The sequence below is a fragment of the Fulvia fulva genome, chromosome 1 (assembly GCF_020509005.1).
Source record: "Fulvia fulva chromosome 1, complete sequence".
In the NCBI taxonomy this organism is placed as follows: Eukaryota; Fungi; Ascomycota; class Dothideomycetes; order Mycosphaerellales; family Mycosphaerellaceae; genus Fulvia; species Fulvia fulva.
Window position 1 is genome coordinate 2297157 of NC_063012.1, and position 139389 is coordinate 2436545.

The 139389-nt window shown below is 50.1% G+C and overlaps 31 protein-coding genes across 31 annotated transcripts; 16 read left to right on the forward strand and 15 right to left on the reverse strand.

The window, feature by feature from the left end:
- Positions 1-16283: 16283 nt before the first annotated feature.
- On the reverse strand, positions 16284-19079 carry CLAFUR5_00498 (uncharacterized protein; the record flags this gene model as incomplete). The annotated part of the gene is made up of 1 exon (XM_047899646.1): positions 16284-19079. The coding sequence occupies one exon, from the start codon at positions 19077-19079 to the stop codon at positions 16284-16286; it is 2796 nt and encodes a 931-aa protein (XP_047755317.1).
- A 2086-nt stretch (positions 19080-21165) lies between these two features.
- Positions 21166-21555, forward strand: CLAFUR5_00499 (uncharacterized protein; the record flags this gene model as incomplete). The annotated part of the gene is made up of 1 exon (XM_047899647.1): positions 21166-21555. One exon carries the CDS (start codon positions 21166-21168, stop codon positions 21553-21555), a length of 390 nt encoding a protein of 129 aa, XP_047755316.1.
- An 850-nt stretch (positions 21556-22405) lies between these two features.
- CLAFUR5_00500 (uncharacterized protein) lies at positions 22406-23546 on the reverse strand (the record flags this gene model as incomplete). The annotated part of the gene is made up of 2 exons (XM_047899648.1): positions 22406-22927; positions 22983-23546. 2 exons carry the CDS (start codon positions 23544-23546, stop codon positions 22406-22408), a joined length of 1086 nt encoding a protein of 361 aa, XP_047757005.1.
- Positions 23547-25012: 1466 nt separating this feature from the next.
- CLAFUR5_00501 (uncharacterized protein) lies at positions 25013-25441 on the forward strand (the record flags this gene model as incomplete). The annotated part of the gene is made up of 1 exon (XM_047899649.1): positions 25013-25441. One exon carries the CDS (start codon positions 25013-25015, stop codon positions 25439-25441), a length of 429 nt encoding a protein of 142 aa, XP_047755779.1.
- A 184-nt stretch (positions 25442-25625) lies between these two features.
- On the reverse strand, positions 25626-27764 carry CLAFUR5_00502 (uncharacterized protein; the record flags this gene model as incomplete). The annotated part of the gene is made up of 3 exons (XM_047899650.1): positions 25626-25703; positions 25750-26925; positions 26988-27764. 3 exons carry the CDS (start codon positions 27762-27764, stop codon positions 25626-25628), a joined length of 2031 nt encoding a protein of 676 aa, XP_047756995.1.
- Positions 27765-28365: 601 nt separating this feature from the next.
- CLAFUR5_00503 (Rhomboid-like protein 19) lies at positions 28366-29559 on the forward strand (the record flags this gene model as incomplete). The annotated part of the gene is made up of 2 exons (XM_047899651.1): positions 28366-28790; positions 28839-29559. 2 exons carry the CDS (start codon positions 28366-28368, stop codon positions 29557-29559), a joined length of 1146 nt encoding a protein of 381 aa, XP_047756993.1.
- A 329-nt stretch (positions 29560-29888) lies between these two features.
- Positions 29889-32645, forward strand: CLAFUR5_00504 (uncharacterized protein; the record flags this gene model as incomplete). Its single annotated transcript, XM_047899652.1, has 1 exon — positions 29889-32645. One exon carries the CDS (start codon positions 29889-29891, stop codon positions 32643-32645), a length of 2757 nt encoding a protein of 918 aa, XP_047756991.1.
- A 217-nt stretch (positions 32646-32862) lies between these two features.
- On the reverse strand, positions 32863-34727 carry CLAFUR5_00505 (MFS-type transporter oryC; the record flags this gene model as incomplete). Its single annotated transcript, XM_047899653.1, has 4 exons — positions 32863-33332; positions 33394-33739; positions 33853-34598; positions 34643-34727. The coding sequence occupies 4 exons, from the start codon at positions 34725-34727 to the stop codon at positions 32863-32865; spliced, it is 1647 nt and encodes a 548-aa protein (XP_047757289.1).
- A 1098-nt stretch (positions 34728-35825) lies between these two features.
- On the reverse strand, positions 35826-37103 carry CLAFUR5_00506 (Metaxin-like protein; the record flags this gene model as incomplete). Its single annotated transcript, XM_047899654.1, has 1 exon — positions 35826-37103. One exon carries the CDS (start codon positions 37101-37103, stop codon positions 35826-35828), a length of 1278 nt encoding a protein of 425 aa, XP_047756989.1.
- Positions 37104-39666: 2563 nt separating this feature from the next.
- On the reverse strand, positions 39667-41970 carry CLAFUR5_00507 (Pre-mRNA-processing protein prp40; the record flags this gene model as incomplete). The annotated part of the gene is made up of 2 exons (XM_047899655.1): positions 39667-39759; positions 39811-41970. 2 exons carry the CDS (start codon positions 41968-41970, stop codon positions 39667-39669), a joined length of 2253 nt encoding a protein of 750 aa, XP_047756987.1.
- Positions 41971-43852: 1882 nt separating this feature from the next.
- Positions 43853-44815, reverse strand: CLAFUR5_00508 (Pirin-like protein; the record flags this gene model as incomplete). The annotated part of the gene is made up of 1 exon (XM_047899656.1): positions 43853-44815. One exon carries the CDS (start codon positions 44813-44815, stop codon positions 43853-43855), a length of 963 nt encoding a protein of 320 aa, XP_047757009.1.
- A 673-nt stretch (positions 44816-45488) lies between these two features.
- On the forward strand, positions 45489-46061 carry CLAFUR5_00509 (uncharacterized protein; the record flags this gene model as incomplete). The annotated part of the gene is made up of 2 exons (XM_047899657.1): positions 45489-45756; positions 45829-46061. The coding sequence occupies 2 exons, from the start codon at positions 45489-45491 to the stop codon at positions 46059-46061; spliced, it is 501 nt and encodes a 166-aa protein (XP_047757008.1).
- A 103-nt stretch (positions 46062-46164) lies between these two features.
- Positions 46165-47910, reverse strand: CLAFUR5_00510 (uncharacterized protein; the record flags this gene model as incomplete). The annotated part of the gene is made up of 3 exons (XM_047899658.1): positions 46165-47660; positions 47716-47746; positions 47860-47910. The coding sequence occupies 3 exons, from the start codon at positions 47908-47910 to the stop codon at positions 46165-46167; spliced, it is 1578 nt and encodes a 525-aa protein (XP_047757219.1).
- A 304-nt stretch (positions 47911-48214) lies between these two features.
- On the forward strand, positions 48215-49378 carry CLAFUR5_00511 (uncharacterized protein; the record flags this gene model as incomplete). Its single annotated transcript, XM_047899659.1, has 1 exon — positions 48215-49378. One exon carries the CDS (start codon positions 48215-48217, stop codon positions 49376-49378), a length of 1164 nt encoding a protein of 387 aa, XP_047757220.1.
- Positions 49379-50280: 902 nt separating this feature from the next.
- CLAFUR5_00512 (putative feruloyl esterase B-1) lies at positions 50281-52075 on the forward strand (the record flags this gene model as incomplete). Its single annotated transcript, XM_047899660.1, has 3 exons — positions 50281-51237; positions 51290-51534; positions 51598-52075. 3 exons carry the CDS (start codon positions 50281-50283, stop codon positions 52073-52075), a joined length of 1680 nt encoding a protein of 559 aa, XP_047757221.1.
- An 873-nt stretch (positions 52076-52948) lies between these two features.
- Positions 52949-54205, reverse strand: CLAFUR5_00513 (uncharacterized protein; the record flags this gene model as incomplete). Its single annotated transcript, XM_047899661.1, has 1 exon — positions 52949-54205. One exon carries the CDS (start codon positions 54203-54205, stop codon positions 52949-52951), a length of 1257 nt encoding a protein of 418 aa, XP_047756044.1.
- Positions 54206-54532: 327 nt separating this feature from the next.
- Positions 54533-56228, forward strand: CLAFUR5_00514 (uncharacterized protein; the record flags this gene model as incomplete). The annotated part of the gene is made up of 3 exons (XM_047899662.1): positions 54533-54587; positions 54641-54717; positions 54807-56228. 3 exons carry the CDS (start codon positions 54533-54535, stop codon positions 56226-56228), a joined length of 1554 nt encoding a protein of 517 aa, XP_047757230.1.
- Positions 56229-56635: 407 nt separating this feature from the next.
- On the forward strand, positions 56636-58366 carry CLAFUR5_00515 (uncharacterized protein; the record flags this gene model as incomplete). The annotated part of the gene is made up of 1 exon (XM_047899663.1): positions 56636-58366. The coding sequence occupies one exon, from the start codon at positions 56636-56638 to the stop codon at positions 58364-58366; it is 1731 nt and encodes a 576-aa protein (XP_047756055.1).
- Positions 58367-59505: 1139 nt separating this feature from the next.
- Positions 59506-60422, forward strand: CLAFUR5_00516 (Oxidoreductase BOA17; the record flags this gene model as incomplete). Its single annotated transcript, XM_047899664.1, has 2 exons — positions 59506-59789; positions 59858-60422. The coding sequence occupies 2 exons, from the start codon at positions 59506-59508 to the stop codon at positions 60420-60422; spliced, it is 849 nt and encodes a 282-aa protein (XP_047757233.1).
- Positions 60423-60928: 506 nt separating this feature from the next.
- Positions 60929-61711, reverse strand: CLAFUR5_00517 (uncharacterized protein; the record flags this gene model as incomplete). The annotated part of the gene is made up of 1 exon (XM_047899665.1): positions 60929-61711. The coding sequence occupies one exon, from the start codon at positions 61709-61711 to the stop codon at positions 60929-60931; it is 783 nt and encodes a 260-aa protein (XP_047757234.1).
- A 1126-nt stretch (positions 61712-62837) lies between these two features.
- Positions 62838-68718, forward strand: CLAFUR5_00518 (Pyrrolocin cluster transcription factor fsdR; the record flags this gene model as incomplete). The annotated part of the gene is made up of 5 exons (XM_047899666.1): positions 62838-65345; positions 65765-65893; positions 66461-67228; positions 67281-67544; positions 67594-68718. 5 exons carry the CDS (start codon positions 62838-62840, stop codon positions 68716-68718), a joined length of 4794 nt encoding a protein of 1597 aa, XP_047755868.1.
- Positions 68719-68812: 94 nt separating this feature from the next.
- Positions 68813-73672, reverse strand: CLAFUR5_00519 (Kinesin-like protein; the record flags this gene model as incomplete). The annotated part of the gene is made up of 1 exon (XM_047899667.1): positions 68813-73672. One exon carries the CDS (start codon positions 73670-73672, stop codon positions 68813-68815), a length of 4860 nt encoding a protein of 1619 aa, XP_047755869.1.
- Positions 73673-73978: 306 nt separating this feature from the next.
- On the forward strand, positions 73979-75397 carry CLAFUR5_00520 (tRNA (guanine(37)-N1)-methyltransferase; the record flags this gene model as incomplete). The annotated part of the gene is made up of 1 exon (XM_047899668.1): positions 73979-75397. The coding sequence occupies one exon, from the start codon at positions 73979-73981 to the stop codon at positions 75395-75397; it is 1419 nt and encodes a 472-aa protein (XP_047756924.1).
- Positions 75398-76218: 821 nt separating this feature from the next.
- Positions 76219-77832, forward strand: CLAFUR5_00521 (Major facilitator superfamily multidrug transporter mfsB; the record flags this gene model as incomplete). The annotated part of the gene is made up of 1 exon (XM_047899669.1): positions 76219-77832. The coding sequence occupies one exon, from the start codon at positions 76219-76221 to the stop codon at positions 77830-77832; it is 1614 nt and encodes a 537-aa protein (XP_047756923.1).
- A 513-nt stretch (positions 77833-78345) lies between these two features.
- Positions 78346-79508, forward strand: CLAFUR5_00522 (uncharacterized protein; the record flags this gene model as incomplete). The annotated part of the gene is made up of 5 exons (XM_047899670.1): positions 78346-78632; positions 78734-78899; positions 78957-79068; positions 79139-79448; positions 79502-79508. The coding sequence occupies 5 exons, from the start codon at positions 78346-78348 to the stop codon at positions 79506-79508; spliced, it is 882 nt and encodes a 293-aa protein (XP_047756926.1).
- A 955-nt stretch (positions 79509-80463) lies between these two features.
- CLAFUR5_00523 (Nitrogen regulatory protein areA) lies at positions 80464-83383 on the reverse strand (the record flags this gene model as incomplete). The annotated part of the gene is made up of 3 exons (XM_047899671.1): positions 80464-82362; positions 82411-82786; positions 82851-83383. The coding sequence occupies 3 exons, from the start codon at positions 83381-83383 to the stop codon at positions 80464-80466; spliced, it is 2808 nt and encodes a 935-aa protein (XP_047756925.1).
- Positions 83384-87735: 4352 nt separating this feature from the next.
- On the forward strand, positions 87736-89794 carry CLAFUR5_00524 (Serine/threonine-protein kinase DBF20; the record flags this gene model as incomplete). Its single annotated transcript, XM_047899672.1, has 2 exons — positions 87736-89648; positions 89701-89794. The coding sequence occupies 2 exons, from the start codon at positions 87736-87738 to the stop codon at positions 89792-89794; spliced, it is 2007 nt and encodes a 668-aa protein (XP_047756928.1).
- Positions 89795-90341: 547 nt separating this feature from the next.
- CLAFUR5_00525 (uncharacterized protein) lies at positions 90342-91924 on the forward strand (the record flags this gene model as incomplete). The annotated part of the gene is made up of 3 exons (XM_047899673.1): positions 90342-90613; positions 90793-91064; positions 91113-91924. The coding sequence occupies 3 exons, from the start codon at positions 90342-90344 to the stop codon at positions 91922-91924; spliced, it is 1356 nt and encodes a 451-aa protein (XP_047756927.1).
- Positions 91925-91972: 48 nt separating this feature from the next.
- Positions 91973-93691, reverse strand: CLAFUR5_00526 (3-phytase B; the record flags this gene model as incomplete). The annotated part of the gene is made up of 5 exons (XM_047899674.1): positions 91973-92281; positions 92333-92450; positions 92501-93254; positions 93316-93485; positions 93540-93691. 5 exons carry the CDS (start codon positions 93689-93691, stop codon positions 91973-91975), a joined length of 1503 nt encoding a protein of 500 aa, XP_047756930.1.
- A 184-nt stretch (positions 93692-93875) lies between these two features.
- Positions 93876-95539, reverse strand: CLAFUR5_00527 (uncharacterized protein; the record flags this gene model as incomplete). Its single annotated transcript, XM_047899675.1, has 2 exons — positions 93876-94670; positions 94730-95539. 2 exons carry the CDS (start codon positions 95537-95539, stop codon positions 93876-93878), a joined length of 1605 nt encoding a protein of 534 aa, XP_047756929.1.
- Positions 95540-95882: 343 nt separating this feature from the next.
- On the reverse strand, positions 95883-97862 carry CLAFUR5_00528 (putative succinate dehydrogenase [ubiquinone] flavoprotein subunit, mitochondrial; the record flags this gene model as incomplete). The annotated part of the gene is made up of 2 exons (XM_047899676.1): positions 95883-96213; positions 96262-97862. 2 exons carry the CDS (start codon positions 97860-97862, stop codon positions 95883-95885), a joined length of 1932 nt encoding a protein of 643 aa, XP_047756922.1.
- Positions 97863-139389: the final 41527 nt, after the last annotated feature.

A 139389-nucleotide genomic window follows, 5' to 3' on the forward strand; every position in this document is an offset into this window, starting at 1 on the left:
ATAAGTTCCGGTTACTATTTCTCGAACGCCTTGACAATAGCTAGTAGCTCTTTATCGTAAATATTATAGTTATATTCTTACGGACTAAGCTTCTTCGAGTAGAACGCTACGGGTCTAAGGACGCCGTTAATTATCTATAACAGTACCCCTATATTGACCTAGTCGCTAGAGTCTGTTTCTACCTTAATCTGCTCGCCTAGTTAATAATAGGCTAGTATACCTACTTGGCTAAAGCGCTACTTAAGTTCCTTAAAGGCTATATCGTACTATTAGGTCTATACAAAGGTTAGTTTCTTAACTACCTTACCGTCGACTTTGCTCTTTTTATATATCTTCGTAAGATCTATAACGTACGCGGTTACTTTAGAGAAGGCGTAGATAAACTTCCTATAGAACCTAGTAAAGCTAAGGAACGTAAGAACGTCCTTAACGTTACGAGGTACCTCCTAGCTTATAATAGCTTTAATCTTTTTAGGGTCTATCTTAACGCCCTCCGTCGTAATAATAAGGCCTAGGTATTTAATCCGTTTGACGTAGAATTCACACTTGTCGATGTCTACTAGTAGCCCTATATTCCGTAGTCTATATAGGACCTTTTGTACGTAAGCTTTATAATTATTTAAGGGGCCGTCTGTATAAATTAGGACGTTATCGAGGTATACTATAGCGAAGTCGTCTAGGAATTCTCGGAGGATATCGTTAATCTTACGCTACTAACTACTAGGGCTATTATAGAGGCCGAACGGGAGGACCTTAAACTAGTATAATCCGTACCTAGTAATAAAGGCGATTATCTATTCGTCCCCCTTACGGATGCGTATATTGTTAAATACGGCGACAATATTAAGCTTAGTAAACTACTTAGCCTTAGAAACTCGCTTAAGTGTCTCCCTTAATAGAGGTATTAGGTATTAGTCCTTAACTATAATAGTATTTAGGGCGCGGTAGTCGACGTAGACGCGGAGTCCGCCTCCTAGCTTTTTAATAATTAACACGGGAGACGACATATCTAATTTTAAATAGTTCGACCGTACCGTTAGCTATACTATTATTAATGAATTTCTTAACGACTACTAGCTAATCCGGGTCTATACTAAAGGCCTTCTTATAGGGTCGCTACCCTTCTAATCCTAGTTTCAAGTTAATTATATAGTCGGACGGGCTGTACTTAGGTAGCTTCAACTCGCTCTTATACCTAAAGGTATCGGCTAGGTCGTAATATTCGGGCGGTAGCTTAGCCTTCGGGTCCTATACCTTGTTCCTATTTATAAAGATTTCTAAATTATCTAGCGATATAGCGAAGGTAGAGGTGTACTCCTCGTCGTCGAAATCCTCCGGCTATAGTACGAAGAGCTTATCGGCGTCTAGCTAGTCTTATCGCTTCTAGGCTTACTTCGCTATACGATAATAGGCGTCCGCGCTAATAAAATAGATATCGGGTTCTAGCTCGGGTAGTACTAGTTTTGGCGCCTTAGGGTTACTACCTTCTATTATTATTGTATAAAGTATACCGTTCTAGTAATAATATTAGTAGTAGGTAGGCTTGTCGAAGCTAAGTGTCTTATATTTAAAGCTATACAAAGGGTCGTGTTCTTCGAGCTAGGAGATGCCTAGTACTAGGTCGTACTTATCAAGGTTAGTAACGTAGTATAGCTCTTAACTAGTATAGCTACCGATAGTAACGTCTATTAGTACTGCTTCGAGTAGTCGTATAGCCGCTCCGTTAGCTATACGTAGGCGTCTTAGCCTTTCTAGCTTAAAGGTAGGGACTTTGTTTACGCGAACGAATCTTAGGTTAATAAACTTAGAGGAGGCGCTAGTATTAGAGAGGAGAAGGACGTTTGCTTTTTTACCTAATATACTAGTTATAATACTAGTGCATACTATATGCTTTCTATACGTTAGTTATATATGTATAGATAGATAGATTTGTCATTCCCCTGTTCTAGGACCCTATCCGGCCTATGCAGGTATATATCTATTGTTATGTACAAAGGGAAACCCGAATAGGTGAAAACCCTTCCCGCCCCCGACTCCTCCTTGTCTAGATTAGCTTTCCCTCTGAACGTACGTAGTCCATGTCACTACCCCGTTAGCCCCCGCTCCTAGCCGGTCTCGTCGCGCTACGTCGTGTCCTCTCTTCCTGTACTGCTCCTACTAGGCGGTACTGTTCTAGCCAGCCCTTCTCTAGTATCCAGTTCGTAATACGCCGTAGGTCTTCAGCGTTGTTAAGAAGTGCCCCAATCGTCCGGTTCCTCGCCTTTGCCATCCACTCCCCCCTTCCTAGCGACCACCTCGGACAGACGAGGAGTGCGTGCCGTACGTTCTAGGAGCGATAGCCGTAGGGGCAGCTAGTATTCGTGTATCCTAGAACCTTCCTCTATGATAGGTACCCCTGGAGGCCGATGTGTTCGCTTCGCAGTTGGGTTACTATGCTACTCTGTGCCCTCGTAAGGCGGTAGTGGATGAGCTTCGGGGGGTGCTTGACCGCGGATTTTGTAGCTGACCATTCCTTAGGTTGTCCCGCTGGCTAAGGGCGTCCACTATGCCCTACAACCTGGTTGTTCCACCTCTCTTTCCATAGTTGCTCTACAAACGATTTCTCACCTTCCTATTGTGTTGCTAGCTGTTCGTCCCTTGCCCGGTAGTTCGGCTCGTTTCCGGGTCGAATGCCCTTATACGCTAGTACTGATTCGCGGGCCCTTGCGACTGCACTGGCGATGACCTTCTATACTAGGTACTGTGCCGACTTGCCTAAGTAGGAGGTCCGTAGTCCCTAGATATATAGGTCGATCGGCGGTATAGCGGTCTCGTGCTTAAGCATCCTCGTTAGTATCGACTTATATGCCCCGGTGACCTTCCTTAGGCATTGGTTTTGGATCTTCGCTAGCGGCGCGACGAGTCCCTTCGATAGGCAGGCCCTCTCGCCTAAGGACCACACTTGGCTGCTATAGGTAAGGACTGGCCGTATAATAGCCGTATATAGAAGTCGTAACTGCCGGAAGTCCGCCCCCTATATAGACGTAGTGAGCCTCTAGCATGATGCCATATTCTGTTCAGCTTTCCGTAATATTGCCTATACGTGCTTCCTCTACCGTAGCGCCGGGTCTACCTATAGTCCGAGGATCCTGAGCTGATTTGCCGGGTTAGTCGTATGCCCCTATATCTAGATAGAAGCTTGCATATTGTAGAACCGTGGCCGGCGCGTAAAGTGTATCAGATTGTACTTTTCTGGGGCAAACCGAGCCCCGTGCCTCCTAGCCTAGTCCTCGCAGATCTTGTGCTTCTCTTCTAGTAGCCTACAGTTCTCCTTAGTCGAGGAAGACCACGCTAGGATGTTTATGTCGTCTACGAAGCCGCTCGTAGCGGTGTTCTAGGATTCTAGGGCTGGGAGCAGCGTCGCCATAAAGAAGAGGAACAGAATAGGTGCTAGCGTTAAGCCTTACGGGATTCTAGTGTGGACTGCTTGAAATGGGCTTCTGTACTGGCCGACCAGGATCGACGTACTACGGTTTTGGAGGTAGGACCGTACGAAGTTGACAAGCCACTTAGGGAGTCCTTTCGACCTTAGGATGTAGAGAAGCCGCGGGTATAACACGTAGTCGAAGGCTCCCGATATGTCTAGGCTAAGTAAGGAAGCCACATTGTCCCTATTCTTATACCAGATGGCCTTTACCTAAGAGGTGATAAGTTCCATCGCGGATAGCGTCGATCGCTGTGGGCGCGCACCTATCTAGGTGTCCGGGAGTAGGGAGTGTTCCTCTACCGCCTCGGAGAGTCTCGTTACAACCAGCTTCTTAAGCGCCTTCCCAAGAGTGTTAAGGAGCGCAATTAGGCGGTACGACTTCACCTGCGTATAGTCTTCCTTCTACGGCTTGCGTAGGACCACTGTCGTCGATTGTTTAAAAGCTATCGGGTGGTATCCGGTCTATAGGCAGGCGTTAAAGATCGCTACAACTGCTAGGGCTAGTTGATCTCTACACTTCTTTAGTAGCTCGTTTGGGATCCTATCCGGCCCCGGGGCTTTCTTCGCCGGCAACTTCCTTAGCATAGCGGTAACTTCTCCCTCGGACACCTCCTGTTAGACCGCGATGCTAGGGGCTAGGGGAGTAGAGCTGTTTATGTCGCTTAGATCAGCCTCGACTAGGGGTGGGAAGAACTTGCTAGCCAGTAGACGCGCCTTGGCCTCGGGGTCGCTAACCGGGCCACTAGGCGATTGTAGCGCTAGGATAGAGAAGGAGGGGCCCTGTGTAGGGTCCTGTCGGGCCCATTTCGCTAGCTTCTACATCCTCTCTAGCTTGCCGGCGATTTCTTCCACTGTGGCCCTCTAGCCGACTGCTTTCTCCCTCCGTATTATGGCTTTCTTCTGTTAGTATGCCTCCCTGTATACGTTCTAGGCCTCCTCGCTATAGCTGCTCGTCCACACCCGGCGGGCTCTCCTTGCTTCTCTTACTACCGTAGTGCACTCCGGCGTCCAGTATGGTTTGGACTATGTCGTTGGTTAGGCAAGCGGAACGTGAAGTGAGGTCGCTTTTCTTATTTCGTCTGTCAACCCCTAGACTGCTTCGTCTATCTCGTCTTTACTGTTGTATTGCTGCTACGCGATCTGGACTAGCCTCTTAGAGTTATCGAGGTACGCCTAGATGTTGGCCTAGTGGGCCTTTCCCCAGTTTGGCTTAGGGGTTCTCGCTAGTGTGCGTTGTATCTATGTCGTAATAGAGGTCCTGACTAGCATGTGGTCTGACGACGCCTCGAGTTCATATTCGATCCTATAGTAGGTTACCGTATAGTAGTGGCTATCTAAGATCTAGGAGAGGTCGATCGTGCCTTGGAGTCCCCCTCTCTTCCAGGTGCCCAGGTCCTTCGGGGTATTGAGGGCAATTGCGTTGCTCGCCATCAAGTCGAGTACTTCGTCGGCTATAGGGTGCGGCTATATAAGGCTTTCCTAGGAAGGGTAGTATATATTGAAGTCTCCTACTACGATGTGGCACCCTTGTCTCTTGAGCGCACTGTCTAGGTGTCTATAGACCCCTAGGTCGCGGCTAGACCTCGAGGCTGGCGGTTGTATATATAGGTTGTGTATCTAGGTGCTACCTACGTAGAGGGAGGTAATATCGCCCCCGCCTTCTTCGTCTGCGTAGTACACTACCTCCCAGTCGGATTCTAGTATGTCCTTGCTGACATAGAAGCACGTGCGGGGTCTGCCGTCGCCTCGTAGGCATGTCGTGTAGCCTAGTGACTTGTAGGTCGTTGGTCTCTTATGGTGCGGGTTAATCTATGGCTCCTAGATTATAAGGACGTGGTAGACGCGCGGGTCCGCCTCGTGTAGGAAATGGTTCTGGACTATATCCTTGCTATAGTTAACGTTATACTAGATGATACTAAGCGTGTCGAGGCTAGTCATCGGCATCGACAATCATTTCCTCTGTATCGTCCTATGTCCTACTGCCCTATACGTCCTAGTCTACGCCTATCGGCTGTGTACTAAAGGGGAGCCGGGCCTAGTTAGATTCCCTCGCCGTAGCTAGTAGAGCACGTGGCCTCCCGTACGCCCTAGGCTACGCATCCTTTACATCGTTCTCGGCCCTAGGGCGCTTGTGCCCGACCGCCGCTAGTTAGTTCCGGTATAGGCTAGCCTTACGGTCGCCGTAGAATCTTAGGGCGACGGTTCTGTTTGTGATTGCCTTGTTTTTCGCTAGTTTCCGCTATAGGCATTCCGCACTATACGATAGGTAGTGCCCCGGACAGTTCGCGCACCGTCTCGTAGTCGATGTATAGTCCCTAGACATATGGTCTCCTATACAGTTCGAGCAGGCCTGCTTGTTTGTACACGTGTAGGTTTAGTGTCTATACTATTAGCATTTGAAGCATTGGAGGACACGAAAGGATAAGGAGTGCTTTTCTACTGTCTTGAGGCTATATTGCTAGACTAGGCCTTGTTCTATCGCTAGATCCGCCGCTTTTGCGTCTTATAGCTATACTATTAGCGCCGAGGCCTTCTTGCCTTCTGGCCATTTCCTATAGAGCCAAGTCGCCTTCTAGATTAGAGAGTTAAGAGTGACCGGGTTGTCCTCTTAGAGAGCGCGTAGGTGACCCTGGTTAGTTGGGTCAAACTCCTTAGGCATATCGTAGACTAGGATCGTGAATTGTTTCGTCAAGACCTTCGCTAATGCCGCAACCTTAGATGCCCACTATAGCTGTGCCTCTAGGTGCCTCCTAGTAGTAGTAGAGCTAGTATAGATCTATAGAGTACCGTTAGACTGTTAGTTCACTACGACCACCCCTAGTTGGTTGATTCGTTAGGCGAGCTCCTTGTTCGATAGCTTCGCAACTTCGGCCTAGTCTTCCTTTGCTACAATGCGGATCGTAACTATATCGTGCGTTAGGCGGGGGCCTAGTATCGATGCCGCGACCGATGCCTAGCTATAGGGGTGTTGATTCCGGGTGGCCTTACTAATCGCCTAGGACGTCGTCCTTATTTCTTGTTGCCCTCGGTAATACGACAGTATAAGCGCCGTACGTAGCTAAGTGATCATTACCTGTAGAGACCGGTAAGGGAGCTAATCGTTAGTTTCTATACTTTCTACGTCCTCTATAAGTTGCTACTAGTTGTCTTAGGGGGGCTTCGCCTATAGGGCCGTAGGCGCCGTTAGTACCGTAGCCTAGGCTGCTATTGCCTAGGAGTTGCCTAATGTAGCTAGGCACCTCCGCGGCGTTTGGAGCTAAAGAAACGGGGTGAAGAGAGCTTCAAGCTGTCCAGATTGAATAAGGTAGAACTCCCTTAGTCCTAGGGGCAGTGGCCTGCTTTTTATATCGTTAGAATGGCCTTGATAAGAGCTTTCGAATGTGTCGTGTTTTGGCGTAGAGATCGATGATTCCGCTACGCGTCGTTCGGTAAGATATAGGTAATATACTCCTTAAGTTATATATATATATATATACGTATAGGTGTCTCTCTTAGCTATTACTATATATAGGTATTCTTCTTCTTAGGTATATATCTCGTAGTCTTGCTCTTCGTGTTTATGATTCGTAGATTCGTATATTACTCCTTTAGCGCAACGGTACTAAGGAGCTAGGCATTTCCCTAAACGGGTAGTACTTCGATCTAGAGGGCTAGCGCGTCGGTTATAACGTTAAGAGCGATAGGTATCTCGCGATTAACGTCGCCGGTACGCTACTTACCGCGGGAGTTATAAAGAATATATACGGGATCGAGGCCGGTATATCTAGGTTTACGATAGCGGAAGTAGCGGCCTTACTAGCGTAGCTAGTTACGGAGTTCGTCTATAAGCTTAGGTAGTATAGTATTACGCTAGGAGATAAGGCGTACGGCCGGGCTAGCGTTCTAGGTACGCGTAGAGACCGTAAGCGTATTATTTATAGTAGGCGGCGCGGCTCGTATTACTATACTAGCGCTCTATTGTCTAAAGCCCTATTAGCCTTGTCCTTAACTACTACGACGCCCGTTACCGCCTTACTAGGTGTCCTTATCCTTATCCCTCTTACTATATATACTCTTTACGGTATTATATACCTCTTCCTTATCTTTAGCGATACGAATGAACTGGCTAACAGGGTCTATAAGCTAGTAGTCCTCTATCTTCTTTATCTAGAACTCGTTTAGGCTAATCTATAGCTCGTACGACACTATAGGCTTACCGGCCTTAGCGCTAAGGCGGCGGTATTCGACGATATATTCGCTAAACTCCTAGCCGTACTTCTACTTTAGTTAGTATAGGTCGCGTCTAGCCTTAAGCTTAATGTCTCGAGGATTCTTACCGAAGTTACCGTCTAACTCGTCCTATATATCCTCGAGGCTTACCTATTCGTCGTTCTTAATAGCCGTACGGATAATATCCCTAGGGGTACCGAGGATATAACGCTTAACGTAGTTAAAGATATTAAGGCAAGGTGTTTATATAGTATATCGTACCGCGATAGAGTCCTTATAGCTCTCTTTCTAGTCGATATAGGAGAGCTCGCCTAAGTTATTAAACTCTTTAGGATAGGGGAAACATTAGTTAGTTTAGGCGGCGAATATTATAGTATTATTAGTACGGGCTACTAAGGGTACGAGAGAACCGGCGCGAATAGTACGGTTATAGGTACGGGCCCGATAGCCGCTACCTACTAGAGTCTAAGAACGACGGGTACCGGCTTATAGGAATCCCTCTAGACTAGTAGTCTACTATTCCTACTACTACGGCTATTACTAGGGTCGTAACTACTTAGAAAAAGTAGGCGGGCTGTCTCGCTCGCTTAGTAAGGCGGTAAGCCGGGCTTATGTCCTAAGTTACGAGATCTTAGTGTCCTACTATATAATCTTGGCCTTAAGTTAGTCGACTTCGTCCTCTACTTACTCGAGATAGCTATTAGCGGTGTTAATACGGCCTACTAGCTTATCGGTAATCTTCTTATAGTGTTCCTTAGTTACAGTATCGTCTAAGGCTATTTATAGTATCTAAATACGGGCCTTAGCGTCTTCCTAGGATATCTAATATATCATAGTATCAGCTTATATCTTATCTCGTTCGGTCGCTATATCCTATCGGTCTTCGAAGACGATATTATATTCTTTTTAGAGCTTCGCGAGTTTAGAGTCGACTTGATCGCGTTCCTCGTAATAGCGTCGTACCTAGGCTCGAGAGTAGTCGAGTATAACCTTCTAGTAGGCGTACCTATCTATAGTGCTCTTAACTTTAAGATATATAGTATTAGGCCGTAAGGTAACTACTCTCTTAAATACTTAGATATCGGCGATCTTATAGTTTATTAGATCGTACTCGAAGTCTATATTATTAAAGTCGATCTAGTCTATACGAGGAGGCGCTATACTATAAATAAACTATATAGATAGATAGATAGATAGATTTGTCATTCCCCTGTTCTAGGACCCTATCCGGCCTATATAGGTATATATCTATTGTTATATACAAAGGGAAACCCGAATAGGTGAAAACCCTTCCCGCCCCCGACTACTCCTTATCTAGATTAGCTTTCCCCCTAAACGTACGTAGTCTATGTCACTACCCCGTTAGCCCCCGCTCCTAGCCGGTCTTCTCGCGCTATATCGTGCCCTCTCTTCCTATACTACTCCTACTAGGCGGTACTGTTCTAGCCAGCCCTTCTCTAGTATCTAGTTCGTAATACGTCGTAGGTCCTTAGCGTTGTTAAGAAGTGCCCTAATCGTCCGGTTCCTCGCCTTTACTATCTACTCCCCCCTTCCTAGCGACTACCTCGGATAGACGAGGAGTACGTACCGTACGTTCTAGGAGCGATAGCCGTAGGGGTAGCTAGTATTCGTGTATCCTAGAACCTTCCTCTATAATAGGTACCCCTAGAGGCCGATGTATTCGCTTCGTAGTTAGGTTACTATACTACTCTATACCCTCGTAAGGCGGTAGTAGATAAGCTTCGGGGGGTGCTCGACCGCGGATTTCGTAGCTAACTATTCCTTAGGTTGTCCCGCTAGCTAAGGGCGTCTACTATACCCTATAACCTAGTTGTTCCACCTCTCTTTCTATAGTTGCTCTATAAACGGCTTCTTACCTTCCTACCGTATTACTAGCTATTCGTCCCTTACCCGGTAGTTCGGCTCGTTTCCGGGTCGAATGCCCTTATACGCTAGTACTAATTCGCGGGCCCTTACGACTATACTAGCAATAACCTTCTATACTAGGTACTTTGCCGACTTGCCTAAGTAGGAGGTCCGTAGTCCCTAGATATATAGGTCGATCGGCGGTATAGCGGTCTCGTACTTAAGCCTCCTTATTAGCGTCGACTTGTATGCCCCGGTAACCTTCCTTAGGCATTAGTTTTAGATCTTCGCTAGCGGCGCGACGAGTCCCTTCGATAGGTAAGCCCTCTCGCCTAAGGACTATACTTAGCTACTATAGGTAAGGACTGGCCGTATAATAGCCGTATATAGGAGTCGTAACTACCGGAAGTCCGCGCCCTATATAGACGTAGTAAGCCTCTAGTATGATGCTATATTCTGTTTAGCTTTCTATAATATTGCCTATACGTACTTCCTCTACCGTAGCGCCGGGTCTACCTATAGTCCGAGGATCCTAAGCTAATCTACCGGGTTAGTCGTGTGCCCCTATATCTAGATAGAAGCTTATATATTATAGAACCGTGGCCGGCGCGTAAAATGTATTAGATTATACTTTTCTAGGGCAAACCGAGCCCCGTGCCTCCTAGCCTAGTCCTCGTAGATCTTGTGCTTCTCTTCTAGTAGCCTATAGTTCTCCTTAGTCGAGGAAGACTACGCTAGGATGTTCGTGTCGTCTACGAAGCCGCTCGTAGCGGTGTTCTGGGATTCTAGGGCTAGGAGCAGCGTCGCTATAAAGAAGAGGAACAGAATAGGTACTAGCGTTAAGCCTTACGGGATTCTAGTATAGACTACTTAAAATAGGCTTCTGTACTAGCCGACTAGGATCGACGTACTACGGTTTTAGAGGTAGTACCGTACGAAGTTAATAAGCTACTTAGGGAGTCCTTTCGACCTTAGGATATAGAGTAGCCGCGGGTATAATACGTAGTCGAAGGCTCCCGATATGTCTAGGCTAAGCAAGGAAGCTACCTTGTCCCTATTCTTATACTAGATAGCCTTTACCTAAGAGGTGATAAGTTCTATCGCGGATAGCGTCGATCGCTATAGGCGCGTACCTATCTAGGTGTCCGGGAGTAGGGAGTATTCCTCTACCGCCTCGGAGAGTCTCGTTATAACTAGCTTCTTAAGCGCCTTCCTAAGAGTGTTAAGGAGCGTAATTAGGCGGTACGACTTTACCTACGTATAGTCTTCCTTTTGCGGCTTACGTAGGACTACTATCGTCGCTTGTTTAAATGCTATCGGGTAGTATCCGGTCTATAGGTAGGCGTTAAAGATCGCTATAACTACTAGGGCTAGTTGATCTCTATACTTCTTTAGTAGCTCGTTTAGGATCCTATCCGGCCCCGGGGCTTTCTTCGCCGGTAACTTCCTAAGTATAGCGGCAACTTCTCCCTCGGACACCTTCTATCGGACCGCGATACTAGGGGCTAGGGGGGTAGAGCTATTTATGTCGCTTAGATTAGCCTCGACTAGGGGCGGGAAGAACTTACTAGCTAGTAGACGCGCCTTGGCCTCGGGGTCGCTAACCGGGCTACTAGGCGATTATAGCGCTAGGATAGAGAAGGAGGGGCCCTATATAGGGTCCTATCGGGCCTATTTCGCTAGCTTCTATATCCTCGCTAGCTTGCCGGCGATTTCTTCTACTATAGCCCTCTAGCCGACTACTTTCTCCCTCCGTATTATAGCTTTCTTCTATTAGTATACCTCCCTATATACGTTCTAGGCCTCCTCGCTATAGCTACTCGTCTATACCCGGCGGGCTCTCCTTACTTCTCTTACTACCGTAGTGCACTTCGGCGTCTAGTATAGTTTAGACTATGTCGTTAGTTAGGTAAGCGGAACGTGAAGTGAGGTCGCTTTTCTTATCTCGTCTATTAACCCTTAGACTACCTCGTCTATCTCGTCTTTACTAATATATTACTACTACGGGATCTAGACTAGCCTCTCGGAGTTATCGAGGCACGCCTAGATATTAGCCTAGTAGGCCTTTCCCTAGTTTAGCTTAGGGGTTCTCGCTAGTATACGTTATATCTATATCGTAATAGAGGTCCTAAATAGTATATAGTCTAACGACGCCTCGAGTTTATATTCGATCCTATAGTAGGTTACCGTATAGTAGTAGCTATCTAAGATCTAGGAGAGGTCGATCGTGCCTTAGAGTCCCCCTCTCTTCTAGGTGCCTAGGTCCTTCGGGGTATTAAGGGCAATTACGTTGCTCGCTATCAAGTCGAGTACTTCGTCGGCTATAGGGTACGGCTATATAAGGCTTTCCTAGGAAGGGTAGTATACGTTAAAGTCTCCTACTACGATGTGGCACCCTTGTCTCTTAAGCGCACTATCTAGGTGTCTGTAGACCCCTAGGTCGCGGCTAGACCTCGAGGCTAGCGGTTGTATATATAGGTTGTGTATCTAGGTGCTACCTACGTAGAGGGAGGTAATATCTCCCCCGCCTTCTTCGTCTACGTAGTATACTACCTCCTAGTCGGATTCTAGTATGTCCTTACTAATATAGAAGTACGTACGGGGTCTACCGTTGCTTCGTAGGTATATTGTATAGCCTAGTAACTTATAGGTCGTTAGTCTCTTATAGTACGGGTAAATCTATAGCTCCTAGATTACTAGGACGTAGTAGGCGTACGGGTCTGCCTCGTATAGGAAATAGTTCTAGACTATATCCTTACTATAGTTAACGTTATACTAGATAATACTAAGCGTGTCGAGGCTAGTTATCGGCATCGACAATTATTTCCTCTATAGCGTCCTATATCCTACTGCCTTATACGTCCTAGTCTACGCCTATCGGCTATATACTAAAGGGGAGCCGGGCCTAGTTAGACTCCCTCGCCGTAGCTAGTAGGGCACGTGGCCTCCCGTACGCCCTAGGTCACGTATCCTTTATATTATTCTCGGCCCTAGGGCGCTTATACCCGACCGCCGCTAACTAGTTCCGGTATAGGCTAGCCTTACGGTCGCTATAGAATCTTAGGGCGACGGTTCTGTTTATGATTGCCTTGTTTTTCGCTAGTTTCCGCTATAGGCATTCCGCGCTATACGATAGGTAGTGCCCCGGACAGTTCGCGTACCGTCTCGTAGCCGATATATAGTCTCTAGACATATAGTCTCCTATATAGTTCGAGTAGGCCTACTTGTTTATATACGTATAGGTTTGGTGTCTATACTGTTAGCATTTAAAGTATTAGAGGACACGAAAGAGTAAGGAGTACTTTTCTACTATCTTAAGGCTATATTACTAGATTAGGCCTTGTTCTATCGCTAGATCCGCCGCTTTCGCGTCTTATAGCTATACTATTAGCGCCGAGGCCTTCTTGCCTTCTAGCCATTTCCTATAGAGCTAAGTCGCCTTCTAGATTAGAGAGTTAAGAGTGACCGGGTTGTCCTCTTAGAGAGCCCGTAGGTGACCTTAGTTAGTTAGGTCGAACTCCTTAGGCATGTCGTAGACTAGGATCGTAAATTGCTTCGTTAAGACCTTCGCTAATACCGCAACCTTAGATGCCTACTATAGCTATGCCTCTAGGTGCCTCCTAGTAGTAGTAGAGCTAGTATAGATCTATAGAGTACCGTTAGACTATTAGTTCACTACGACTACCCCTAGTTAGTTGATTCGTTAGGCGAGCTCCTTATTCGATAGCTTCGTAACTTCGGCCTAGTCTTCCTTTACTATAATACGGATCGTAACTATATTATACGTTAGGCGGGGGCCTAGTACCGATACCGCGACCGATGCCTAGCTATAGGGGTGTTGATTCCGGGTGGCCTTACTAATCGCCTAGGACGTCGTCCTCATTTCTTGTTACCCTCTATAATACGACAGTATAAGCGCCGTACGTACCTAAGTGATCATTACCTATAGAGACCGGTATAGGAGCTAATCGTTAGTTTCTATACTTTTTGCGTCCTCTATAAGTTACTACTAGTTGTCTTAGGGGAGCTTCGCCTATAGAGCCGTAGGCGGCGTCCGTACCGTAGCCTAGGCTACTATTGCCTAGGAGCTACCTAATATAGCTAGGCACCTCCGCGGCGTTTAGAGCTAAAGAAATAGGGTAAAGAAAACTTCAAGCTATCTACCCTAATAGTAGGATATAGCCTCGAAGATAGGTACCTTCGGTAGTAGAATAGGTGACTTCCTCGGTCGCGCCGTCGTCGTCTTGACGCGTAATAATAGGAATAGATACGGCCGAATCAAGCTGCCTCTCCGCGTAATAATCTTTAACCTACGGTATCTTAATACGACGACATCCTATAGAATCGTTACTAGGAGGACAATTCCTCTTTAGATTATTCGCTATCTAGTAAGTCTACTTAATAGGTACGTACGTTATGCTCTGACTCGCTATATCGCTTATAGAGTCGTAGCCTTAGTACTAGCCGAACACTATCTAGCGACTCTCTACTCACTTCCTACCTCCTAGTATCCTCTAGAGGTATTAATTACGACGCCTTATCGAAGGTTAGAGACCCTCTAGACTGAATATACTTACGCTTTTATACTTTTTGCTATATAAGGGCCTCGTTAGACTTACGTAGCTTACTAATCTCGCTTCGTATAAGAGCTATCTAATACGCTATCTCTCTACTCCCTTTTATAAGCTAATACACCCCTTCCTATAACGAGTTTGGCGATAAACCTGCCCGGGCACGCATTTTGTTCGTTACTAGTGTTGATTAAGAGTCGAATTCTTTTATAGTTCGTAGTGTCTTTGACTCCTAAGGGGTAGAGTCCGGAGCTAGAGGGGTTAGCGTACGTAGCTTAATATTAAGCTTGTCTATTACTACCTATAGATTGAATAGAACTAAACTAGCGCCTCTGAAGCTCGATAGGATGTTCTCCTATCTAAATACAGCGTTATGGGCTGCCCGGAAGGCGCGTAGGAACTCTACTTTATCGATATAAGTAATACGCTAGGGTACTAAGCCCGAGAGCTAAGTACCGTATACCTTCTTTAAAGGCGAATAGCAACCTATATCTAATAGCTAGAGTAAGTACAAGGCGTACGATAGTATATATAGGGCTAAGATCTTGTATTCCTTATATAGATTCTAGAATGCCTTCGAGTTATAGCTCTCGTAGCTATCGATAATAAGCAGTCTCTATACCCTAGTCGTACGAGCTATAGTATACTTCTAGAAATACTCTAGCTACCGTATACTGAACTTATTATTAGTCTAGCCGTTCTCTATTAGCCCGATTGTCCAGTCTAGACCTAAGTTGCCGTCTTAGTACTAGGTACTAATATGCTATTTGCCTATAAGGATAACGTAGGGTAGGAGCGCTATTCCGTCTATATAGATAGTCTTAATTACTATTACCTATTCTCTATTGCCCTATTAAACGACCTTCCTCTTTCTACTACGCCTTTCTAAACGCGTAACGACGCTCTAAGATGTAATGACACCTATTATAAACCCTATCTCGTCGAAGTTATAGGTGTCCTAGTTAAGGATGCTATACTTCTCCTTTATATTACGTATAAGTAAGAACTACCTCTCGATAACGTCTAGATCTTCTATTAGAGCTCGCTAACGATCGTATCTACGTGTTATACGAACCTTTAGCTCACGATGCCGCCTAATGAACCTGTCTGTCTAATTAAGACTAGCGGGCTTGAGACCCTTCTCTTATAGTAATAAATCGGCTATTGCTCGTATACTAGCCTTTAATAGCGGAAAACCTCTAAGATTTAGCTCGAGTATATACTTAAGTATCACTATCTCTTCTAGCTCTATAAGCTTCTTTGAATTAGGCTCGTAGTCACCCCGAGGGGGTCGTCTATTTAATCGATACCCTAGTATAGTTCGAGACGCGTCGTATACCTTTATAGCAAGTCGATTCGTGATTATCGCGTCGCGTTTCGTAGCCTAGACAGCTAAGGTCAGTTTGGCCTCGTTTAAAGACAATATACGCTATAATAGTGGTTATATAGCTGTATCTATAGAAGTGGTACAGTTCTTAGTAAAAGTGGCCCGCTCGGTAGTATAGCCCGCTCGGTAGTAAAGCACGTTAATAGTATTTTATAATAATATAAAGTCTACTTTAGGGCTTCCTTATTGTAGTAAATGTTAGTAAGTGCTAGTCGGGCTTATAACTATTACGTTATTTATAAAGGAAATTATAATACGGGCTTAGATAGGGTGTTTCAAGATTAGACTATGTGTTACAAATGTCTATCTAGAACAGACGAGTGTTGCGCTTGAAGAGGCTATAGGTGACTAATCAGTCACCTGATTCTTGGCGTACGTGGCCTCAAGTTTTGATAATGGGCTGTTGCCTATGTGCACGCTTGGATCGCGACACGGAAAGCTTTCAGACCCGTAGCAAGCCACTCAAATTATCGGTGCTTCATGTTGTGTCAGATTATGTAAGCACCAAAATTGGTGGCGGTGCCCGCGGTCCGATGTAGGAGATAGCCCTAGAGATATTACAGTCTTTCATTAGCAAGCCTTCTGCTTGGTGCAGTCAACATGGCCTCAAAATAGCCCGTGAAGACTCAGTAAGCTATCGTACATAGTGTAGTCGTTACATGTCGTCAGATCAGGGTGCAGTCCATTTTAGCTCCCTTCTATTATACAATCGTACAACAAAGCAAGGTGCCATGCATTGGCGGGTATAATTCACAAAAGGAGATGATGGTGTGTCTGGCATAGATCATGTTCGCCGTGATCTGTAAGCGCCGTCGTAGTATTCGAGAATATCGTCTTGCTCCAGATAGACCTGGATCGTGTGTGCCGAGGGATCGCGTTTCCTCCCAGCTTTTGCACTCGAAATGCTGGCTGTTTTAGTCATGCCGCGACCAGATCTTGGAGGTGGCGAGGTATCTTGCTCGCCGTTCGACGACTCAGCGGACGAGCCATTCGTGAGCATGGAGCCAGCCGTATCTCGCTTGTTTGGCGAGGGCAGGGAGGACAGGCGCTGTGGCCGGGGAAATGATTGCAGTTGCAGATCCAGGTCACCTGTATCTGGTGAGACTGGGTCCTCAACATCGTCAGGCAATACCAAGAGCAAAGAAGTACTGTGTTGTTTCGCGTTGTAGAATGCGTCTTCGCGGTCACGCTCGGCATTAGTATCCTTTTTGAGCGCATCACTGAGAAGATCTGGGATCTTGAGCATAAGGATGTCCTTGTCGTCCAGCGACTGATCCAGCAAGCCGAGAACCTTTGCTGCTTTCGCACCTTCGACTCGTGGCTTGTGTGGTCCCAGCAAAGCGTCCAATGACCCATCAGACCCAGAGGTGCCCAGACGCGTAGTATCGTTGATAGCTCCAGATCCAACAACAGCGTCCAATGCCCATACAGGTTCGTGCTTCGTCACTGAAGGTAGAGAGGGATGTGAGCTCTTCCATTCATTTGGATTGTGCACTGTCTCCAGCTCATGAGTGACTCGAGTCGGTTGAGGGCTTTCCAACACTTCGAGTATCGTTTCTGGTGCCTGTCGTTCTGTGCTTTCTGCGTAGTAATTGCTCTCACCACCTGCCGACGACTGACGAGACAAAGATGAGCTGCGATCCTCCATGCCTTCTCCCTCACTACCATAGGAAACTGTTCGTAGACTCGGCTGCGTGGAGCGATGGTAACCATAGCCTTCTCCATAGTCCGGCGTTGACCGTCCAGTGGGTGCGTATCGACTTGACTCTGTCGTCCCAGATCCTTTTCGCGACACTGCCATTGACGCGATCATAGCTGCAATGTTGTCCGTCGGCGACATCTCAAGCTGGCTAGCTTTCGCCACTAACGCGGCTATGGCATCCTCTCGCCGACAATCAAGACTCTTTAACCGGGCAAAGCAGACATCCATAGATGAGCTCGTCGCGGCGAGCGTAAGCTGGTCGGCGAGCAGTGTATTCACATAGTCTGGACCTGGCTTTTGTTCCTTCAAGGATTCAATAATGCTGCTCGAGAGCTTCTGTCGGTCGGCACGGAGGCTTGCGTATCGCGCATGTAGTGTTTCGTACTGCTCGCTTAGTTCCTTCAATATCATGACAGGGTCACCTGGTCCAGGACTAGAGGGGCGCCGACAAAGCAGGTCTGCAGTTGAACGACTGAATGTGCCAAGGACCGAGGCGGGAGTCTTGACATGTTCGGGACTGCCACCCAGAGAGTCTGTGTTGCGCAGCGCGGCCACATTGGCCCTCGCTGCGGCTAGTGCTGCACCAGCAGATCGCGACAGCGATGTTGGCACTGTGTTCTCTGGAGCCGGTTTCGAGAGCGTCGGGTGCGGTGCAGTGCTGTCGTGTTCGCGAACGCTTCGAGACGAACCAGGCCTTGTAGCGTTGAGAAAGATGTCTTTGACTGATAGCATACCTGCATCATCTGGCCGCCCGAATGACGGATCTGGCGTCACTGAACGTCTATTCATGAGCGGTGCCGAGCGGACGAGATCAGTCCAGTCTTTGCTGGCATTGGTTCGTCGCCCTTCCGGAGTTGTGGGTCGCACATTAACAGTTTGTGTCGGTTTTTCTCTCGACAAGAGTCGACTTCGCAATGTCAGGCGATGCGGTTGCTCGACAGCTGCCGTGGCCCGCCCAGAGACGTCGGACGACGCTGAATTGAAGTCGCCAGCTCGAGGTGTGCGCTTCGATGACAAGTCGCCTGACAAGAGATTATGCATTGGCGAAGGCGCTCTCTTGATGGAGGCTCGTCGGCCAGGAACGGCAGGCCAGGCGACTTTGACGTCCCCGCTGACAGGTGTGACCGACTGCTGCTGCGCTACATGCACTGGAGTGACTGGACGGCCGGACGACGCAATCGCACCAGACTGTCTGGCGGGGGAAACAGACGCAGTGTTCTCAGGATAATTCCGGGGATACTCTGGTGATTTGGGAGGTAGCGGTAGCGGCTTGTCGTCTGACCGATCCTTGTTGATGGCAATGCGCAGATTTGGTCTTTCTCTTGTTCGCAAGCGACCTCCATGGGAATGCAATTCGAACACTGTAGTGGGAGGCTTGGAACTCGACTTGGTGCCCAGGCTGACATGTCGCTTTGCAAGGTTTCGCAGCTGGGCATCACTGACTTCAGTCCGCGAGGCCTCCGTCCTGACACATGAACCGTTTTCATCCTGCGGCGCACGGTCCAAGGCAGTGTGAGGCCGAGGGAGTCGCGCTGCCTCGATGGCATCGACGTCAAGCTCGTTGACTGTCACTAGAGGGCGTATCTCTGGCAGACTGGCCTTCCGCATGTCTCTGATCGTGCTCGACGGGCCAGTCGCATGCACCTTTGCTGGGAACGACTCTTTTGCGGCATTCTCGGAAGATGAGGATCGTCGGCGGGAGGAAGCGGCGGCCTTTGAGATGGAGGCGCGCTGCTGCTGATTGAAGTGCAGCGTCACTGGAGTGCCTGGCGGAGTTGGCTCGACAATCGGAAACAGGCGATATGCTGACTTTCGAGGTGCGCGGCTGCTGAAGTCCTGCGATCCGCTGCTCGGCGTCGGGGAGTCGCCTCGCTCCATTCCGGCTGGTGGTTGGGTGTTCGGTATCAATCGTGTGGCATCTCGTGGGATTGTTCCAGCGGTACGGGTGCTGCAAGTCGTCCACAAGCAGAGACAGAGGGCCAGGGCTCCTTTAAGCAGAGCTTCATGTGCATGACACAGGCGTGATGGGGCGCACATTAGACTCGAAACAGCCTTTCATGGTACTCTCTCGTGCGGACGGGGATGTACCCTATACCCTTCTGAAATTCATCTTCGGTAAGTAGCCGACGATCTTCAGTGCGCGAGCAGTGCTCCACGCCGCCTCCCCCTGCTAGACAGCATCGCGCTGGTCGTTAGCTGTGTTAGATCGACTCGCGACGACCGCGTCCGCTGCATTGGGCCTCGTCGCATGGCCTTGCGCAATTCTGGCTGCACTTGGCAATGCTAGTCCAAGGTTGTTGTCTAAGAAGGTTTCGGACCATGCCAGCCTTTTGGCCTTTTGGTACTGTAGCTGCGACCTTTGAGACGCCCATTTGGGCCGGATACAGGTGCCGCCCCAATTCTGGCATCGATAGCCTAGAGATGGATTTCATCAGGGCTGCTCGGAGAGTGCCTCATCAGATTCACTGCTCCATCCTGTTGGAGGATTGCACAGGCGGGTGAAGGCGTAACGGCGGTCAATCTGCTTGATCTTCCATCACGTGACCTTGCAAATAGCCACTTTGGCTCGGAGCCAGTGTTTTTGCATGGCGGCTATCGTTGCAGGCTTGCAGCAGACCGACTCGTGCATGTCGCAGGGGGCGCTGCTGTGTGCTGTGCTTTCCTGTCAGGCATCATCGCTGTCTCTCTCTGCCGCGAATACACCGGGCGACCATGCCTGTGCGCGATTTCATATCGATACGGCATCAGTGCTATGCTAACACCATCTTATCATATCATCCTTCCTCGAGGCAGCACCACTGTTCGACGAGTCAGCCGCATGCGGGCGGCAGAGTCGTGCAGCGGTGGCAGATGCATGATGCAGGCCCCATCGTTAGTCGATCAACGTCTGCGGTGATGGCTGGTCAAGGCCAATCGGCGTTTTCACGATGCATCTCCTCCCTGGTCTCCTTGCTTCCGCAGGACGAGCAACCATAGCAACCGATTTTTGACGTCCAGCTCTGCAATTCGCAGAAGTCTCTGAGCTGGCAACAGAACCTACATGTACATGTATCACGAGAGGCTCATCAATACAGAATTTGGCAAGTGCCGCAAAAGAGCAGGAGCAACAAGCCGTGCCGAATGCGCCTCACGAGTCACAACGAACCCCTGCAAACTCCACTATCGACGGTTAGCTTGGCAACAACGAGCGTGATGTTTCCATGCACCCATGCTATACTCTGCAACGGCCGTGATTTTGACTGAGGCGTGCGTGACTGCATGCAAGCATTCATGGTTGTCCAGCCCACCGTGGTCCGTGGAGCATCCCCGCTTATTATTACTTCTCAGCCATGGCTCAGAAGTGAAGCGTGGAGCATCCCCGCTTATTATTACTTCTCAGCCATGGCTCAGAAGTGAAGCTCACGATGGCACATGCCGTGGCTGCCAGCGACGTGTCACGAGCTTCACTATGTACCCCATGTGATCAAGCTCCAAGTGACTTGAATGTGCGAGGTAAACCAACCATTGGATGCATTCGAGGCGAAATGCAAACTCACTCACTATTCATCCAAACCACGCACGACTCATCACATCTACGACAAGCCGGTAGGGGGTGCTTGCGTTATATTCCGAGCTATTTCTGCAACAGAAGCACGCGAAGTTCTCAAATATCCTTGAACCACGATATGCTTCGCGTCACGGACTTATCACCCCATTAGAATTCCTCACACGGCTCTTGTTTCCACCACCACACCTGCTCCACGACACCAACCCAATTTCCAGTCTTAGCACCACACAAGCACATTCCAACTCATTACGCCCTGCAGCTTAGTCGAGATGGATCCCTGGACACAGTATCACATATCACACACACAGAGAGACCCAGGAACAATGTCAGATTCCAGCGGTCCGCCCGCCTCCGTCAATTGGACATCCACCGCATCTTGAGACATAGATTTTGGGTACCTGCTGTCTGTTCTCCAGAATGTCAACCAGGAAGGGCAGTTTACCGACAAGCACGCGTTGGAGCCAGCGCATCCCGTACAGCCATCAGGTCTCAAGCCACAAGCCAAAATCTGCCAGCATTGGTACCACAACGGGACATGCAAACAGCACGAGAAGCATACATGTCCGGAGGAACAAGGCTGGCTGCAACTACCTTTACGAATTGACTGAACCGCCATGGATGGTTCAGCCTCCGCCGGGCTACAAGCACCAAGCACCGTGCGATAGGCCATGGTGTCCGTGCGATGCTCGTGAAGTGCTTACACTCAAGAACTCCACACCTCAGAACGAGACGCACAACGAACCAGGCGCCGAAGGCAAGTATGACAGCGACGACAGCGATGAGTGGTTCCTCAAATGTTTTGATTAAGCCTCGTAAGCCCTTCACCCTTCACTGCTGTACAGATCACATCAGCAGGAAGACGGCCACCACCACTCCACCACTTCTTGCAGAAGTAAGTACCACAAAACCACCCTCTCTCTCTCATACAGTACAGTACAGGATCCCATCAATCAATGTGACTTTCAACCTTCAAGTACAGTATTCCCAAACAGTTACGCTATTGCAACGCCGCTCGCTGTCATTCCTGATTCCTCTAGTCGCTCGTTGAGCCTTCTGAGCCTCTTCCGTTTTAGCCTCAAGCCACGGTTCCCTTTCCATGGTGTACTTGCAAGCTTGCATACCACCTCGGTGATCGGCAGGCACTATTACCCTGTCAGCTCATAGTGAGGCGTGCACAGAGCAAGATCTATATCGAGTGCTGCCCAAGCTTTAAGTGTTCCGAAGGCTTATTGTTGTCTATGCGATGCTGAAGCTATCGATCGTATGCTTTTCGTCAAGGCCCGAGCAAGGTTGTTGCTGTTGTTGCGAAGATGACGCGGGGTGGGGACTATTGGAGTATGTTATAGATGTATGTCTCACTCTCAGGTTGTATAGAGTGTCTTCCTGATTCAGGCAGTGAAAGAGTTGTTAATATAGCTGCCTTCTGACCATCATATGGCAGTTGCGACTGATATTGAGTAGACATACGAGATATACTAGCTTCTTCGCAGCCCGTGTACGTTGTCAATAGTTTCGTGATGTATGGAGCTGGGACTCTCCAGTGGCATGGTGCTCATGTCAATAGTTCTCGCGATGCACTGCGCTGGGAAACCTCCAGCTACATGGTGGTCATTAGGCTCTGCAAGATGATCCTATCACATCAACCGCACCCTCATCATCAAATCCTCTCACTGAGCCAACTCTCAATAACCTTCGTCCCCTCCGCTTTATGCTTATACCCCAACAACACATCCACAATAAAATCCTCATGACTTGCACCCTTCTGAATAACAACCTCAGTCCTCGGATGCGCCGACTTCAACTGCCCTCCCACCTCCTCAATACTATCAACCAGCACCTCCGCTGAACCGCCCCACACAAGCACATCACTCGTGACCTTGTCAAGGCCTGTCCACCACTTCTCGTCCGCGCGCCAGGGCTCGCTGTAGGGATTGGCGGGTTTGGGGCCGAGGAAGAGGGAGGACCAGCGGTGTGTGCCGGCGGGTGGGATCATGTCGCTTGTAGCGTTGCGTTTCCAGCTGTCGTAGTCGCTGTCGAAGCGGGCCCAGGGGGAGATGAGGATTGAGGTTGCCAGGGGTTCGGTGAGGGTTATTTTGATGGCGTCGGGGTGGGGGTGTATTAGGTGTGAGAGGAGGGAGAGGGTCATGTTGCCGCCAGCTGAGTCGCCCATGAGGATGATCTAGAAGATGTCAGTATGTGGGTATGAAGCGGCAGTGCTGAGGCACAGAACATACATCTCTCGGCCGTCTCTCCTGCTTACCCACCAGCCACGCCAGTGTTTCGGCGGCTTGCTGCAGCTGCTTCGGAAACTGCCCACGTGGCGCAAGCGTATATCCTACCACTATCACACTCGTGCTCGTGCTCGTCTTCTTCGAAAGCTCCGTCTGAAGATGCAGCAGCCACTTCATATGTCCATCGGTACACGGCACTACATAACCGCCTCCATGAAAGAACACAATGACCTTCTCCGAAGTCTTGGGGCCTAGCCAGTGCAATCGCAGTCCTGAGTTCAAGACAGTGGATTCAGGTTGGAACTTCTGTTTCCCAGCAAAGTCCAGGTAGTTCTTCTCAGTTGTGGTGGCAAGAGTCCATTGTTCCTGGGCAGCGTTGATGGACGAAAGTTGCGTGCGGAGGGCTGCGAAGACGATGTCTTTCATCGGCTGGTTGGCTCTTGATCCTCCGGTGAAAGCTGTCAGTGGCAATGTGACTGCTCTCAGGATGGTGGCCACAAGCACTTTTGCCAGTACAGGCGCGAAGAGGAGCTTGTCCAGCATTGTCGGCTCGATTCTCTCCGCCATGGTGTTTGTGTGCAAGTAACTCTATGAGCCAAAAGTCAGAAGAGACAAGAACAGCCAAGAGTGACGAGGAGCAATGTCTGTGTCAAAGAGTGAGGCCAAAGCAAGCTGCCCCGGTCGGTCGTAGGTAGCTCGCAGGAGGCAAGTTGTTGCACAAAAGGTCACGGAGGCGCACCAGTTCAGTGTTGACATTTATCGCCGCTACGACCTCCACATAGAGGTACGCACGGCCGCCACGACAGTATCGTCACTCTCCGGTCGTCTCTTCACTGATTTCGTGTGGTGAAAGATGCAGCACTGGCATCGTCAACCGATCGATCCTGCCATCAAAGCCGTACATGTAATCAACGACACGGCATACATGTACATGACATCGCCCCATCGAACATGGCCAACTCCATCGACCGACTACCCGTCGAGCTACTCGTGCAAATCTTCAGCTACCTCGACACTCCCGCGCCCTCGACCCTCAACGCGCGCCAGGAACCGAGCCTAGAAATCACAATCTCTCCACATCATGCATTGAAGGATATCTCCCGCACTTCAAGGCGATGGCGAAGGACAGTGCTACCGCTGCTGTTCAGAGACTCATGCATCAGCTTATCCGACGAGCCATCGAAGGAGGCGTTGGCATGTCCGCTCTGCAACTATCCAGGCACTGAAACCGATGCCTCAAGCAGGACGATATCTTACGACATCGACGCATACCACTGGGCCCTCTTCTCCCACGCGAAAGAAGAAGCATCCGCCCACGACACTCCAACCTCAATCGACCCGAACACCCGGAAACGCAGCCTCCAATGCGCAGGCCGCATGTACCACGCCCTCAAGGACTACCTTCACTTTCTCGAACAGAATGATTTGCTACAACACGTTCGAAGCCTGGTACTATTCACAGAACGCATGCTCCCAACCTCAGACCGATTTCCCCACTACCAAGCCCGAAGCGACTATCGCTACAGAGCAGCAGCAGAACTCTGGCATCACGTCTGCTCTCGCCTGGGGCTATCGCGAGTCGTCATCGTCGCGTGCCCTTCTGATATGGCTTGCTTGACGAATTGCGCCATTGATCTCTTTGGCGATTGGGCGTTCTCTGACATGCAATACCACCTCCTCGAACTTTGCATCGCCAGCTCCGGGCCCGCCAGCCGCAATGCGATCCCTCAAGTCGACTACGCCTCCCTATCCGGCATCCCAGAAGTCTACCCAGGTATCGCCGCCTCTTCAATTCTCAAGCTCCGTCCCTGGTCTACACTAGCCCTGAACGAGGGCTCCTTCCTCAAAGGCTACGCCACGTACGAGGTACGTGTCCAAGATATCAAATCCATCGTTGACACCACCTTCTGTTGTGTGGAGCACACTCTGACACGCAGTAGTATTTCGAACGAGGTCCCCCATCTCTCATCTACTCCATCAAAGACCTGCTGGCCTCGAACCGAAGAGCGTTCCATCCGCACATCCAGGGTGGGATGGATCTGAGGAGTTTGCGGAAGTTTACGTATACGGCGATTCTGCCTTTTGCGACGCACATGGACTTTCGGGGTTTGTTGCCGTATATCGACGAATTGGACGTCAAGCTTGCGCCGGATGTGGATTCGCATATCTTGGACGATAAAGAGCGTGTCGGGACGGCGCAATTGGATGATTGCTGGCAGGAGCTGTTCACTGCGTATCGGCTGATTATACGGCCCTTCAGAACGTTCGATATCAGGCCCGATGGTTCGCCAAAGCTTAAGAGGTTCATCTGCAGGGACATGTTGCATCCAGGACTTCGGGATGAGCTCGATGATGAGTTCATCTCCTTGTGCTTGCCGGTATGGGCTGAGATGTCGACGCCTGGGGTGTTTGAACGGCAAGCGGACGTGCCGCATCTTCCGGCGGATGAATTTGCTCAGTAGGACGGGGCTGGAAGAAGTAGCCAATCTGGTAGCCGGTGGAGGCTAGGCTGGAAGTCATAAAATAGCGTCAGTCGAGAGGCCTAAGACTGTAGCCAAAGTGCTGTGGACATCGAGCCACGTCCACGTATACTGATCGCGTGTCTGCTTATGAGGTGCTTGTGCTTCCGCTTCTTCGATGTTGTGCTCAAGGGCTGATTCTTCCATTCTGTTCAGTGTCCGGAATTTCACTCTGCAGTGAAGGTCTGAACCTGATGACGGCGATCTGATACACGTTAGCAGTAGCTCGACACCTTGAACAGGAAACATACCTGCTTGTCTGCCGCAAACGCCAAACTCTCCCCATCAGCGCTCCAGCTGAGACTCGGTTCAAAAGCTGTCTTCTCTTCATCGCCAATGCTCTCGCCAAGTGTCTCGTCAGCTTCGGATGTGGGCCGCCACACGACGGTTGCATCAACAGCGTGTCGGACACCATTCTTTGGCTGAAAGCTTTCCACGGACCAGATTTGTACGACTTCTTCATTTGCGACCGCAAGATGCTCCCCATTCGGTGACCACTGCGATGCTATCGCAGGGCCCTCCTGGAGGGTCAGCTTGATAGCTTCGTCGCATTTCGGGGCGCCTTCGTCGGTTTTGGTGATCTCGTAGATGATGCAGTTGCCATCTTCAAAGGCGGCTGCCAACAGGGTTGGCTTCTCTGCGTCGAGCACGGCTGCTTTGTCGTCTTCTCTTTCTTCCCAAGGTGCGATCTCTAACGATGTCAAACCTTCTGGAATGTCTACTTCGAGGTCAGACCCTATCTCGGCCGCCCTGTTGTGCAGGCGACATGTAAATATGAGCTTCCTCGATTCAGCCGACTGGAATACGCCGATGTTGTGACGTTTATCGATGACGAGCTTCTCGAGGGCGTACGAGAAGTCGAAGATATTCGCATTGTGTGTGATCAGGCCTTGTACCTTGCTTGGTCCCGTCAAGATATTATCTGGCATGTCCGAGAGCTGGGCAAGGCCGTCCACGGCTACTTCTTCGTGTGCCTGGTCCACTTGATACTTGCACGAAAGTCCTTGTTCGCCACAGACGACGAATGTCTCGTTGCTGATCCAAGTGGCGCTCAGCATCTGCTTGTCGAAGAGTCGCCATGCGATGGGCTGGGCGCCATCATCTTCTGGGTCTCGTGCTTTCCAGACCTGAACAAGGGCGCCGCCTTCCTTCGTCCTTCCTGCGAGGAGGTATCGGGAGTCTGGGCTGTAGCACAGGAAGAGTATCATGCCATATGGCTCCAGTAGTGGGGCACCCAATGGATAAGACGCTTTGTGCAACTCGGATGTTCTAAATCGTTCGAAGATCATCTGGACTGCCGCTTGTTCGCCTCCAGGCTCATCCCGTATAGATTCGCAGGCATAAGCGGCTGCTTTACCATCCGGCCGCCATGTGCTGGCAGTAACGGCGCCATCTTCCGGCACGAGTGTGTCGTCCATACTTTCAATCTTGCATATAGTCAGTTACTGCTTACTTGAACGACATCGAAAATTGCCTATTGCACACTTACCTGCCTTGCGTCATCAATGGAGTCAGGTACTGAGTAGTATCGACATGACGACTGGCCGGTGACCAGCAATATATGTGCAGTCGCATCGTCCAGGCTCGGATTCCAGGAACTGTGCATGATTGGAGTATCAGACTGGTCTGGCTTCCAGTACATGGTACTAGTCTTAGGGCCCGTCTTGATCTCAGTCTGGGTCGCAATGTCCATACTGTCGTATCGATCCATGACCTCAGGCTGCTCAGGCTCAGAGTGCACAGTCGGCGAGACAGCATCTGGGTCGTCTTCTCCCTCTGCATCCGCAGATGCCGCATCGACGTCCATCGCATCTCTATCGCCGTTGAGTTGCGCATCACTTCCTTCACTCCTCCTCTGTCGCTTGGGCGCTGGGGTTGGGAACTCGTCAGGAGGCCGCATGACAGCAGGCCGGCCTTTCCGCTTGTTACTCGAAGCTGCTCGCGCAGCCGCGCCATGCTCTGCCCGCCCATCCTGTCGCTCGATACTCTCTCGTGCGTCTATTCCCGTCCACCTGTACTTACGCTGGCTTTTCCGCACGCGTGCCTGGAGCGCGTCATGGTGCAGGCCCTCCTGGATGACGGAGATCAGCTCGTTCCTGCGTATTTCGTGCGCAAATGGGTAGTTTTCGGGGTCGCGACAATCCTTCGGACGGTGCCAGTCGTTGGCGAGGCCAAGGGCTGCACTCTCGAAGCCTGACTCCTGCAGATAGCGGAATATCAGAAGATTGACATGGTCGCTGTGTAGCGCAGCAGCCGCCGAGGACATGCTAGACTTCGTTATTGGACCGGGAGTGTCGCTCGTGCTCGCAGAGGCATGTAATGTCGCAAAATAGTGGTTGTTGTGGTGCGGCGGGGTCAATGTGTGGTGGAAGTAGTGTTCCGTATGCGACAGAATGCGTGGTATCGTGAATGCTGCTGTTATGCTGTTGGAAGAGCAAGTCGTCGAGAGCGAGGAAGACACATCCCGCAAGCTTGGAACTTGGAACGATCCGGTCCTCCATTCCACAGTCCACACACCACGCTCCCGTTGTGTTCCCACTTCCAAGCATCTGTTCAAGCAGTTTTTGGTACCGTTGATGCGCTTTGATCTGCCTGTCGTCAAGTTGCCATTGACTCCATGAACATTAGGCCCTCACAGCCATCATCTGCACTCATCTTCTCACAGCAATTCCCCACCGCCCAGTCCTTCCCTTCGCGATGCCTGCGCCACCACGACTTCCGGCAAGCGAGATCTGGTGCCAGGAACCCCTGCAGTCGCGCGGCTAATAACCTTATCCTCAAACACGCGATTTGGATCGACCAGGTCGACAATCTTCCTCTATCTGCACTTCCGGGCATGATACGGCCTCCTCCGCGCCCACTCGAGGATGCCGCTACGCATCAATCTGCCGCCGCTGACACGCGGTCTGCTGCTCGTCGTCATCACGCTGTCCCTCCTCAACGCCGTCTTGCGAACGAACAAATGGAGGAACTCCCTTGATTCATCTCCTTCAGCCATCGCCGCGACCAACTACCTCTCGAGCCCGCAATGGGCCATTTCCTACCTTGTGCTCATCCCCACGAAGAGCATACGATATCCGTGGACCTTCTTGACGGGAGCACTGGTGGAGAACAACCTGGTGTCAATGGCCATCAGCGCAAGCGTGGTCTACTTTGGAGGGAAATACCTAGAGCGAGCTTGGGGCAGCAGAGAGTTTGCGAAGGCGATACTGTGCATTACTATGATACCCAACATTGTCACCTTCTTTCTCTACGCGCTGTGGCATGGCATTACAGGGCATAGTCCTGAATTGTAGGTGCACAGAAGCATCGATGCATGATCAAGCTGACCTTTCAACAGTCCAACACCTCTCAATGGTCTGGTAGCTCTTGAGGCTGGCTTCCTCGTGTCGCTGAAACAGTTAGTGCCGGAACATACTGTGTCCATTTTCAAAGGCGTCATCAGAATGCGCATCAAGCACTTTCCGGCTGTATTTGTCTTGGCCAACATGCTCTCTGGACCACTGCTAGGGACGGACACGGCATTTTGGCTAAGTCTACTTGGCTTCCTCACCTCGTGGATCTATCTGCGCTTTTTCCGGATCTCAGAGATATCAAGCACAGCTACGGGTGGGGAAGGCTCAGTCATGAAGGGAGATGCCAGCGATACCTTTGCGTTCGTTGCTTTCTTCCCTGATCTTGTCCATCCCGTACTTGCGCCCATCTGCGACGGCGTCTACAACACCTTGGTGCAGTTGCGACTTTGCACACCGTTTTCGGATGAGGCAATCGAGGCTGGCAACAAGAACGCTGCGTCACGATCGGAAGCTGGACTGCCAAGCATAATGAACAACAGAGGTGGCAGCGGTGGAGGCGGCCGGAGAGCTGAAGCCGAGAGGCGACGAGCTCTTGCGCTGAGGGCACTCGATCAGAGACTCAGCGCTGCTGCAGCGAATCGCACAGCAAGCCCTGCGCCGGCTGTCACAACGATTCAGGCTACTCTCAACCCCGAGAATTCTAACGCAGATACTGGCGCTGGAGAAATACACAATATTGCACCTGCTAAGGAATACCAGATCTAAATGGTCGAACTCTACGAAGGCGCAGGTGTGGCATACAAAATAGGTGCTTAGTCTATAGGTATCGCTAACAGGAGACGTTTTCTTATTCAATCTATGAGCTCCGCTCATGGCACTCCCACCGCCCTAATTAGCCATCGCGATCCAGCACTGCCACCTGTTGTTTCGGAAGGAGCCTCCCTCGACTCTGCAATCCGGCATCGCACCTGCTCTCATCTGCGACATCTTGCCTATGCACAATGCCGATCTGTTACAGGGACGTTCGGGCCGAATGCGATGTTTTGTTTACCTTGACCACCAGAAGAAAGAGCATAACTCAATGTACATCAAACATGCCGGCGACTCGCCAAGTATCCAAGAACAGTCCTACACCCCGTAACACATCAGCACAACAGGATTTCGTGTTCCCCGAGAACAGCCATCTGCTCATTACCACACCGCGGCATGTATTCGCATGGGACAGAAGCGGCATACGGCCTATATTTCGCAGCAAAGCAGGGGGCATTGTAGCGGCACGGGAAGCCAAGGATGGATCAGGAGTCCTCGCCGTCGCCAGCAGCAATGTTGTGGTTATGCATGATGCGAGGCGTAGGAAAGACGAGAGCTGGGGACTGAACGCGCCGCGAGAGGAGGTCCGCCATCTGGAATACTCGCCTGATGCGACATCACTGTTCCTCTCAACCACATCAGGTGGAGCGATACAACACTACAGTACCGAGAAGCAAAGGTTGCTGGATCCAGCTCAGACGCACCACGCAGCTCCTGTCGCACTTGCTATCTCGCCTACCGGCCATCTCATGCTCTCGGCATCGCAGGACCCTCCAATGGTCTTCTTGAAGAACCTTGCGCATAATACCTCTCCGCTCAAGATCCAGCCTCAGGCCTCTGACGCAGCCGTGTGCTGCGCTGTATTTCATCCCGAGCGACCGAATGTGTTCCTGTTGGCATTCCGTGATGGGACAGTTGCGGCCTACGATGCGACAAAGATGCCAAGGAATAATCGGGGCACATATGCAAATCAGCAGAGTGTCAACGACGGGGAGATAGCGCATTTGCAGAAAGTACACCGTGCTACAGCGGCGGATGCTGATGCGGCACCTATAGCGGGGATCACATTCTTGCCTGGCTACAAGACCAGAGCTATCACCGCTGGTCGAGATGGACGGTGCAAACTCATCGACTTCACAAAAGGTGGCGAGACATTGAGGACTTGGCATGCGAAAGCACCACTTACTTCCATTGCTGTATGGGGTCTCAGAGCCAAAGCTGAGCCAGGCTCACTTCGAGAAGTCGCTTCTGAGCATCGTCGCAATCGCAGCTCCAGCTCGCACACGATCGGAGGCCCCACAAGCACCAGCAGTATCATCGCAGTGAGTCGTCTCGACGGCAAGGTACAACTATATGACAGCGTTGGTCTGCTCCTCGCTCAGCGAGCTGTCAGCAGCCTTGAGGAGCAGATATTGAGTCTTGAGTGGGCGAAAGGTGCTGCACCCGAGTCCCACGTTACTGATGCCTTGGGACGGCACTTCAGCGATGCAGAGTCCATACCACCCATTCCCATCACGAAACAGAGGGTCGTGTCCTCACCACCCACGATAGCCGCGCAGAAAGAAGCTCACAAGGAGATTGTGCCCGCAAGGACAGGCCTTGGACTCCCTGCAGAGCTCAGAACCAGACCACCTTCTCGACAATTCACTATCCACCCGGATGAAGAAGCACAGGGCACTGTCCAGTATACGCCATCGCCAAAGCGTCAGCCGACGGGCTCTGCGCAAGTAGTGAACTACCAAGATCTCTTCTCACCGGTCAAGGTATCGAACCCGGCAGAGCAGAGCCCGGCAAAGCGCCTGGTGTCAAATTCGCCGCGTACTCGCCCGTGTATCTCGAGCCAAACCTTTGTCAAGAGTCCTGCAGTACTCTTAAGCTCGTCGGCCGCCGTCTCACCTGGTCAGGCTACATCCAAGTCGCCATCCACCCACTTCACCTCCGCGGCATCCGAGTGTGTACCTCACAAGAGCGACAAAGTGTCCTCATTGAAGCCAAAGCATCGCGTGAGCAGCCAGGCGTCACCTCTTAGTCGAGCGAAGCGGCGCATCACCTTTCAACAGAGCGGCGATGGATCGACCAGAAGCATTAACAGTGGTTCGCCAAAACTTATCAACTCAAACGCCAAAGTGTTGGCTGATCTTCGCAGACTGAACAAGGATGATCTTACCAATCAGAGATACGGCACTCTCTCATCATATGCCGCAGTGCAGCGAACTGGCTCAGCAAATGACAGTCAAAGATCAAAGGCTTCCAGCATCAGACCCCCACCCAGAGCTCGTTCGAACAAGCCTCGTTCTCCGCCTAGCATACACGTCCACGATCCAAGCACCTGGCCGTCTGACTCTAATGCCGACTCTCACAGCACTGACATCTGGTTCACATCAGGCTCGGAGGACGACACGAGTCACAAACGAAGGCGCCGCATGAAACCTCTGACCCGTCCACCAGCCAGGCAAACCTCACGATCCAGAATAACCTCGAAGGGCACAATCAGCACAGGACTACCTACAGACCCATCACAAGCCCTCCCTGCCCACGATGGCTGGACCGACGGAGACGGTGATAGGTATCTCACTGCTCAGTCGCGTCTGTCGCCGGTGGCATCGCTCTCTTTGATATCGGAGGATTTACGAAACTTGTTTCCTAGGACTTCGTCACTTAGTCCGAATAAGCAGACGCGCACCGCTAGGACCGGTCAGACTCGGGCACCAGTAGGCAAGGACGGTACATTGACGGAGCGAGCAGTGAATGCCGTCGCTACCGGGAGACCACCGTGCAGTCCTTGGGACAAGGTCAAAGCTAGTAAGAGCATGCAGCCGTCACCATCCAGGAAGCACGATGCTGTGAAATTCTACGAGGGTCCGTGTACCATGTCGGGAGCGCTGCCACAGAGAGAGCTGGTAGTTTGTTCGACGTGTCCGGAGACGAATTCTAGATTGAAAGATTTGGAGGGTCAAGTTGCGCAGCTGCGGGGAGAGGTACTGGCGATGAAAGCGGTGTTGAGACGGGATGGGGTGCCGCTTCCTGCTTGTCTTCGTTAGAAGCGGCTGAGAGATTTGTGAGTTGGCTGGCATGCATGGTAGGAGGCTTCGTTTGATCGAGGGAGGGAGATTATTGTTAGGCTTGGACACTTATGCACTTTAGCGGGATGTTGGTGGGTTGAACAGGAGGAGCACGGAGGTGGCTTTCTTCTCGAAAGACTTGCATATTGGCATTGCTTGTTCTCGTATCCTCGCAACTGCAATCCACAACAATCGATCAAACATTCTCCTTATGCAACCAACTCTCATCCGTCTTCTGCAGCTCACTACTAACCCTCCCCTCCTCCACCTCAACCCCCATCGCCTTCCCCCTACTATGCATCGCCGCCAAACTCGCCGCCCTCGGATCTACACTACTCGCCCTCCTTACCGCACTCTCCTCCCTCTCAATATACTCCACCGGCCGCTTCGAGCTCGTCGCCGTCTTATCCCTAAAGACCAGAACATTATGATTGTCGCGGAAGTACATGTCGATATCTTCGAGCGTTCTGCCGGCTGTTTCTGGGTAGAGGAAGTAGACGATAGGGACGAAGGAGAAGTTGAAGGTGGTCCAGATGATGTAGAATTTCCAGCGTAAAGTGCGGATTCCGATGGGCGTGATTTCGACGACCATGAAGTTGGAGATCCAGTTGGTGGCGGTGCCGAGGGCGGCGCCTTTGGAGCGCATGGAGAAAGAGTTGATTTCGGCTGTGGGGGGAATGGGGTCAGGTGTTGAGGGAAATAGCTTGTGGGGGAAGTTGAGACTTACCAGGGAATAACCACGGCACACCCTGGAATCCAATCCCGAAGAAGACGTAGCAGAGGAAGAAGGCCACACTAGCGCTCGCGACCTTGTCTTGTTCTGAAAAGCCTTCCTTCTCGCTCAAGCGGAGCAGGATCGTAATGAGCAGGTAGCAGAAACATTGACCAGCAGCGGCATACATCATCATCTTCCTGCGGCCCCAACGCTCAACGTTGGGAATTCCGATGAGGGAGAAGAGGAGGTATGAGACGCTGTTGCAGGCAGCGAGGAGGCGGGCCAGGGTGTTGCTGAGGCCGACGGATTCGATCAGGACGGTGGGGAGGTAGTAGGATGTTACGTTGATTCCGGAGAGCTGAGGGAGGGATGCGAGTTAGCTTTTACTCTGAAGGTGATGTGGCGATCTTGGGATCCCTACCTGTTGCATCGCCTGCGCGCCCATGCCCAGAGCCAGTCGTCGCAGCGTACAAGTTCCAGCTTGAGATGCCTCCTCCCACGGACCAGATCGCGAATGCGGGAACTGTTCTCTCTTTCATAGGCAGTCGTGAACTTGATCTCGTTAAGCTCAGTCTGGACGTATGGATCCTCAATCTCAGAGCCTTCAATATCAGCCAAGATTTGTTCCGCTTCCTCGACCTTATCCTTCTGCACCAACCACCTGGGCGACTCCGGCAACCAAGGCACCGTGGCATAAAGAATGACAATGAATATGAACTGCAGCGCGAGCGGGATGCGCCATGCCACAGCTCCGCCGGCGAAGGAGAAGCCATATGTGACCCAGTTGCTGAGGGAGAAGCCGGCGATGTTGAGGATGAGTTCAATTACAATGAGCTTTCCTCTCCACGCAGCTTTACTCGTTTCTGCTTGCCAAGGTGGGGCGGTGGAGTTGTTGAGACCGTTGCCTACGCCAGCTACGATGCGGCCAACAATCATCTGAGGCACTCCATAGGCTGTGATCTGAAGGATGGCGCCGATAGACATGACGGTGGTACCGAGAAGGATCGTTCGCTTTCGTCCAAGAATGTCTCCAATGAAGTAGGCCAGGATGGCGCCGAAGAAGCAGCCAATGTTGTATATCGCTGTTACTGTGCCGAGGAGAGAACTGTTGTTCCGCAGGTTGAGAGTATCGAGAAAGTCGTCCGTTACAACCACGCCTCCAAAAACACCCTGATCATAGCCGAATAAAGTCATATCGGTACCACAGGCGACAGTCACTATATGTTATCTCTTGTCAGTCCATTGTCATGTAAGTAAGGACGTGTTCTTCTTCCCGTATCCCAGAAGGTGAGCCATCCTCCTCGGAGACCAAAGTACCGATTGTCCTTGTCACCAGAGCCAAACATCTTGATGACTGAAGGGTCCTATCTGCATGTGAAACCAGGGAGCGCCGAGAAGAGCGACGCTCCATGATATATACCATGAATGATCTCGAGACACTTGAGTTCCAAAGGCACCTACCACTACACTAAGGATGCCGTTGGGCTTCGCTATGCTTGTGCAGGACGGTCCACAAGCCTCCAATCAAGAACAACGTCAGCGATTGTGAAACCAACGAAGACATGAGATCAAGCATCATGACGCACCAAGCACTATGGTAGTGCAGCGGCGCGCAAGGTAAGGCGTGTGCCGAGCAGCCTTTCTGCACCCCATGCGCCATGTTGCGTAGGAATAAAACCATACAGAAATCAGGGCGGTCTATTGCTCGGTGGCGTTTCGGCGGTATTCTCATGCTTCGGTCGTCATGTCTGGCTAGACCGGCAGAACCTTGATCAACCCTGCTTACGATCGACATGCTTGCGGCGTTTGACGGCGTTGTGAAGATGGTTGCTCATTGTCCATTTCCTGTGACTGTTTTTCAACATGCTGCTATCTTGCTGCCTTCAAAGCTGTGACAACTTCAATCCAGCTTCGATGTCGGTGGCGTCATTTGTGGATGATGGTGCCACGGTGCGACCATGGGAGATGGACAGACGACAGACGGTGCGGGGGACTCCAGGATTTCCTCCACACGGGCACCATCGATCCTAGTCCAAACATGAGGTCGCGTGAGTGTGCTGCTGGACAGTAGGACCGTCACATTTAGTGGTAAGTCTCGAAAGACACTCCACAGGCCAAGTGCGAGCGTCGAGCAATTCGGCCGTCATCCAGCAAGACGTGCTGGTACGACAGATGCTCACACTTGCACTCTGTGATGCCTGGGTCCGATGCTGGGTGAACAGGAATTGCGGAGATCCTAATATCCTAGTCGGTGCCACAGAGACACCTTGACACGGGGCTTCTGCGGCGCCTCGTACACGATTCGGATTCGGATTCGGACGAGGTCCTGGAACTGAGGCGCGAACTTCGGCTAATGCCAGGTTCAATGGCTGTTGGTAGTCTTGCTGATATCTGTACTGTGCACTTCGACTGATGGACGGGAAATTTTTCTCTCAGGCTGCAACTCATCGGCCAGCCTGAGGCCCTAAAAGGCGAATACCAGCAAGAGCATCGCCGAGATGACCATAGTCTGCCATACGCCTGCGACCAAAGATGTGGACTTCTTCGCCGTGTGGCCATGACAGAAAGCCGAAGCGGATTGTGAGATACCCAGCCAGGGCAAGGGAAGCTGTTAAGGAAAGTACCATATTGCCCAAGTTCCGATCAAGGTAGGGGAACTGCTTCGCGTTTGATAAAGCCAACCGTGGTCCACCAACAACAGGTAGCTGCATCCAGATCCCATGGCGAATCTCCTTGATGGTTGCAGACATTGTCGAAGTGTTGGGTGCTTTCCACGGCAGCGACATATCATGCGCGTGAGCTGCAGCCACTTGTGATAGCCGAAGAACGTGATCAGCGTCGGTAGCAAGGCTTAACAAGCTATGTAGTCGGTCGGTGTAGGCCACGAGCGACTTGTACTTCCGCTTGATGGTTGATGCTAGCCAGTCTTGTGGTACTTGTGGGTACAAGATGAGACTGAGATAGCCGTACAGTAAGCAGTCGATCGAGGTCGGCTCTGCAGTCCCGAGCAAGTAGTCGTTATGTTGGAGTGCCTCGTGCAACGGCTCGAAGAAGTTGTCTACCAGAGCATTCAACTTGAACACTGCTGCATGCTCAGGTCTCTGCAGAAGACTCCTCAGTGTATCCTTGCGTGGTAGAAGCAGGCTTGCTCTCTGCTTTGCCTCCGCCTCGAATCCGGGCTGCTCTTTCCCTACTCCTTCATAACCTGGTGGCTTGTTGCTCATATCCTCGTGCACATTGTCGACATCAATGCTCGATATGGCCAAGTGTTCTGTTCGTGATCTAGCAGCTGTGCGTCGTTGTGGTGGTATTATGTAGTTGATGTGCCATGGCAGAATCTTGGTGAAGGCGGGACGAGTCGTGTAGCGGTAGTTCTCGAAGCCGACGTAGAGCGATATGTCCAGCAGTGTCTGCGCGTTGGACTCGATGAAGGACGTGAAGGCAAGAGAATCGGTGCGTTGCTTTGCATCTAGCCGGACGGCCTCGTCGGATATGCGTCTGTTCGCGAAGTGGCGTACGATGTTGTTGAAGCCAGAGACTTGTGCTTGGCCATCGATCAGGAAGGGCAGTCGATGTGTTTGGTCATGCGTTGGGATCAGCTCGTGTTGGTCTTTGACGCGGAGCTGGAGCAGTGCAACAGCTGCATTACATTCTGCGTCAATCGAAGGTAGCCCAAATGCAGGGCCCAAGATGAAGAGTCGCATCATCTTCGAGCTCATCATCAATATCGCATGTCCATAGGTGCAGGTGGATGTTCACATGCAAAAAGGGAATGGCCCGACGCGTCGGGTCGTGGCTGCCAGTTCTGAGCACAACATCCCTGTCAACGATCTGCATCGGTGCAGGTCCGGTGCATCACAGATTCACAGGCTCGCTAGGTGCGTGCCGAGACCTTGAAGGCCTGCACACGGTCCCGTCTCTGTGCCAAAGATACCGCACGGCACTGTGCTGCTAGGCTGGTTGTGCCACACTCTCAAGTATCGAGAGACTCCAGCCAAGAGACGCGGCTGTGTGTGCACGAAGACGCTGTACATGACGCCGCTCCGTCATCCCAGGACACACATGTGGATGTGCATGCACGACACCATCATTATTCGATTAGACAGTGTCTTACTCCTCAACATTACTAGCAGTAATGTCACTCGCGTCCCCTCAAACACCCTCTTCGTCGTAGGACAATTCGCCCCACAACTCGCATACAACTTCGCCGAATCCCCCACCATAAACCCACTAACCTTCAACGTCCCCCCGGCATCATGTTGGAAACCCTTATTATCCGCCCCAAATGAGGTGCAGCCGTGTGGAGGAAGCGGTTCCTCCAGCCATACTATAGGCAGAATTGCATCCCCACCAAATCCGGGATATGATCGTGACTTCGTGGTCTTGCCAAGGCACGCGATGCAGTATGTTGTTTCATTGCGCCTCCACTTCTCGCAATCGGATACGGCCAGCACGTAGCAAGTACACTGGCTTTGCTTCGTTCGGGAAGAGTGAGGTCAAGCACGCACCGCGCCTTGGTGCTGCTTGTCGACGCTTGGCACAGCCAAGCTGGGCGGGCAACCTCCGAGTCTGGCGATCACTGATCGTTGTCCAGAAGATAGGCAAAAGATCGGTTGACTTGCTGGAGGTTGGATGATCTTTTGGTTGTGAGCCTAAGCATGTCACAACTTGTTTACTTGCGGCCTCTCGAGCTTCGTTTGTGCCTAATGAGGATAATGTACCCGAGGGCCAAGTGCGATTGAGCGCGCAGAGTCTCGTTATTGTAGATGGTGACAGAAACTTAGATGCTCGCCACGTGCTCAGCGCGAACCTCCATGTTTCATGGGCTTTACGATGCTCTCCGCTCAAGGTGTTTGGGGCAGAGGAGGGTCCACTGCGCCGTCCCTGGACGATAGGTGTCATGGTCGTGAGAGATGTAGTACCTGGCAGTCTTCCAGTGCCGCTGAGTGATATCAGGCTGGCCAACCAGAACTACGCGTGATTGCATCTACCTCATGCAGCCATCGGTAGCGCCATGTACGTGCAGTTCTTCCGTGGACGCTCAGTAGATGGGCCGACCCTAACATGAAGAGGAGCATGGTCAGTTTCCTGCAGCCACAGGCGGTGCTCAGTACAGAGCCAATGCCGTCCCAGCATGACGGAACGTGGATCGAATGATCCTGTCACCCCAGATATACCGTAGCCCATGGTCCTCAGATCCGCGCAACAGCGCGCAAAGGGTCGCGTAAGTCGGTTAGAACGATCTCAAAGTCAAGTCAGTAGTCTGGCGATCGGCTACGTACCGACCAGCAAACAGAAAACCACGAATGAATCGGATGGCATTGCCGCACAGCTCGACTTTTACCCGTGTTTGACCATGAGACACCAAGTCGGTAAGTTTGTGCTGGGCACAACAAGCAACATATCGTCATCGTCCGCCTGAAGCACGTGGTGGTTTGTTTGAGCTGTTAATCGGGTCAGTGCGTGCCGCACAGAGGAGCCGACAGCGATCGTGGGAGTACAGTAGTTCGACACCGCGGAAACGTAGTCATCTTGTTTAGTGAGTAACCCCACTCATCAACCATGATGTCGATTCCTGGATGGCAGGGCGAAAGTTCGGCCACACCAGATAGCCGGGTTGCGAGACATTGTCTTGCCAGGTTCTCCACGTGCTTCCACGCTAGGGTCCATTCAAGGGCATAGTGCAATCTGGCTGTTATGAATGTCGAATGACTGTCTGAGTAGTCGCGGTGACCTGTCTGGTTCTCTGTGCGCCAGAGCCAACCGCAACGCAATTGGCAGAAGTAAGAGAGCGCTGCAAGTAAGTCAAGACTGGAGATTGTGACGATCAAGGTAAATTTGCGCGACGTACAATTGCAACTTCGCTTCACTTCAGCATCGGTATCAGAAAGGATGATTGGAGAATTGTGTTGATCGCTGCTGTACGGTCAAGTCCACTGGAGTTGAGTCTTGCAACACTGCTTACCGCCAGTGTAGCGAAGAGAAGAGCTGATTGGGATCTCAGTAACAGTACAACATACCAACACCAACCACGATTTGCCCTTTAGTCGCGCACTCCCAACATGATCTCCGGCGGTGTGTGCGAGCTGCTATGTTATGGCCTCAGTCTCAGGATCAAAGCTTGAGGATTTTGGACGTACGACACTATAACAATCCTCCTTCCCAATCCGCTCGCGCTCCACCCTACAACTTGCCATCCTAGCAGAAGGTTTAGTGCTATGCCGGAGTGACGCACGCTTACGACTTTCATTAGCGCACTTGCGGCCAGTGGAGTCAACCGACCGTTCAGACTTCTTCAATTTCACCCTCCTCGGAACCAGACTGAAGAGCAGGCTCTTCGTCCTTCAGCACACCAGCACTCTCAGCACGGCGTGATCGCTGCAAGTAGTCAGTATATAACTCGAATACGGTGCGCATTAAACGACTTACCTTGCTCTCACGCATGCTGCCATCAGACTCGCGACGCTTGCGCACGGATCCTGGACGACTGCCAACGGCATCTTCATCACCATAGTCCAAAGTCTTACCCTTGTCACGTGGATCAGCGCGACTGATGTAGCTCCGCTCGCGTTCCAGCTCTCTCTCACGTCTCTCGCGCTCATAGACAGACACGCCATCTCGACGGTCGTGTCTACGATCGTCCTCACGCGAGATGTATCGGTCATCTCGGCGATCGCGTGGTGGTGGGGTGAGGCCAAACGAAGGCTTGCGGTACGATCTCTCGCGAGCTTCCTGGGCCTTGCGTCTGTCAGCTTCGTAAGCATCGATCTCGGGCGTACGAGTTCGGTGGCGACGATCTCGGGAGCGATCACGGTCGTCGCGTCGTGCACCATTTCTGTCGTCTCGGTCACGGCGTGCTCGATCGCGCTCGTGCTCATCTCTCTCCTTGAGTCGGCGCATGTACTTCTCGTAGGCAGTCGCCCTCATGTCGTCATCAGCAGCTTCCCAGTCGCGAGTACCTGCAAGCAGTCGTGTAACATCCTCAAGGGTGTCCTCAAGCCGGATGGCTGGTCTATTGCGCTTCATCTGTGTTCTGATGCCATCGATGATGTCTCTCTTATGGCGCTCGGCATCGAGCTTGCTGTCTTCGTGACGCTTCTTGATCTTGTCCATGAGTCTTGAATAGATCAAGTTCAGCTCGTCATCTTTCAAGACCGATGTCTTTGGGTGAGACTGCATGACGTCCATGAACTGGTCGAAGGTGGTGTCGAGGGTCATCTCGTAGCGTCTGTCTTCCAACACGTCCATCGCGTCGTTGCGCTTGGAGCGTAGCTTGCGCTCTTCGTCTTCGACAATGTCCCAGAACAGGTCCAGAGGGTCACTGCCTGGCATGCCGACATAGCTAGTGAATCGCGGATCGTCAGCGAAAGAGGAGTGCACGTCCTGCCACTTGCTGCCAGCCTTGATCTTGCCTTCTCTCAGCTTGTCGTTGAGCGATTGTCTGAAGCCATCACGAGCCTGGCGCTCTCGGCGTCGCTTCAAGCGCTTCTCCTGCTGCAGCTTCTCGTTGGCGACTCGCTCCAAGGCCTTCATGTGGTTCTCGAACGCATAGAACACATCAAGCTTGTTGAGTGCTCGGAAGATGTCTTCGGAGACGAAGCGGTCGCTTGTCGTGATCTTCTCTTCGGCGTCGTTCCATCTGGTATCAGGATCGACGATCAGCACTCTGAGCATGGAGTCGAGCTCGGCGATGGCAGTCTTGCGGCGGGCAGACTCTTCTTCGGCGTGCTTCTTCTTCAGCTCAAGGATGTACTCATCGAACATGCGCTTGCGCTCATCATCATCTCCAGCCTGCTTGTAGACATACTCGCCCTGGATCATTGGTCTTGCAGTCTTCCAGCGCGTGTAATGCTTGATCTCCTCATGGGTCCGTAGCATCTTACGGAAGTCTTCACGCAACTTTTCTTTGCGCTCCTTCTCCTTGCCCTTCTCTTGTGCACGCACTTCTTGGCAGTACTTCTCGTATGCCACTTTTCGCTCCTTGGGGTCCTTGATGGCGCGGTACTCCCGGTCGCGCACAACAACACGCAAGGCATCCTGCCACTCGGTGTCGGGTGAGATGTTGTGACGCTTGAGCAACTTGCAGAAGGCCTCTTCTGCTTGTTCGTGGGTGGCATAGTCAGGCTCGTCGTTCTTCGCTGGCATTGGTCCCCTGAAGCCAACGTCATCCCGCCGGTTCTCCCATGGCATGCCACCGCCGCCGCCTCTTGGGCCTTCGCGGTCGAAAATTGGCTTGTTTGGCAGACCAGCCATACGGTCGTCCCGCCTCGTCATGCGATCTTCGGATCTGTCTGGACGGCCGTAGTCCTGACCTCTACCTGCCACAAAGTCTGGACGAGCGTTTTGGCGAGGTGCCTGATCCATGACAGCTGGTCTGTCCCATCTTGTCTCCTTTGTGACCTTGTTGTAGTAGTATGCTCGACCATCAGGCGCTTTTGCTTCACTCCAGTCGCTGGCACTACCATTCGGACCTGCTGGTGTCGCCGGAGCATCGAAGTCGTCGGGCTTGCTCCATGATGTCTGCTTGGTTTGCTTGTTCCAGAAGTATTTGCGGCCGTCTGGCGCGGTCGCCTCGGCCCAGGCACTCATGTTTGGTTGATGTGTAGGTGATGATGGTGTGCAAAAGAATTGGTGTCGGGATTGCTGGGTGAGAGGTGAAGCGCGTGACCGCAGCTCGCAAGGCGATGTGGTCGTCCTTGGGAGGCCGCGAGGTGGAGTTTTGAAGCTCGGAAAAGCTAATGGAGAGTTAGCGTACCACGTGACTGGACGCTTTACAGGGAATCACACTCGAGCAAGAGCATTCACTTCAGACATACCAAATATCAACGTCTAATCTGTTTGGCCCACCATCGAATCAGTGCGTTCTGACCAGCAGAGAGCGGGCTTAAAGAAAAAGGCTACGTATCGATCCAGCCTTGCCGAGGGACCTGAGTTCACTCTACAGCAGCTCAGAGACCCTGCCATTTATGGGGATGTGTCCGACGTGATGCGTCCTTCCAGAGACCGTCCGCTTAGGAAACGTGACGAGATGACCAGAGCATGGGAAGGGATAGATCCAAAGGTATGCCGCGATGCAACATCAACTATGCCGGAGGTTCTGAGACCATTACATCAGCAGCTCAGAGAGCGCAGTAGCGATGGGGATGTGCCACAAAACAGCGCACATTCTTCCTTCACCGCCAGCCTCAATCATGTCTGGAACCATTGAAGTTCTCAAGAAAAGACTGGCCAAGAAGACCGCAATATCAACCCAGCCTCGTCGGAGGTTCTGAGACCACCACATCAGCAGCTCAGAAAACGAAGAAGCAACGGGGATGTGTCACAAATAGCGCACATTATTCCTTGACAGCCAGCTTGAATCATGTCTTGTATCCATTGAAATCTGGGAAAAGGGACTGGTCAAGAAAGCCGCAATATCATCTTAGCCTCGCCGGAGGATTTGATACTGCCACATCAGCACCTTGGACAACGTGGAAGCAGTGGGGATGCGCCAAAAACAACGCACATTCTTCCTATAACGTTAGCTTGAATCAATTGTTGAACTATTGGAATTTGGGAGAAAAAGCTGGCCAAGGAGGCGGCAATATCATCCCAGCCTCCCTGGAGGTTTTGATACTGCCACATCAGCAGCTTGGTAGTCTATATGCAACGATATCACACCATAGCACGATGCGGAAACCATCTCTCGTGGATGCCATAGCGGACGATTTGGGCGATAACAAGATCATCATCGACCACTTTGCGCCAGACACAAGACTCGCCGCCGCTTCGGCATGGTGCGACCACACAGAATGCGTATAAGGTTGCCCTCGTTCTCGTCAGTGGCGGCAGTGGTGCGGATTGGTGTCGTTTGGATAAACGGTGCTTTGAACCCCCTGTTCGGAGTTGACATACTTGTTTGGGGTCACGAATATGATGCGGTGCAAGGACGGAGCAAGAAGGCCATGGGAAACGACACTATCGGCATGAGCTTCTCCTTCCACCATCTCCGCCTCATCAAGAAGGGCAAAATCATCATCAACGGCATCACCGGTTCAATACCAGGTGGTACCAGACTACGTTCGGATACTTAGAGGAATGACTGGACGTGTCGCTGAGTGGTTTCGGTGTGCTTACCTTGAGCTCGCCTGGAAGTTTCTTCGCAACACGTTCGCGAAGTCGTTGTACAACTAGTTGGCCAACCCATAATCCCTCCTCTGCTCCACCAACTCCTCGACAGTCCGCTCGCGCCACGCAAGCCACTCATCCAACAGTCTGCGGCGGTTCTCAATAACAGCCTTATCAGCACTACTGCGCTTAGCGTTATCAGCCTCGTCGAATTGGCGGGAGTAGTCGCGGCTATCTAACGCTATAACACCACAGCACGACGCGGCAATCCCTCTCCAGCTTCGCCGGAGGATTCGACACTGCCACGTCAGCAGCCTGGCACTCTACATCCAACAATATCACACCATAGCACGACGCGCCCCCTCTATCCCATCACCTTCCCAATCTCACTAGCCCACCCCTCCGCCCTCTCAAACCCATTCGTATACGTCCCATGATCCATCATCGCCCGCCTGACCTGGCTTGCATCCGTCAAAACGAACGGCCCATACTGCACAATCGGCTGATCCAAAGGCAATCCCGCTACAAGAATGAACCTCGCGTTCTCCTTCGCATCAGCCGGGACTGAGGCAATGACTTGATCTCCCTTCTGCTCAAACACGGTGTTGTGGTACTGTGGGACTTCTCGGCTTGTCGCACCGGTATCCCATGTCGTCTTGCCTTCGAGAGTGTATGCGAAGGAGTTCCAGCCGGCGGGGAGAGGCTGGGCGAGTTTGCCTCCCGGTTGGATCGTCACATCCAATAGCCAGACGGGAGTATACGCCAATTCCTGTACACTGTCCACACCCTGAGAGCGACCGCTGATTACTTTGACCTTCACTTTGCCATCGTCTGCCGTCGCCTCTGGGATCTCCTTGGCCCTTAGGTCTCGATACCTCGGTTCACAGGCCTTAAGATCTTTCGGAAGATCTACCCAGAGCTGCATTCCGATATTACTTGATCCTGTGCCGTCATCGTGTGGCATTTCAGCGTGAACGATTCCTTTGCCGGCTGTCATGAATTGCAGGTCACCAGCGTTGATCGTTCCTTTGTTTCCAGCAAAATCTTCGTGATCTACGGCGCCGGAGAGGAGGTATGTTATTGTTTCCTGGCCTCTGTGCGGGTGGTCTGGGAAGCCAGCACCTGGAGCGACTGAAAAGTGATCCAACATCAAGAAAGGCGTGAAGTTCCTCAGTCGTGGTGTGCCTATTGAGCGGCGGACTGTGGCTCCAGCACCCTCGGCCTGTTCAATCGCTTCGAAGACCTTCTGAATCCCTCTCGGCTTCGGATTCGTAGCATTAAGACTGGGAATGACCGGCAGTCCCACAAACTTCGTATCCGGCGCCATTGCTGCTGTTGTAGCGTTTGTTCTGAGATTCCTTGTCAAGCTGTTTATTGTGGATGTCCTGAGAATGCCTCGCATGTACTCTGTAATGTGTCCTTGCTGGTAGATTGCTACTGTTATCGCTGCTATACTTACGAAAATGGAGAGGAGGAGCTTCATCAAGCCGTGAACGAGGGAGGGCATTTGTATCTGTGGACAGATCTGAGGATGGAAATCGCATGAAGGGAAGAGAAGCTGTGGTTTAGTGTGACATGCGTTACTGATCATTGGAGAGCAGAATTGCCGGAATTGGGGTGTTTAGTGGTGATTTTGGGGGGCTATCTTTGTGGGTGGAGGAGTTTTGCCATGATTTCGAAGGATTGGAAATCCTTTATGTCCTGTGGGTAATCACGCAGTGTCGCGTGGAGTGTTGTGGATATGGTGTGCTACGCTATTGCTCGAAGAGGCAGGTCATCCTCGGCCGATCCTATGGCCAACCTCAGCTTGAATCCTGGAGGCTGGTGAATTGTATCGTATATGCGTCTGTAGAATAGATCAATCGTCTTTTGCCAGTCATTGTCACGATAGTCTAGCTCGACTTACATTAGAGGCACACAGCACTCCTACATCGCCAGCCAGCACCAAAATCACGAAACATCCACGATCACTCCTTCACTACATTACCCATCCACCCACAATGGCCCCCAGCAAGATTCCCGGCCAAGACGGCACCCTAACGCAACCCCAAGCGACAAAACTAATGTCCTTCTTCATCAAATCCCACGCCGCATCCATCCCCCCAACCAACTTCGACCGCGCAGTCTACGACAACCTCGAAGTGCTCTCCTGCACCCTCCTCGAACCCCGCATCACAGCCAAATCCCTCATACGCATCAAGGTCCCACCAAACTACTCTAACCAACAGGAAGGGAAGTTGCCGCGGACTACGCATGGAGGGGCGATACGTATGTATACCTTACCGACCGCTTAATGGGAAGATTCTGTGTGGGTAGGGTCCAGCTGATGTGGATGTGTAGCGATGTTCTTTGATTTGCCTACTAGCATTACGATTGTAGCGTGTAATTTCTCGGGGTGGGAGTCGACGGGCATGACGCGGCGGTTGGATGTGACGTATCTTAAGCCGCCGGTGGAGGGTGATGATTTGATTCTGGAGAGTGAGGTGCTGAGTATTGGGAGGCGGTTAGCGACGATTAGGGGCGTGTTGAAGAGGGAGAGGGGATGGGGTTGTGTTGGCGATTTGTCAGCATGATAAGTATATGGGGGATCGTGCGCATTATGTGGGTGAGAAGTTTGATGTGAGTAAATTGTAGATAGTGGTGGGAGGAAGTTAATTTGAGTATGACGACGGTAGTTTATATGCCACTCCCATCATTTCGAGCCCAGAGTTTTACGGTTCTGTCTCGACCGCAGGATGCTATACAGCTTGCGTCGGCAGCGACATCGACAGAGAGGACCGTCCCGTCGTGACCGGTGAGGGAGTTGCAGGGTGCCCAATCGTCGGCGGAGAAGATGTTGACCGTTTTATCGAAGCCAGCGCTGACAATGAAGGTGCCTGCTTTCTTCGGTTGAATGGTGTCATGTTCTCCAGAGTCACCATTGGTCATGGTGGTGTCGGCTTGTTGTTGTTGGCCGGAGAGTGGGCCGTCTGTGCCCTTGAACCACCGTAGGTCTGATACGCCACCGATGTGAGCACCGATGCTGGCTGTTTCGCGTACTGCGCGCAAGTCCCAGCACTTGGCGAAACTGTCTGCGCTGCCTGTCATTACTCGTGTGCCGTCGCTGGCCCAGTCGAGGGCGTGTATAGGTGCGACGTGGCTTTCCAGAAGCATGACCGTTCTGCCTGTGCGCATGTCCCAGATGCGGCCAATAGAATCCAGACCGGCTGATGCGATCAAGCTGCCGTCCTCGTTGAAGCCTACGGTATAGACTTCTTTGCTGTGACCTTCCTGTAAGAGAAGCTCTTTTGTTGTGTTCACATCCCATAACCGCCAGGTTGTGTCGTAGCTCGCACTCGCTAGATATCGTCCTGAAGGGTGGAATTCTGCCCTCACTACTCTCGCACCGTGACCACTGAGCGATGCGATAGGTGTGTCCTGCTTCAACGACCACAGGTGTATCTCTCCATCTGCTGCAGATGTGGCCAAGTTCACGCTCTCTTCCGAGACATTCGAGTCAGGCAGAGTTGCACCTGGATACCAGCTGATGCCACCGATCATGCCCTTGTGTCCCCGCAATGTAGTCTTGGTCGTCAGATTAGATGCATCCAACAGCTTGACACTGCCTGCCCAGTCTCCAGATGCTATCATCTGCCCATTCGGTGAGAACCGCACTATGCTCACAGGCCTGTCGCTGGCAATCTCACTGCCCTGCAGTTCGATGTCCTTCAGCTTCTCCTTGATAGCCTTTCGGTGTTGCACGTGCGTCGCGACAGGTATCTTGCTCTCTTCCCTCTGGCGTGCCAGTCGTTGCTTCGCTCTAGGTAGTGAGAATTGTGCTATGTCGCGCCTCGCAGCCAGCAGATCCTGGGTCCCCTCGATGTAGAACTCTCCTTCCTCGTCGCCCGCATCATCGCCCTCGTCTGCATCAGCCATAGACTCATCATCGTCAGCTCCACCCTCCTGCTCGCGGAGCATCAATGAGCGTAACCGGTCTCGCCTGTCCTCTTTGCGCTCGCCGAAAAGTGTGATGGGCTCGCCGCGTGCTCGTAGCTCGGTGCGCACTCGCTGGTCATCCGTCGGGACTGCTAGGGCGGCTGCCTTTCGCTTTCGCGCAAACTCGCCCAGCACAGAGGCTGCATGTTGGGAGGGCTCGCCTGGGGCGGAGGGGATCTGGTAGTTGGTGTCGAGGGCTGGTCGCAGGTCAGACAGGTCGTATAGTAGTGGAGTAGCTGTAGGTGCACTCACGTACGTCTGCGATGCTAATGCCTTGATCTTCCTGCCAGTCGAAGCATCAGTCAGCCGATCCGTCTCTGTCGAAGTGTCGAGCTCTGGCATAGCGTGTGAATATGGCAAGCTTGCTCGTGGACGTCGTGTGGGCTGTCTGCTTACCTGTTTCTGCTCGTCTTCGACATACGCCTGTCGCGCCGGGTGCATCGACATCTTGTGTGCGTACGACGAGTTCCCGTGGGGTGGAGTTTCAGGGCAAGTGAAGAAGTATCGTGAAGCTTTGCGGGCGGACAGGCTGCACGTCCCGTCTCGACATTGGCAGACAGAGTAGAACTACATGTACCCTGGAGAAGTACATCTACCGCTACTCTGCTGCTAACTTCCAACGCCCCTGAGCCTCACCACCTGCTGCAGATCAAATCCCGTCCACCATCAATGGCTTGATCATGTTGCTCACCAGCGTCGTGATCAGCTACATCGTCTTCGCTGAGCTGCAATGTCAGCCTCCCTCCGCTCCATGCTCGTGAACAGGGGCACATCAAGTCTGACTTCCACAGCCTCGCGCCTTTCCACACCTTCCATGCCTGCGAGGCACTCGTACTCTTCCGGGACCGACGCGACGTCCTTCACCTATCGACTCGCAGCGGCATCCGCCCCCAAACGATCTCCTCCACCACGTCAGCCCCAGCACGGCAAGGACTACTGGAACTACGCGTCCACGCATGTGAACCCTTCGCCACCATATCTGCGATCCACCAAGCCAGAGTCTGGCGAGGATGCCTTCTTCGCGACCACGATCGGAGGTAGTCCACATCATGTAGCATTCGGTCTAGCAGATGGTGTGGGAGGATGGCAAGATCAGGGTGTTGATCCGTCAGAGTACAGCCAAGCACTGTGCGGCCTCATGGCAGGGTCGGCGAACATACATGAAGGAGTCGAAGAGGACCCGGTGAAGCCGCAGTCGCTCCTACAGAAGGCATACGACGCTGTCATGTCGAATCCTCGCATTGCAGCTGGAGGCTGTACTGCTAGCCTGGGCGTAGCGGACAAGACAGGCAACATCGAAACAGCCAACTTGGGCGACTCAGGCTATCTCATCTTCAGCCCTGGCAAGGTGGCACACCGTTCAGAGGTGCAAACTCATGCATTCAACACGCCTTACCAATTCTCCAAGGTTCCAGCCAAGATGCAAGCACAGTACGCCATCTTCGGTGGACAGACGCATTTCAGTGAAACACCCAATGAGGCTGATGTCGACAATCACCAGCTCAAACACGGCGACATCGTTTTGTTTGCGACCGACGGTGTGTGGGACAATCTCTCTGCCCAGGACACCCTACAAGTGGTAGCTCGGGTTATGGAAGAAGGTGGATACTGGTCCAAGTCGTCCAAAGGCGCAGAGACTATGCTCAACCACTCTCTCATACAATCCTTGCCCCGAACGATCGACAACAAGGTCAAGGACTCATACCTGCCCGGACAGATCGCTGCTGCAGTCATGCGTGAAGCCAAGATCGCTGGACTAGACAGACGACGAGAAGGACCTTTCGCGAAAGAGGTCAAAGCGCGGTATCCTCAGGAAGGATGGGAAGGCGGCAAGCCAGACGACATCGCTGTTGTTGTGTGCATCGCCGTTGAAGAGAGCTCGGGCGTCGACAAACTCATCAAGGCCAAGCTGTAGTACCTGCCGTGCTTTGTCAAAAGCACATACTAGGTACACTGCACGAGCAGTCGCTATGATGACCGTCGATCATCGCACCAATGGTGACTGCGTGCAGTCTTGGTTGCGCAATCGCACCACGCTGCGACTGGCAAGTTGTTCGACTTGAACGTTGAACGCTCGGGCACAACCTGAGGTACAGCATGCAGTACTTTCGCCAACTGAAGTGCGCCTTGCTTGGCTTTTCTCCGATGGTGTCACCAAAACGTGCAGGATCTCTCCAGGACACTTGAGCCAATCTAACTCCGCCAGGACGTGGATGTAACACAGCCACGCCACACCAGGTTCGACCATACTGGGTCAGAGCACTCGGTAGACTTTTTGTTCACATATGGCTGTGGCCCCGACTCCGAAGCTTCGCCATACCTAACGCAAGTGAGCGTACGCGCTCACGGCGCTCTAGCTCGCACGACAGACGGCTTCGTGAAGCGGCTGTCGACAGTAGCACACATTTCGTGCTACATGACCATTTTCCAAGGGCGAACAGCGACAAGGCAGTCGGTACCGGCATATGAGGCAGGCACTTGAGATGCACCGAGATGTGAAGCCGCGCTTTATCCCCGCGTCCAACTAATTTGCACGGAGGTGTCCACTGCTCCACGACGACTTTAGAGGACCTGCAGATCTATTTTGCGAGTGGAGACGACTGCTTTGGATCTTGCAGGGGAGGGGAACGGAATATGACATATGTAACGCGAGTATCTCTGAAGAAGTGGACGACGCGTCTTTCTCGACTTTCTGCTTAATGTCGTGCTTTCTTGAAGCCATCAGTCTTCGTCGTCTATCAGCAGCTCTTCTCTAGACCATCTGGTCAGTCCTTTGATCTTCAACGGCCTCTACGTCCCTAGATCAGCACCTTCACCATGTCCCTCACCGCCCTCCTCGCCCTAGCCATGACCCTCCCGATAGCAACAACAACACCAACACCCCACACAAACCCCAAATGCACCCCCGAAGCAATCCAATCCCTCCTCCCCCCAACCGGAAACGCCACCCTAACCTCCGTCACCTCACTGCCCTCCAACTCAACCTTCCACGTCCCCACCTCAAACCTCGCCTATCCAATTTTCCCCACCCAACTCCGCGCCCTCTGCGCCATCGAATTCAAACTCCCATCGAGCGAGACTTCGTCATACTCCTTCGGCCTCTTCCTCCCCGATGACTGGAACTCTCGTTTCCTCGCTGTTGGCCAGGGCGGTTTCTCGGGAGGGATCAATTGGCTCGATATGGGCGCTGGAGTCGGGTATGGGTTCGCTGCTATGTCGACGGATACGGGCCATTCTTCCATTTCCGCGAATGGGACGTGGGCGTATGAGAACCCTGAAGGGGTCGTGGATTGGGCGTGGAGGGCGATGCATGGGAGTGTTGTCGTTGCGAAAGAGGTTGTTAAGGGGTACTATGGCGAAGAGGCGGAATGGAACTACTACAGTGGTTGTTCCACCGGTGGGAGGCAAGGTTTGAAGGAGGTGCAGATGTTCCCCGAGGACTTTGATGGGGTTCTGGTCGGGGCGCCGGCGTGGTGGACGAGTCATTTGCAGACGTGGACGGTGAAGACTGGGCTGGATAATATGCCGAATACCAGTAGTCATTACATCCCGCCGGCGTTGTTTCCCGTGATTGGGACGGAGGTGATTAGGCAGTGCGATGGGCAGGATGGAGTCAGGGATGGGATTGTGAGTAGGCCGGAGGGATGTCATTTCGTTCCTGAGGCGTTGCTTTGTCGGGAGGGCGTGAGGAATCAGACGCCGGAGGGGTGTTTGACGGTGGAGCAGATTGGGACTTTGGGCAGGGTTTATAATGATTATGTTGAGACGAATCAGGTTGGTCGAATTGAGTATGTATTGGTGGTTGTGGGTGCTGATTGTGACGCAGACTTTTGTCTTTCCGCATATCAACCTGGGAGCCGAGTCGCAGTTCGAGGTCCTGATGAGTGGATCGAGGATACATCCACTGGGCATTGACTATGTGCGGTACTTTTTGCTGAACGAATCGACGTGGGATCCCAAGGACTTCGACTACCAGATTGTTCAGGAGGCGGATGCTGTTCAGCCGGGTAATGCGAGTGCCAACAAGTTCGATTTGAGGCCATTCCATAAGCGCGGGGGCAAACTGTTGCAGTAAGTCGCTTCTGATAACCTCCGTTCTTGGTGACCGAATCCAGCTGACTTGAACTTTCGCAGCTACCACGGCCTGGCTGATGGTCTCATCCCAACGGGATCCTCCGAGCACTTCTACCGACAAGTACTGAACACGATGACACCCAAAGACATCGAGCTCGACTCCTGGTATCGCTACTTCCGGATCCCAGGTATGCAGCACTGTGCTGGGACGCCCTCGGATGTCAACGCACCTTGGTACATAGCTGGCGGGAATCAGGCAGCAGACCTTAGCAGTAGCACCAATGGAGTACCTGGCTACCGGGATGCGGAACATGACGCTCTCCTAGCTCTGATGGAATGGACTGAAAAGGGCAAGGCGCCGGAGCAGATCATTGCAACAGTATGGCAGAATGATACGCTGCAGGATGAAGTGCTGAGGCAGCGACCGATCTGCCCGTTCCCACAGCATGCTGAGTATGATGGGAAGGGAGATCTGGACGAGCCGGCATCCTGGAAGTGTGGTTCGGAGTTTACGCTGCAAAGGCAGGAGTCGTATTGAGTGGCGAGATGCCACGATGTATGTCAAAATGCAAAAAGAATGCAAAACAATCGATCTTGCCAAGATAGTCAGCGCGGTGCGGTGCCGCACCCTCACTACAAGATTGACTTCTAGTGGAGGAGAATGCAAGGCCCATGCAGCATCGCAGCATATTGCTGTAACACTGCACCATCTCACCAAGATCAACTGTTGATGCGTAAGCCTTCAAGGTATCATATATACCTTCACAGAGTCTCGAATCTGGCAGAAGGCACGGGTCCCTGGTTGTGCGTTGCGCCTTCCGATGTGCATGTTCTAAGGGGTCCCGATGACGGCGGAAACTTGTGGTCAAGTTATGTTATCATGGCCGTAAACGAAGCACGTAGCCAATCTGTACAAGAGACACGCTACTCTTGAGTTACGGCGCTGTACTTCGATATCTTGGTCCACTGTTCTCGTTGTGGAGCGTATCGCTACGACGCGGCAATTACCTCGACCATATTTGCCTACGTGCTATGATGGAGATCAACCACTCGTGTTCGAGCCGGCTTACTTGAGGCTTGTTCCGGAAGCGCTTCAGTAGCATGGTCGATTGTGACTCTCCGGGAGCAAGGCGGCACGGTGAGCGCGACAGCTCGGTTCGTGCTCGCGATTCCTACGCGATCAGAGGTACTCTTACAGTTGACTCGTGGTAGACTGTAGTAGCGGGACGGTCATGGAAGAGCGGTGATATGTGGCTCCGCACAAGAAAGACCCCACAGCCTGGTCGCTGCTGGACCTGTGGGGAGCGTCGTGGCGCTTCGAGCGTGCGCAGACATTCTTTGCAGCCTTACGGCACTCCAAAGACTGCATCTTGCGCTTGGATATGGGCTGCTTGTCCTGGCTGTCGAAGACTTACTCCATGCCTTCCATCAAGCTGACCTTGTCCAATACCATGCCCCTCACACCGACCCACTCTCTCAGACTCTCCCAGTCTTCGCCTTCCTCTTCACCCCTCTTCTCGACTTCTCTGAAACCCCATGCGCCAGCCACTTTGTCAATGGCTGCCCGCTCCTCCTCTCTGATCCATCTCTCCCACAATGGCACGCCACTTGCCCATGTCACTCGGTCCATCTGATCATTTGCGGTGGTTACCGCCACGTAGCCGACCATGCTGACTGCACCCACATAAGTCATGATGCCGGCGAATGCAATACCAGTGGCTGTGCTCGGGTCCATTGTTTGCTGTAGTGATGAGAATGACGAGGAGAGTGTATAGGCTGCCGCAGGAGCCAGACCGAGACCTGCCATGGGGATTGCCGCTTGACGAAGAGTTTTGGCTTTCTTGAACGCAGCTGTACTGAATGAAGTGGTAATGACATCTATCGCCAATGGCAAGTTGTGCGACTTTATTGCCGCATCCAGAGCGACGTTGGCAGTCTTGGAGTCGATGGCGGCATTTACCTTATCGGGCGAAGCAGCTGTGTACTCGACTTCATTGGCACTCTTGGACGTCGGTACGGGCTTACGGGCATAGAGATCGAAAAGGTCCGGAAAGCTCGAAGGCTGCTCCAAGAGGCTTTGCAATTCCACATAGGCCTTCAATATCGCCGGAGCGATGAACACATCAGGATGTCGTACGATCTCCTGCGCCTTCTCGCTGATCAAGTCGAGAATGCTTACTTTTGATATGTATGTGGGATGCTGCCGGGCATTGACACTCCCTAGAAGTGCTGATGTCGCTGTCTCTTGCTGGGCCTTTGCTGAAATTTTCGGCTTCAGCACACCTTCAGGCCCTTTCTCATCCAGTACGACTTTTGCCAGAGCCTCAAGCTGTTCCAGGACATATAGCACTCTCTGTTCCGACGGCAGCTTGCCACCCTCAGGCTTCAACACGGATGATGCCAGCTGCTGTATGCGACTGTGTGCGGCATTGAGATCGAGTGACTGGGTGGCAGCTGGTCGATGAGCTCCGGTGGCCAGGCGTCTGATCTGCTGTATGCGGGCGGTCTGCGATGTGTGTGCTGTACTCCGAGGTGTCGTAGGGAATGTCGCCAAGGTTCTCCTGGCAGTCTGTGCGATTGGCGCGAGCTGCTGGAGCTTCGAAGCATTCTTCGGCTGTCGCAGGACTGAGAGACAGTCCTGGCAGACTGCCATTCTTCTGAGCTCCATCGTGTGTGGTCGTCGGTTGTTTGTCACCAGTGCAACGGACGTGGTTGGCAGTGTTCACGCTTCCAGCTTGCTCCACAGTCGGAGTTCGGCAGAGCAGCGCATGTGGCTGACAGGGCTGAGTACATGTACGTCTGCGGTTACGACATGCGCCAAGCATATCAGGTACCCATCGCAAAGGACCGTCCATTGCACATTCTGCACACCTTCCATGCGCTTGGTGCGTTACATACACTGCGCTACTTGCCGTACACGTACGATAAAGCCCAGCCTCACCTGAACCGTTGGGCATATCCATAACACACCAACGACCGGGCACAAGGCGCAACCATGCCTGGACCACCTCCTCCACCACCTCCGCCGCCCATGCCGGGAGCAGCAGGAGGTATGTGAAAGCTGCATAGAGAAGGCAGATGTGGTGTGTCTAACTTCTAGCAGGTCCACCTCCGCCTCCACCGATGCCACCGCCAGGCAACCTACCCTCGAGACCGGCTGCGAAGGAAGTGAAAGGAAGAGTACGTTCACGCTCTGGCTGAGAAGCGTCCTGGGACTCGATTTGGGTGTACGAGGAGTTGGAACTGTATGCTGACGTAATGCCGCACAGGGAGCACTTTTGGGCGACATCGAGAAGGGCGCGCGACTTAAGAAAGTAACGCATATCAACGACAGATCGGCGCCCATAGTCGAGAAGCCTAAAGACTCGGGAGGTGCGCCAACAGGAGGAGCACCGCCTATTCCAGGAGGCTTGAGACCGCCCGCACCACCTGGCACAAATAGAGCTCGAAGCAACAGCGATCAGCCAAGCAACGCAGCAGCAGGAGGAGGAATGGATGCAGCACCGCAACTGGGAGGGTTGTTCGCAGGAGGGATGCCGAAACTGAAGAAGGCAAGTGGAGGCATAAACATGTACGATTCAGATCCGGAGACAAACACGAAGAAGAGCCCTCCGCGAGCAGCAGCCCCGCCGATACCCAATGGCACAGCACCCGCGCGACCTGGCGGAGCACCGCCGCCATTACCTCCCAGTGCGGCGCCGGCAATACCCTCGGTGGCTGCGTTGAGAAACAACTTAAGGCCTTCAAGTACGCATTCGTTACCCGAGGCCGCGATACACAAGCCCAAGCCACCACCACCCATAGGAAAGAAACCACCCATCCCACCACCAGCGTCGCGAAAACCATCTGGTTTGAGTTCAGCTTCAACCACCAACCTCAACCCGCCTTCAGCGCCTCCACCACGACCTTCCTCAAGTCCTTCGCCTTCAGGACTTCCACCACCACCACCCTTACCTCAAAGTGCACCTAAACCACCTCCAGCTCCGATATCGAGAACAGCTCCCACGCCTCCTGCGGCCGTAGCACCTCCTCCACCTCCAACACCACAATCACGTATCACGAAAGTACAGGATGACGATGAGTACGATCCATACCGATATGACAGCAGCTCATCGCGAGGAGCGCCCGCGGCTCCTCCTCTGCCACCTTCGCAAACAAATGGGCACAAGGAACCATCTCTAGCGCAACAGGCAGCGCTCAATGCATTCGGCATGAACAGAGCCAACTCACCAGCATCACATCCCCCGCCTCCTCCACCTGGATCTGCTCCATCGAGGCCGAACACTTCTTCAGGCCCGCCCGCTCCACCTCCACCACCTCCCATGAGCAGGAACAACACCCAACCGCCTGCCCCACCACCACCGCCCACACCCAAGGCGAGCACACCTGGTGGGATACCTTCAGCGGGCGGCAAGAGTCTTGGTCAAGTCAGCCAGTCCACAACAGATCTACCAACTCGAATGCCCACCATGGACGCTTCAGCTTACACGCTCACGAACGGACGATCGAGAGCAGATTCGGCGCCGAAGGGCCAGTCGGGTGGTGGAGGCAGATACATTGTGCAGGATTTGAGGTGGAAGTTCCAGAGTGATGATACACTACCGAAGCCACGAGACTTCACTGGTGGGCCCAAGAGGTACCGCGCTGGGAGAGGGAGCAGTGTGCCACTCGACTTGAGCTCGTTTGAATAGAGACAAGCGGGCAAAATGTTGTGTAGCGTTCTAGCGGGCGCCTTGTCATGAGTAGTGAAGCAGCTTTGATTCGAGCATTGTATAGAGTGATATCCTGACAGGGAGCATTTTCTATTGACTCTCACATTTCACCATAGGCTGTGGTGTTGCGCTGTTCACGATCACAAGGAGTCAAGTCCGCGACTGAGACCCTGGATTGGGCAGCATCAAGCCAAGCGCATCAGCTTTATTGACGGAGCCACCGTGGACTGCACTTGTCCTCGACTCTCCTTTTAGGCGGCCATTTGAGCACAACATCCTCCACGGTACAAATTCGCTTGGACCTTCGCCACTTGACATACACCACCGGATCACTGCAACGCCCTCACGCTTCCTCACGTCGCACGATCCACGAGCAACCCGCGACCATGTCCCGTCGACCAGCGGGCCCAGACAAGGCGGAGCAGAACCGGGCAACACTGAAGCAACTGGTCAAGCTCGAAGCGAACAAGACATGCTCTGATTGCAAGCGCAACAAGCATCCGCGATGGGCGAGCTGGAACCTTGGCGTCTTCATCTGCATCCGATGTTCTGGCATTCACCGCGGCATGGGCACTCACATCTCGAGAGTGAAGTCGGTCGACCTGGACTCGTGGACGGACGAGCAGATGCAGAGCATGATCAAGTGGGGCAACGCAAGAGCGAACAGATACTGGGAACACAAGCTGGCAGAAGGACACGTACCGAACGAAGCGAAGATTGAGAACTTCATTCGGACGAAGTATGACAGCAAGCGGTGGGTCATGGATGGGCCTATGCCGCACCCGAGCACCCTGGACGATGGGAACGACGACGATGTGCCGTTGAATGTGGTGCAAGAGAAGGTCAGGGAGAGAGAGCAAAGTGCCAGCATACGGAATGGCAGTGGGTCGGGAATCGTGGCTCCTCCAACAAGAGCACCACAGATGGATCTATTTGGAGACGATCCTACACCTCAGCCTGCACGACCGAGCACGACCGAGCCTTCGGTCAGTAGACCTGGACCACCTAAAGCAGCTGCAGCCGCACCCAAGCAGACCAAGCCCGGCGAGAGCTTACTTGGCTTGGACTTCTTTGGCGGAACACAATCAGCACCGCCGGCAAGACCGTCGAGCACAGGTCCAAGCACTCCTGGAGGCGCGCCCGAGCGATCGAACCTCAAGCAGTCAATCTTGTCACTCTATGCATCAAAGCCAGCCGCGCCTCCCTCGCAGCCTACTGCCAATGCCTTCTCCGGGATGCAATCGCCGCCCCTCGCATCGCCGACGCAGCAGCAATCCAATGCGCAAGCATTGGGTGGTCTAGGAGATGCTTTCGGTTCGCTATCATTTGGTGCACCAGCCGCTCAGCAAAAGCCAACCCCATTCTCCAACTTCGCACCTCCAAGTGGCCACTCAAGACAAGCATCCCAAGTGAAATCTCCACCACCATTATCAGGCGGCGGCTTTTTCGACGCTAAGCCTGCACCACCGCCAAAGCAGATCTCGCCTCCAGTACAGCAGCCCACAACACGACAACCGAGCAACAGCTTCGGGGCAGACTTCGGCGACTTCTCCTCTGCACCATCAACAGCATCCGCAAAGAGCCCTCCTGCTGCGAGCAGCTCAATGGGCGACCTGTTCGACATGTCAGCTCCAACACCCGCATCAAAGCCTGCCGCCCAGCCAAAGGCCGCCCAGCCGCCACCAATAAACTACTCTCCGTTCAACCTCTCCCAACCTTCGCCAGCTCCAGCACCGGTACCAAAGGCAGCACCGACGACCTCAAGCTTCGCCATGAGCGGCAGCGATGTATGGGGCTCGAACGATGCTTGGGCAACACCAGATCCCGCACCAGTAGCTGCGAAGCCCGCGCCACCGCAAGCAGCCACCTCGCCTTCCACGTTCAAGTCAGCTCCTGCTCCAGCAATGACCAGCGTCCAAACGCCATTCGACTCTGGCTGGGGTGACCCAGAGCCGGCCAAGCCTGCTGTGTCCACCAGCGCAAGTGGCTTCTCCGTACAGCAGGATGAAGAATTTGGTGGCTGGAGCCACGCTAGTCCTGTTGCTACCACTTCTGGTCCTAAGCAGGGCGGTGTCGGTGGCAATCAGGATGATCTGTTTGGGAACGTATGGGGTTAGGAGCTAGGCGCTTTTGCTGAGCGGAGGTGTGGATAGAAGGGACTATAGCACTTCAGGGTAGAGACGGTAGCATAGCGTGAAGAATGGATATGAGCTGATGCTGCATGCAGACTACAAAGGTAGAACCCCAATATCGCCATCGCAAAGTGCTCTCGGTAGCATTGACGCTGTACATACAGCGGAAGCAAGCTGCGCGCCACACGTTCGCCAGCCTCCGTCGCCTGCTGGGGCTCTCGGCATCGCCGACGTGAGAATATTGAACATGTGCGAGGCCCAGGCAAGCGATCAAGTGGTCGAGGAGTCCTCTCTTGATGCTTCTGCTTCATGGGATTCCGAGCAAATCGACTACTACATAGCGCAAGGCCGAAGCAGGGACCCTCGACACAACAGGTGGCCGCCCATCTATTCCAGCAGGGCAATGGCGAATCACTTGCGTAGCACCAGAACATGTCCCCTCTCGACTTTACTCACAGGATCGAGGGTACTCGGAACACTTTCCAAGCATTGGCATCGACATCTTGCTTCAGGGAATCCTGACGCAAGAGGTGCAAACTGGAGAACACCACGAGCTTGGCTGCATTCTTCGTAAGCACGGCCAGCTGTTGATGTACAGTGAGCTCCGAGCTACGCATGTAGTTTGTAGATACAACAGCACGAAAGCAGCATAGCGAATATCCGCAACGCAGAAGCATCGAAAAGCGCGCTTCTTTTCGAAAGTATACAGCTCGTCTGAGGAGCTTCGGGCGCTTTGAGCTAGTCATATTCGCTATTAGTTTTGGAGTGAGGCGGCCATCGCTAGAGATTGGTTCCGTTGAGCTCTCCGCTTGGCGCATAGCTGGCGCGCGGTGCATGCGGCCGAGTTGCATAGAAACCGTTGGAGCTAGCGAAGCAGATCTCGAGGAACTGCGGACATAAAGCGAGGGTACGACCAACTTCACTGCATGCAAACGCCGTGAAGCTGACTACGTGGTCGCAGCGCGAGGCATATAAGACAGGCCCATTACCTCGCAGTTCACTCCAATTTCGAAGACACGTTCTGAGCTCGAGCGTCTTCACATTCGCACAGAACCTCGTCCGAAGATAGAGACACCTGACTTCCATTGACTTGCACTCGACTCCCACCTACAGATCAACACACCATGGCACCGCTCGTCTTCTTCATCGGCGCAGCATCAAGCGGCTTCGGCAACGGCATCGCAGAAGAAGCCTTGTCGCGCGGCCACAAAGTCATCGCAACCGCCCGCAATGCCTCCAAAATCGCACATCTCAAGGAGAAGGGCGCTGTCACCATGAACCTCGACGTCACCCACTCACTCGATGAGCTCAAGGCGGCTGTCGCCGACGCTCACAAAGTCTACGGCAGAATCGACATTCTTGTCAATGCTGCCGGGTACATTTTGGAAGGCGCCATTGAGGAGGCGAGGTATATATCTTGTGTCTTACCGAGCAGCTTGACGAGGAATACAGGCCTGTACTGACCAAGACCTCCAGTCCAAAAGAAACCCTCGACTCCTTCAACACCAACGTCTTCGGCGTCCTAAATCTCACCCGCGCCGTCCTCCCCTACATGCGCACACAACGCTCCGGCACCATCGCGCAATTCGGCTCCGTGGGCTCCTGGCGCGGCTTCGCCGGCGGCGGCCTCTACGTCGCCACAAAATGGGCCATCAGCGGCCTGACCGAATCCCTCCGCCTCGAAGTGGCCCCCTTCGGCATCGACGTCGTCTGCATCGAGCCCGGCTACTTCCGCACCGGCTTCCTGAACCTCGGCGCGAGATTCTTCACGGAGGAACGTATTCAGGATTATGATGAGACGACGGTGGGGGAAGTCAGGAGGATGCTGACTAGTGCGGATAATTCGCAGCCGGGGAATCCGGAGAAGGGGTGTAGGGTTTGTGTGGACGTGTTGACGAGGGACGGGGGAAGGGAGGTGCCGGTTAGGTTGGTGTTGGGGAGTGATGCGACGGAGGCGATTAGGGGGAAGTGTGAGGAGACTTTGACGTTGTTGGGGGAGTGGGAGGGGGTCAGTCGTAGTACGGATTTTGAGAAGGAGTGATTGGGTTTGATAGGTCGTTGGTGATGGTGAGGTATGAGAGGTGTAACACTAGACACTGTACTGTAGTATCGAACGTCCTACACAAGCTCATGATCCTTGCGAGTCAATATGGTTCGCGTGGATACCACCGCCAAGGCCCCAAAGCTGTCATGAGGTATATATATCATCAGAACTTGTGTCTCTGCAGCGGTCAGTGATGGTCTAGTGGTATAGCTGATGAGTATCCATGTTGGATGCTCGATGCACTTCGAGCCTTACTCCTGGCAGTTCAGGCATACTATTGGCCTGATCCTCCCGTCAGGCCGGCTCTCGATCACTGCTGGACCATTGCTGACTCGCTTTTTGCCATTCATGAGAGACACTTGTAACCGCACTGGATGGCCAAGACGGCGAAGTGCGCGGCGAGACGACATGGCTTGTCTGTATCAGGAAGGGTATGAGCTCCAAATGAGCTGCTTGCCGGTCATATTCTCCAAATAGCTTATTGCGTGTACATAGTACTATAATCACTCTGCACTGGCCGGCGCAGCAGGGGTTTTCTCGATTCTAGTCTTTCCCTGAGGAGTGTCTCCTTCGCCACATGAGGACTGATACATCTCAATCTCTGCGCCGAGAGTCATGGTCCTCTGACGCCTCGTCTTGAGCTCCTTTAGAGTATGCTGCAGTTGCTTCTTCTCTTGCTTCAAAGGTCCGGTTTGTGAATCCTTGTGCTTGGAGTTTGTGAGCAGTTCGCCATCCATGTCGTCGAGTTCATCCAGTTCGTCCTCATCGACTTCGTCCTCATCGAGATCATCCCAGTCGCCGTTGTCCTCATCGATAGCACCCTCGTCAATCGTGTCCTCATGCACAGCTTCCTCGAGGTCGCTCCTTTTGCCATTCGGTTTGAGCTGCGTCATGAGCTCCATTATGAGCTCTTTGTCCTTCTTCTTAGCGTTCCAGTACTTGTTCAGAAGATCGAAATCTATGCTGTATGGGTCGGCGTTGGTGGGGAAATCATAGCCGCCAGGGAGTGGAGGACAGTGTGCGTGGTAGTGTGATTTCTCCTGTTGAACGCTGTAGACAGCTGAGCGTACCCGGGCCTCTGAATCGACCACCAGTTTCTCTTGAAATTCGATTTTCTCGAAGAGCTTGTCGATAGTGTGATTTAGACCTGAGACGCTGTCGCCGAGAGAGTTTTTGGAGGCCATTTCGGTGACACCGCTCCCGACTTGATCGTGGAGTGGTCTAGGGTGAGTCGAGGAGGTCAGCGCGAGAAGGCCGAAGGCCAGCATGCCGGCAAAGTTCTTCATCGTCTTGTAAGCTGTGTGGTATGAGCTGGCTCGTTAGATTGGAAGAAGGTACGTGGTCAGGCGGAGCGATATTTATGAAGCCTCCAGGACATCTTCCGAAGATTCTGACGATCTAACTTGGAGGACAGCAGCCTGGTTGAGATTAATAGTAGAGTTTTCTGCATTTTTCCCTCGTCACATGAAAACGAGCCGTCAGATACAGCGACTGCGTTGCTGCTGACTGATGAAGGGCCAAGAGAAAGTTGAGGACCAGGTGGAGCTGGCATTCCCATAGTCAAGGTCCAAGCTACATGTACCAACTGCCTTCTCAGAACACTACGGGGCCAATGCACCAGAGAGAGCATTCTGGCTCGCGACAAGGTCAGTGAGGATGACGCTTTGTGTAGGTCGCTGTTACACTGCTGCTGCTCGGGTATGTGTAGCTTCGACCCCGACGTTGGCCTGCCGTTGGGGATCATCGTCATCCAAACAGAAGTTCTTCATCTCGTGTCGCTGCAGGATGATATCTTTCTAGCCCATGGAGATAACGGACTTAAGCTGTGAGAGGGACGTGCGCAGGATGATGCCTTCCTCTGCGAACAGTCAGAGTGCTGACCGATCAAGTACATCCCTGTCGCTTTATCGGAGGTCGTTGAGTCACTGCCTGCCGCGGCACAGCGAGATCTTGCCATTCGTGGACTGTGTGGTGTGGAAGCGACATGTAGGCTGTAGCGATCTCATCCCTGGTCCGCTAGCGCGTCATCGCATTGCAGGGCCCCAAAGGCCCCTCTGCGACAAAGTGCTTCAATCAGCAGCCAAGAAACAACGACACCACTTTCTGCCTGCTGTCACCCAAATTCTGTGCTTCCTATATACCATTATTGACTGTGAAGGACGGCGCGATCCAGGGAATAGCGGACTTCAGCCCCTGCACCACCGCCTATCCGCACTTTCCACTAATCGCATCCCACCACCACCACCAGACCGCAAGAGCGACCACTGCTTCAGGCCACGAACCGCCCCTTACCTCCCCGACAACGAAAGCGCTGCATCGCTGAAAGACGACGAGTCGCTGCGGCGACACAGCAACTGCTTCTACAGCGCACCTGGCGCATAGCTGGACTATCTCTTTGCAAATCTGCCCGCGATGGCACCCAGTCCTACCCAACCAACACCCCCTTCGTCCACTTCTTCCACCAACGGAGCCTCGCCCGATGGTCAGCCATATCGCGTTGTAAGGAAGCGCAACAGGATACCGCTGTCATGTGCGCCGTGCAGGCATCGCAAGTTGAAGTGCAATCGTGGTCACCCGTGCGATAACTGTTCGAAACGAGGAGACACTGCTGCCTGTAGTTATGCGACACCCGGGAACCGCAAGAAGGCTGGCGCGAACGGCGCGAATCAGTCACCGGACGATATGCAGGAACGAATCGACAGGCTCGAGGGTCTGGTACTGTCGCTGATGACTAGTGGAGCACAACCGGGTGGAACGGCTGCTGCGCAAGCTGCCATCAGCAGCAGTCGCAGTAACAGCCTCAGCAATGCATCTGAACTCAGATTAGATGCGGCGGTCGCAGACATGATACCTGAAGAGGGAGAGCCTAGAGAGGACGAAAGCGAGGTTGAACACATCTCACGCGGCATTGGCATAATGAAGATGCAGGATGGCAAAGCTGTTTACGCATCAGATGCTCACTGGTACGCTATCCTTGGCGAGATTGCGGAAGTCAAGAATTATTTCAATAGCCACAAAGAGGATTACAAGAACCACATGGCCAAGGTCCAGGCTGCCAAGGCAGACGAGAGTCCGGGCACCGCCTTTCTCCTGCAAGGACCGGCAGCAAAGGACAAATCCGAGCTTCTGGCCGCGTTCCCATCGAAAGCAGATGCTGATAGACTCATTGCGCGATACTTCAATGCATATGACCCTTCTGTGCACATAATCCATGGTCCCTCGTTTCAGAAACAGTATGATAAGCATTGGCTCAACCCCGAAGACACCTCTGTCATCTGGCTCGGCATGTGCTTTGCCATGATGACTCTGGCACTACAATCATACCATAGAGCTGGTGATGAACCACCAGAGTATCGAGGCCGATCGCTGGAGGTGTCACATCAGCATCGGAGACTTACCGCACAGTGCCTGCTGCTTGGAGACATAACACAGCCCAATCCGCAGACCTTGGAGACTCTGGTATTACACGTGCAAGCCGAGTGTGGACGAAGCAGAGATGCTGAGCCCGGCGTGCTGTTGATGACGGGTCTCTGCGTGAGACTAGCCATGCGCATGGGATACCATAGAGACCCAGCACCCCATCCGGCCATCAGTCCGTTCCAAGGTGAAATACGGCGACGTGTATGGACCTTCGTGCGACAATGCGATCTGCTGATTTCCTTCCAATTTGGTCTACCCGCAATGATCAGGACCGACCACATTGATACTGAGATGCCACGTAATCTCTACGACGATGAGCTTTACGAGGGGATGAAATCACTGCCACCTTCGCGGCCAGCGTTCGAAGCAACGCCAATGTCGTATATGATTACGAAAGCGAGAATGACATTCCTGTTCGGCCGCATCGTCGAGCGTGCGCAGTCGGTCACGAACCCGCCTACATACGAAGAAACTCTCAAGTTCGATGCTGAGCTCAGAGAGATGCGGTCACAACATCCGCCGTTACTACAAATGCGCTCGTTCCAAGAATCGGCAAGAGACCCTGCGAACCTCATTATGCAGCGGCTTGGGCTGGAAATGGTCTACCTGCGTTCACTGTTCGTACTGCATAGGCGCTTCATCTCCAGAGGTCGAGAGAACCCCAGATATGCATACTCAAGGAGAACTTGTCTTGACGCCTCTATGGAACTGTTGAATCATCAAGCCACTCTGCACCGTGAGTCTCAGCCTGGAGGTCGTCTGAGGTCGGTGAAGTGGTACATCTCTTCGTTGACAACTCATGACTTCCTACTTGCCGCGATGCTGGTGTGTCTGGACCTGTATCACACCGCCGAGGCCGAGCGAACGGGACGGAAGACCAACCTTCCCAACTCTCCGCTCATGCCTGATACATACGATGAAGGCCGACGAGAGCAGATGATGCAAGCAGTTGAGCACTGCATCATCATCTGGGAGTCGGTTCGTGATCAGAGCATGGAAGCTTACAAGGCGTCTGTGACTCTGCGCGTGATGGTTGAAAAGCTGAAAGCACATCAAGGCGGCCAAAAAGCGCCCACTCCCTACCCACAGCAGCAGCCAGGACTTTCCTACCAGCGAGCACCGAACTTCGGCATGTTTCCCAACGGCAATGTGTCGGATGTGAACACGGACGATTTGCCCCCGGAGCAGTCAGCGGCGATGACCCTGGGCATGCTTTCCTCTGGCGGTATGTCGCCAGGACCGAACTTCGGGTTGAATATGCAGCAGATGACTTCCGCGCCCGAGAAGCAGTCCTATCCGGCAAGCATGGCGGCATTGCTCAACGACCCAATGACCGAGACGACTGAGAGGACAGGATATACACCACAGTACTCCGGACCAGATACCAACTCCACCAACGCCAACGGTATCGCAGGTGCCGCCAGTCCCATGAGCCAGATGCTTGGACAGAGCGGCAACTTCATGGGGATGGATGGCTTAGGTGGGGCAGACATTGACTGGGTAAGTCGAACAGTAGCAATTTTCATGGAGGATATACAGTCGTCGTGGCCGGGCTAGCGGGGTCTCAAAGTTGCTCAGTCATTTTGTACACGCGACAGCTCGCACGACAGCAGACCACTATATGGTCGCGTTGAGAGACGCTGTCTGAGCTTTAGCAGTGCTTCAAAGTTGCAGAGTCGATTTGTACACGCGACAGCTCGCATGGCAGCAGATCACTTTGTGATCGCGTTGAGAGACGCTGTCTGAGCTCTGGCAGTGCTTCGAAGTTGCTGAGTCGGTTTGTACACGCGACAGCTCGCATGACTGCAGACCACTACATGCTCGTACTGAGAGACGCTGTTGGCTCTGCCACGGTTATATAGCTCTTCCCTCCGATGCAATGTACCATCAATGAACACAGATACTGACTGCTTCGACAGGGCGCGTGGGATTCATACATTCAAGGCACAAACACCAGTGGCATAGACGCTTCGCAGATGTGGCCTTTGAACCTAGATCTGGCAATGGACACCGGTGCTCAGCAGGGTCAACAGAACGGAGGGAATGGCGTTTTTATGGGCGCTACTGCCCCAGGCGGGAACATGATGTAAGAGCAAAATGCAGGCGCAGCTCACGGATGTAGTAGTACAGTAGTATGGCAAGCACTTTCGCCTCGGGAGGTATGCGTGGTTGCCCCAAGCGCACTTTCCTAAATTCACTTGAGGCGAGAGCGTCGGGCATTAGCGTGTAAACAATGGCCTGTGCGGCGCGATTGCATATACACCCGCTTCGTGCTTCGAAAACAACATCCTCCTCCACGCACCTCCACCTCCACCACCACCACCACCACCACCACCATGGACTGCCACGCCCTCTCCTCCCTCCCCCAGTGCCGCCTCGGCTTCTTGTGCCCAGGCGCGAGCACTGCAACGCCACCTCAGTACTGTCTACCGGAACCAGACTGCTATATGATGCGCCTCGGCGGCGAGGTCTGCCACAAACCACAAGGACGCTTCGAGCCTACCATCTGCGGAAATGGCCAACACTGCCCACCAGGGGGCACAGAACAGGTGCTCATGGCTTTGGCCCGCTTCTGTTCTTTCGAAGCACCTCACGCTAACATACATCTCTTCCAGATACAGTGCGCTCGAGGCACCTTCTGCCCGCAAGGCTCGTACGAGCCTACACGATGCTCGCTGGGAGCATATTGTCCACCAGGAAGTGCGCGTCAAGTTGAGCTACTACCACTGTACCTCCTTCTCGCCCTCTACGCCATCGCCGTCCCCGCCCTGCTGTTTGTCTACATCCGCCAACGTCGAAGCGCTCGAAGCGCTGCACCAACCGAGCAAGACGTCACAATCAACTACGACCCATTCGCTGAGCTCCTACTACCCATCCGCGACCACGAGATCCGCCGCTGGGGCATCATGACTGACAACCACGAAGCCGAAAGCACATCCATGACAAATGACGACGGCACATCCATCAGCAGCACAGACGCCTCACCAGAGCAAGAGAGACTCATCGCGTCGCTCAAAAAGGCCATGGGCAACGACTCTATCGGCATGAGCTTCTCATTCAACCATCTCCGCTACATCAAGAAGGGCAAAGCCATCATCAACGGTATCACCGGATCCATTCCAGGTGGAAGCTTCGTAGGGCTTATGGGTGGCTCTGGAGCAGGAAAGTCCACTTTTGTCAACCTAATGATGGGAAGAATCCAGCCAACCACTGGATCTATCGGCATCAACGACCATTACAACATGAAAGCCTACAGAAAGCTCATCGCCTTCGTTCCACAGGACGACATCCTACTCCCTGAGCTCACTGTACGCGAGAATATCCTCCACTCTGCCCGCATTCGCCTCCCGTCAACATGGACACGTGCCGATATTGAGGAACACGTAAGTCCACAACATACATGCTGACAAGCTCTCACTGACGTTTCACGTACAGGTCAACGCCTTGATCGCCTGCCTGGGACTCACACACGTTCAGCACTCTCAAGCTGGCGATGCTGAGAAACCGATCATATCTGGCGGCCAGCGTAAACGTGTCAACATTGGCTTGGAACTGGCAGCGGCTCCGATGGCTGTTTTCGCAGATGAACCGACTTCAGGGCTCGACTCTTCCACCGCAGCCAGCATTGTGCAGTTGCTTCGCAGAATCAGCGACATCGGAATCACGGTAGTCGCCGTCGTACACCAGCCACGCGAACAGGTATGCGTTGCCACCTCCACTGCTTGTGACAAGGCTGACACCATTGTAGCTCTTCCGATCCTTTGACAAGTCCTTGCTCATGAAGAATGGAAAAATCGTCTACAGCGGTTCCACTGCAGGTGCCCAACCATGGTTCCACGACCAAGGCTATGACTTCCCGGATGGAGAAAACCCGGCCGACACGATAATGGACATCATAACTGGCGATGGTGAGCAATACTACACCGGACATGCCGCCCACAGTGATGTCGATCTCATCGACAGATGGGAGAATCGTCCAGCCACCGATGTCCGCCAGACTCGTCTCACATTCGCCACTGAGCTTCCAGCCCAACGCGGTACCTCTCGTCTGAACCAAGTTGTCTACTGCTCCTGGAGAGCATTCTTGCAGCAAAGTCGCAAGGTCTCGTCCCTGGTTTATGAGCTTCTCATTGCCACAATCGCCGGTCTCCTCATTGGCCTCGCAACAAATGGCCCACAAGGTCATCTCTTCAGAGGCGTATATCAGCAGCCCTTCTTTCCCCTATCGAGCGCTCCAGACTATACCACCGCTCCTCAGTACGCACTCCTCAGTGCTATGGCCATTGGTTTCGCTGCCGCCGCGCCAGCTGTCGCCACCTTCTCCACGGAAAAGCTCGTCTGCAGCAGAGAAGCGCGCGCCGGTCATTCGATTTCAGCCTACTACCTGGGGAAGACGCTCTCAACTATACCGCGCATCATGATGAGCAGCCTGCACTTCACAATCGCTTTGGTATTGCTCTCATACCCGCGCGCCGGCTTTGGTTGGAGCTACCTCACGATGACTGGTTACTTTTGGGCAGTGCATGGGCTATGCGGCTGCGTGGCTGTTACATTCAAGCGGGAGCACAGTGCAATGCTCGGCGCGGTATTCTGTCTGGCAGTGGGCGCGTTGTGCGGTGCATCGCCCTCACTGGCAAAGCTCGACTCCTGGCATCTGGGTGGGCTCCTCAAGGTGGTATCGCCGGGTATATGGTTTGCGGAAGCGGTCATCGGGGGCGAGCTCGCGCCAGTCGCTTACCTCTATCGCCTCGACATCGCTGCCAAGGGAATGGGATTCAACTTCTATCAGTACGCCATGGATGTGGGAATGGTGGTGGCTGTCGGTGCGGCTTACCGCGCCATCGCACTGATCCTCCTGCTTTGCTTCGCATAGGTTCTTACAATCGAGAGCATCCATAGCACGACGTGACTTTGTACTCTCGAAAGCATCCATAGCATGACGCGATAATTGAAGGGGTATCTCAATATCAAGACAAATAAGACCTATCAACAGCCCAAATCCACTCGCCACGCTCCTGATCATTCCTGCAAGCAAATAACCACGCCTTGGTGGAATAAATAGCCCATACTTCCATCCTCACGTTCGGTCGTTGCAGCAGCTTCGCTACCTCGGGATCGGCATCCAAGCGGGAGTTTGTCAAGTTTATGGCGTTCACCTCGTCGCCTTCTTTGCTGTAAAGATGTAGGTACGGTCGTCGTAGTTCCACATATGTCTTGATCCAATGCGTGCCGCTGGCGTCAGGACACAAGAGCCAGCCAGCTTTGAGGACGTTGGGAGATTTGGGACAGGCCTCGATTACGGCGGCTAGAGGAGCTGGTTCGTCGGTGGTGCCGTTGGTCTTGGTGTTGCCGTTGGTGAATGCTGCTCCGAGCTCGGGGGATTCGGTGTTGGACCGTAGTAACATGATCTCCCCAGCGGAAGAGTCCTTGGGCCACAGCTCGAGAGTCTTGCGAATGAGGGCTTGCTGGCTTTCGGTGAAAGGTGCGCTTTCGTCTTGCTGGGCCTTGACTGGTGGTGAAAGTGCTCCAAAGCCTAAGATGCCTCGTGCGGATTCGATCTCTGCCACGCGTTTCTGCCGTTTGCGGAGGTTGACGTAGTCGCGGATTAGAGAGACGCTCCTGGGCGCCCAGCTAGATAGGACCTCTTCGCCGGAGATGTATTCCCCGGTCGTGTCCATCCTCCATAGATCGCCAGCACGCTTGGCTGCGCTTGGCTTGAGGGTTACGGTATAGTTCGTGGCAGTCGAGTGCACGACACGTTGGTTGTGGAAGAACTGACCAAGCAGAGAGTTCTGGCGGAACCACGTACGAGGCCGGGTCTGCATTGCAATATCGGTAGCAAACTTCAGCGGGTGAGTGACACGCGGTGAGTGTACCTGCCATTTCAGCGTGAGCTGCACACGGTTCTTGTCGAGGGTGGGTCGATCAAGCAGCAGCGAGCCGTGAGCGCTTGAGTCCCATTGAGCCGTCAGCTTGACGTTGGTGGTGCCGTCGTCGTTGTTTCGTATCACAGGTGGGGATATCAGCGACAAGGGTACGTCTGGCTGATTGCTGTCTGAGTCGGTGACCATCCCGGTACTATCAAGCAGGCGAATAGCACAAGCCTGCAGACGGTCGACCTCTTTCCACGGTAGACTTTTACCGGAATAATGTGTCAGACCCAAGACGACCCGTCTTTGAAGGCCCTGATGCAACTGGTAGGCGCCTTGATCAAGAGTGTCGCCCTGCACGACTTCGACCGGCTGGTAATTCCCGTCCTCGTTGATTTCCAGAATCTGAGCCCGGACAAAGACATCGTGACGTTCGTCTGCGTAGTACTCGTGTTCTGGGATCCTTGAGTGATTACGCTTGTTCTTCGGTCGGATGTTGGCTGCCTTGGAAGCATCTCGCATGTCGTCCCAACTAAGGAGTTTATCGAGATGCATTGATGTCACTTCAGCGAAGATGCTGACCCTCAGACTTGCATCTTGTGGTGCTGACAGTGGAAGGCTCATGCTATGTACGCTCTCGAACCGCACAGCACTCTCGCCGAAACCTGATACCAGCGAGGTAGTTGTTGCGCCACCCTCTTCTGACACGCCGGGGATGAAGAGCTGAGCGTGCACATTCGTGCCTTCTCTCTCAGCGAAGCCGATGAGGTCGTGCATCACAACGTTGAACTTCAGAGTACTACTTGGAGCCTCCGCTGAGCTCGGCTCAAGCGACAGGTGCACGACACCAACAATGCTGCAGGTGTATGGCGAGTACACGTCCAAGGTGAAGTCTTGGACTCGACACTCAAACACCGCTGCAAGAGGAATGTCGGCATCTCCTACACGAGTGTATTGTGGCATGCAGTCTTCATCGAAAGGGTTCCCCACGTGGAAGTGCTGCATGTACTCTGGTCGGTCGAGGTATTGAAGCATTTGTCGCATGGCTCTGACCCGCTTGTGCAATTTCTCAATTGACCAGAGATGGACGACGCTGTTGCCAAAGTCGATGACCCGAATAGCGAGGCACGGTTTGATACTGTCATGGAGATTCGGATCATTGCTTTCCTCTGCCGACACGCCGTTGAGGACAAGATCATAAGACGAACCGAAAGTATGGCCAGCGTCCGCAACTGTGAACTGGAAGACAACACTGCGTTCCATCTGTTGACTCATGACCTGAGCTTCCTTGAGTGTCGAGGCATTCTTGAGCACGGCAGCGGCAAGCGCCACATATCGGTGATGTCTCCAGTGTTCCAATACGTACTTCGCCAGGTATATTTCTCGCTCGTCAAGTGCCAGCTTACCGTGGCTTTTTCGCCGAGGCTTGGGAGGTGCTTTGAGTGCACGAAGCTGACGTTCGAATGCGACCTTCTGCTCAGAGAGCAGTTTTTGCATCTGCTCCTTCATCTCCTGCAGCGAGGCTTCCATCTTCACCTTCTCTGTACGAAGCTCTTCGATTTCGAAACTTCCCTCTTCTGCATTCTGTAGCTTATGCTGATAGTCTTCTTTCTGTTTTTCGAGCTGATCCTCCATCTCATCTTTTGCCTGTTTGAGTCGTTCCTCGTCCTCGGAGTGTTGTGGCGTGGATGGAATTGTTAATGCTGTGTCTAAGCTGAAATTGTCCAGAGTACCATTGCTCAAGTACTTCTCACGCACAGGATGCGAGGACACAGACTCGGTATCAGTATCTGCTCCACTGATGTCAAAGATTCTGCTGTCCGGTCTTGCTTTGCGAACAGCACGTACGCGCTGCAAGTCTTCGAACAAGACATCAAGTTGGTCGTCTGTAAGGTCTGAGACTTTCTGATCAGGACCAAGCGAGGAAGAAATGGCTTCACGTCGTGCGAAAGCCCAATCACTGTCTTGTCCTTGAGTGCGCCAAGGTGTGGGAGATTCTGTTCCTGGACTTCCCAGTTCGCCATCGATATCAGACAAAGGGCGGCTGACACTGCTCTCGGTTCGCTCATGTCCAGCCCTACGAGACGGCGTGTCGAGTTGATCAGCTGTGATAGAATACTTCAACATGCTGCCTTGTTCGGCCCTTTCTTCACGAGCTTCTTGAGGGTGATTGAAGCGGAAGATGTGGAAGTCGCCCAGAATCACGCGATAACCGGATCGCAGCCTCTTAGGCGCCTCGATGCGGATACCGTTGACCATGATCGCAGCACCGTCTTTGGGCACAACAGTCACCACGCCATCAACATTCTCGAATGTGCAGTGATCATGCAAAATCTTTGACCCATTGAGTCGGATGTCAACCAAGCTCTGGCCGTTGGTCTCGCCTCCGCCGTCCTGTGCGTTCGTGTCCACATTGCCTACGGTTGTGGTTCCAGGTTTGAGATTGTAGACTAGACATTCGGCAAGCAGCGGATCGTCGCTCAGGTTCACCAGATGCGGCATCTTCTTCGGTGTGCTCAAGCCAACAAACCCCTTCTCGATGCTGATACCAAGTTCTTCGAGTGCAGCTTCGCGCTCTTTGTGGATCTGCTCTGTCATGGTAAGCTTCTCCTCCCACGTCTGATTGAGATCTTTGTAGAGCTTCTCTGATTGCGACAATTGCTCCTGGATTTCTGCTTTGGAGACTTTCTTCACTGTGCCATCCGCGTTTGTGAAGCTGACGATCTGCTTCTCGAGCGGCGTGTCGGCGCTGTACTGCTCTTCCGCGACACCTCCACCAGTAGCCAGCTTGGAACGTAGTTGAGACAGTTCTTCCTTTAGCTCGCGGATCATGCGAGCATTTGGATCTTCGTTGACAACAGCATGGTTCTTGATGCGCTTCGCAGAGTCTGCATACCGCAGTGTCGAAAGAGTCTCTTCGAAGTTGATGTCAGCAGGAGAGATCGCGGCAATCATGGCCGTGAGACTGTTTCCGCCTAAGCTGTCCTTGAGTAGCCAGGTCAGAACAGAGTCACGATATGGTACTTGTAGTCCTTTTGATTTTGCTTTGGCCGTGCTCATATCTGCCAGTGCTGCTATCACTCTACCAAGTGTGGACAAGGATCTGTTGATCTCAGCACCCTCCTTCAGTCTGGCTCCAGTTGCTCCGGTGCTGGTCGCTCGTTCCGAACCAGCAAGATCGACCAGACTGATTTTGGCCACCTTTTCTGTGTCCATGTTTGTCTCAACATCGTGACGCTTTTGAGTCAGGATGAGCGTGAAGACAGCATGTGATCGCGAGGATGTCTCATTCATGTTTGTCGCAGCAACAGTTCTGGCCTTGTTGCCTTCGTCCATGAGGTTGTCGATCTCGGAGAAGTTACGGACGACCAGCTTCGCCAGATCCTCAACATACGGACCGGTGGAGGGATGCTCTCGCACTTTCAAGTTGCCTTTGTTGCTAGGATTGAGCAGATCACGAACGCGCTCGTTGTAGATCTCGAGATAGGATACCTCAACAGTGGCACTCGTATTCTTGTCCTGCGACTGAAGTCCCTCGATCCGTTCGAACATGTCTCTACAGATGCGCGGTATGACACCTTCTTCCTCGCCGTAGCCCATCATGCTGTAGCTCTTGCCTGAGCCAGTCTGTCCATAGGCGAAGATGCAGTTGTTGTAGCCCTGAAACGCATTGTCGAGCAACGGTCTGCCCAGATCTGTGAAGACAGCATCCTGGCCTGCGAAGTTGGAGTCCTTGCGGTTGAAGGACCAGTATGACTTGTCGAAGGCGAACGTCTTGCTGCCCTCCAAAGCGGCCTTGACCGGTGCCTTGCTCTTCCCATCTGGCGGTGCCGGCGTGAGCACCGTCTGGCTGTCTTTCATAGACACGATGCATTTTGCCTTGCGATCGATCTCGCGCGAGTTGAAGGGCCGCACGCGCACCACGACTTTGATGTTTCCTCCACCGGCGGCCGACATGGTGGATGCGGTTGTGTTGCGATGCTGGCTGTGGCTGCTTCATGCGGGACGTGGCACCGCCACGAGGCGGCCAACTTCGTGAACTGATGTCGGCTTCGGTCGGTGTTGACCAGAAGTGCTCCCTGCTCCCCCCAGGACTGTCTCACACTCTCACTCTCTCACCCTCACACGCTTCACGGCGCGCGGTCCGCGGTCCGCTGTCCGCACCTGGCGTGCATTTGACCCCTGCGTCATCATATCATATGATGTCAAATTGGTACATACATGTACCCGTACATATGTACCTGACTCGAAAGGCAGCACTGCATGTCGACCTCCATGGCAGACGAAGACATGTGGCGACCTCCTGTCAGTCGCTTGATGCGCACGCTTGATCCATCCTTCTTCCACAAGACCATCGAGCTCAAGGCAGCTCGAGTCTTCGACAACAACAACATCGCCAAATGCAGGACAGCGCTTGAGCGCAGCAAGGATGTACTGGCTCAGCAAAGAATAGCCAGCGTACATCCGGATCCAGACGCTGAACTTGCAAGGGCCGGGAAGAAGTGCATCCTGCTGAGGCCTGAGGTGAGAACAGCGCCGGCCGATACGAATAGTCCCCAGCTCAACGGCGCGAGCAACTCATCGCCGCATTCCGCCACCGTTGCAGAGCTCATCAAAGAAGAGCTGGTCTCCGTAGTGCCCTTCTCCTTACGTCTTGATTACAACTACTGGTCATATCACGATATCATGTCTGCCATTCTGCCCGAAGACGAACAAGGTGAGATCCCTTCCGGATTCTCGCAAGTCGGCCATGTGGCACATCTCAATCTGCGCGACGAGTACATCAAGTACAAGCAGCTCATAGCAGAAGTCTTGATGGACAAGAACCCTGGAGTACGGACTGTGATCAACAAAATCGACGATGTCGGCGAGGAGAGCGAATACCGCACGTTCAAATATGAACTGCTGGCCGGACCCGACGACATGAACGTCACTATGTCGGAAGAGAATTGCATCTTCAAGTTCGACTACAGCAAGGTGTACTGGAATAGCAGACTCAACACGGAGCATCGTCGCCTTGTGGCCATCTTCCAGGAAGGCCAGGCAGTGTGCGATGTCATGGCTGGCATCGGTCCTTTCGCAGTACCGGCCGGAAGGAAGAAGATTTTTGTGTGGGCAAACGATCTCAACCCGGACAGCTATGACAGCTTGCAACACGCCATCACTCGCAACAAAGTCCAGGACTATGTCCGACCGTTCAACGAGGATGGAAAGACCTTCATACGAACTGCTGTAGCGGAGCTGGCGAAGACGGAGCGAAGTGTCAATATCATCAAAAAGGCATCTAAGAAAGAGCCAGGCGCCAAAGACGAAATCTTGCGCACTCTTCAGCAACCACGAGTGTTTGACCACTTTGTGATGAATCTACCTGCTACAGCGATCACCTTCCTACCGAGCTTCCTTGGGGTATTCCACTCCGATGTGCGTCGACACTTACCGGAAACCTTTCCCATGCCGCTAATTCACGTCTACTGTTTCAACACCAAGAGCGATGACAACGTGGAAGAAGGCATCAAGATCTGCCAAGAGATCAGCCAGCAGTTGCAGCATGAAGTCAAGCCGGGACGAATAGAAGATGGTGGTGTTGAGATTTACGATGTGAGGGACGTTGCACCGAAGAAGAGGATGTTCTGTGCCAGTTTCCGCCTACCTCAGGAAGTTGCGTTCAAGAGCGAGCCTTGAGAGTCACGACCGCGGCATGAAGCGTGATCACAACTCGCAGAGGGTTCGCCATGGAATTGTCGGCGTATGGACAGATCACCGCGCCTTCTCGTGGCTCTCGAAACCGAGGATAGTGGCTGCCACTGCCAAGCCGAGCCGCGGCGGCTTGGAAACTTTGTAGCAATTGCTCGGACGATTAATAAAGCATCGTGGAGTGTGCGGGCGCACGGCTTCATTATTGATACGCCTTACTCCTCTCGATGCCACAACCGCGTTGGCTTGGCTGAAGCCTGCATTCGTCACGGGTAGCATGACCAGCACACCCTTCTACGATTGCAGCGAACATTCTAAAACTGCACTCACGCCAATGCCCTCATAGCCAAGACATCGAAAGACCTCTCATTGGCGCGCACCATTACACACTATCCCTGTTTCTGCGATATTCGAGGGTTTCTTTACGACCCTTGATTCGCCAGCCTCTCCTAGCGCCACCCTGTCGCTGCGACACCTGACCCACCTGAAGTTTGGATCATCGACCTCCTCGTCTCGAAGGGGAGACTGTTACGTCCAACACTTCCTAGACGTCCGTCGTCTTCTGCTGCACGACGCTCTGCGTTCGCGTAAGAAGCATTATTCTTGTCGCTCTTTATCCGGCTGTGTCAAGCCTGCCGCTCTCTATTCCTCGCTATCCCGGACATTACGAGAGAACGCGCCGGACGCGATTCTCAGAACACTCTCTCTACAGCTTTACGCTTATCGAAGCGACATATACAGTCCTTTGCGAACGGTTTCGAGCTATCCAGTCCTTCTGCCGCGATTCGAGATTTCATATTTGTTGCACGATGTTCGGGTTTCACAGCAGATCCAGGTCTTTGATACCTGTGGGTGATCTGGAGAAGACGGGGGGTACACAAATCAGCTGGAACGATGTTACTCCTGAGCAAGAGGAGGAAGAGGTCGCTGTACAGAGTCCACGAGAACGCCGGAACCTGATTATGATATACCTGCTGTTCCTAGCCGAGGCCATTATGTCGTCCTCGTTGTCTTCACAAATCAACCTCCTCTTGCCGTCGACTTCGGCGTGTTTGACGATGGATACTACATTCTTGCGCAGCATCCTACAGTGCGCCTACTACTTTGGAGGAGCGAGTGGGATTGTGTTCGGTCTCGCTGCAGATCGGCTCGGGCGAAGGAAGGTGGCACTGTTTGGGTTGATTGGGATGTCAACATGCTGCATCTCGATGGGCTTTGCGACCAACTTTACTGCATTCTGCATACTGCGCTATATCGCTGGCGCGATCGGGTCTGCAGCTACAGTTGCTGGTCTGGCCATGCTCGCCGATTCCACACATGGCAGTAAACGTAGGGTCAAGGTCATTGCACGCCTCCCCATGCTTGCAGTCTGTGGACAGCTTGGCCCTCTCCTCTCGAACGCAATCCGACAACTTGCCCAGGACCACTTCGCGGGCGTGTTTGCGCGCTTTCCAGGACTGGGAGTACAGATGGCTTGCGCTGCTTTGGTCATCTCGATCGCTGTGGCTGAAATTTGCCTGCTCGATGAGACTCTGCCAAAGAACGACCCGAAGGATTTCGAGCAGGATGAGTACGTCGACTGCGAGAAAGCGGCATTCCTGGGCCAGCAGCGCTCATCCACTGATTCGAATGACTCTCTCGCAATCAGCATCATCGAGGCCTTGAATGACGACACTGCGACCCCACGACCTTCGAGAATCAGCGTCTCGCAAATGCTCACGGCACCTTCCATCTTGGTCCTGCTCGCTTCGTATGCAGTGCTCTCGCTGCACTCCTCCACATTCGAGGTCGTGCTACAGCACATTGCCCACACTGATGCCGAGAATGCTGGCATGGGAATTCCATGTTCGTGGATGCAGCCGCTCATGCTGGTAGTGAAAGCAGTGGCTGCGTTGCGCGTTATGCACTTCATCCCGAAACTGGTCAGCAATGGAAGCGTGCTTCCCTTGTACCGCAAGATATCGATGGTCTTTCCTGCGCTGTACATCATCATTCCGGCCGTGGCACTGGCAGTCCATGCGACTGGAGCGGCACCGATTCTATCCGCTGTCGTCAGCACGATGGCAACGCTAGCTAAGACGACTCTTGCGAATGCAGCTCAAGTTTTGGTCCTGCTCCTGGTTCTGTCAGCAGCACCTGATGCTTCATCGACCGGGACACTCATTGGTGTCGTCTCAATCACGGAGCTTTTCAAGGCGCTCGCGGTCGGCCTTGCTGGGATTAGCTACTACGTCTCGGACAGTCACTCGATGTTTGTTATCAACACGTCGCTGTGGGCAGCACTTGCTGCGATTGCGTTGGTGGGGACTCTCCTCACAACCAAACTTCGGGCTGCACCGAGACTTGGGCCCGATCTACCATCTGAGTGTTTTGTCTGGCAAGGCATGTTCGATGTTGAGAGCGACGACGAGGCGGGCTTTTAGCTGAACATCCTCGTGGCAAGGCTCGCGACGGAAGGGGTGGCCGCTGGCACAATAGCCGCATCATTACTGTTCATGGCCTCCTTACGATTCATTGATGTAGCTAGCTCCAGATATATGTTTACCGAGACCCAATTGTGCGTGAAATTGAGCCGCATTGGCTTGGTCTCCAATACCAGGAGGGGCTGAGTGACTGTTGCAATGATGAGGAACGTACTGATCTCATTGTAGTGATTTGGAGGTCCAGCTACAGGCCCTGGTGCGAGAGTGTAGCGCTGGCCTCATCAGTCGCGGTCGATAAGAGTGTCTGTGATGATGAGCTGCGCAGCTTTCGGTAGACCTTCACTTGCCTTCCACCTATCTCAAATCACTCGGCAGGCTTCGTTCTGCTTTCGCGTTCATTCAACCATCATTGGACGGCCTAAACTCCGTCCTGTGCCCGGACTGATCTGAATGCCCCGCCAGCGTCATCGCTGCACCCCCACTTGGTAGACGGGAATGCTTTTCTGACACTCAATGGCTGCAAGATTTCGTGCATCGATTGTTCTTCCTCGTCTTTACCCTCCAGCGAGCGCTACATTCAAGGCAGCACCTCTGTTTAAGAGAATTTGTGGCCCACCAGTCATACGAGTACAAACATACGCCAAGATGTCTCAATCGCACGCTTGCTGCACGGTCCCTCCAGTCGTGGCCGATGGCTACAAGGAGAAGGGCGAATGGATCACCATCAATGGGATGAAGACGTACGCGACGGGTCTCAAGGACGCAAAGACTGCGCTTTTGGTCGTTTACGATATTTTCGGGTACGTTGTTGAAGAATGCCGGGCATGGAACAAGACATGCATGCCCTTCCATTGCGCGCGTGGCACTGGCTGGAATTTGGCTGACATCCTTCTGTTGGTAGATTCTCCCCACAGACTCTTCAGGGGGCAGATATCCTCGCTACTGGTGACAAGGAACGACAGTACCAGGTGTTCATGCCGGATTTCTTCGATGGGCAGCCGGCTGATATCTCGTGGTACCCACCGGACACTGATGCGAAGGGCAAGAAGCTGGGAGAGTTCTTTTCGGTAAGATATAACAGAGGAAGGTATGGTCAGGGCTCACTGCTGATGATGTTTTCGTAGACTGCTGCAGCTCCGCCAAAGACTCTGGAGCGTGTTCCAAAGGTGTTGGACGAGATCCAGTCCCAGCGCAGCTCCATCCAGCAATGGGGTATTGTTGGATACTGCTGGGGAGGTAAGTGATGCCAGACGTGCTAGACATCGAGGTCTGGACGGTGCATAGCTGACCCTTTCTCTCCCACTAGGCAAGATCGTGAATCTCTCTTCCCAAAAGGACACCCGCTTCAAGGCTGCCGCATCATGCCATCCAGCCATGGTCGACGAGAACGACGCCCCTGGCATCACGATCCCATTCGCGATGCTCCCATCGAAGGACGAGCCAAAGGAAGACGTCGAGAAGTGGCAGAAGGCTGTCAAGACCAAGAACATCGTCCAATGGTGGCCAAACCAGGTTCACGGCTTCATGGCCGCCCGTGGTGACTTGAAGGATCCAGCTGTCGAGGCCGACTACAAGAAGGCTTATGAACTTCTGTTGAACTTCTTCCACGAGCACCTGTAAGTCTTGTCCTTGTCCCCTTGAGCCTATTTCTTCGCCTGACTCTTCCCAGGAACTAGGTCTCTTGATCTCGTGGCTGACGAGGGCAGGCATGGCTCTTCGAAATTGTGAGCTGTTTCCCACTGGCTCGAGCGAGCTTGTAGATAGTGTCAAGAAACCGAAATGAACATACCTGATCCCGATCATGCAAGTGGCATTCTCAACCGCCCGCCCTCACCAGCTGAGCAGGGGCCCTGCCCTTCATTCTGCACGTCAGTACCAGTGAAATGCATACATCTCGAACAGAAACATCGACTGCGAAATCCTCCATTTTGACCTCATCAGCGACATGACCCAGACTCTCTCTCAACACACATCAAAAGAAACCGGGTCGGATGAGCGCACAGTGAACAATGCAGCAGCCGCAGTAGCCATTGTGCCGTTCCGATCCCAAAAGTCTTTCGGCGGGACCGAGCAACCACCGGGGCGGCAACAGATCAAGAGAGTTTACAAGTGTCCGTGTGTCACGGGAAGTCTGTTCTTTAGCCAGCCATTCAAACCGTCCGTAAGCTGATGACGAGACTTCGAGTTGTGCCTGCATGTGATTGCCTGAGCCGTGACTTGCCGGTGTATGTATTCAATCGGTACAAATTTGCTGCTTGGCTTCGGTGCGTCCTCTGAAGATGTGGATAGATGGTAAAGGATATGGGGAATTGGCAGATGATAGCTTCAGTGGAAGAGAACGCTCCAAATGCGATTAGTAGACTACATGTATCATTCGTCTCTCGTATCTGCTCGAAATGGCCCGAATAGATCGTGTTCCCCCATGAAAGCAGTCCGCCCGTGTATACAACAGAAACGCTCAACGCCTTCAAATTCAACCTCTATCGTGGCCTCATCTATCGGGTTTGAGCAATCATCCAAAAGCTCGGGTATCAATCACTTAACAGCGCTCAAAAGCGCATAACATATTCGACAGGTGTACTCGTGGGTACGTGATACATGTCTTGTCTGACATGGATCGTCTTCAGACAATCAAAGACTCATGGTCAACCACTCCCACTCCTGGGGTCCAGTAATCATAGATGGAGGCACTCCAGGAGGTGGTCCATGTTGTCCAGGTGTCATCTGCCCGGGTCCGGCGCCGCCACCTGGTGGAACCATTTGCGCGTGCATCGGTGGCGCGTTTGGTTTGAGAGACATCGCGTTAGCCATGAGCGGAGGATGTTGAGTACCAGAGGTTCCCTCTTTCGGGTTCTTGTTGCCAGCTTTCGGCTCTTCAGCTTCTGCCATTTCGTGAGCGTTCTGGCCGAGAGTGTTGCTTGCGCGACTCGGTTTCCGGGTACGTCTGGGAGCAACTGGACGAGTCGGCGCGCTAGCTGGTGGCTGAGGCGTGGGCTTCGGTGGCCCAGGCGCAATTGACACGACGGTCTTCGCCGGTTTCTCAGTAGGACCTGAGCTAATCGGCGTGTTTCCAGCAGATCCAGCGCCTGATTTAGGAGAATCTTCATCATTGCCTTGTTTTCCTGAGTTTGGAGTGCTAGCATTGGTCTGCGCAACAGAATTCTTGCGACTGGCCACTTTCTTCGATCGTAAAGTGCCCACGGGCACAGAGTTGCCACTTCCGCGATTGCGCTTCTTGATCACGTCGGTCTTCAAGCTCAGCGGCCGCACCACACCGTGTAACTTGAGGAAGAGTCCACATGCATTACAAAGAGGCTGTCCCTCTGGGTTGCGTCGCCACAGAGGCGTAGTCTGCGTGAAGCAATTGGTACACGAGGTCGGGACGCCACTGTTGTCACCGAGTCTTGGACTGCCCGGTCGAGAAGGCACGGCAGAATTGAAGCCTGATTCTTGCGGCGAAGAGGGCGATGATTGCGTACGAATCGAGAACATGCCCGTGGCCATGCCCATGGTGTTGGGAGTCGATGTGGTCCGCGGGATCTTGCGGGTTCGGGGGTCTCCACCTCGATTTCGAATCTCGCTAACGGAGGCGGCCGACCCATGCCCCCTGCCCAAACCACTACCTTGATCCCAGCCCTGCGGTGAGGGTATCATCTCCGCACCACCAATCTGTACTCCTCTCCGGGTTGGATTCCCACCAAACCGCTCTACGGAGGGGTTGTAAGCGTTCGACAGACTGTTTTCCCACTGATAGCTGCCGTAGTTTTCCATACTTGGATCGTCCATTGCGGAGTATCCAGGTGGCATCATCATGTTCGGGTCCGCAAAAGACATTTGCTCATCCTCCTCCTCATCCTCGTCGCCGCCAAACTGAAACATCTGTCCTCTGATAGGCATACTGGCAGGTTGAAAGTCGTTCGACATGATATTTGTGGGGTCCAAGTGTCCAGGCATCTGAAAGACGGGCTGGTTGAAACCACTGTGGTGAGCCGGAGCGCTTGTAGAAGCGATGGCACTGAACATAGAATCGCTGTTCGGGTTGAACACAAACTGCTGCTGCTGCTGATTAGCACTCTGCTGATGGTGATGTGGCTGAAAGCTCGGCATGGACTGGTGAGGGTGCAGCTGTGAACCAAAGTACATTTGCTCGCCCTCTGGAATTGGCTGTGGGGTAGAGGCTGTCGACGGGTACGCAGATCCGGGCGGTGATTGCAAACTAGAAGCGCTCGGGGGAGGCTGGAAGTTGTTGTACATCTGCTGAAATGATGATGTACTCATCATGGGCGAGCCAACAGGCGAGAACGTAAATTGTTGGTGCATCGGTCCGGCAGATTTCAGGATAGGATCGTTCTCAAGATTGAATGTGTCGAGGTTGAAAGGGAGTTGTGGATGCTGAGCCTGAGGCTGAGAGATTGGCATGTCCAAGGCGTAGTCGTGCAAAGCAGCCTCCAAGGCCGGATCTTCGGCGGCCATGCTTGTGTTGGCGACGGGAGGTACTTGTGGCGAGGCTTCCGCGCGCCTCTTGGGCGGCTGTAGATCGTTAGCGATAATCGGGCGTAGATGGAAGCGATCACTGACCCTTCGCTCGTCAATACTTGTCTTTCGCACATGCCGCTGCACATAGGCAAATTCTTCATTTTGACGGTTCTGGTGCACTGGTGGGACAGATGGCGCTGAGGCTCGTGCAGCCGAAAGTTCGTCGGCATCTCGCAGCCGTTGTTGCTGCTTGATCGGGATGGCAGATACAGACGTCGCCGCAGTCGAGAAGTCACCCTCGGCAATGCTCCCAGATGCTGCTGGACTTACTCCACTAGGCGAACCGATCGAAGAGGGAACAATGAAATCATCCAAGATCATATGATCATCGCGGTTCCGAGTCGCTTGCTGCGACGACTTGCGCAGTTGAGCAATACCGCTGGGCCCTTGCTGAGTGAGCGGTCGCGGAGTGAGTCGACTGTGCATGAATGTTAGCGGGCGGTCATGACCATGTTTGGAACAATACATGTATCTGCACTTACTTCTGACTTTCAGCAAGCTGTTTCCTGCGCAGATTCATTGACATCATGCGCCACGTGAGGTTCTCGAGGCGCTCAGAGTTGGGCAGCTGGCCCTTGGTCTTGTGGTATAACTTCCATATCTGCGTGCCGAGCGGATCGTTCTTCTGCATTTCTTCGGGAGTGTCGGTCTCGACGTGGCTGGCATCGTCTTTCCACTGTCCGAAGAAGGACTCGCGGAGCAAGCCCTTGCGGGCCTCTTTCTCGGTCGGTGACAAATCCAGCCTGGTGGACAAGGTCTCGAGGGTGGATTGCGAGGTGAGGGATGCTATTGCGCTCGACGTGCCCGAGACGCTGTCGTAGTGTTGGTGGTCGGGGAAGCGCACATGTCGCGGCGACGACTTGGTGTTCGAGGTGGTGGAGTCGGCGGCGTCCAGGGCAATGGCGGCAGCGTCCATCGAGTCGTCGGAGAGGGCACATGATTGTGGACGCACCCCACGCTGCCTGTCCGCATGTCGCTCGCGAGCCTGCAAGGCCGCGGGCTGGGCGTGAGACATACAGACGCTCAAGGCTCAGTATCGTGCCGGAGCAGCAATCCTATCTCCTCGAGGGGGGCTAGACACGCTGTCGCACGTGCTGGACATACGTTATGTAGTGGTAGTGGAAGGCCGTTACCGCAGCTGGTGGTAAAGGCAGGGTCCAGGTAATGCTCGGCTGTTGCTTCAGAAGCCAGTGTGCGCCACCGCGGCCGCAAGGTAGAGGGTCACTAGTAGCAAGTCTAGCGGCACCCTTAGGAAAGACTATTGATGGCGCTGCGCATCGGCCTCGCACGTCTTGCGCCCGACCGAGTCTTGTCGCTTGCACGGATGTAGCAGATCAGCAGCAGGACCACGGCGAGGGCGACATGCGACGACACAGTTGCATCCCACGTCCGATGCGCGTGGTGGAGACTACATACAAAGAACCATGCACTATGCATGCCAGAAGCTATGCGGAGGGTGAGTGAATGATAATCAGCGGGAGTTTAGCCTGAGTAAAGCCCTCCCGAACGAACTTGACAACTGATGGAAGGACCGCTGTTGGTTATTGAGCTTTGTACGCTCCAGCCCTGCACGCCCTGCCTCCGTTCAGCGCATGTATTGGTACAGCGTCCGCCGTGAAGCTTAGCTGCCGAGTAACGTTCAAGCCCCTGCCACATAGCCCACCAGTGCAATATGCATCAATGCACGTCCAAGCTCACCTGTCGTGTTACCTCCTACACTACTCCCGCGAGGCTTCGGGTTAAAAGAGAGCTTGCGCTTGCTCGCTTGCTTGATGACTTGGAATATCACTTGCACGACCAGGCACACGATGAGGGTCGACTGTTCCAGCGACACGCACAGCGTACCCACCGCATCCTTTCGAAGGCTCCAACGACCGCGCTACACCTGCACAGCGCGTCGGCGTCGTGGCGCAACACGAAGAATAACCGGAGGAAACACAAGCAATGGCTTCAGCTCAAGGTCAGGGGTCGCTCTGTAGATGATGTTCCCATGCATGCGCAGACCCGCCCACTCTTCAGCGTCCACCCGCGAGCCGCGCCATTCGCACTCTCGGGTCCATTTAATTCCAGTTGTCGCATGCTTCACGGGTCTAGAAGATGGTGCTTCAAGCATGTGAAATGCATCATACAGCCTCGCCAACACTATGTTGGGCGCGAACACAAGGTTCATCAATGCAATGGCTTCAAGGTAAGGCTTGCATGCCAGATTTGGAGGATGCAATAGTCCAGGGTAAAATGGTAAAAATTTTCAGCAGTCCTACGAATGCTCACAAGTGCTGATGAAACATATCCCGAGACAGAGGGCCGTCTGCTGGTGGACGATGATACGGAGGTAAGTGATCGTGTGAGAGTTATGATCAAATACCGACCATTTCTGGCGAAGCTACTGGACAAAGGTGTCGACGATGTGTGGTTCGGAGAGCAGTCTAGACATGCAGCCATCCCATTCGCTCCGTTGAGCTGCATGGCCAAGCCTCCTTCCGACCTTCTGCCACACTTGCCGACATGCATTCCCCATGTCCGTCGTGTGCCAAACAACCAAAAAGCAATCTTGGGATGACGAAGCGCTTCACCTACACTGCGACTGGACGCGGCAAAACTGCCAGTGGTGTGTCGCGTAGCCATACTCGGTATGCCGATGTAGTAGGGAGTGGAAATTCATCTCTTGTGATGCACCATTTATCCACACGATCATCAAGGGCTTCAACCAGCGCTCGGCGCGCGACACCTTGGGGCCTTCGACCAAGCACAGGCGCTGTGGCAACAGTGCTCTTCGTTTCGATCTTTCCGGGGAGACTGAAGTAGCAACGCCTGCCGACGGTCTGACTTCGGACTGGCGTTTGCTGAACTTCTCACAAGAAGTGGTCCCTCGAATTGGTTTCAGAACCCGTATGCGTGCGCGCGGCTTCATCTGGATGTCCGGGTGCGGTCCACAACTCAGCTTGCAGAGCGGGTTCACTAAGAAGAGCTGGTTCGTTCCCTTGGTCGTGTATTCCAGACATAAACGTTGAGGTCGCGGGCAGGATCCGTTCACCAGAATCTAGCACAGTGCTAGAGGACCCTTTGCGGAGCTGGGACCACGTGTGTCAGCAAGCTCTCACATGCCAAAACTGACTTTCTGGGCACGGCAGATCTTGCGCGGGGCAGAAGCTAACGTGTTTGGCGGCAACTCAAAATTGCGATCTGGAAAATACTCCCACGACCTCTGTACCAAACGGCTCGTGGGGTATCATTTCTCCATCTTCAAGTCTTCAGCAAACCTCTAATCATTACACTTCGTCCATGACATCGCCGTTTATGTCCGCTATAGCCGTTGGAAGATAAGATCGCGATAGTCCACATTCTCCACTCAAGGATGGCTGCAGGATCCATGCTACCAGCGCTGACATACAGCGATAGCTATTGGTAGCGCGCTTGCCGATGAGCGGTAAGTGCCGTGAAGTGCACTATCCGACAGACGGATCGCTGGAAGGAGTAGGAAGACCGTTCGTGTCGCATCCTGCACAGCATCTCATAAGGGGTGAAATCGGGCCTTCGCGGACGCGCAACCACGACTCGTCCACAGAGGCGAAGCGGCCAGTATCCATTCGGCCAAGGCAGTGTCCAAGACGCAGAGGCGACGGTCGATACTCGGTCACCATGATGCCACAGTCCGAGGTATGCTGGAAGTGAAGAGTAGAGCTCATTCCTTGAGAATGAGAAAAGAACTACACTGAAGGGAAATGAGCTACTATTTATTCTTCTGCGCACAATATTAGGAGATAAGACGCAATCGTACAGGAGCCAGCTCTCGCCAATCACTATCAGTCGCAAACACGCAATGAACGCCAGTCTGCACGACATATCCTGAACCCTGCGGTGCCCTCGTGCCTTGTTCCCGCCTATCGTGGAACTAGACAAAGGATGTTCTTATCTGATACCTGGGCAGAGTTATCCCTCTCGCCCCAGATTCGACAATCTCATTCACCCGCAGGTGTGTGCGGAGGCGGAGGTAGCCTCTAGGAAAAGCTTGTGTGATGCAGCACTGATACCGCATTGCGATAAGCTGAATAGGATCTCGCTTTCTGGATAATTCCTTTGGTTTATCTTACCGCGAGGGGAGGCAGTCGTTCTGCGGCTTCGTAGCACTACTGGCATTCGCTCCGAGTCTCACCAGGCTCCCTATTGCTGTTGACCGTTCGTGATCCATGTCTCGCGTTGCAATACATCCAACAACAAATCTCCGGAGTCTGTTCCCTTGAACGATGACGGTATCTTTCGGTCCGATGCTTCGAGCCTTAAATCAGGCGGTGAGGTCGGTTCAGGGTAGCGTCCTCGTTCGCTGAGACGTTCTATGATCCAGGGCTAGTCCATGGTCTATTTCTATAGCAATGCCCGTGGTCAAGCTTCGGTACGAGACGTCCTCGCCGTCACTCCCCGCCAGTCGCCTGCCATTTATGCCAAATGTCGGACTCTATGTTGTTGTAGAAGAGTTCTTGACCGTGGTTTGGAAGCAAATGCTGTTGGTCGTCGAGCAGCGCTATCTGAGCTCGGTGCCATTCTTGTTGCTGCATCCTGCAGGTTGTACACACAAAAGGTCCACGGTCTTGGGAGGCATGAGTATGTCCAGTAGATGTGAAAGCAGCATCGTCGCTGAGAGCTTGCCTCGCGAATCGCTCGATCATGGACTGTTCGTGTCCGACAGCTCGGATGAGCATGGTCTTTTCGTAAAGCAGAGCTCCATGCAGCGTTGTTGGACGAACACAACCCAATGCTTTTGTTGATCTGCCGATTGCAACAAGATCTCGAAGCTGCTCCAACCCATTGCTCTCTCCAGTTTGAATCACCTTCGTGTATGAGAGGTCGCATCTTGCCTTGTGTATAGAATGAGTCCAGGCTCATGTCGAGTCGATGACAGCTACTCAGTAGAAGCAAGGAGGTCATTGTGTCACGAATGCGTGAAGCGGTGTTGAGCGCATACCATGCTGGTTGTTAGTACGAAGGAGCAACCTCATGGCATCGTGGCTTCGTATCAGGATAGCATAAGATCTATGAACGTGATCTCTAAATGAACCTTGAGCCGCTAGATCCGATCGTTGCGCAACGTGGGAAGTGGATCGACGCGAAGCTTGGCTCGCGCTGCTTCCCCGCCAACACTTTGTTACTTTGTTGTGCCGCTGCTGCCCAAACGGGACACATGAAACGTCGAATGCCACTCTTTCGTCCCGAAACACGCACACAACTTCATGTTGTCTTTTCCAAACAACAAACACCTCTCGCCCACCTCTGCTCTTACACACCAACATCCCATCGCGGACCATCTCCCAAGCAAATCTGCGACAGGACACATCGGCAGCATCATCACACACTGCGGAGACAACAACAACAATGGCGTCTAGCACGCCGCACGACTTCACGATGCCGGTTCCGCCTCCTCTCCTGCACACGCGCTCGAGCAACAATGATGGCGGCGACTACCCCGGCACGCCTACACACGACAACGACGCCTTTATCTCCCCCGTGCAGACACCGCAGGGCAGCCCGAGCAAGAACAAGATGCCGCCTGGCGCCTTCGACCTGCCCAATGTCTTTTCCAACGCGATGAAGCTGATGCCTACCCAAGGCCAGCCCAACCACGGAGCTCTACAGGCTAAACAGCAAGGCACCGCCAGTCCCGGCAAACACGACTTCGATCCGTTCGCTATGCAGGACACAAAGGCTGGAGCACCGGGGAGCCCCACTCGCAAGAATGGCAAGGAGAACACACCTCCCACGCACCGACCACAACTGCAGCAAACGCAGAGCTTCATCACACAGGCTGCAGCCAGTAGACAAGAGCCATATCGGCCACGTGAAGATCGATCGCCGACGCGCCAGAAGATCCAGTCCGAAGCACTCACCGCTGAAGAAATCGAGAAGTTGCAGAAGCAGAATGTTAAGAGACTGGCAAATGTGACACAATTGTACTTCCTCGACTACTACTACGACTTGCTGTCATATGTACACAACCGATCGAACCGTCTGCAAGCGTTCAAGGCGCACAATCCACCGCCGACACCTTCAATGCCTCAGGCGGACGTGGACAAGCACAACGAGCTTTGGAGGCAGTATCTGAACCGCGAGCGTGGAACACTTCGAAAGCGACGAACTCGGCTACGACATGGCGACTTCCAGATCTTAACACAAATCGGACAAGGTGGCTATGGGCAGGTGTATCTGGCCTCCAAGAAGGACACACGAGAGATCTGCGCACTGAAAGTCATGAGCAAGAAGCTCCTCTTCAAGCTCGACGAAGTGCGACATGTGCTGACTGAGCGAGACATCCTTACCAATGCTAAGAGCGAGTGGCTAGTCAGTCTGCTGTACGCCTTCCAGGATGACAGCAGCATCTATCTGGCCATGGAGTACGTACCTGGTGGCGACTTCCGCACCTTACTCAACAACACTGGAGTCCTGCACAATCGTCATGCGCGATTCTACATATCCGAGATGTTTCTATGCGTCGATGCTCTGCACAGTCTAGGCTACATTCATCGAGATCTCAAGCCCGAGAACTTCCTGATCGATGGAACAGGTCACGTCAAGCTGACTGACTTCGGTCTGGCCGCCGGCTTCCTTGCGCCCCAGAAGATCGAGAGCATGCGAATCAAGTTGAAGGAGGTCGGCAACATCCCAGCCTCTGCAGTACCATTTGGCCGTCCGATGGAGGAGCGATCCCTGAAGGAGCGAAGGGAAGGCTACAGATCTCTGCGTGAGAACAACGTCAACTATGCCAAGTCGATAGTAGGCTCACCCGACTACATGGCACCTGAGGTACTCAAGGGCGAGGAGTACGACTTCACAGTCGACTACTGGTCTCTCGGCTGCATGTTGTTTGAAGCTCTTGCCGGATACCCGCCCTTCGCTGGTGCTTCGGTGGATGAGACGTGGCAGAACTTGAAGCGCTGGCAACACGTGTTGCGCAAGCCTGAGTACGAAGACCCTAACTACTTCCTGTCGCGTCGTACCTGGGATCTCATCACTCGTCTCATCAGCGTGAAGAGCCATCGTCTACGCGGCATCAAGGATGTGCAGGCGCATGACTACTTCCGAGAGGTGGCCTGGGACCGGATCAGACAAGAGCGTGCACCATTCGTACCTGAGCTGGACTCCGAGACAGATGCTGGCTACTTTGACGACTTTGGTAGCGAAAAGGACATGGCGAAGTATAAGGAAGTGCTGGAGAAGCAGGAAGCACTGGAGCGTATGGCTGATCGCGGAGGCGAGATGGGTCGCTCTCTGTTCGTTGGCTTCACGTTCAGGTTGGTTATACACAACATCAGTTTGATTGTATTATGCTGATTTGTCCTACAGACATCGTAAGCCTACCACAGACGACAATGGACAGCCGACCAGTCCTCGCAAACCCTTGTCCGAGATCAACGAAGACTTCGGAACTATCTTCTAATTTGTGCTCGACTGGTGGCATCTACGCCACTTCCACTTCTTCTTGAGCTGCCCAGGATGGCAGCTATTAGGGACAGCATCGTAAACGGTTAATCGGCATCAACGGGAGTTCAAAGGGTCATGTCGAGCAAGCGTGTAAGGACAGAGTATCAGAGCGAAGCAGTACTACGCGTGTTTGATAACAGTGATGCAGCTAGATGTACACTACAGAGATGGCAAAAGAACGAATGATGTTTCAGAATTTGGAACAGATCCTCTTTCGCATGCCTGACAGTATGCTCGACACGTTCTTGCTGTACTTCCTGATGCGGCACGTGCGCGCGCTAACGGAGCTGCCCGCGTCGCACCTTCTCGATGTGAAAGTGAAGTGAAGCAACGGTGTAGCAAACACAGATGTCTCAATACCCGCGCAGTGTCTAGGTCTCGGAACGTTGAGACCTGCTTTGACAGCGTACTGCTGCTTCCACCGTCGAGTCTTTAATACAAGACCGCGCTGAACGCCACCTACAGCAATCCACTGGTCCACCACGAGGAGTCAGTCATCGACGATGTCGCTCCTCACCCTACCTACGGAGCTGCTGGACCACATCTTCAGCTACTTCGAGTGGGATCGCACAAAACAGCTGCATCCGGTGAAAGACGATCTTATTAGCGCCGGCCTAACGTGCAAGAAGCTCCGCACGGCTTTGCTGCCTTCTATCTTCAAAGAGGTGACCCTACGCCTGCGATGGGTTGGTGGCGAATTGGCTGAACCTTCGCTGTTGAAACTTCGAGTGCAATCGCCCCAGTTGATGAGGCATATTCGATGTGTGACTCTCAGGTGAGTATCGAGACTGCCTTTTTGGTGGAGAAGGCGTGGTGTTGAACACCTAGAGGAGCCGTAAAATGGACCAGAGTGTGATAGCGTAGCTCTCTTGACGCTCTTTGGTACGGTGAGAGCAGTCATTTGTCCAAGACAGCCGCGAGACTGTGGTATATGCTGACGGATCTGCAACGCAGCACGGAGTGTGAGGACTGCACGCACTGCGCACAGAAGGACCATTGCCAGCCATTCGTACCTCCAGATGATCAACAAGACTGGCTCGCCTTCAAAGGCGAAGACGCATCGCATCTCGCATCCGAATATCGTAGTCGCGTGGATGCTTTTGCTCGAACATTGAGAACAAACGCCGAAGTACCCTACTGGAGCACCGACGCCTCAGCAGAATGCATCATAAGTGCAAGTCGAGCTGCGAGGCTTCGCTGCCGAACGCTGGACTGCCTTGCTATAGGTACGCATTCCCACTGGTCGTGAGACTTACACTAATGCTGACTGGCAGTCATGCTGTGCATACCACCCAACGTCCACAGCATAATCCTCAAATCCAACCTCGTAGGTCGCAACCACGAGAGCAAGAACGACTTCTCCATGCAGCTTCTAGCCACTTCAATGGAAGTCCTCGCTGACAGACTGCAAGAATTGACGCTCGTGTCCATGGCTTACCACAACCAATCAAGGAGACAAATCGCCAACGACGCCAATGCCCTCGTGGAAGACAAACCTTTGCCAATATCACTCCTCAATCGAAGCAACATACAACGTCTAGTCCTCGCCTTCCGCGAAAACAACCAATTCAGCGCCTCCAGCCCGACGTTGACACACAGGGCATACGAGCGCTGGCAAACGACCTCGATCCGCGAGCTCGACTTGCGGTACATGCGCGCCGACATCAGCGAGGTGCTGAATTTCACTAAAGGGTTCCCGGCTCTTGAGACTGTCCGTATACGAGACTTTGTTCTCTTCATCGCTGGACGTGCCCCGGGCCGTCAAGAACTGGAACGGCACGTCTGGCTTCATCTCGCCATTGAGCTCCGTCGACAACTCCCGAACGCGCGAATAGAGCTCAGTAATTTGTTTAGACCGGCGTCGTATGATCAACTCACAGAAAGTGCCATCAGGTGGATTGTGCAGGAGGCTATACCGGAAGGTGCCGTCATTGATGTGGAGAGAGAGCAGAGGTTGACTGAGGATTACTTGAGTTTTGCGTTCTTGTGGGCAGCGGAGGATGGGCGACGTCCAGCTCATAGTCCGGTCTCGGATAAGCTGTGGGCGAGCTTGAGTGATGAGGCCATGACGAGGCGATGGAGATAAAGATGACGGAAAGGACTCACGACGTAGAGACATCGGGTACGCACTTTCTCATTGCTGTAAGAACTCCAGGCTCGTGGGTACATCATCTGCCAGACCGCAAATACTGGCATAGCTCTCAAGCTCTTCTCCGCGCTTCTTGATCCGCTCACTGAAGCTTTCAAGCGAGCATGAGCCCGCTGGTCCATCATCGCATCCAGGTATCGGTACGATGCCCTCATTGATATTGACCCGAACGAAGACGTCGCTAGTTGGTGGCTCGCAGTAGACGTGATTGGGGTAGCCATACTCGCGGTTGTCCCAGCACACTTGTGGTGCTGGGCAGCTGAAGCGCTCGAGGACAAAACGTGCGCCCATAGGCTGTAGGCAGGTCAGCAACAGCAGAGCGCAGGGATAGTCGTGAACTCATACCATAACATCAGATGTCCACCATGTGCGATTCTGCGGTACCTGTGTCGTGGGTAGGTGTGGCTGTTGCTGGAACAGGTCAAAGGCGGCTAACATGGCGATGATGTCTCCGTCGTGATTGCTGCTCGGTAGTCAGCAATCACTTCAACCCAGCACGGTGCGATCACCTACAAGCTGAGGAACAGAGGTCCCGCCTCTGGGCCTTGCCGAAGCAACTCTGCAGTAGCATTGAGCCACAGCCACCCCATCGAAGCGCCATATCGATTGCCAGGTCCCGCTCGATAATAGTGCAGAACATCACGCGCATACTCGAAACTCAGTATCTCCTCTCGCGTGAAGACATCACACCACGACGAATGTCCCTTCGCCAACGTCTCAAACCCACACATCTCCTGCATCGAGTAGATTTCCACATCACTAAAGACGATCCCCGCGTTCTGCTTCTTCAGCCGCGTGCTGATGTCGGCCAAGTACGTTGAGCGAAATTGCATGAAATTCTTGACCCCGAAGCTGTGACCCAGTGGATCAGTCGCGTAGTTTGGACACGCGCGGCCGGGGGTTAAAGTGTTGGCGCCACGATCTCTTGTCTCCGGGACGACGTGATGTGTAGCTGATTGTTCCCAATCGATGCCGAAGAAGCCTGTCGCGAAGAGGCGGGCGGTGTCGCTGACTCGCTTACAGGAGCAGCTCCAGAATGAAGTCTGGTTCTGTGCGAGAGCTCTCTCAAGCAGTCGTTCGTACTTTGTCCGGAGTCTTGTTCCAGCTGAGACTGATTGGAGAGTGCCGGCATATTGTCCTGTCGCCGTGAGCTGTTCAAGCTGATCGTTCGGGTGAGGTGCAAAAAAGTCCCATTGGTCTACGAATGCCAGGCTTCCGTTGAACGTGAGGTTGGTGTGTTGAAGGCGCTGGTAAAGCTCAAGCATTTCTTGTTTGGCGCATCAGCTATTCGTCCCCCCAAAGCCGGGTCAATGAGCCAGTCCACGTACTCTCTCCGGTGGCATAGGTGGGATAGCGCTCGCCATGTCGCGACATCATGTGTACTTGATCAACGATACATCCTGCCGGTAGCTCTGCTGCTGTATCGTTGAGCACGCCTCGTGTTTTGCGTATCCATGGAGAGTTGCCGCCGAGATGTCGGAGGTCGTCCCATTGCTCCCTGGTCATGAATTAGTGCATTGGAAGTGCTTCAATTGCATTGCGAGCTACTTACCCGATTTCTTGTGATGTGAAGCTGATCTGCGCTTGGTGCAGGAAAGCATTGTGCATGTCGAAAGCGTAGACCAAGGCAGCAAGAGCTATCAAGGCTGCGGTTGCATTCTGCAAAGAGACGGCCATTGCACGACGCGTATCTCTCCAAAACATCACATAGGCCGACGGTGCTCGGAGCGATGTGTAGAGGCTCTGAAGCAGCCCTTGAAGTAAAGTTGAGGTGGAAGCTTGGACACTGTGGATGTGACATATGGTTTACGGATCAACACGCCCATGGCGTCGACGAAGTACATGTATGAATGTCATGATTCGTATCACAGTACCTCAGACTCTGCAACTAAAGCTCCTCCTTGTAGTATTCCTCTTCACTACCTCCCACTTCAGCCTCCTTCGTCTTCTTCGCATCCTTCTTATCCGTCTTCATCTTCTTCGGCTCCGTAGCAGTCTTCTCATACGTATCCTTCTTCGCACTCCCCTCCTTAATCCCACCCTCGTGCTTGATCTCTCCTGTACCTGCACCCGCACCCGCACCTTCCTCCTCATCCTCGCCATCACCTATGATCCCCCTGTACTCACGACCTCGAGGCGTGTCAATAACATCAAGCTTCCAGACCTGACCAGCAGCAATCTTCTCCAACTCCTTCTTCAGCTTCTCCATGGCTTTCGTGTCTCCCAGACCCAGCTCCTCCAGCTTCTCCTTGCTTAGGATCTTGCCCTCCGAGTTCGCGATCGTGTCGATGTACGTCTCTTTGCCTCCGCCTACGATTGCAGACTTTTCGATCTTGATACCCTCTGGGACTAGTCTGTGTTCGCCCACGTAGATGTCACCTACAGGCAGGTCGACGGGTGCAAATGCGGGCCCACCAAGAGTTGCCGCTGCTTCGGCTGCTTCCCACTGTTTTGTGGTCTCCTGGAGGATGCGTTCAGAGGCTTTGAGATCTGCTTCATAGTCTTCGATTTCGTCCGAACGAAGGATTGGCGAGCACGTTATGGCGTTCGGTTGGTCCTTCTGCGGTGGGAGAAAAGCGATGTCGTTGCAAAGGCGTGGAGTCTGAATCACCATGAGATAGTGGCAGGTACTGGTCTCTTTGATGAGGGATATGCGATCGGCGGACAGAGGGTTGCAATGGAACTGAAGCAGGTGTTAGCACGATCTGACAATGTCTCCTCTTGCAAAACAACAAAACCTACCTGCACCTCAATCTTCCTCTCTTTCCCCGTGAGATCACACACCGTCCCACCAGCCAACTTCTGCACCAGATAACGACTCTCACCCCTCTGCACAATCTCCCCATTTCCACTAGCCCTCCTCTTCGCCCCATCACTCATCTCCAGCGCCGTCTCGCCCTCATCTCTCGGGAACTCCTCTCCCTCCGCTCTCTTGGCATATGTCCCCAGCATGAAGCCCGGTACACCAGGATCCTCCATCGGTGGGTAGACAGGTATGCCACGACTTGGAGGCAACTGGTGGAACTGTTTGACGCCTTGGTTATAGCAGAAGCGGTAGCTCCACCAACCACTGATGAAGTAGACACAATTGCCCTGCATAGCTGACAGCAGTTCCCATCCTCGATCTGTTGCTCGCGCGAGCTCTTTCTCTTCCTCCGCCTTGGTGAGAGTTTCGTTCGCACCTGTGGTTCCTTCTACCGGCTTCTTGACTCTGGGTACGCGACATAGCCATGGGAGCCCATCATGGATCATGTGTTCGTAATCTGCCTGTTCATCTTCTCCCTGCTTGCTGTCATAGGATGCTGCTAGTCTTTGTTGGTATTGCTCGAGATCGGATGGTGGTGTTTCGCTGTCTGCGTTGAGGACCTGCGGATCATCGCTCTTCGCTAGTCGAGCCTTTGCTGCTGATTCTGAGGTCCATTCTGTCTGGAACTGTACTCGATACTGTGGATATGCTAGGATGTCATCCTGAACGCTGAACACATGTTGCGATGCGGAAGCAAGGATAGCTGCGGTTCGCAGCACCGCCGGGAGTGCGAAGAAGTGCTTCATTGTGAAGCTGGCATCAGGTGGCTATGTCGAAAGGTTCGTGTTCACCTTCAGGGCTGGGTTGTCATGTCATGTCGATTGTCGCAATGGAAACGTGTTTCCATTGGTGGACAAACAAGGAAGCTGGAAGCTCGCGTCGGCTCGGCTGTAAGACGGACAGAAAACACCAAACCACGCTACTTCTCGACACAGTGCCGATGTGGAAGGTATGAAGACAGCGACAGTCACATTGTTGAGAGACGAGTCTGTGCGAATCAGGTGTATCTGTGTAATATGTACGTACGAACTTCAAAAGACGCCTTCGCTGCCTGGTACCACAACTGCAACCGCATGCTGCGCGACTAATCTAGTACTTCCTTGCGAACGGTGGAACCGCCTTGCACTCGCTCTCATCCAGTGTGTTGGCTACAACTCCTCGGTAGCCAAGCTCAACCTTCTCATGGGGCTTCTTCTGCCATGAGAGGGTGTGCTTCATCCAGTTCTCGTCATCACGGTCTGGGTAATCTTCACGGGCGTGTGCGCCACGCGACTCCTTGCGGTTGGCGGCAGACTCTGCGGTCTGAACGGCGCAGGTGAGCAAGTTACGGAGCTCGAGTGTCTCCACGAGGTCACTGTTCCAGATCATGCTTCGGTCCTTGGTACCGACTTGGTGCCATTGCTGGTCAACCTCACGCATCCTGCGATAACGTTAGCCTTGGTCATGCACAAATTGAGGGCATGCTTACTTCGTTACACCCTCGTCAAGCGATTCCTGTGTCCTGAACACGGAGACATCTGACTGCATAACCTTCTGCATGTTGGATCGGATCTCGTTGGTGCTCATTGGTCCATCAGCAGTTCGGACGTGGTCGACCATACCGATGGCATCGGAGCCAGCATCACTCTGCATCTCCTTATGTGGCTGGTTGGGCGAGAAGTTGTCACGGATGGTGTGGCTGACGGCACGACCGAAGACGATCAAGTCGAGCAGCGAGTTTGCACCAAGACGGTTGGCACCGTGGACGGACACGCAAGCAGCCTCACCGCAAGCGAACAGACCTGGCACAACCTTGTCGTTGCCCTTGTCGTCCACTGTGAGAACCTCACCAGTGTACTTGGTTGGAATACCACCCATGTTGTAGTGGACTGTTGGGAGGACAGGAATAGGCTGCTTGGTAACATCGACACCGGCGAAGATGGATGCAGTCTCACTGATACCTGGAAGACGCTCGTGGAGGATCTCGGGTGGCAAGTGGGAAAGTTGGAGGTAGATGTGGTCCTTGTCTGGGCCAACACCGCGGCCTTCACGGATCTCCATTGTCATACTTCGGCTGACCACGTCACGAGATGCGAGATCCTTAGCAGTTGGTGCGTAACGCTCCATGAACCGCTCACCCTCGCTGTTCAGGAGGTAGCCTCCCTCACCACGAGATCCTTCGGTGATCAAGCAACCAGCACCATAGATACCAGTTGGGTGGAACTGTACGAACTCGAGATCCTGGTTTGGCAGACCGGCACGGGCGACCATGGCCATTCCGTCTCCAGTACATGTGTGGGCAGATGTGCAAGAGAAGTAAGCACGACCGTAACCACCGGTTGCCAGGACAGTGTTGTGCGAGCGGAAACGGTGGAGAGTGCCGTCTTCCTGGTTGTAGGCAATGACACCCTTACATTCGCCGTCCTCCATGATCAGGTCGATGGCAAAGAACTCGATGAAGTAGTTGGTGTTGTGTCTAAGCGACTGGCCGTAAAGCGTGTGCAGGAGAGCGTGTCCGGTTCTATCTGCGGCAGCACAGCATCTGTATGCCTGTCCACCTTTGCCAAACTCTCTCGATTGTCCACCGAAAGCACGCTGATAGATCTTGCCATCGTCTGTTCGCGAGAATGGGCAGCCGTAGTTCTCGAGCTCGTACACTGATGCGGGCGCCTCTCTTGTCATGTAGTGGATAGCATCTTGGTCGCCCAGCCAGTCGGATCCCTTGACAGTATCGTACATGTGCCATCTCCAGTCATCTTCGTGCATGTTTCCTAACGCAGCGTTGATACCACCCTGGGCGGCCACGGTGTGTGATCTCGTGGGGAAGAGCTTCGATATGCACGCTGTGTTGAAACCTGCCTCTGCGAGACCGAATGCTGCTCGCAGTCCAGCGCCTCCTGCACCGACGACCAACGCATCGTACTCGTGGTCAATGACGGGGTACTTGTGTCCAATGGCTCCCGATGCCTCCTTCGCTCGCAGTGGCGCGCTGGTGATTATGCGGTTTGCTCGCGGCGTCGAGGAGAAGTTGCGTGCTGTGCTGCGGGAGAGGTTGCGGCCAGCAAACTGCCTCAGGCCGGCGGAGAACATGTTTGCTACGTGTATACGGACTCCAGGCGTGAGGTACGGCTAGCGACGGTGCTGAGAATCGAAGGGCCCGTGAGTGGGTTGACTGTGGTCTGGTTGTTTGCGCTACAAAATCGATGATCTTGTGTAGTCTACCATTCGAGGTTAGTCGCTTGCCTTCACGCTCCTGCCACTCCCGGCCGAGATGCCGACTGCAAGTCGAAGGTAAGCACGATCGGATTGGCCACTGGAGCTCCTGCCGACCTCGGCACACTGCACATTGGGCGAGTGCTTGTGAAGGAGAGATCTCGACCCTGGACATTCCGATCACGCATGCAGTGTCTATCTTGGTGCTTGGCTACTGTGACTTGATGAGGCGATGCATCCATTTGCCCATTACTTGCCAGAGCGTACCTTATGGCTGACAGAGTGCCCAGCCATCGCTTCTTCTCGGCTCTGTTGAATTATTTGTCTCATGTTGTGCAAGGCTGCATAGAAATCTCCATTTCCATGCTATTCCCGTCGCGAGGAATTGCTCTTTAGAGAATCTCTTGTTGTTCATGTAGCGCGTGAGTGAATTGCAGGCCCACACTAACACTCGCTCAATAATCACATCGTAATAGACCAAAGCCCAACGTGGCGCACAGCCTTGCCACAAGCTCGACGGCCTTCGAGTCGGTCGTGCTTATAAGGAGGACAAACCCACTTCCCCTAAGCTCCGGGCCGAGGAGGATCCGCATTACAGTATCTCTTATAGTTAGTAAACAATCTTTCCGGTCCTACTTACTGTTTCTAACCTTATTATCGCTACCTTACTGTCGCTAAATAACGCCGTAATATTACTATATACCGTAAGCCTTAGGTATTATTTACCTACTACTACTATTACTATACCTACCCTTATTAACTAAGTCGACCGTATTATAGAATAGTATAGTATCGACGAGTTCACTATAGCTAAGGACCTTAGCGATATAGTATACTTTATTAAAGGCCTTTATCTTAATATTAACGTAAAGTACTAGTAAGCTAGGAATACTAGTAAGCTAGGAATTTTGTCTTAGTACAATTAACTCGCATTCTTTATTAATCGTTTTCACTACTATCAAATAGAGAACTAGTGAACTCAATACTCTTATCTGATTTAGAATTGTTCTCTTTATCTTCCTAGTACGTTTATACGTTATAGCTAGTCTAACCGTAGTTACTATACCGCCATCTACTTAGCTAGCCCTCTTTTATACCCTCTGACCTACGACTCTTCTTTGACTGTTCTATAGCCTTTAACGACTCGACGACTACCTATAACGAGCTAACTCTATACTCTAAGACCCCGCTATACTAGAGACGCTTTTATTTACGAGATTAGCGCTTTATAAGAGTCTTAACTTATTGTTTAAGCTTAGAGTTACGAGCTCTAAGAAGCGCATTCTCTTATAGCATTACTTCGCCGCCTTTTATAAGCTAAGAGAAGCTATTATAAGCTGTTTTAGAGTTGCTTAGTATAGCGTCGTATATAAGCTTAGATTACAACGTAAACTCCTTTAAATTACTCGGAGTTTAAGACTACTATAATGTCATCTAAGGCGGGAGTAGTCCTAGCGGGGTTCGTAGGCGTATATTAAGGCGGTTAAGTACTACTTACGCGTTAATAGGAACTAACCCTATAGCCTTAAAGGCCTTCTTATAGTTTAATACGGTAAATATATCGAAAAACGCGTCTTTAAACGCCAGAAGGAAGGTTTCTTCATTAATATAGAAGACGCGCTAACGCGCTAAGTCCCGTACGTATTATAAGTACTTTAGCTTTAACGGCGTAAAATAAACTACGTTAAGAGGCTATAGGATATACGACAAATACGCTAGTATATAGAGCGTAAGGATCTTATAGTCTAGATAGTAGTCCTTAAAACCCTAGTTCAAATAGCTCTTATAGCCGTCTAAAATGAGCAACCTATAGCTACCTATAGAACGCGCCTCTATATACGCGTTAAAGTGCTTTAACTACTCGAGGCTAAGTACGTTATTTGTCTATCTATTCTCGGAGACCGTAAGCTTCTAATTCCGCGGTATATCTACCTCTTTATACTATACTAAAATAAAGACGCGCCCTTTATAGATAATAAAGGGCGGGATCGAGTAGCTAGCTATATAGATACTCTAAATAACTATAACCTACTCTCTATTACTAGGCTGAGTAGCTATAGGGCGAGAGCGTCGTTCTAAGCTAGTAACGACTTTTATAGAGCTAATTACGCCTATTTAAAAGCCCGTCTTATCGAAGTTATAGATATCCTCGTTATATACGCTATACTTAGTAATCGTCTCTTATATAAGCTTCAACTAGGCGCTTATAACTTCTAGATCTTCCTAGAGTATTCTCTAACGGTCCTTCGCTCGATTAAAGGCCGTTTTAAGCTCGGTAGAGCGCGAAACGAATCTCTCTACCTAGTTCTTACCTACTAGATCCGCGTCGCGTTTACCAAGTAGCTTATCCGCTACATCTACTACCTTACTAAGGGTAGTCGTAAGTCCCCGCGAATCGAGGTCGAGGATATATCGAATGATTATCTATTCTTTAGTTAATATAAGTTTATACTAGATAGGGCGAGTATCGACGCGAGGAGTGATTCCGTAGTACTAGCTAGTTAGTATCGAACAAGGTACGTAATATACTATAGCTACGCGTAGGAGACTCGGAAATTGGCCCTAACGATAGGTAGAGAGGGTAAGAGCAATTCTACCTTCTTTATTAGACGATTATATATTATATTATTAAGACATAGTACGATAATTAAGTAGTTAGTTATACTAAGACGAAATTCCTAGCTTACTAGTATTCCTAGCCTACTAGTACTTTACGTTAATACTAGTATTATTAATACGGCTACTCTTAATAACCTTAATAACCGCCTACTCGAGGAAGCCGGCCTCTTCGATACTACTCTTTACGATAGTTTTGATCTCGACGTAATAGATATAGATAAGGTAGATATAGATAAGGTAGATAAGCTTTCGAAGCGTAATAACGGTTATAATAAGTTTATAAAGAGATAGAGTAGTAAGTTGTTCGCTAGTATAAAGTTAAGCGCTATCGATATACCGCTACGTCTTAAAGAGTAGCGTCTTAAGCTATTTAATATCGAGCCTATTACGCTACTACTAGAAGAGCGCGAGCTATATTAGCTATTCGTCGATAATATATAGTATAGTAATAGAGTTAAGAAGATAAACGCTAATAAGTTAATATATATCTTTAGAAGCTATATAACTACTATAATCTAATAGTATCGATCTCTACGCCAAAACACGACACATTGAAAAGCTCTTATTAAGGCTATTCTAACGATATACAAAGCAGTCCACTGCCCCTAGGACTAAGGGAGTTCTACCTTATTTAATCTAGACAGCTTAAAGCTCTCTTCACCCTGTTTCTTTAGCTCTAAACGCCGCGGAGGTGCCTAGCTACATTAGGCAACTCCTAGGCAATAGTAGCCTAGGCTACGGTACTAACGGCGCCTACGGCCCTATAGGCGAAGCCCCGCTAAGACAACTAGTAGTAACTTATAGAGGACGTAAAAAGTATAGAAACTAACGATTAGCTCCCTTACCGGTCTCTATAGGTAATAATCACTTAGCTACGTACGGCGCTTATACTGTCGTATTACTAAGGGCAACAAGAAATAAGGACGACGTCCTAGGCAATTAGTAAGGCCACCCGGAATCAATACCCCTATAGCTAGGTATCGGTCGCGGTATTGATACTAGGCCCCCGCCTAACGTACGATATAGTTACGATCCGTATTATAGTAAAGGAAGACTAGGCCGAAGTTGCGAAGCTATCGAACAAGGAGCTCGCCTAACGAATTAACTAACTAGGGGTGGTCGTAGTGAACTAACAGTCTAACGGCACTCTATAGATCTATACTAGCTCTGCTACTACTAGGAGGTACCTAGAGGTATAGCTATAGTAGGCATCTAAGGTTACGGCATTAGCGAAGGTCTTAACGAAACAATTCACGATCCTAGTCTACGACATACCTAAGGAGTTTGACCTAACTAACTAGGGTCACCTACGCGCTCTCTAAGAGGACAACCCGGTCACTCTTAACTCTCTAATCTAGAAGGCGACTTAGCTCTATAGGAAATAGCTAGAAGGTAAGAAGGCCTCGGCGCTAATAGTATAGCTATAAGACGCGAAAGCGGCGGATCTAGCGATAGAATAAGGCCTAGTCTAGTAATATAGCCTTAAGATAGTAGAAAAGTACTCCTTATCCTTTCGTGTCCTCTAATGCTTCAAATACTAACAGTATAGACACTAAACCTATACGTACACAAACAAGTAGGCCTACTCGAACTGTATAGGAGACTATATGTCTAGGGACTATATATCGACTACGAGACGTTACACGAACTGTCCGGGGCACTACCTATCGTATAGTACGGAATGCCTATAGCGGAAACTAGCGAAAAACAAGGCAATCACAAACAGAACCGTCGCCCTAAGATTCTACGGCGACCGTAAGGCTAGCCTATACCGGAACTAACTAGCGGTAGTCGGGTATAAGCGCCCTAGGGCCGAGAACGATATAAAGGATACGTAACCTAGGGCGTACGGGAGGCTACGTACTCTACTAGCTACGGCAAGGGAATCTAACTAGGCCCGGCTCCCCTTTAGTATATAGCCGATAGGCGTAGACTAGGACGTATAGGGCAGTAGGACATAGGACGATATAGAGGAAATGATTGTCGATGCTAATAACTAGCCTCGAAACGCTTAGTATTATCTAGTATAACGTTAACTATAGCAAGGATATAGTCTAGAACCATTTCCTATACGAGGCGGACCCGCGCGTCTACTACGTCCTTATAATCTAGGAGCTATAGATTAACCCGTACTATAAGAGACTAACGACCTACAAGTTACTAGGCTATACGATATGCCTACGAGGCGACGGTAGACCCCGTACGTACTTCTATGTTAGTAAGGACATACTAGAATCCGACTAGGAGGTAGTATACTACGTAGACAAAGAAGGCGGGGGCGATATTACCTCCCTCTACGTAGGTAGTACCTAGATACACAACCTATATATACAACCGCTAGCCTCGAGGTCTAGCCGCGACCTAGGGGTCTATAGACACTTAGACAGTACGCTTAAGAGACAAGGGTGCTACATCGTAGTAGGAGACTTTAATATATACTACCCTTCCTAGGAAAGCCTTATATAGCCGCACCCTATAGCCGACGAAGTACTCGACTTAATAGCGAGTAACGCAATTGCCCTTAATACCCCGAAGGACCTAGGCACCTAGAAGAGAGGGGGACTCTAAGGTACGATCGACCTCTCCTAGATCTTAGATAGCCACTACTATACGGTAACCTACTATAGGATCGAACATAAACTCGAGGCGTCGTTAGACTATATACTAGTTAGGACCTCTATTACGACATAGATATAATATATACTAGCGAGAACCCCTAAGCTAAACTAGGGAAAGGCCTACTAGGCTAATATCTAGGCGTACCTCGATAACTCTAAGAGGCTAGTCTAGATCGCGTAGTAGCAATATAATAGTAAAGACGAGATAGACGAAGCAGTCTAGGGGTTAATAGACGAAATAAGAAAAGCGACCTCACTTTACGTTCCGCTTACCTAACTAACGACATAGTCTAAACTATACTAGACGCCGGAGTACACTACGGTAGTAAGAGAAGTAAGCAGAGCCCGCCGGGTGTAGACGAGTAGCTATAGCGAGGAGGCCTAGAACGTATATAGGGAGGTATACTAACAGAAGAAAGCTATAATACGGAGGGAGAAAGTAGTCGGCTAGAGGGCTATAGTAGAAGAAATCGCCGGCAAGCTAGAGAGGATGTAGAAGCTAGCGAAATGGGCCCGACAGGACCCTATACAGGGCCCCTCCTTCTCTATCCTAGCGCTATAATCGCCTAGTAGCCCGGTTAGCAACCCCGAGGCTAAGGCGCGTCTACTAGCTAGTAAGTTCTTCCCGCCCCTAGTCGAGGCTAATCTAAGCGACATAAACAGCTCTACTCCCCTAGCCCCTAGTATCGCGGTCTAATAGGAGGTATCCGAGGGAGAAGTTACCGCTACGCTAAGGAAGTTACCGGCGAAGAAAGCCCCGGGGCCGGATAGGATCCTAAACGAGCTACTAAAGAAGTGTAGAGATCAACTAGCCCTAGTAGTTATAGCGATCTTTAACGCCTGCCTATAGACCGGATACTACCCGATAGTATTTAAATAATCGACGATAGTAGTCCTATATAGGCCGTAAAAGGAAGACTATACGTAGGTAACGTCGTACCGCCTAATTACGCTCCTTAATACTCTTAGGAAGGCGCTTAAGAAGCTAGTTATAACAAGACTCTCCGAGGCGGTAGAGGAATACTCCCTACTCCCGGACACCTAGATAGGTACGCGCCTATAGCGATCGACGCTATCCGCGATAGAACTTATTACCTCTTAGGTAAAGGCTATCTAGTATAAGAATAGGGATAAGGTAGCATCCTTACTTAGCCTAGATATATCGGGAGCCTTCGACTACGTATTATACCCGCGGCTACTCTATATCCTAAGGTCGAAAGGACTCCCTAAGTAGCTTATTAACTTCGTACGGTCCTACCTCTAAAACCGTAGTACGTCGATCCTAGTCGGCTAGTATAGAAGCCTATTTTAAGTAGTCTATACTAGAATCCCGTAAGGCTTAACGCTAGTACCTATTCTATTCCTCTTATTTATAGCAACGCTACTCCTAGCCCTAGAATCCTAGAACACCGCTACGAGCGGCTTCGTAGACGATACGAACATCCTAGCGTAGTCTTCCTCGACTAAGGAGAACTATAGGCTACTAGAAGAGAAGTACAAGATCTATAAGGACTAGGCTAGGAGGCACGGGGCTCGGTTTGCCCTAGAAAAGTACAATCTAATACACTTTACGCGCCGGCTACGGTTCTATAATATATAAGCTTCTATCTAGATATAGGGGTATACGACTAACCCGGTAAATTAGCTTAGGATCCTTAGACTATAGGTAGACCCGGCGCTACGGTAGAGGAAGTACGTATAGGTAATATTACGGAAAGCTAAACAGAATATAGCATTATACTAGAGGCTTACTACGTCTATATAGGGGCCGGACTTCCGGTAGTTACGACTTCTATATACGGCTATTATACGGCTAGTTCTTACCTATAGTAGCTAAGTATAGTCCTTAGGCGAGAGGGCCTACCTATCGAAGGGACTCGTTACGCCGCTAGCGAAGATCTAAAACTAATGCCTAAGGAAGGTCACCGGGGTATATAAGTCGGTATAGTACCTAGTATAGAAGGTCATCGCTAGTATAGTCGTAAGGGCCCGCGAATTAGTACTAGCGTATAAGGGCATTCGACCCGGAAATAAGCCGAAGTACCGGGTAAGGGACGAATAGCTAGTAATACGATAGGAAGGTAAGAAGTCGTTTATAGAGTAACTATAGAAAGAGAGGTAGAACAACTAGGGTGTAGGGTATAGTAGACGCCCTTAGCTAGCGGGACAACCTAAGGAATAGTTAGCTATAAAATCCGCGGTTAAGTACCCCCCGAAGCTTATCTACTACCGCCTTACGAGGGTATAGAGTAGTATAGTAACCTAACTACAAAGCGAATATATCGGCCTCTAGGGGTATCTATTATAGAGGAAGGTTCTAGGATACACGAATACTAGCTACCCCTACGGCTATTACTCCTAGAACGTACGGTACGTACTCCTCGTCTATCCGAGGTAGTCGCTAGAAAGGGGGGAGTAGATAGTAAAGGCCAGGAACCGGACGATTAGGGCACTTCTTAATAATGTTAAGGACCTACGGCGTATTACGAACTAGATACTAGAGAAGGGCTAGCTAGAATAGTACCGCCTAGTAGGAGTAGTATAGGAAGAGAGGATACGGCGTAGCGCGACGAGACCGGCTAGGAGCGGGGGCTAACGGGGTAGTAATATAGACTACGTACGTTTAGAGGGAAAGCTAATCTAGATAAGGAGTAGTCGGGGGCGGGAAGGGTTTTTACCTATTCGGGTTTCCCTTTGTATATAACAATAGATATATACCTATATAGGCCGGATAGGGTCCTAGAACAGGGGAATAACAAATCTAATCTAATCTAATCTAATACTACTATTAGTTTTGAAGGTTATCTAGGTCTCTAGGCTTCGGTAAGTCCTATAAACATCGGGTTAAGCTATCTAGCTTAGTACCTTAAACTCCTAGCCTATAGACAATCTTAAAGAAGAACTACGAGAGAAACTCGGCCTAGCGAGCTTATCTACGGTTTAATTGCTTCGTGCTTATAAACTATTCGAGGTTCTTATAATCGGAGTATATAAGCGTCGGCTTGTCCTTAGATTCCGGGTCTAGTAGATTCTTATAATCGTCGGTACCGTATTCGTTAATAGTTAGCTCTAGTCGCTATTTCTTAAAAGCTTATATAATAGCTAGGAGCTCCTAGTCGTAGATATCGTAGTTATATTACTAGGGATCTATCTTCTTAGATATATAAGCGATAGGATGTAATACTCCTCGCTCGTTTCGTTATAAGAGTACTACTACTATTACGTAATCTAAGGCATCTGTTTCTAGAATAGTCCCTCGCCCTAAGTAGAAGTGTTTTAAGGTAGGCGTATCGATAAATACTTGCTTTAATACCTCGAACGCCTATTAATATACTAGAGACTAGTCCTATAGGACATTCTTCCTCGTAAGCTTTGTTATAGGTAAGTAGATCTTACTAAAATCCTTAATAAACCTACGGTAGAAGTTAGTAAACCCTATAAACAATAAGATGTCGGTAATATTCGCGGGTATAGACCAATTCTTAACGCATTTAATCTTAGCTAGGTCTATCTTAATGCCCTTATTTATAATAATAACACCTAGATAAGTAGTCTAGTGTCTAAAGAACTCGTATTTGTTAATATCTAACTAGAGCCCGGCGGTATCTAGCTTTCGTAGGACCTTTAGGACATATTAGATATACTCTCCTCTTATCTTGCTAAAGACAAGTACGTCGTTAAGGTAATATAACACGAAGACATCTAGAAACTCCCTTAGTATATCGTTTATAAATGACTAAAACGTTCCTAGTATATTATATAGTCTAAAAGGCATAACTACGTACTTAAACTACCTATAACTCGTAGTAAAGGCCGTTTTCTACTCGTCTCCTACTATAATATAGATACGATTAAACGTAGCGAGAATATCTAGTTTAGTGAACTATTGCGCGCTAGTAATACGATCTAAGGTCTCTTAAAATAGTGGAATCGGGTAGCGACTCTTCGTTATAAGCGCGTTTAGAGCTCTATAGTCTACGTATACTTATAGCCCTCTACCCGGCTTTTTAACTATTAGAATAGGTACTACTACTAGTAATACGCTTCTCTAAATAAAACCTTTCTTAAGTTGGTCGTCGATCTACTTCTTAATCACCTCGTTCTCTCGTATAGAGAAGGAGTATAGTCTTCGAAATGGCGGTATCTAACTATTCTTTAGCTCGATCTTATAGTCTACGCTAGGCCGTCGCGGTAGGACCTTATCTACTTTCTTACGGCTTAATAGCCTAGCTATTTCCCTAAACTCTACTAGTAACAAAGGGATAGGATCCTAGTCTTTGTCCTTACTATTTATAAAACGTTAATAGTCGTTAGCTAATATAGTAGAGGCGTTAAGTTACCGCTAGGTATAGTCACCCCGGGGCTCCTCCTGTCTATCTATATTTTCTTAAGTATTAGTATCTACTAACATCGCCGCGCTACCTCCTAGTACTAGCTTCGCTCTTATACCGAAAGCCTTTAGTATATACGCGGATAGCGGGTCTCGCGCGACTTACTTATTAAGATTTTCTTTTAGGTTAAACATCTATATTATATATACTTTATAGCCCTTCCTCCGGCTTATACGCCGAAGTGCTTCTATATTAATAGGCTTGATATCAATCTCCGGCTCAGTCTCGACCTTTAGTTCTTTCTTCGTTCGACGCGCTAGGCGCTTAAGTATTTTAACCCTATCGGCGGGTAGTAGCTAGCGGACGTAATAAGACGGTTCCGGTCTATCGTAGATATCGACGGCATATCGTATTACTACCTTCGTCGTATACGTCTCCTATACTACTATAGGTTCGTCTTTATCCTCTACGTAGGGTTTAACGTAATTAGATAGAGCTTGAGGTCGCGAACTCTCTAGTACTAGTATCTCGGTCTAAAGAAGGCCTCTTAGTATAATACCCTTGTCGTTAATAGACTATACGTATACTAGTTTAGTTCCGAGTATATAGTTCTGTCGATAATATACTAAGAATAGGGTTATAGTTCCTAATATATAGTAGAACGTAGGTTAATACTCGTCGTACTAGGGACGGCCGAGGACTATATCGTATTCTAGTAATACGTAGTAGCTAGACCTAGTCTCTACGTAGTTACCGATCTGAATCTATACCGTTGTTCTATAAGTGATAAGGTCACTAGTAGGTCGGCTATCTACTAATATTAGCCCTAACAGATTAGGTAGCTATATTATATTAAGGTTGTTCTTATACGTAAAGTTGATATTAAAGTACGTAGAGTTAGTACTATTATTATAAAGGGTTTAAGTAGGGATCTTTCTATTTACTATATATAGTATAACTAGATAAGAAGCTATTACTAGATTATATTTATCTATAGAGTAGTTTATAGCTAGTAGGGAGTATACCGATATACTTAAAACCTTATCTCTCTTAGGAGGCCTATGTTTATATTTATACTTTTTCTCGTTTTCTCGTAACTCTAACTCGTACGGTCTACTACGTATTACGCTTACGGAGTGGACTAGGCGTTTCCCGCGCCGCCGGTATTATTAGCGTTACTACTATTACTACCGTTACGGCGGTTATTACTTAGGTTATAGCCTAGCGTAAATAGGCGGCGGGCGACATCTCGAAGGGGGTACTAATCGGTATCGATACGGCGGTGACCTTCTTATTCGCATTTGAAGTACCGATTCTAATCGATATATTCCTAGGCGCGAGTAGTATCTAAAGGTTAGATATACTAAAATGCCTAAGGTCGATTAGCCTACTTAGTCTTAGCGTTCGGGTTAGTGTTATTATTGCTACTACCCGAAGCCGTATCCTTCTTATCGTCGTTACCCTTAGTAGTCTTCTTATTACCTTAGGTCTTATTACTATTACTAGTCTTACCGTACTTAAGGTCAAACGCCTTAAACTTGTCCTTGTAGTTATATAGCGTAGACACGACTTACTTAAGGGTCATGTTGACTATGTCCTCGTTTATAATACGGTTATCGTAGCGCGAGTTCAACTTACGGAGTAGGAAGTCCTTCTCGAGTTTCTTTTCCTTCGCGCTATTATTAAGGTTAATGATATCGGCGTTCTTACGGAAGGATAGGTAGAAGTTACTAAACTTTTCCTTATTACCCTGCTATAGACTATTCAGCTTAGTTATAGCATTAGTATAGGTATTACGGGTACCGTAGCGCCGGGCTAGATCTTCTATTATCTTATCTATAGAAGCGTACTAAGTAGTCGTACCTTCCGTAGACTTAGTAAGACTAGGGATCTTTAAGTCGATATAGGTCTATATACCGTTCTTTAACTAGCTCTAGACGTTCTAAAGGGAGTTATTTATAGTACGGTACTTCGAGGCTTAGAGCTTAGCTTTAGTAGTACGCTACTACTCTTAGAACTTAATATCGTCGCTCTTTAGATCGAACTTAGTAGGGGCCTTTAGCTCGTTAGAGGACTTGATACTAGTAGTTATATCGGCGTCGTAAGTCGTATAAACGGAGATAGGGTTGCTATCTAAGTCGGTACTCGGGCGATTCTTCCTACCCTTACGACTACCGTCCTTACGGCTATTCTTAAAGCCCTTATTACCGTCGTCCTCGTCGTCTAATAAGTCCGATAAATCCGGGTCCGACTTCTTCTTATTAGGCTTACCTCTATTTTACCGACGCTCTAGTGACTCTTTAGACTCGGTTCGCTAAGGTAGTAGGTCTTACTTTTCCTTAGACCGGCTACGGTCCTTCTCTTACTTCTTAAGCTTAGTAATACGCTTCTCGGCTACTACGAGCTTAGTCTCGGTCTCTACTAGCTTACTCTCCGCTACCTTTTACTACGTACGATATACCTTCTTTATATCTTTAGCCCTCGTAAGCTCGTCTATATCAATAACGATAGTATTATTACGCTTAGCGATCTTCTCCTTTAGTCGCGTAACCTCCTCTTCTAGGGACTGTCTAGTCGCCTATTCCGTGTCGATTATATCCTCGAGTCGGTCTATCTAGTCCTTAGTATCTTACGCCTTATAGAGGTTAATACGGTTAGCTATATCGAGCGAAGTATTAAGTTTATACGTACGTCGGTAATCGGACTCGATATTATAGAGAATCTTATAGATCTACTAGAGATAGTTATTGACCGTCTTCTGAAACTTGTCTATATTCAACCCGTATAATGAGTCGAAGGCTTCCTAGAAGTTGTCGATAGTAACCCTCCTCTTCCTCGGTATCTTAGTACCCTTATCTTCTATCTTATCCTTAATAAACTCCGCCCTATATAGGTTAGCTAAGTTTAGCTCTATCTCGACCTCCTCTTCCTTAATTGTCTTAAGTTGGTCGAATACCTTCTAATACTACTTACGGTACTAGTTATTCTCGTCGAGGAGCCTATTTACGATATCCTCTTCACGTCCTTAACTCTACGTCGCCGGGTTCGCGCTATCGTTATTAGGTAGATCGGATAGTAGGGTAAAGAAGGATAATCTATTAAGGGACGCGCGATAAACGCGTCTATTAGTGTTCTCTATACTTACGCCTAGTACGCCGGTACCGGTATATCTCGCTATTATTACTATATTAGCTATAATCTACTTTAAGGTACGACTTAGCGAGTATAATACCTAATCTTAGTACTTCCTTATATACTATCGCGGTTTCTCTATTATCTCCCGAATATAGCTTCTCGTGTCTCTCTATACGTTAGTAATAATCTATTCGAAGTGTTATAAGTAGGTATAAGTAACTAGTCGGGTAAGGTAGAAGTTAAATAGATGTTCTATCTAAGGGAGGCGCGGAGGGCGCGAGAGTTATATACGGGCGCTAAGCCGCTAGTCGGATTAGTTAGTAAGCGCGAGGTCTAGGTATATACCCGCGGGTTTAGGTAAATATACGCCGGTATAGTAATAATCCCCGTTATTACGGGTAGCCCGCAACCCCTTACTATAGCTACGTCGGCCCGGGTGAACCGCGGACCTTCCGTATCGGGTTAGCGCGGCTTAGCTTTACTCTATAACTCCGCCGCGCCTCGCGCTTATCTTTCGTATCTTTGTAGAGTAATAACTCTCTTATTCGGACCCTACGGTACGCGCGCCCTTATAGTTTGTTCTACTACCCTACCTAGATTACGGATCTAGGTAAGGGACGCGTAATAATAGGAATAGACAAAACTATAGAACTCGAAGAACGCGTAGAGTCGTATTAGGATTTAGAATACGGTAAGGCGTAGAGCGCGTAAATGCCTAGAGAACGTAACGCGGCGATATTATTAGTAGGTAGTCGCGCGCTCGTAGATAGTTAGGAAATAGGCATCGTTACGCCTCCCCCGAATCTAGATAATATAACTTTTTAGACGAACGGCGGTATACTACCGCTACTAAAGCCTAAGAGTAAAGGTAAGTAGCGTATATCTCTTTTTCCCGACCTCTCCTCTTTTCCTTAGAGTTAGATATAGGACGATAACCGGCGGGTTATAGTAGACACCGGTATCGCGCTATAATAGGAAATTAATAAAGCTTACTAGAAAGCCTTCGAGCGAGAAGAAGGTAGTAAGATTGACTTTATAGAACTGTTCGAATTTAAGCTCGAAGAGAACCTAGGCGGCGACCTAGACGAGGTATACCTATTACTCGACGAGGTAGAGCACATTCTCGTATCCGAATACTAGAATGTTATACTAGACAAACTTACGACTCTCGTATCCTAGTACCCGAAGACTACCTACGACTTTGTACTATAGGTAGTAAATATAGCGATTACTAAAGGTAGATAACTCGATATAATAGAGCGAGCTAATAACCTCTAGAACACCTATTATACTACGCTATATACCGAGTATAACCGTATCTATAAGATACTATAAAGCGAGGAGGCTATAATATAGAAGATAGCCGTAGACCTAAAGAGTCAGAAGGATTATAACCTAGTAAAGTTGTAAGAGGTAGAGAAGAAGTATAGGGAGGCTAATAACCTATATAAGTAATTTAGCGAGATTTATAAAAAGGAGAAGAAGAAGGTATAGGATGCCGAAGCTAAGAACTAGGCTCTATAGAAGGAGGTTAACGATCTAAAGACTCGACTCTAAGCTACTAAAGACACTATATAGAATAGAGGTAGGGGCCGCTCTAGTCGCCGACCCTCCTACTTACCTCCGCGCGAGACTTTACTCGAGTAGCTAATACGTAAGTATCGTAAAGCTACTAGTAGAGGCGGCGGCGGAGGAGGTAGTAGTAACGATAATAATAACGGTAATAGTAATAACGACCGAGGACGTAATAGAAACTGTCTACGACCTAATAATAATAACGGTCGCGACTCTCGAGCGCGTAATACCCGTATATAGACTCTTCTAACCGAACTTTTAGAACGCTTATTTACTATTAACCGTACTCTAATACGCGGTATCGAGGTTAGTAAGGGCGTACCTAACCCGAAGTACTTTAAGAACGATAACGACCCTAACTTTAATAGTTAGTATAGTAGCGTACTTCTTAAGCTAACTATAACTACTTTCCGCTCCGAGGTAGACGACCTACGTTTTATATATAGATAGACATAGGGTGACCCTTAGAGAAGTATTAAGCCGAGGATTCCTATACCTAGATAACAATTATTTAACGAGTTTAAGACTAGTAAAGAACTACTAGATTAGATAACGCGCTAGTACGGTACCCGTAACGAAGGAACTAAGGCTATAGTTAATATCGCTACCTATAAGTAGGAGTAGGGCGAGATCTTTATTACCTTCTACGCTCGCTACTTAAAGCTACGTACTTAGATAGAGTAGACTAACGAGACTAAGCTAATACTATTTCGTAACCGCCTAAACCGTAAGTACTTTATTAAGACTTTCGGCGATAGGGAAGTAGATAGACGCTTATACGACATATAGGATGTTATTAAGGAATATACGGTATTAGATAAGAGCTTCTACGAGACCGACCGACTATATCTATAGAAGGAGCGCCTACGTAGTAACCCTAATTCGAATAATAACGGCGTATAGGGCGGTAGTAATACCGTAGGTGCCGTAGCTACTAGTACGACCGCTATAATCGTCTAGCGACTACTATAATACGTAGGTACGAAGAAGAAGGAGGACCTACCGGTTTATATATAGAACCTGCCTTTATTAAACCGTAAGTAGCGTAAGGACCTTAAGAAGTAGGGTAAGTACTACCGCTACCGTATAGGCTCGTACGTATTAACGAACCCCGAATACCCGATATATAGTTACGACGGCGACTACCGCCCTCTACGTCTACGAAATAACGCGAACGCTAACCCGAACCTTAGCTCCCTCACTACCGACCTATAGCAATAGGGAAATAGTACGACCGCTACCTAAGCGTAGTAGATAGCGGTTAGTAACCGAACTTTCTAAGACAGAAAGAGTATAAGATTAAGAGATATAGAATATAAGATACGGACTATAGTAAGGAGCTTAAGATGTCGGTATATATACTAGATAAACAATAACTAGCTATATACCCTTATATAGTATTACCCGTAATAATATAACATAAAAAGGCTCGCGGCCTTATAGATTCTACCTCTATCTCTCTCTTTCTTAATTAGAAATTTATACGTAAATATATAACCCTCTTAATCTATCACGGGTAGCCCGCGACCCCTTACTATAGCTACGTCGGCCCGGCTAAACCGCGGACCTTCTACATCGGGTTAGCGCGGCTTGGCTTTACTTTATAACTTCGCCGCGCCTCGCGCTCCTCTTTTGTAGCTTCGTAGAACAACAACTATCTCATTCGGACCCTATAGTACGCGCGCCCTTATAGTTTGTTCTACCTTACTACCTAGATCGCGGATCTAGGTAAGGGACGCGTAACAATAGGAATAGACAGAACCGCAGAACTCGAGAACGCGTAGAGCCGTATTAGAACACAGAACAAGGTAAGGCGTATAGCGCGTAGATGCCTAGAGAACGTAACGCGGCGACACTATTAGTAGGTGGTCGCGCGCTCGTAGATAGTCAGGATATAGGCACCGTCACGCCTCCCCCGAACCTAGACAATATAACTTTATAAACAGCGAACGGCGGCATGCCACCGCCACCTAAGCCTAAGGGCAAAAGCAAGTAGCGTACATCTCTTTTCCCCGACCTCTCCTCTTTTCCTTAGAGTCAGACACAGGACGATAACCGGCGGGTTATAGTAGACACCGGTGTCGCGCTACAACAAGAGATTGATAAAGCTTACTAGAAGGCCTTCGAGCGAGAAGAAGGTAGTGAGATTGACTTTATAGAACTGTTCGAGTTCAAGCTCGAAGAGAACCTAGGCGGCGACCTAGACGAGGTGTATCTATTACTCGACGAGGCAGAACACATTCTCGCATCCGAATACTAGAATGTCACCCTAGATAACCTCACGACCCTTGTATCCTAACACCCGAAGACCACCCACGACTTCGTGCTATAAGTAGTCAACACGGCAATTACTAAGGGTAGACAACTCGATATAATAGAGCGAGCCAACGACCTCTAGAACACCTAGTACACTACGCTATACACCAAATACGACCGCATCTATAAGATGCTACGAAGTGAAGAGCTTGTTATACAGAAAATGGTAGCAGATCTTAAGAGCAAGAAGGATTGCGACCTAGCTAAGTTATAAGAGCTAGGGAAGAAATACAAGGAAGCTAATAACCTATATAAGCAGTTTAGCGAGATCTACGAGAAGGAGAAGAAGAAGGCACAAGATGCTAAGGCGAAGAACCAGGCCCTATAACAAGAAGTCGATGACCTAAAGGCTCGGCTTAAGGCAGGAGACACTATATAGAACGGAGGCAGGGGCCGCTTAGGCCGCCGACCCTCTCGTTCCCGCCTACGCGAGACCTTACTCGAGCAGCTATTACGTAGGTATCGCGGAGCTGCTAGTAGAGGGGGCGGTAGCGGTGGTGGTAATAACGATAACGATAGAGACGACGATGACCGTAGCGATAATAGCCGAGGACGTAACAACGACCGTCCGCGACTAGGACCTAATAACAGTCGTGACTCGAGAATGCGTAACACCCGTACCTAGACACTACTAGTTGACCTTCCAGAACGTCTCTTCACTATTGACCGCACCCTTACTCGCGGTATAGAGATCGGTAAGGGTGTGCCCGACCCTAAGCACTTCAAGAACGATAACGACCCTAATTTCGACAGCTAGTATAGTAGTGTTCTCCTAAAGCTGACTGTAGTAACCTTCCGTACTAAGGCAGATAGTCTACGCTTCGTATATAGGTAGACACAAGGTGATCCTTAGCGAAGTATTAAGCCGAGGATCCCTATGCCTAGACAGCAGTCCTTTAACGAGTTCAAGACTAGAGAAGAGTTGTTAGACTAGATAACACGCTAATATAGTACACGTAATAAGGGAACTAAGGCTATAGTTAACATTGCTACCTATAAGCAAGAATAAGGCGAAACCTTTGTAGCCTTCTATACCCGCTACTCGAAGTTACGCGCCTAGATGTTATAGACCGATAAGACCGAGCTTATACTGTTCCGCAACCGACTGAACCGTAAGTACTTTATTAAGACCTTCGGCGACCGCGAAGTCGACCGCCGCCTAGACAGTATATAAGACGTTATCGAGGAGTGCACCGTACTAGACGAGAGTTTCTACGAGACAGATCGACTATACCCGTAGAAGGAGCGCCCCCGGGGCAATAGCAACTCGAATAGTAATGGCGGCTAGAATAACTAGAACAACGGTAACGTAGTTACTAGTACCGCTACCGGTATAGTAGGTGCCTTAGTATAGCGCCTACTACAGTACGCTAGTACTAAGAAGAAGGAGGATCTGCCGACATATCTATAGAACCTGCCTACGCTTAACCGTAAGTAGCGCGAAGACCTTAAGAAGTAGGGTAAGTACTACCGCTACCGTATAGGTTCTTACGTATCGACTAACCCTAAATGCCTAATATATAGGTACGATAGCGACTATCGCCTACCGCGTCTACGTAATACTACGCCGAATCCGAACGCGAACCTCAGTTCCCTAGCCGCCGATCCGCGGTAGGGAAATGGCACGACCGCTACCTAAGCGTAGTAGATAGCGGTTACCCGAACTTCCTAGGACAGAAAGAGCATAAGATTAAGAGACACGGAACGTAAGAGACGGTAACAGACTATAGTAAGGAGCTTAAGATATCGGTATGCGCACTAGATAAGCAATAGCTAGCTATATACCCTTATATAGTGTTACCCGTAATAATATAATAGAGAAAGGCTCGAGGCCTTATAGATTCTACTTCTACCTCTCTCTTTCTTGACTAGAAATTCATACGCAAATACATAATACCCCTAATCCCTTTGACGTAAAGCCGACGACTAACACTAGGAGATAGAACGGCTACTACGCGGCAGATTATATACGCGGCCCCTATAGACGTAGTTATAGGCGATTATTACGAGCAAATGTTATACTACGTTACCGACCTCGAATACGACATCGTCTTTAGCCTACCGTAGCTTATAGCGCACAACCTAAACATCTTCTAGGAGACAGGCGAGGTGGCATTTAGGTCGGATTACTGCTTTGGTCACTGTCTATAGAATAAGACACCGACAATAGTATAATCCCTAAACTACCGCGAGAAGAAGAAGTAGGCACTAGTACGGTACGGACTAGAGCCCTTTACTAGAGATGTAGCGAGCTTTATAGCAGGAGGGGCAGAGCTAAATGTCTTATTATATGACCTAGAAGACATAGACGATGAAGAAGTGGACTGCTAGGGCGTTTCTTAACGCGCGTAGGGGATGTACGCGCACCGGCCTAGGGCTAAGTACTTCTACATTATGCCTACTAGGCGTGAGAGCGACGGCGGAGAGCTTAAGCTAAGTATAATAGCTGCTAATGATCTGGACCAATTCTTGAACAAGCAGTTCAATCATAACCCGAAGGAGAAGTTACCGCTAATATACTACGATATTACGGACGCTTTCTTAGCTAAGGATCATAAAGGACTCCCACCTCACCGACTAGGCGTAGATCATGAGATTTATATTAAGCCTAATGGTCTATAAGAGCCACTATACCGCAAGCCCTACGGCCTAGCTAAGAAGGAGAACGAGGTAGTTAAGAAATGGCTAGACGAGCAAACATCTAAAGGGAAGGTACGGAAAGCAGGGCAAAAGACGAACTAGTCTCCTACACTAGTGCTAGTAGTACGTAAGCCTAGAGGTAGGCTACGTGTTTATATCGACTATAGAGGATTGAATGCGATCACTATTAAGAACCGGTATCCGATTCCCTTAATATAAGAGACGCTTAACCGTATACACGGCAAGAAGTACTTTATAAAGCTAGACATTATAGCAGCCTTTAATAAGTTACGGATAGCTAAAGGGCACGAGTGGTTGATAGCGTTTGCGACACGATACGGCATCTACGAGTGTCTAGTATTGCCATTCGGCTTATATAACGGACTAGCATCGTTCTAATTATATATTAACAAGGTCTTATAAGAACACCTAGACGACTTTGTGTCGGCCTACCTAGATGACGTACTTATCTTTAGTGATACCTTAGAGGAGCACATTGAACACGTACGGAAGGTTCTTACTAAGCTACGCGATACAGGACTTATAGTAGACATCGACAAAAGCGAATTCTACTAATAGAAGGTGAAGTATCTTAGGCTAATTATAACCCCTAACGGCATCGAGATAGACCCCGAGAAACTCGAATGTATTTAGACATAGGAAGCTCCTAAGAACCTAAAGGATGTCTAGGCCTTCCTTGGATTTGCCAACTTCTATAGGCGATTCATCGAAGCATTTTCGCGTATAGCTACTCCTCTTACAAACCTGACCAAGTCGGACGGACTAAGCAATCATAAGAACAGAAGGATTCAATAGTCACTAGATTGCTAACGAGCCTTTGACAATTTGAAAGCTACGTTTAGTAAAGCCGGCATGCTCGCATATTACGTACTAGGCAGGGAAACAGTAATAGAGACAGATTCTTTAGATTTCGTGAACGCCGGCGTACTTTCGTAGTATGACGAGAATGGTATACTACATCCTATAGCCTTCTACTCGAAGAAGTTGAGTCTATAGGAGTGCAATTATAAAATCTATAATAAGGAACTGTTAGCTATTATCAAGGCTTTTGAGGAATAGAGACCCGAGCTCGCCTACGAGGCAGATAATAAGGACTTATAGCTAGTCAAGATTTATACCGACTATAAGAACCTAGAATACTTTATAACGACAAAGCAGCTAAATCGGCGACAAGCGCGTTAGGCTAAGTTCTTGTTATAGTTTAACTTTAAGATAATATACCGTCTAGGACTTCAAGGTATAAAGCTAGATAGCCTAACGAGACGTAGCTAGGACCTTCCGTAGGGGGTGGACGACCCTCGGAACTAGCATTAGTATCAGACATTGCTACCTCCTAAGCGATTCCTTAAGATCGCCTCACTATAGGTAATAGTAGAAGATACGCCGGAAGAAGAGGAACTAGTACCGCTAAACCCTAAAGCTAAAGAGTTTATACCTATAGAACGAGATACGCCTACTAAACAACCGGCGACGCGTAAAAGTCAGCGGGAAGCCGAACTCGAGTATCGAATGTCGACGGCGTACGTAACCGATAACGAGCTTAAGACCGCGATTAAGGACCTATAGAAAGACCGTACTCCTACACTACTACAGAGAGCGAAGATTCACCTAGTACACTATAAAGTAGATAGCGACCTACTATATGTTCGAAACTAATACGACGGCTAGAGCTTATAGGTACTAAATGACCAAGCTTTATAGACTAGGATAATTAAGATAAACTATAACGCTCTAGCAGTAGGCTATCTAGGACGAGCTCGTACTTATAAACTCGTAGCACGTGAATTCTACTAGCCTAGATTAGCGAGATCCGTACGTAGATATACCGCGAATTGCCGTACCTACCGTATAACAAAATCTCTCCACTCCTAGCCACTAGGATTACTATAGCCACTTCCTGTTCCAGATCGGCCTTAGAAATATATTGTAGTCGACTTCGTTATCGGACTCCTAGATAGTACTCTTGACGGCATAGTCTATAACAACATTATGACCGTTACTAATAGGCTTACTAAGGAAGTCGAGCTGATCCCTATTAGCGCAATGACAGCACAGAATGCGGCAAGGCTTTTCCTTAAATATGTGTTCTGTCGGCGCGGGTTTCCTAACACTATTATATTAGACCGTAGCAAGTAGTAGGTTGCTACCTTCTAGAAGAAACTCTACAAGATGCTCCGTACAAATCGTAAGCTAAGTTCTTCGTATCACCTAGAAACTAATAGACAGTTAGAACGTACTAACTAGGCGATAGAACAGTATCTCCGTATGTTCACTAACGAGGTATAGGATGACTAGGCAGAATGGCTGTGCCTTGCTCAGTTCGCGATCAACAATTACCTGTCTAAGACTACTAGTATGTCGCCGTTCTACGCTACCTTAGGATATAACCCTAAGTTTATAGAGCGAGTTGACCTGAACGCTAGAAAGGAGGGAGGACTGACCACTCTCTAGCGACTAGACGCGCGATCAGTAGAAACCTTTGTGCGTCGAATTTACGAGCTTCATAAACACCTTTAAGAGAATATACGAATGTTATAAGCTCTCTAAGTAGAGGTAGCAAACCGCTACCGAAGCATTCCTCTAGACTATAAGGTAGGTAATTAGGTGTATCTTAGTACTAAGAACATCCGCACGACTCGACTATCTAAGAAGCTAGATAGGAGATATGCCGGCCCTTACTAGATCACGGAAGTTATGCTAGCTAGACTCTCTTATCGACTGAAACTATTAGACGCTCTAGTAGGACTTGATAACTGCTTCTACACCTTACTACTACAACGAGCCGACCACCCCGATTTCCTACCACTTGAAGGGTAGTATCTGGCGCCGCCACTACCGATAACTATCGAACCTAACACTACCGAGGCTGATGTAGTAGCCGATATAGTAGCAGCACCTACGTATATATACGAGGTGGAAAAGATCCTTGATATATACACCCGTAAGCGGGTAGGTAAGGTAAAGAAGGGGCATAAGCGCAAAGTAGATACATAGTACAAGGTGAAATGGGCTGGATATCAGAACGAGGAGGATGGTAAGACCTAGTAACCTATAGAGGACATACTTAAACACGTAGCCGCCGCTATTATAGACTTTTACTATAACCGGCCGGAGTTGTCTACGCCTATAGGCTTCGTAGCTCTATCTGACTAGTCCCTACTAGCCACTAAGATACTCGGGCTCAACTCGATTAGGGTCATTCCGAAAGACACCGTCACGAATGAGTCGCCTCGAGCCTTGCCTCTAATAGAATCTGCTCCGTATATATTCGATACTCGAGTAGAGCCTATAGAGCCTACAATAATACCTAACTTTGGTTATAAGGATTATACGCGAGTACGAGCCGAAGACAGACTTAGATCTAGGGCAAGCTAGCTAACTAGGTAACATGTTTCTCGAAGGAAGCCGGTCGAGGATAGTCTTAATAGAGCGAATGCGATGTTATCGGATGACGACAGGGTACTAGAGGATAATTCGGCGTTCGCGCGATTATAGAGCTCGACAGGCAAGTGGCCTTATAAGGTGAATAACGCTTAGAGGACTAAGGCGTGTTTTGGGAGGGGGGGTACTGTCACGGGTAGCCCGCGACCCCTTACTATAGCTACGTCGGCCCGGCTGAACCGCGGACCTTCTGTATCGGGTTAGCGCGGCTTGGCTTTGCTTTATAACTTCGCCGCGCCTCGCGCTCCTCTTTCGTAGCTTCGTAGAACAACAACTATCTCATTCGGACCCTATAGTACGCGCGCCCTTACATAATCTCTTTAATAAAGAATAGACGATTAATACTAGGAGATAGATCGGCTATAGCGCGTTAGATCATATATATAGCCCTTATAGACGTAGTTATCGGCGGTTATTACGAGTAAATGCTATACTACGTTACCGACCTCGAATACGACATCGTCTTTAGACTACCGTAGCTCTCCGCGTAAAATCCGAACATCTTCTAGGAAACTAGCGAGGTAGCGTTTAGATCTAATACTACTTCGGTTACTATCTATATAAATAAATAAATAAATACATTTATAATGCCTATCTAGCTCCTAAAAGGTCTACGAGGCCGGGGGCTATTAAGGAAGAGAGAGGGGGAAACCGTCGTACGGGGAAAAACCCTCTTTAGGTATTAGTAAGTTCTCTCTATTACTTATCGGTCAATCTATCGTACTAGAAGCGGTAAGTACTAGGTAGTTAGCCGCCCCGGAGTACTAATCTGCCTAGTACCTAGAAACGAGTATTAGTAGCTAGCCGACTATCGAGTAGACGACAGGTCGACTATTAGTAGAGGCGGGTTGCCTATTAAGTAGGAGATAGGTCGGCCGTCGAGCGGAGAACGAGCTAGCCGTCGAGTAGACGACGAGTCGACCCTTCCGGGCCGCTATACTCTATTAGTACCCCTATCGCTATTCCTCCTATACTCGGGGTCGCTATAGGCTACGGTCTACCCGTATACGTAGTCGTCGGTACCGCCGGAGTCCTACTACGTCTATAGGTAGGGCGCCTTTAAAGGCTTCCTAGAGCTCTCCCTCCTAGGCTATCTCCCCTATTCTTACTACTATCTTACCCGCTATCTAGAACTACTATAGTAGGCCGGTCTGTATTACTATTCGTACCGCTACTCGTATCCTACGCGCTATACCTATTATATATTAGAAGTCTATAGCCCTAGTCTCGAGGCGTATTACCTATCGGGCTTCTATAAAGCGTAGGTAGAACAGTACGACGTATTTCGGCGTCTAGATACGTCTATATTTATATAGGCTACTATCTACTCCCGGTACCTTTCGGCGGTATAGATAGTCCTTAAACCTAATATATTCTAAGCGGAGTAGTATCGCGACTATTACCTATCGGCGGGTAAGGGCTCGGAAGAGCATTACCCTATCTCGGCTAATAGGTCCTGTCTTCGCCGCTACCTCGTCTTCTCGTCGGTATACTCGTCGCCGTAGTAGTTACCCGTTTAGGTACCGTTCGCCTTTCTCCTAGCGCTCGTTCTAGATTCCCTCTATATATCTACGGACCGCGTTCGCTATAGCCTTCCGTTCTTCGCGTCCCTATCCCGCTCCTACTACTAGTATACTACTAGCTAGGGCCTATACTCGGAGCTTTACTATCGGGGTTTATTACGTATCTAGCTACCGCTAGGCCTATAATCCTATCTTCTTTTTAGGCGCTATAGATCGAAGGCGTATCGTAATTACCTAGTACGCCGCGCGGATATTGCTCCCTACCTTACTATTCGCCGTCTAGAGCGTATAGCCTATAGCGAGCTATTAGAGGTAGAGGTCTAGTAGCGTAATCTACGTATCCGCTTCTAGGACCTACGTCGGTATAGTACGGTATACCCCGGACACCCTACGTAAACATTCGTTCTATACGTTTTAAATCTACTTTATCTAGCTAGTCGCGTAGGATAGATACTAGACTAGTACCTAAAAGGTGATCGCCGGTCGGACGATAGAGCTATATAGCTAGCGTACCCTTATAAAGGCTACGCCCTATATAGAGGCCGCGAGGCGTATAACTAAGGCTTTGTTCTAGTCTCCCCGCTACCGGAGCTACTTTAGGTAGGCGTACTACCGGAGTCACGTATCTACTTAGAATCCTAGGACCCGGATAGATAGCTATAGAGTAATCTAGCTTACGCCGGTCCCGGCCTCGATCGTAGCTTAGAGGTTATACTTCTTCGGGGTCCTCGTAAGGTAGATTCTCTAGTACTTCTAAGGTATAAAGACTATCCCGTATCGCGCTACCTATTCGTTATATACCTCGAGCGCCGCTTCGAGTTAGCGGTAGTTAGTCTCGGTTAAGTCGCTATATATTAGGATATTCGTATTATCGACAAAGCCTATATAGGAGTTAGTACCGTCGGCGCTTCCCCTAAGTAGCGGGAGGAGCGTAGAGGTAAAGAAAAGGAAGAGGATTAGAGAGAGCGATAAGCCCTACGGGATTCCCGTTTCCGTAGGCCGTACCTAAGGTTTACGCTACTCCTCTAGAACGAGCTACGTAGACCGGTTACTAAGGAAGGACTTAACGAACGCGACGAGCTAGCTAGGTAGACCTTTCGCCCGGAGGTTATAGAGTAGTCGGGCGTAGGAAACTTTATCGAACGCCCCCGAGATATCGAGAGATAGTAGGGTAGCGACCTATTATCGGCGTATTACCTAGATTATATAAACCTATTCCGTAACGAGTTCTAGAGCGGTCGTCGTAGACCGCCCTAGTCGGGCTCCTATCTACTCGGCTAGGAGGAGCTAGTACTCCTCGGCTAGCTTAGAGATACGATCGGCTACGATACGCTCTAGCGCCTTACCGATTGTACTAAGTAGGGCTATCGGGCGGTAGGCTTTCCTAACGTCGTATCTAGCCTTACCCTCCTTACGGAGGACGACTATACTCGAGTACCGGAAGGGGGCCGGTACATATAACTACTAGAGGTATACCGTAAATAGCCTCGCGAGGTACGGGGCGAGCGTCTAGCGGTAGTACTTAAGGAATCCGTTAGGGATCTTATCTAGTCCTAGGGCCTTGTCTAGTATCGCCGCTTTTAGTACTATTAGTACCTCGCCTCCGTTACTTCTTAGCTAGTCTCGAGCTCCGTTAGGTAGATAAAGCCTTCGATATCGTCGAGTCGGATAGTAACCGGAGGAGGGAAGAACGCCTCTACTAGCGCGTCGGCTCTACCTTACTAGGCTTCCTAGAGGACCCCTTACCTATTACGGATAGGTAGGAACTATAGTAGTAGTAGCGGCGTCTCCGGCTTCCTTATACGCGCCTACTTAGCGAGCTTCTAGACCTTACTTCTATCTCCTATAACTTTACGGACGGCGTTACGCTACGTAATATTACCCTAGCGCCTAATAATCCTACCCTTCTCGTTATCTAGTCGGCGGTATCGGGCGTATATAGCGTCCTATTTTGTCTCGTTCTACCGGCGCCGCGCCGCTACCGTTATACGGACTACGTCTACGTATTCCTACGACTAGGCTAGCGACGCGTACTTCGAGGGTCGGGTATAGGGAATCTTGTCCCGGATTACTCTTACTATATACTACTATAGGCTCCCTACCGCCGTATCGATTTCCGCCTCTACGCGGAGGGGTACCGGCGGTACGAGGGCCGTTATTCGTTCTTTTAGTACCTAATTAATCTCCTTCTAGTCCGCTCTCTTCTACTAAGACCGTAGTTCTAGGGCTAGTAGCGCCTATAGGTATATTACGTCGAACGTCGTACGGATAGCTAGGTAGTCTAGATAGCCGGTATCGAGTTCTAGGTCCGTATCGTAGAAGATAGTCCGCTAGGCTATCTACTATATCGCGAAGGTTAGGTTAAGCGTCTAGGTCGTGTTTTTCTACTAATACGTAGCCGTACCTACGGGAAGTACTAGGCTAAGGCCGGATACCTCTACTAGACCGATAAGCGCGTCTACGGCGCTATAGGCCGAGAGTACGCTATCGCCTCCCTATCTTAGGTAGTAGAGGTTAAGGTCGCCGACTAGGATATATATATTAGCTTCCTCTTAGAGAGCTTCTTAGAGCTAGTAGAGGGTAGCCGACTAGCTATCGTCTTCTATCGAGCCCGGTACTAAGTACGGGTTATAGGCGTTATAGATAGCTATTGTCTTACCGTCGGTAAGGCGTAGCCGTAGAGAGGCTATGTCGCTAGAGTAGGTATAGGTCGTCTACGTTATTATCGCGATTTCTTTACTTACGTAGAAGTAGACCCGCGCTACCGGTTAGTCGCCTTAGGGTACTATAAGGTAGTATCTCGGGTCTACGAGTGTCGTCTTTCCGTTTGTCTACTACTCTTAGATAGCGACTATATAGTACCGGCTAGGGTGTAGTAGGCTAAGGAGTAGCTTCTAGGCCTTATCCTTACTCTTATTAGCGTTATACTATACGATAGTTAGCTAGGTAAGCGTACTATTTATAGTTAGACTATTATATTAGCTATAGTTCTCCCTTCTACCTCCGTAGGTTTACTACTATATTATCGTCCTCGTCGCCCTCGCCCTCGCCTTCGTTATCCTATCGCGGGGCCGGCGTCGCTAGCGTAGCTACCGGTAAGGGCGCGCTACCTCCGTAGGGGCGGAATATCGTCGTATCGAGGCGCGTCTATCCGAGGCCCTAAGCCCGGGGGTCGGTAAGCGCTAGTCGGCCTACTCTATATATTAAGCGTCTATTGCTATTTAGCCTCCTCTTCTTACTCCTATATATAACTGGCTAGAAGCCGTCGGCGTCGACTCTTAGACGGTATAGTACTATCGCTATTCCTCCTCTTTCCTAGCGTATACCTAGGCGCGCTCCTACCGCCTATTCCGCTACCTACCTCTTTACTCTATATCCGCCTATCTACGCCTTATAGTCCCCGCTATAGTTAGCGTACTTACTTATCTTAGATTAGGGGCATTCGCGGGTATTATATACCTTTACGTAGTAGCTATAGTAGGTCTCCTACCTATAATACTTTATAGTATGCCCGAATCCCTAGTACCGGAAGTACTAGGTTACTATATAGGTATAGTCGTACTTTTTGATATAGTAGTACGAGTAGGCTAGGACTAGTCCCTTCTCTATAGCCTAGATTCTCTAGCTATTATACTCGAACGCGAGTACGAGCGACGAGTATTTCCGCTCTATTCGTTCCGGCTTCTTTAGCTAGTACGCCCGGGTGATAACGAGACCTAGGATAGTAGCCTAGTTGTCCTTTACGATAGCCTCTCCTATCGCTACCGGGCTAGTATCTACTAGGAAGGTATTAACTCGGACACCGTATATAAGGGCCTAGTATACTAGCGCGACCGGCGCTACGCTCTTCGCGTTTAGTACCTCGACCGCCTAGCCTACGCTCTATAGTAGCGTCGGTCTCCCCGCTATAGTTACGGGCGTATAGCGTACGTCTCTACTCTTTAGCTTCTAGGCTATAATAATGTCTTATTTACTAGCCTATCGCGCCTCCTCTACGAGGCGTTAGTACGATAGTACCGCTACCCGCTCTCTTTCTTTAGGGTTGTCTATATATATCGTAACCTTACGCTAAACTAGCCTAACGCGGTACGTTAGTTACTCTACGGCTACTATAGCCGCTTAGGTATATATCGCCGGCCTAGCTCTTCCTAGCGCCTAGATCTCCCGTAGGGGGTCCGCGTTCGTTACTTCCTTTACTAGCGCTAGCGCCTTTGTCGCCCGTAGTAGCTCCTAGATCGCTTTAGCTAAGCTCTCGAGGAGGCTACGGATCGCGCGTTCGTAGGTAAGGAAGGAATCGTATTTAGTAAGCTAGCTACGAGATAAGGTAATAAGTCTTAACCGCGCTTTCCTACTTATCTAGTACTACCGTATAGCCTCGTTTCGAGAGGTTAGCCCGGAGTAAAAGCTTCCCTCTACGCCCTCCCTCCCTATTTGCTCCTTAAGCTAATATCTACCTCTATAGGCCTAAGCCCTTTAGTACTCTCTATTAACCGATATACGTATCCGTCCTCTCGGGCTATATAGATAGTATTAGCCGTCGCTACTAGTATATACTACGCCCTAGGTTTTGACGCCCTTCGCGTTACCGTAGCCTATCTCTAGAAAGCGGCCGTCTATACCTCGTAGGTTTACTCGGGGCATACACTACGCCGGGTAGCGTACTCCTTACGTTTCTACCTACTAACTAATATAAAGTTCCTTATTACCCTACCCTCGATCCTCCCCGATTATAGAACTAATCTACTCGTATTATACGTCTTTTCCCCTTCCTAATAGCCGTCTTTTCCTTACTTAGGCTATCGTCTTTTCCTCGTCGTAATCTACTATATTAGACTAGGTACGTTATGTAGCGGAATAGGTAGTACCTTAGGTAAAACCCTCGTTCCTATACCGGGTACTTAATAGGCCCTTATAGGCTTCGTCGCGTGTCTACCTACCCTCCGTATTGCCCGCTAGTAAAGACTACATTTGTTTTATAGTCCGCTCGACGCCGTTATATAGTCCGCTTAGTTGTTATTCTATAGTCCGCTCGTCTAATGTTCGTCGCTCGGCCCGCTCGGTTTACGGTCTCCGGAGGTAAAAATTCTATACTTATACTAGAGGTGTCCTATCGAGCGTATAGGCCACGGTTCCGCGCCCTTCTTATACGTAGAAAGAAGAGGAACTCGCTCCCGACACGAGTATACGCTCGTCGGATAGTTTTTATACCCGTTTTACTAGTAGTCCTCTATTCGCCGCCGCTTCGCCTACGTTACGCGCCCGTCGTACCTACGACGCTCTAGCGTAAGAATACTTAGCTCTCTCGTAGTAAGACGAGAGGTTCGTAGCCGATACTACGTATAGGTAATTCTCGTCGTCGACCTATTATATTATATAGATAGTAATCGAAGTAGTAGTTAGATCTAAACGCTACCTCGCTAGTTTCCTAGAAGATATTAGGTTTTACGCGGAGAGCTACGGTAGTCTAAAGACGATATCGTATTCGAGGTCGGTAACGTAGTATAGTATTTACTCGTAATAACCGCCGATAACTACGTCTATAAGGGCTATATATATGATCTAACGCGCTATAGCCGATCTATCTCCTAGTATTAATCGTCTATTCTTTATTAAAGAGATTAAGAGGGTTATATATTTACGTATAAATTTCTAATTAAGAAAGAGAGAGATAGAGGTAGAATCTATAAGGCCGCGAGCCTTTTTATGTTATATTATTACGGGTAATACTATATAAGGGTATATAGCTAGTTATTGTTTATCTAGTATATATACCGACATCTTAAGCTCCTTACTATAGTCCGTATCTTATATTCTATATCTCTTAATCTTATACTCTTTCTGTCTTAGAAAGTTCGGTTACTAACCGCTATCTACTACGCTTAGGTAGCGGTCGTACTATTTCCCTATTGCTATAGGTCGGTAGTGAGGGAGCTAAGGTTCGGGTTAGCGTTCGCGTTATTTCGTAGACGTAGAGGGCGGTAGTCGCCGTCGTAACTATATATCGGGTATTCGGGGTTCGTTAATACGTACGAGCCTATACGGTAGCGGTAGTACTTACCCTACTTCTTAAGGTCCTTACGCTACTTACGGTTTAATAAAGGCAGGTTCTATATATAAACCGGTAGGTCCTCCTTCTTCTTCGTACCTACGTATTATAGTAGTCGCTAGACGATTATAGCGGTCGTACTAGTAGCTACGGCACCTACGGTATTACTACCGCCCTATACGCCGTTATTATTCGAATTAGGGTTACTACGTAGGCGCTCCTTCTATAGATATAGTCGGTCGGTCTCGTAGAAGCTCTTATCTAATACCGTATATTCCTTAATAACATCCTATATGTCGTATAAGCGTCTATCTACTTCCCTATCGCCGAAAGTCTTAATAAAGTACTTACGGTTTAGGCGGTTACGAAATAGTATTAGCTTAGTCTCGTTAGTCTACTCTATCTAAGTACGTAGCTTTAAGTAGCGAGCGTAGAAGGTAATAAAGATCTCGCCCTACTCCTACTTATAGGTAGCGATATTAACTATAGCCTTAGTTCCTTCGTTACGGGTACCGTACTAGCGCGTTATCTAATCTAGTAGTTCTTTACTAGTCTTAAACTCGTTAAATAATTGTTATCTAGGTATAGGAATCCTCGGCTTAATACTTCTCTAAGGGTCACCCTATGTCTATCTATATATAAAACGTAGGTCGTCTACCTCGGAGCGGAAAGTAGTTATAGTTAGCTTAAGAAGTACGCTACTATACTAACTATTAAAGTTAGGGTCGTTATCGTTCTTAAAGTACTTCGGGTTAGGTACGCCCTTACTAACCTCGATACCGCGTATTAGAGTACGGTTAATAGTAAATAAGCGTTCTAAAAGTTCGGTTAGAAGAGTCTATATACGGGTATTACGCGCTCGAGAGTCGCGACCGTTATTATTATTAGGTCGTAGACAGTTTCTATTACGTCCTCGGTCGTTATTACTATTACCGTTATTATTATCGTTACTACTACCTCCTCCGCCGCCGCCTCTACTAGTAGCTTTACGATACTTACGTATTAGCTACTCGAGTAAAGTCTCGCGCGGAGGTAAGTAGGAGGGTCGGCGACTAGAGCGGCCCCTACCTCTATTCTATATAGTGTCTTTAGTAGCTTAGAGTCGAGTCTTTAGATCGTTAACCTCCTTCTATAGAGCCTAGTTCTTAGCTTCGGCATCCTATACCTTCTTCTTCTCCTTTTTATAAATCTCGCTAAATTACTTATATAGGTTATTAGCCTCCCTATACTTCTTCTCTACCTCTTACAACTTTACTAGGTTATAATCCTTCTGACTCTTTAGGTCTACGGCTATCTTCTATATTATAGCCTCCTCGCTTTATAGTATCTTATAGATACGGTTATACTCGGTATATAGCGTAGTATAATAGGTGTTCTAGAGGTTATTAGCTCGCTCTATTATATCGAGTTGTCTACCTTTAGTAATCGCTATATTTACTACCTATAGTACAAAGTCGTAGGTAGTCTTCGGGTACTAGGATACGAGAGTCGTAAGTTTGTCTAGTATAACATTCTAGTATTCGGATACGAGAATGTGCTCTACCTCGTCGAGTAATAGGTATACCTCGTCTAGGTCGCCGCCTAGGTTCTCTTCGAGCTTAAATTCGAACAGTTCTATAAAGTCAATCTTACTACCTTCTTCTCGCTCGAAGGCTTTCTAGTAAGCTTTATTAATTTCCTATTATAGCGCGATACCGGTGTCTACTATAACCCGCCGGTTATCGTCCTATATCTAACTCTAAGGAAAAGAGGAGAGGTCGGGAAAAAGAGATATACGCTACTTACCTTTACTCTTAGGCTTTAGTAGTAGTAGTATACCGCCGTTCGTCTAAAAAGTTATATTATCTAGATTCGGGGGAGGCGTAACGATGCCTATTTCCTAACTATCTACGAGCGCGCGACTACCTACTAATAATATCGCCGCGTTACGTTCTCTAGGCATTTACGCGCTCTACGCCTTACCGTATTCTAAATCCTAATACGACTCTACGCGTTCTTCGAGTTCTATAGTTTTGTCTATTCCTATTATTACGCGTCCCTTACCTAGATCCGTAATCTAGGTAGGGTAGTAGAACAAACTATAAGGGCGCGCGTACCGTAGGGTCCGAATAAGAGAGTTATTACTCTACAAAGATACGAAAGATAAGCGCGAGGCGCGGCGGAGTTATAGAGTAAAGCTAAGCCGCGCTAACCCGATACGGAAGGTCCGCGGTTTACCCGGGCCGACGTAGCTATAGTAAGGGGTCGCGGGCTACCCGGGCCGACGTAGCTATAGTAAGGGGTCGCGGGCTACCCGTAATACTTAGAGGTATATCGCGGTAGACTTTGTAGTCGGACTTCCTAATAGTACCCTCGATAGTATAACCTATAATAACATTATAACCGTAATAGATTGGCTAACGAAGGAAGTCGAGCTAATTCTAATCGGAGCGATAACTATATAGAATACGGTAAGACTTTTCCTTAAGTATATATTCTCCCGACGCGGATTTCCTAATACTATTACTTTAGACCGCGGTAAATAATAGGTTACTACCTTCTAGAAGAAACTTTATAAGATGCTTTATATAAGTCGTAAGCTAAGTTCTTTATACTACCTAGAAACTAATAGACAGTTAGAATATACTTACTAAGTAATAGAACAGTATCTCCGTATATTTACTAACGAGGTATAAGATAACTAGGTAGAATAGCTTTGTCTAGGTCAGTTTGCGATCAATAACTACCTTTCTAAAACTACTAGTGTGTCGCTATTCTACGCTACTTTAGGCTATAACCCTAAGTTTATAGAGCGCGTAGACCTAAGCGCTAGAAAAGAGGGAGGACTAACTACTCTCTAGCAACTAGATACGTAATCGGCTAAAGCCTTTGTACGCTAGATTTACGACCTTTATAAGCACCTTTAAGGAAATATACGGATGTTATAAGCTCTCTAAGCTAAAGTAGTAAACCGCTACTAAAGTATCCCGCTAGACTATAAAGTAGGCGACTAGGTATACCTAAGTACTAAGAATATCTATACGACTCGACTATCTAAGAAGCTCGATAGAAGATACGCTAGTCCGTACTAGATTATAGAAATTATACTAGCTAAGCTCTTATATAAACTAAGATTATCGGACGCTATAGTAGGACTCGACAACTGCTTTTATTCCTCTTTACTTTAGCGAGCCGATCATCCCGACTTCCTACTACTCGAAGGCTAGTATCTAGTACTACTACCGCTAATAACTATCGAGCCCAATACTACTAAAGCCGATATAGTCGCTAATATAGTCGTAACACCTATATATATATATATAGATAGATAGATAGATTTGTCATTCCCCTATTCTAGGACCCTATCCGGCCTATATAGGTATATATCTATTATTATATACAAAGGGAAACCCGAATAGGTGAAAACCCTTCCCGCCCCCGACTACTCCTTATCTAGTTTAGCTTTCCCTCTAAACGTACGTAGTCTATATCACTACCCCGTTAGCCCCCGCTCCTAGCCGGTCTCGTCGCGCTACGTCGTGTCCTCTCTTCCTATACTATTCCTACTAGGCGGTACTGTTCTAGCTAGCCCTTCTCTAGTATCTAGTTCGTAATGCGCCGTAGGTCCTTAGCGTTATTAAGAAGTGCCCTAATCGTCCGGTTCCTCGCCTTTACTATCTACTCCCCCCTTCCTAGCGACTACCTCGGACAGACGAGGAGTACGTACCGTACGTTCTAGGAGCGATAGCCGTAGGGGCAGCTAGTATTCGTATATCCTAGAACCTTCCTCTATAATAGGTACCCCTAGAGGCCGATATATTCGCTTCGTAGTTGGGTTACTATACTACTCTATACCCTCGTAAGGCGGTAGTAGATAAGCTTCGGGGGGTGCTTGACCGCGGATTTTGTAGCTAACTATTCCTTAGGTTGTCCCGCTAGCTAAGGGCGTCTACTATGCCTATATATATATATATAAGATAGAGAAGATCTTGGACATATATACCCGTAAGCGAGTAGGCAAAGTAAAGAAGGGGTAGAAGCGTAAAGTAGACACTTAGTATAAGGTAAAATAGCTTAGATATTAGAATAAGGAGGATAGTAAGACCTAGTAACCGGATAAGAATATATTTAAATACGTGGCCGCCGCTATTATAGACTTTTACTATAACCGGCTAGAGTTATCTACGCCTATAGGCTTTGTAGCTCTATCTAATTAGGTCCCCCTAAGTATTTCTCGAAGGGAGCCGGTCGCGGATAGGTTAGTTATAGATAGACTAGATGTAGATATATTACTAGACGATAATAAGGCATTAGAGGATAATTAGACTTTCGTACGGTTATAGAGTAGTACGGGTAAGTAGCCGTATAAGATAGATAACGCTTAGAGGACTAAGACGCGTTTTGAAAGGGGGAGTACTATTATAGGTAGCCCGCGACCCCTTACTATAGCTACGTTAGCCCGGGTGAACCGCGGACCTTCCGTATAGGGTTAGCGCGGCTTAGCTTTACTTTATAACTTCGCCGCGCCTCGCGCTCCTCTTTTATAGCTTCGTAGAATAATAACTCTCTTATTCGGACCCTACGGTACGCGCGCCCTTATACCCGTAATCTTTAGTCCGGAGGTTATACTATATACTATAAAGACGATAGACCTTCCGCTAGAAAGCTCGTATATTATAGTAGTAGGTAAAGCGGGTAGTAAGCTAGTACGTATTCTAATAGATCCCGGTACCGAGTCGCTATTTTATAATACGAAGTTTATAAAGAAATATCTATTACGAACACGACTACCTTAGGCTTAGAAGATAGGCCTAGGAGCTAACCCTAAAGTATCTAGTCAAGCTATAGAATATATTAAGACTAAGGTCGACCTAAACGGTTATATCGAGGAAGTTAGTTACTTTGTTACTAAGCTCGACTACGACTTTGTATTTAGTATACTCTAGTTCTAGAAGTACTGCCCTATACTAGACTAGAGAGCTAATATATTTATATCTACTAAAAAGTACTATACGGATCATTACGATCCTTACCCTACGACTATCGGCGGTACGAAGGTTTGTATATAGTACGCTATCCCTTATTTATAGACTCTAGACCCTAATATCTAGGTGTCTAGTATAACAATTGGCGAAGCCTATAAAGAAAACCTAGACAAAGGTTACCTTATTTAGGAAATAGGGACTCTTAACCCTAATAAGCTAGAGCCTACGACTAAGGAACTTCTTTACGATATTAGTATACGGCTAAGTACTATATTAGCTAAAGACAAGGCTATCTATATAAACAAGAAGCAAGCGACTATATAAGAAGTCAAATCCTTACTACCCTAATAGCTAAAGGACCTAAAGCACGGATTTAACCCCTCTATCGCTAAAGGCCTACCTCCCTATCGCCCCGAATTAGATTTAGCGATTGAATTCGTTAAAGGCGCTAAGCTACCTTTTAAGCGTCCTTATTCTATATCGAAACTAGAGCCCGATATAACTAAAGCCTACGTCGATAAGGAAGAAGCCGCTAGTAAAATCCGACGCTCTACGTCCTAGATCGCTAGTCCTATTATTATTATTAAGAAGCTAGGTAGAGGACTCCGTATCTACGTAGAGTATAGAGCTATTAACGCTATCACCGTTAAGAATAGGTATACGATACCTTAAGTCTATAAGATCCTAGCTCGTATAAGCGGTATATAGTAGTTTACTACCTTATACATTATTATAGCATTTAACGAGCTACGTATCTATAAAGGCGACGAATAGAAGACAGCCTTTACTACCCGACATAGATAGATAGATATTTCATTAAGCTGTTGTAGTGCCCTTTGGCCTATATAGCTATACTATCTTGTTTTTATATATATAGAGGGGAGACCGTGTTAGTAAAAACCCCTCCTCCTTCCCGTCTGTCTTTTCCTCCTAGTTGTCGTCTTAAATTTCCCTTATTAGGGGTACGCTAGTGTTATAGGCCTGCCCTAATGACTACCCTATCTACAACCCCCCTCGCGTCCGCCTCTTGTCTATCTACTCCTCCGTCTCGCTCGCGAGGCTAAACTACTAGAGGTATCCCTACTATAGTATCTACCGAGAGATTTGGCGAATGTTGCCTTTGTCCCTAATAATTAACTTATAGTCTCTCCTTCCCGCTCGGTACCTCTAATATCCCCTGCCTCTCGCCTACTACGGGCATCGTAGTAGTATATGTTCTAGGTTTTACGATAGGTAGCTATACTAGTAGGCTAGGCTATAGATGTCTAGTGCGCGTCTCCTGAATAGGTAGGCCCTTAATCTAATATATTCGGACCTGATTTGGATTGCTATACTTGCTTCGGCCCTTGTCAGGTCCCTATATAGCTAGTAATTATGTCTCTAGAAGGCTCGGAGCGCTATCGGGCCTATTGTCTTAGGGGGCTTCCTTTTCTAGTCCTGCTCCTATAGGTAGCTCGCTATCTGTTCCGCTAGGCTTTAGGTCTTAGCCTTGCTCCCGCCGGTCTAGCGAGTCCTACGCTCCTCCTCCTTTCGTGCTAGCTATTCGGTACTTGTCTATACGGCCGTAAAGGTAGTAAGGTCATCCTCTTTTTGGCTTGTCCTATGTCCTGCCCCTCTCCGGTAGCGGCTTTCTATCTTATTCTTTACCTACTAGATCGTAGTTTATACTAGGTAATCTATCGTCTTTACCGCGTATTAAATTCTTATTCCCCGGATGTACTAGCCGATTAGTAGTGTTCCTGTCTCTATTTCTACCGTGCTTATTAACGTTGTCTTATATACGCCTAGTACCCTACGTAGGTTACCTACCTATATCCTATTTAGGGGTTGCTCTATCCGTTTCGAGATCGGCTTGCCTACGCCTCCTATTCTCTAAATCTGTGCCCCGTATAACATAGCTAGTCTAACGATCGCCTTATATATTACTCTTACCTTGTCGAATGTTACTCCCTATATAGATACCGTAAGCCTCTTTATCGAGGCTTTATTAACTTACGCTCGACTCTAGGCTTTCTTAATCTATATATTCTAGCTTAGCTTCGGGTCGAGCTAGATCCCTAGTACTCGTAGCTCCGCTAATAGCTTGGTCTCGTAGCCTTAGATTCTTACCGCCGCCTTTATATTATAGTATGTTCTCGCTTTACTAAAGTGTATAAGTTAGTACTTTTTAGGGGCGAACCGGGCACTATGCTTCTTTACCTACTCCTCGTATTTCTTGTGCCTATCTTTAAGGAGGCGACAGTTCTCTTCTATCGAGTCTAACTAAGCTAGGATGTTTATATCGTCTACGAACCCCGATACTAAGGTTTACGGAGAGGTAAGTAGGGGGATTAGATCCGACATAAATATTAGAAACAGGATAGGGGAGAGAGTAGATCCCTAAGGTATTCTAGTCTCTACCTTTACCGGGTCGGACGTATACCTTCCTAGGACTAGGTATGTCGTCCGTTCCTAGAGAAAGGAGTAGACGAACGTTGTTACCTACTAGGGGATGCCTTTCTACTATAGGATATATATTAGCATTTAGTATAAGACGTTATCGAAGGCTCCTACGATATCGAGGGTAAGGAAGGAATCGTATTTAGTAAGCTAGCTACGAGATAAGGTAACAAGTCTTAACCGCGCTTTCCTACTTATCTAGTACTACCGTATAGCCTCGTTTCGAGAGGTTAGCCCGGAGCAAAAGCTTCCCTCTACGCCCTCCCTCCCTATTTGCTCCTTAAGCTAATATCTACTTCTATAGGCCTAAGCCCTTTAGTACTCTCTATTAACCGATATACGTATCCGTCCTCTCGGGCTATATAGATAGTATTAGCCGTCGCTACTAGTATATACTACGCCCTAGGTTTTGACGCCCTTCGCGTTACCGTAGCCTATCTCTAGAAAGCGGCCGTCTATACCTCGTAGGTTTACTCGGGGCATACACTACGCCGGGTAGCGTACTCCTTACGTTTCTACCTACTAACTAATATAAAGTTCCTTATTACCCTACCCTCGATCCTCCCCGATTATAGAACTAATCTACTCGTATTATACGTCTTTTCCCCGTCCTAATAGCCGTCTTCTCCTTACTTAGGCTATCGTCTTTTCCTCGTCGTAATCTACTTTATTAGACTAGGTACGTTATATAGTAGGATAGACAGTACCTTAGGCAAAACCCTCGTTCCTATACCGGGTGCTTAATAGGCCCTTATAGGCTTCGTTACGTGTCTACCTACCTACCGTATTGCCCGCTAGTAAACACTAGATTGTTTCGTAGTCCGCTCGACGCCGTCGTATAGTCCGCTTAGTTGTTATTCTATAGTCCGCTCGTCTAATGTTCGTCGCTTAGCCCGCTCGGTTTACGGTCTCCGGAGGTGAAAATTCTATACTTATACTAGAGGTGTCCTATCGAGCGTATAGGCTACGGTACCGCGCCCTTCTTATAAAAGAAGAGAGACTCGCTCCCGATACGAGTACACGCTTGTCGGATAGTTTTTATACCCGTTTTACTAGTAGTCCTCTATTCGCCGCCGCTTCGCCTACGTTACGCGCCCGTCGCGCCTACGACGCTCTAGCGTAAGAATACTTGGCTCTCTCGTAGTAAGACGAGAGGTTCGTAGCCGATACTACGTATAGGTGATTCTCGTCGTCGACCTTACTACCCGATATAGTACCTACGAATAGCTTATAGTACTATTTAGTCTCTATAACGTACTAAGCACGTTCTAGGTATATATTAATAAAGTATTATATAGACACCTAGACGACTTCGTGTCTATATACCTAGACAACTATATCGTATTTACGTATAGTTTATTTAGGGACATATAAAACACGTACGTACTATTATTAAGTGTCTAACTAACGCTCGACTTCCTATAGACGTCTATAAGTACCGCTTCTTCTAGAAGAGCGTCAAGTTCTTAGGACTAATTATTACTAATAAGGGCATTTAGATAGATAAATCTAAGTTCTAGACTATTATAGATTAGGCTACTCTATAGAGCTTAAAGGATGTGCTATCCTTCCTTAGGCTAGCTAACTTCTATAGAAGGTTCGTTAATAACTTTTCCGGTATCGTTATACCTTTTACCGACCTTATACGCGGTAACGTACTTAAGAATTGTACACCCTTTGTATAGAGCCTAGAATACTAAAGTGCGTTCGAGACCCTAAAGGTAGTATTCTATAAACGCCTAGTATTAGTACATTTTAATATTCCTAAGCCCTACGTCGTAGAAACTAATTCCTTAGATAGGTATATAGCTAGCGTATTGTCTTAGGTTAAAGAGGACGGTGAATTACATCCTATCGTATTCTACTCGATAAAGATAAACCTAGTAGAATATAATTACGAGATTTACGATAAGGAGCTAATAGCTACTATTAGAGCGTTTAAGGAATAGAGGCCGGAGCTAATAAGCGCTCCCTCTAAGGTTCTTACCGACTATAAGGGCTTAGAGTAGTTTATAACGACTAAGTAGCTAACCCGCCGATAAGCGCGCTAGAGCGAGTTCCTATCCGGGTTCGACTTCTAGATAGAATGTCGCCCTAGTAAGCTTAGGACAAAGCCCGATAGCCTTACGCGCCGTAGATAAGACATAGACGATAAGGATAATATAAAACATAGGTAGTAAGCTATATTAAAGCTACGTAATCTCCCTCCTAATATACGTAAGCGCTTAAAGCTATTAGCTATAACTACTCCGCGTACTACGGCCGACTAGTATTAATTAGTACTTTACGTACTCGAAGTAAACGAGGCCTCTATCGAAGAACTTATCGAGGAAGCCTATACTAAAGACGAGCTAGCGTACGGTATTAAGAAGGCCCTAGACGACAATACTTATACTTTACTATAAAACCTAGAAGGCTCTAGCTATATCTCGCTTAGCGACTATAAGTTAGACGGTGACCTAATTAAGATCTAAGGACGTATATATATACCGTATAAGCTTCGTCCGGAGCTAATAGCGAGGTACTACGATACTCTATTAGCTAGGTATCCTAGGCGTAAGAAGACAGTCGACCTACTTACGTATACGTACTACTAGCCTAGTCTAGTAGTAGATATTACTAAGTACGTTAAGAATTATTACCTATATATACGATCTAAGGCTCTTTATAATACGTACTAAGGTATACTCCGATAGTTACCCGTACCCTCGGGTACCTATAAGGAGGTAGTACTTAGTTACGTAGTAGAGCTACCGGACAGTTATAGTACTAAGGGCGTGAAGTATAACGCTATCCTTACCCTAGTCTATAGACTTACTAAGAGGAAGCATCTTATACCCGTAGTAGATTTGACCCCTAAGGTAGCGGCCGACGCCGTATTAAAGTACGTAATTAAGGATTAGGGCCTATTCGATACGGTAGTATTAGACCGTAGTAGTTAGTAGGTAAGCTAATTCTAAAAGGCTCTAATAGCGCGTCTAGCTATACGTATAAAGATCTCGACTGCCTTTTACCCTTAGACTAATAGGTAGTTAGAACGTACGAACTAAGCTATAGAATAGTACCTACGCGCGTACGTTAACTATACGTAGGACGATTAGGTCTAGTAGTTACCTATCGTAGAGTTTGCCCTAAACAATTAATAGAGCGCTACTATAGGTATATTACCGTTCTTCGTAACGCTAGGCCGTAATCCTCGAATAGAGGTATTACCTTAGGCTACGAGCGGTAACGGTACTAAGCTTCCGAAAGTATAGGCCTTATCGAAGCGGTACGTAGAAGATTTCGCGACTTTTATAGAGAACGTTAACGTATACTATATTATATAGCTTAGATATACCTAAGAGCGGTACGTAGACACTATAGTAAATAAGCGTAAGCCTATACTAAGATACGCGATCGGCGATAAGGTTTAGCTAGATACTAGAAATATCCGTACTTAAAGGCCCTATAAGAAACTTAACTATAAGAATATAGGTCCCTTTACGATTACCCGTAAGATTAACGTAGACGTATACGAGCTCGACCTTTAGGAAAGTATACGTATATACCCGAGGTTCTATACTAGTATTCTACGCCTAGTAAACGACGACCTATTACCTAATTAAAGCTAAGGTTAACTACTTATCGAGGCCTCCGAAGGCGATAGCGAAGAGCTAGAGAAATACGCGGTTAAGGCGATTATAGATAGTAGATAGACTAGTAGAGCTAAGAAGTACGTAAAGTATACCGTCCG